Raw genomic sequence first — 122,722 nt, 5'->3', positions numbered from 1 at the left:
GTCAACCTGCGATCCACGGCGCTCTCTCGCGCGAGTTGAATGTCAAACACAAACAAAGTTTGTCGGAGTTTGCACGGTTATCGAGTGAGAGTCATTTTGGGATTATGATCACTGAACTTGGACAAGTTTGCTGGTGCTCAATTTTGAGCAGCAAATTATTAAATTATTAACCCTGTTTTGATCTTTAAGAGGATTGGAAAGAAAAACTTTCGAAATTTTTAAATTTGTCATTTTGTAGAGGTCAATTTTGGCTGTGTTTTTAACTAACAAAGCAAATTTTTTTCGAAGTTTACGACCCTCAACTCCAAGCTCAACTCTCACCAGCAAGGGCAATTCTGTGAGGAACTCTGGGAGTAACTCCGAGTTTCTCGGCTTCCTTAGTATACTCCCAGAGAAAATTGAATTCCCACCCGATTACAGACACCTTGGTCTTAGAACTGTCACTGTCAGGATATGTTTGAAAACAACAAGCAGTCAGCAGAATATGTTGGCAAATAGTTAGTTTAACCGAAAATATTGGAAACGATTTTCTCTCCTTTGGAACCCGCGGTGGGGGGCAAGCTCTATGGGAAGGAATCAGCAAGTGTAGTTCAGCATAAGATCAGCAACAGTTACAGTTACTGATTGGTTTCTAGTTGAATTAGGCAATCCCGCGTGAGCTGGAGAAGTATGACAGTAATTGTGGTTGGTTGGTTCTCTCCGGAGCGGCATCGGAGCATAACGTTGCACCAGATGCCGTGTGAGAGTAGATGGCTGTATTGGCCAACAGTTGCTGAAGTATAAAAAACAACAAATGTCCTTATTCGAGCCGAGTTGCACCGACCCCTTACCATAAAAACTATTTCCCGGTGGCCTTATACCTCTACACTTTTTCAGAATTCCCGCTTCATCAGACGGAACTGCAATTTGATTTTTATGTAACACACACAAATTAAAAAAAATAAGGCTTTCTAGTCAGAAATTTACCAACACATTCAAAGTATGTTTACATGACAGCTGGACGTTTGTTTGCATCAGGTTTCCTATCTCTTTCTAGCAAAATTTTTTTGTCAGGCGACTTCTAGCTGTTTTTTTTTGACTGACTGCCCGATATGTCAGCCAACATACTTCGCAGGGCTGTGACAGCTACAGCTCGATCATTGTTTGCATCAAGACACTGTGACGAGGAGTTCGTCATTTTTGAGTTAAATTATATTTTTTTCACTGGGCCTAGAAAGCCTTATAGACAATACAAAATATATACAACACAATTCAAAAAAAAAATAAGGTAAAAACCGTGGTAAAAAATCTAAAATTCTAAAATTCTATAATTCTAAAATTCTAAAATTCTAAAATTCTAAAATTCTAAAATTCTAAAATTCTAAAATTCTAAAATTCTAAAATTCTAAAATTCTAAAATTCTAAAATTCTAAAATTCTAAAATTCTAAAATTCTAAAACTCTAAAATTCTAAAATTCTAAAATTTTAAAATTCTTAAATTCTAAAATTCTAAAACTCTAACATTCTAAAATTCTAAAATTTTAAAATTCTAAAATTCTAAAATTATTAAACTCTAAAATTCTAAAATTCTAAAATTCTAAAATTCTAAAATTCTAAAATTCTAAAATTCTAAAATTCTAAAATTCTAAAATTCTAAAATTCTAAAATTCTAAAATTCTAAAATTCTAAAATTCTAAAATTCTAAAATTCTAAAATTCTAAAATTCTAAAATTCTAAAATTTAAAATTCTAAAATTTAAAATTTAAAATTCTAAAATTCTAAAATTTAAAATTCTAAAATTCTAAAATTTAAAATTTAAAATTCTAAAATTTAAAATTCTAAAATTCTAAAATTTAAAATTTAAAATTTAAAATTCTAAAATTTAAAATTTAAAATTTAAAATTCTAAAATTCTAAAATTCTAAAATTCTAAAATTTAAAATTCTAAAATTTAAAATTCTAAAATTCTAAAATTCTAAAATTCTAAAATTCTAAAATTTAAAATTCTAAAATTTAAAATTTAAAATTCTAAAATTCTAAAATTTAAAATTCTAAAATTCTAAAATTTAAAATTTAAAATCTAAAATTTAAAATTCTAAAATTTAAAATTCTAAAATTTAAAATTCTAAAATTTAAAATTCTAAAATTCTAAAATTTAAAATTCTAAAATTTAAAATTCTAAAATTTAAAATTCTAAAATTCTAAAATTAAAATTCTAAAATTTAAAATTTAAAATTTTAAAATTTAAAATTCTAAAATTTAAAATTCTAAAATTTAAAATTCTAAAATTTAAAATTTAAAATTTAAAATTCTAAAATTTAAAATTCTAAAATTTAAAATTTAAAATTCTAAAATTTAAAATTTAAAATTCTAAAATTCTAAAATTTAAAATTTAAAATTCTAAAATTTAAAATTCTAAAATTCTAAAATTCTAAAATTTAAAATTTTAAATTCTTAAATTTAAAATTTTAAAATTTAAAATTTAAAATTCTAAAATTTAAAATTCTAAAATTTAAAATTTAAAATTTAAAATTCTAAAATTTAAAATTCTAAAATTTAAAATTTAAAATTTAAAATTCTAAAATCTAAAATTCTAAAATTTAAAATTCTAAAATTTAAAATTCTAAAATTTAAAATTTAAAATTCTAAAATTCTAAAATTCTAAAATTTAAAATTCTAAAATCTAAAATTTAAAATTTAAAATTCCAAAATTCCAAAATTCTAAAATTCTAAAATTCCTAAATTCTTAAATTCTTAAATTCTTAAATTTAAATTCTTAAATTCTTAAATTCTTAAATTCTTAAATTCTTAAATTTAAATTCTTAAATTCTTAAATTCTTAAATTCTTAAATTTTAAATTTTAAATTCTTAAATTCTTAAATTCTTAAATTTAAATTTAAATTCTTAAATTCTTAAATTTAAATTCTTAAATTCTTAAATTCTTAAATTTAAATTCTTAAATTTTAAATTTAAATTCTTAAATTTTAAATTTTAAATTCTTAAATTTAAATTTTAAATTCTTAAATTTTAAATTCTTAAATTCTTAAATTTAAATTTAAATTCTTAAATTTTAAATTCTTAAATTCTTAAATTTTAAATTCTTAAATTCTTAAATTCTTAAATTCTTAAATTCTTAAATTCTTAAATTTAAATTCTTAAATTTTAAATTCTTAAATTTTAAATTCTTAAATTTAAAATTTAAATTCTTAAATTCTTAAATTTAAATTCTTAAATTCTTAAATTTAAATTCTTAAATTTAAATTCTTAAATTCTTAAATTTAAATTCTTAAATTCTTAAATTCTTAAATTCTTAAATTCTTAAATTTAAATTTTAAATTTAAATTTTAAATTTAAATTTTAAATTCTTAAATTCTTAAATTCTTAAATTTAAATTCTTAAATTCTTAAATTTAAATTCTTAAATCTTAAATTTAAATTCTTAAATTCTTAAATTCTTAAATTCTTAAATTCTTAAATTCTTAAATTTAAATTCTTAAATTCTTAAATTCTTAAATTCTTAAATTCTTAAATTCTTAAATTCTTAAATTCTTAAATTCTTAAATTTAAATTTTAAATTCTTAAATTCTTAAATTCTTAAATTCTTAAATTCTTAAATTTTAAATTCTTAAATTTAAATTCTTAAATTCTTAAATTCTTAAATTTAAATTCTTAAATTCTTAAATTCTTAAATTCTTAAATTCTTAAATTCTTAAATTTAAATTCTTAAATTTAAATTCTTAAATTCTTAAATTCTTAAATTTAAATTTTAAATTCTTAAATTCTTAAATTCTTAAATTCTTAAATTCTTAAATTCTTAAATTCTTAAATTCTTAAATTTAAATTCTTAAATTTAAATTCTTAAATTCTTAAATTTAAATTCTTAAATTTTAAATTTTAAATTCTTAAATTTAAATTTTAAATTCTTAAATTCTTAAATTCTTAAATTCTTAAATTTAAATTCTTAAATTCTTAAATTCTTAAATTTTAAATTCTTAAATTCTTAAATTCTTAAATTCTTAAATTCTTAAATTCTTAAATTAAACTTAAATCTTAAATTTAAATTCTTAAATTCTTAAATTCTTAAATTCTTAAATTCTTAAATTTAAATTCTTAAATTTAAATTCTTAAATTCTTAAATTTTAAATTTTAAATTCTTAAATTCTTAAATTCTTAAATTTTAAATTCTTAAATTCTTAAATTCTTAAATTTAAATTTAAAACTTAAATTCTTAAATTCTTAAATTCTTAAATTCTTAAATTCTTAAATTCTTAAATTCTTAAATTCTTAAATTCTTAAATTCTTAAATTCTTAAATACTTAAATTCTTAAATTTTAAAATTCTTAAATTCTTGAATTCTAAAATTTTAAAATTCTTAAATTTTAAAATTCTTAAATTCTTGAATTCTAAAATTTTAAAATTCTTAAACTATAAAATTCTGAAATTCTAAAAAATTTGATAAAATCTATTTGTTAGTGTATGATAAAAGTTTCCAAACCAGTACGGATTTAATTTGTGGTTTTATTGGTTTTGCTTGATTATCTAATGTTTTATCGTTTTAAAACTAATTGAATTTTATTTGGAAGTCGGTAAGTTATATTTTATGAAAGTAAGTGTATTTTATAAACTCAAATAAAAGAAAACACATTTTTCGTGCAACTGACCAACCCCTCTAAAATTCCGACAAAAACATTCAAAACAACCCAACTCCGACATCTGCATCGTTTGGCGTTGTTCTTTCCCTCTCTTTCTCTCTTTCACCATCCCATCTGTCAAATTCAATTCTGATGTGCCTTTCAAAAAAAAAAAAGAAGACTCCCAAAAAGTTTTATTTACAAGCACAATTTTTCGCAAAAAGTCGCCGTTTTCGGGCTCTGTTTGTGTCCAAAAGTGTCCCCAGCCATGCCCGGAATGTCCCCGCACGGTTATCCGATGGAGTTGGCCACGTAGGCTCGGTGGCCAGCGCGTAAAGTGCGATGGCAGATTCGTGATCTGCGGGAATTTGCTAGAATTTCGATTTCGTACTTGTTGAGTGTGGAGGAGGCAGCAGCCGAAGGTTATTCGTTTTTTTTTTTGGGTTTTTAGATTTTCGTTGTGTTTATTGTGTTGTACAACATTTTTTTTGCGTAAGAAGAAACGCAATTGGTGGTAATCATCGGAAGGAAAATCGTGATTAATTTGAAGAAAATTCCTTCGCACAAACCCTGTTGGCTGTGAGTCAGGACAAAGTTGCACAAACACCCACTTGGAGGAGCAATACAACATTTCTCGTGAAAACGGTGCAGGAAAAGTGCCTCAAGGTGGATTCCGAAAGCATCTGGGCGCCGCCATCCGGCATGATGGCACCCTTCCGGCGCAAAAAGAGCAACAAAGAGTTCCCGGTCAAGGTGTGCACCTACGACTCGGAGCTCGAGTTCCATCTGGAGGTGAGTTTCTTGAAATTTTATAATTCAATCTCAACAGTATTTTTGGGGGCATTTTACGTTACAAAAGATAAGAAAATTGCACAGTTGTGAAATATTTTATAATTGAAAACCGAATCCTGTTTCTGAGATCGTTATTTAAAATTAAAGCTAATTAAGTGAACAACCGATCCTAACCTGGTCGCAGCAACTTAAAGAACCTAATAAAAATAAGTAATAGATAAAGTGACACTGAAAAAAACCATCCTTGAAAAATTTAAAAATTGAATCGAAAATATATGTTCATTTTTTTGCCTTTTAAGTATTTTTAAATACCCCTGACCTAAACCGATTTCAAAATCACCCAAAACGTACAACATTTTAATTCGACACATTCTCCGGGCTAGTTTACCAGTGGGAAAATTTTAAAACTTGATTTAATGACGAAAGAGATGTTGTAATTGGATTCTGTATAGATTAAGGCTGTGTGTGTGTGCCTTTTGTTTCGCATTTTTGAGTCGATTGCGGGCAGCGGGACCAGGATCGATCCTGTTTTCGGCGTCCATTTTTTGAGTGATTAATAAAAATTGCCTCGGTGAGATCGCTGGTAGGCAGTTGGACTCACAATCCAAAGGTCGTCAGTTCGAATCCCGGAGTGGATGGAAGCTAAGGTGTAAAAAGAGGTTTGCAATTGCCTCAACAATCAAGCCATCGGACACTTAGTTTCGAGTAGGAATCTTGCAATCGAGAACGCCAAAGCAATGCTGTAGAGCGAATAATTTGATTTGAACGAAAATTGTGTTCCTGCTTCGATCGATTGAGAGCAGCGAAGCTGCGCGGTTTGTTTGAAATTTTTATTTTTATTTTTTTTTTTGAATTCTTTTTTCAAGTGAATAGAGTCGATTTCGAGAAGCGTGACCACGCGGGTTTTGCGTTTTAAGTACACAGATAGTTTTTGATAAAAATGAGATGAATTTTGTTGAGACAAGCTTGTCGTATTGCTTGATTAAGTCCTCCCTATACTGCCGCTCTAATCTAGTCCGTCCCATATGTAAAAAGTGAGTGCTAAGATAACGCTGTGAGAAGCCCAAAAAAAGTTTCACCATTTTTCTCATTCTAAACCAAAATTTTCGATCTAATTGTTATACAGTTATTAAAACACCACTATCATAAATTTGATTTAAAAAACTAACAATTTGAAGCTAAATTTGTGGAATTTTCAACAAGAGACCGACTTGACTTTATTTGTCCATAAATAAAGTCAGGTCAGTCATGGTATCAAGGTAGGCTTGAGCATTTACACCAGAGGTTCAACCTTATTCAACTGTCATTTACAGGTTTGTTTTGGCAGTCTTCCAAGTAATTAATGGTCACCAAATGATACAAATTTGTTTATTCCAATATTCAAATATTTCTTCAGAAATGAACAGTTAATGATATTTTCAAGCTTTACGTATTCATAAAGACATACTCTGTAAAATTTAAACAATTCTGCATCCACTCAAACGATTTGCTAGGCATTACTATATGAGCAATTCTCTACCAAAACCGGAAATGGATTTTATTTGTATTTTTTGATTTGGCCCAAACTTTGTGGGGGCCTTCCCTATGACCAAATAAGCTGTTTTGCGTCATTGGTTCACCCATACAAGTCTCCATACAATTTTGGCTGCTGTCCATACAAAAATGGTATGTAAATATTCAAACAGCTGTAACTTTTGAGTGAATTTTCTGATCAATTTGGTGTCTTCGGCAAAGTTGTAGGTATTGTTGAGGACTTTTGAGAAAAAATAGGTACACGGAAAAAAATTGCAGATTTTTTAATCAACTTTTTTTTCACTAAAACTCAATTTCCCAAAATACGTATTTTTTGATTTTCGAGATTTTTTGATATGTTTTAGGGGACAAAAATCCGCAACTTTTGAGCTATAGAGAAACATGGTCAAAAAATCTGACGCCGAGTTATGATTTTTTGAAAAAATAGTGATTTTTGGAAAAAATCGAAGTTTCATGCAAAAACAAGTTTGACATTATTTTTTAATGCAAAATTGAATTTGCAATCGAAAAGTACTTTACAGATTTTTTGATAAAAAGCTCCGTTTTCAAGATATAGCCACCGAAAGTTTGATTTTAGCGAAATATTTGCAGTTTTTTGATTTTTAAAAATAGTGACCATGAGTGACCATTTCTAAAAATATTTTTTTTGATAAGTTCAGAAAATTTGCTATAAAATTGTCTAAGAGACATTGAAGATTGGACATTGGGTTGCTGAGATAGAGCCGCTTTAAGAAAAAGAAACACGAAAATTGAAGTTTTCTAAATCTCACCAAAACAACCCACCATTTTCTAATGACGATATCTCAGCAACTAATGGTCCGATTTTCAATGTTAAAATATGAAATATTCGTAAAATTTTCCGATCTTTTCGAAAAAAATATTTTGAATTTTTTTAAATCAAGACTAACATTTCAAAAGGGCCAAACATAGAATATTACGCCCTTTTGAAATGTTAGTGATTTAAAAATGTTTCTCTATAGCTCAAAAGTTGCGGATTTTTGTCCCCTAAAACATATAAAAAAATCTCGAAAATCAAAAAATACGTATTTTGGGAAATTGAGTTTTAGTGAAAAAAAAGTTGATAAAAAAATCTGCAATTTTTTTCCGTGTACCTATTTTTTTCTCAAAAGTCCTCAACAATACCTACAACTTTGCCGAAGACACCAAATTGATCAGAAAATTCACTCAAAAGTTACAGCTGTTTGAATATTTACATACCATTTTTGTATGGACAGCAGCCAAAATTGTATGGAGACTTGTATGGGTGAACCAATGACGCAAAACAGCTTATTTGGTCATAGGGAAGGCCCCCACAAAGTTTGGGCCAAATCAAAAAATACAAATAAAATCCATTTCCGGTTTTGGTAGAGAATTGCTCATATGAGGAACTGATTTGCCTTTATTTTGCATATGGGACAGCACGAAAGTCATATTTATTTTGGAATTTTTAGAACAAACATGCCATGTTTATTCGATAGGCTAAAATAATACGTAAAATCAAGACTTTTGTGAAGTTTATCTCATTTTTGACGAAAATACATATGGGACGGACTAGATTGGAGCGGCAGTATATCATCGATGATCGAAAGGCACGTCGACGAAGACTTTCTGGAAAATCGTGATCGAATTAATTACAAATTTAAATTTTTGGGCGGTCTCTATCACTGATGTATCTTGATCTATAAATTTGATTTTATATATGCAATATTATGAACTTCTTTCTAATAAAATTTTCTGTGCAAAAAAGCCCATTTCATTTCATTTCTATTTTTGGAAAGTAATCTATGTTTGGATTAAACTCTCTTTCAGGATTGAAACATTATGCTACCATGTTCAATGATTTCAATGTAACATCATAGAAATATTTAATTTTACCACAAAATGGAAAAAAATGTTACACGGTAAAAAATTGGTGATTTTTAATTTAACTTTTTGTCACTAAAACTTGATTTGCAAAAAACACTATTTTTATTTATTTTTTTTTTTTTTTCATTTTTTGAGGACATCAAATGCCAACTTTTCAGAAATTAACAGGTTGTGCAAAAAAATCTTTGAGCGAGTTATGAATTTATGAATCAACAAGCCTTACCCGACAAACTTCGTTCTGCTTTTTTTTCGTTTTTTGACGTTTTTTGCTTTTTTGCTAATTCAGCCTCCTGTGATCAAAATTTGAGTTTATGTACATTTTTCCATACAATCTGCAGATGCTCCGGAATCGCTCCAAGAGTGGCCAAAGTGGAAATTTTTTAGCATATAAACCTTCCTTGGGCTTACACCAACCTAACGCAACAAAAAGCACCTCGATCCGACACTCCGTATTGAACTGATTCGCGTTCGAACAAAACCGTCGAAATTTTTTATATATATAGATAGTGATTTTTTCAAAAAATCGAAAAATTGGTCGCAAAAATTTTTCAACTTCATTTTTCGATGCAAAATCAAGTTTTCAATCAAAAAGTACTTTAGTGAAATTTTGATAAAGTGCACCGTTTTCAAGTTAAATCCATTTTTAGATGACTTTTTTGAAAATAGTCGAAGTTTTTCATTTTTTTAAATTACTGCACATGTTTGTCCACCTTTAAATTTTTTTAAACGCTGAGAAAATTCTCTATATTTTGCATTTTTGAACTTTGTTGATACGACCCTTAGTTGCTGAGATATTGCCATGCAAAGGGTTAAAAACAAGACAATTGATGTTTTCTAAGTCTCCCCCAAACAACCCACCATATTCTAATGTCGATATCTCAGCAACTAATGGTCCGATTTACATTGATAAAATATGAAACATTCGTGAAATTTTCCGATCCTTTCGAAAACAAATTTAAAAAAATTAAACCAAGACTAACTTTTTAAAAGGGCGTATCAAAAAATGAAAAAAATTAAAAATAGTGTTTTTTTGCAAATCAAGTTTTAGTTTAAAATCGAATGACCGAAATCTGAGAGAACTGCTCTGTATTGATGAATAGTTTCTTATTTGTGTTTTCATGAAACAAATAATGTATTTAAAATGATGTACTAACGTGATTTCAATTTAAAAAAACACACACATTCAGAGCTTTTAACTATGAACATGGTTTTATCAAACTATCCCTTGACTTAAGATGATCGGATTTGGCCCCGATTTGATTATTGATTTGAATTTAATTTTGGTAATTTTCAGGAAGATCCGAAATAACCTGAAGTTAAAAGCTGTTGGATTTTTTTAATATTTACTGCTTCGTGGTCTGCGAATAGATAAAATCTAGACTAAAATTCACTTTTTGAATCTTGTTAGAATCTAACTTTAAACGAAGGAATTGAGAGTTTTTCTTTAAACTTTTTAAACCTTTAACTTTTTTTTTAAATCCTTTTGAAAAATGAGACAACTCATTATAAATACTTTCCAAAACCTTATAAACATTGTAGGAATCAGAATTGAATTGTGATTTGCTATTTTGCCTTCCTTACCTTACTGAGGAAAGGCTATAAAATCACTCGAAAAATGAACTTCTTAATTCGACCTCGTAGACCCACCTTCACGTATACATATCGACTCAGAATCATGTTCTGAGCAAATGTCTGTGTGGATGTGTGTAGGTGGGTGGACAAAAAAATTGTCACTCGATTATCTCCGGACTGGATGAACGGATTTTGACCGTATTAGTCTCATTCGATCCGTCTTGGGGTCCCATAGGTCTCTATTTAAAATCAGCAAGTTTAGTTAAGTACTTCAAAAGTTATGCTTAAAAAACGATTTTGGCGTATGTCCGGAAGATTGTAAAAAGGGTGGTTTTTGCAAAAAAAATCATGTTATACATTTTCAGAAAGGTATTAAAAAGACCTTTCAAATGAGCCTAAAACATCAAGGATCTGACAACCCTATAAAAAGTTATTAGCACTTAAGTGTTATTTATACACTTTTTGGAGGCCGGATCTCAAATATTTTAGTAAAAATTATGTCCGGGTCCGTCATGCGACCCATCGTTAGTTAGATAATTGAAAGACCTTTCAAATGAGCCTGAAACATCAGGGATCTGACAACCCTATCAAAAGTTATCGACACTTAAGTGTTATTTATATACTTTCTGGAGGCCGGATCTGAGATATTGTTATAAAAATATTGTCTGAATCTTCCATGTGAACTTTCGTTGGATAGGTTTTTTTTTATCAGACCTTACCGATGAGCCACAAAAATTGAAGGTCTGCGAACCCTATCAAAAGAAATCAGTTTTTTGAATTGATTTGTTAAACATGTTAAGGGAATGTTTCTATTTTTACTGAATGTATTTACTTTATGAATGTGAGGAAGGCACCAACCACCTAAAGGTGGATTAAGTATCGTTTTTTTAAATTAAATTCAATAGATTTTTATCATTTATCAAAACTTGTTATTTATTTTTCTAGAGAACTTAACATTCGGAGTTCTGAGTTCCATACAAATTTTAAAACCAGCCCACGGGCCGCAGAGAACAAAATCTTACCACTTAAAAACGTCATGCCATTGGTTGCAACACTTGCATAGAGCGTATTCTAGCCCTTGTACCTTCCCGAAAACCGTCCAACTTCAAGCAAAACTTACTTGAGGATCCCGTGGAGATTTTCCCTTGTCTCCTTAAAATAGTGGGAGCTTCAAAACTTCCCGCCTCCTAAATCCCTTTCTTGTTTAGGTTTAATTGGTAAGAGCCATGCTTGATAGGATTTTTAATAACAGTAATTTTCTTTGTTTCTCCCCAGCACCGCGCCACCGGTGGCTTCCTGTTCGATCTGATCTGCCGCACGATCGGGCTGCGCGAGACGTGGTACTTTGGGCTGCGCTACGTCGACAAGAAGGGCTACAAAAGCTGGCTCAAGATGGACAAAAAGGTGCTCGACCAGCACATCAACCTGAGCAACCCCGAGGGCTGCGTGTTCATGTTCATGGCCAAGTTCTTCCCGGAGAACGTGCAGGAGGAGCTGGTCCAGGAGGTCACGCAGCACATGTTCTTCCTGCAGATCAAGGAGGCGATCCTGTCGATGGAGGTGTACTGTCCGCCGGAGGCCTCGGTGCTGCTCGCGTCGTACGCCGTCCAGGCCAAGTACGGGGACTACGACGAGGCGGTCTGCAAGCCGGGCATGCTGATCAGTGAGAACTTGCTGCCCCAGCGGGTTATCGACCAGTACCAGATGACGCCGCAGATGTGGGAGGAGCGCATCAAGACGTGGTACGCCGACCATCGGGGAATGTCGCGGGACGAGGCGGAGATGGAGTATTTGAAGATTGCGCAGGATCTGGACATGTTCGGGGTGAACTACTTCCCGATTACGGTGAGTTGTTTGGGCTTTATGTCATGGACGGTCTCAGGAACAATTCTTTTTTTTTCAGAACAAGAAAAACACAGAAGTATACGTTGGCGTAACGGCGCTCGGTCTCAACATCTACACCAAGGAGAACAAACTGACCCCGATGACGACCTTCCCATGGAACGAAATCCGCAACATCAGCTTCGACGGGAAAAAGTTCTTCGTGAAGACGAACGAGGAAAAGGGCAACTCGGTGGCGACCACTTTCTACTCGGAAAAGGCCCGCACAAACAAGGAACTGCTGGACCTGTGCGTCGGCAACCACGAGCTGTACATGAAGCGACGCAAGCCGGACACGATGGAGATCCAGCAGATGAAAACTCAAGCCAAGGAGGAGAAACACCGGCGACACATCGAGCGCAACAAGCTGGCCCGCGAGAAGCAACTGCGCGAAGAAGCGGAACAGGAGCGTGCCAACATGGAGAAAAGACTGATGCAGCTGCAGGAGGACATGGCCGCGGCCAACGAGGTAAGACAATCGCTACAAATCTCCCCGTAATCTCTCTCTAAAACCCCGTCCCAATCCCCCAGATGTTACGCCGCAGTGAGGAAGCCGCCGAACTGCTGGCGGAGAAGAACCGCGTCGCCGAGGAGGAAGCCCTGCTCCTGTCGCACAAAGCCCTCGAAGTGGAGCAGGAAATCAGCCGGATGCGCTTGACGGCGCGCAAAACCGAAGAGGAGAAAAATTACCTCGAGCGAAAAACTCAGGAAGCGGAACTCCTGACGGCCCGCATGATCGAGGAAAGTCGCAAGCGGGCCATGGAGGCGGACAAGCTGAAGAACGAGCTGATCCACGCACGGGTCGCGGAGAAGGAAGCCAAGGAGAAGCTGCTCAACTTTCTGAGCAGGACGTCGACCGAGTCGATCTTCATTACGCCCTCGTCCTCGCCGGAGACGCCGGCGCTCGGCGAGAGCAACACGTACGACCTGCTGGCGGACGGCGATATGGATCAGCTGTCGCTGGAGATCGAGAAGGAAAGGTGGGTGGAGAGAGGCTTGTGTTTGGATATTCCTTATCAATAAGGAATTTGTTTGAAACGTTATCGAAAAATACTAACTTAAATTTACTAACTTTTATGGATGGCCTTAAATTTATAAATATTCAATTTTTTTCAAATCATTAATTTTCTTGGAATTTTGTTTCATCATTTTCCAAAAGCAGCTGAAATTTTAAAAATTCATAGATTCTTACTACAACAGTCTAGCCTTGATTATCCGAAGCCTCGATTATCCAAAGGTTTGCATGGGACTTTAGATAATCGAATCACGAACAAAAAAATTTTTTTTTCGTATTCCTTTAACTTCTTAATTTTGACATCAAACTCGGGTTCTGCGATCCAATTTTGGTCAAATATGAATGGTTAATTGCCTATTAAATTAAAAAGTTCAATGTTTCAATTTTTCATCACCGCCATTTTGGCAGTCCTCTTGGATTCAAAATTTCTAAATCACTTTAGAGTAGTTCAGACGTCATAGTCATAGAGTTCAACAATAAAAAACACAGCGAAAAAAAAAATATTTTTTTGTGATTCGATTATCCGAAGCGAAATTTTGCCAAGGCTTTCGAATAATCGAGAATGGACTGTATTTCTAAAAATCCTGAAATTCGTATAATCTGGAATTTCTAAATTTTCCTGAAACCATCATTAGAGTTGACATTGGGTCGGGGGGATGAAATTTGGTCATACAAAAGTGCACTATTTGTATGACACAATGTCACCCCTGATGACAGAATTACAATTTAAGAGTAAACTACCTAAGTTATTAAAATTTATGAATTAAAAAAACTTAAAAAAAAATATTGTTTGAGGTCAGAACATCAGAATTTTAATGTTTACACATTCTTTAAATTTCAAGATTTTTTTAAATAACTTTTATGATTTATAAAATTTTTGATTCCTTAAAATTGCTAAAAAGTCTTTAACAAAATTTCTAACATTCCTAAATTACTTAGAAATCACAAGTTTATTTTCTATTTTAGATTCCAAATTTCAAAAAAACTTCTAAATTTTTAACAATTTTTAAATGTTTTGATTTTTTAAATTTCGTAAACCATTAAAATAAAAAAAAATAAAATAAGTTAAAATGTCGTTAATTTGATGATTTTGTCTAATTTTATTTTTTTCTCAATTCCATAAATTTTCTTTTTTGATATTTTATTCTATCTTCCGGTTTTTGTTGATCAGGTAAATTGTCAAATAGAGTTTTATTAACCAAATAAGGAACGAAAAATACGCATTTTTTAAAGTTGTTTTGAAATATCAAAAAAGCTTTCTAAAATGCATATAAAAATAATTTCTTTTAATTCATAAGAATCAAATTTTCAAGGATTTACTTACTTTTTATATTGACTCAACTTTCTTAAATTGCTAACATTTGTAAAAATTATAAAAAAAAATAATCTCAATATTCTTTATTCACTAATCTTCCTGATTTATCAAATGTTCAAGCAACCTAAATTTGCATTCAAATCGATTTTCTTGAAACTTTTTCACTCAATTTACTGAATATTTAAAAAAAAAGTTTAAATAACTAAATTCATCCAATTGCTAAAAGGAATAAAAATCCTGAGTCCTGCATTTTCTTGAAATCTTTTTATTAAATCTACTCATTTTCTTTAAAATATAACAAAAAATACTAAAATCTTCAATTTTTTTTCAAAAAATTAAAATTACCTAAATCCTGAAAGTTTCTGAAATTCCTTTTTTCCAAAATTTCAAACAATAATTAAAACATTTTTTTTAATTCTTGAAATCTTTTGATTCAATTTACTACTGGATCTTTTGTTTTAATTACTGAATTAATTAATTCAGTTAATAAATATACTAAAATTCCTCAAAAAACCAAAAATTCCTAATTTTCCTAATATCCTTAAAATATAAAATAAAAATTCTTAAATTTTCGATATATTCTATACTTTATTTTGATTTCCGAAATACTTGAATTTTGTATTTTTTTAATTCTTCGCGGTTCCAAAATTTTGAAATCTCTAGTTGTTTTCAAATTTTCTATATTTGTTTAACTACTATTTGGTAAAAACCCTAATAAAATTTCCAAAAATCATAGCTATTCCTATCTGCTAAAATTTTTCGCTGTTCCAAAATTTCTTAATCTATAATTGTTTTCAACGCTATTTCGTAAAATCCTAATTCAACCTTCATTTTCAAATTTCATGAATTTCTAAAATTTAGAAAAATCCTTGAATTTCTTTAGTTTTGTAATTTTTCCTAAAATCATAAATTTTTTCTATTTCATAAACTTTCAAAATATCATTGAGCAATTCCAGCTCAATTTTTTCAGTGTGGTAGAAACCTGGATAGTATAAATAAGCTTACGTTAATATTCAGACGAGTCAAATTAAAAAGCTGTCAAAGACAAACTTATGGGAAATTGGACGAGCTTTCCGGTAAAATTTTTTTTCGAGACTGAAGAAACAAGTCTGTCATATAGAAATTGCCAAAAAAAAACCTATATACTTCATAAAGATTGGACATAGGATAATGGTCAATGTAGAGACTTCTATGTAAAATTGTCTAGGAAATCGATTCCCACTATCGGTTTTTGAAAATTTTGACGTTTAGACCACTTTTCAAAAAAATAGTTTCAGTAAATGATTTTTGTATTTTTTTAGAAGAAACATACCATCCTGCATTTTTCGTGAGCCTTTTTGTCACATTTTAGGCCATTTTCAAAAAAAATTTGAACGAAAAAAACCGCGACATCACCTTAAAATTTAACTTTTAAACTTAAAAATTGAAAAATCTCATAGAATTGGCGTGCATTTTTCGTTCAGTGTATTTTTTTTTCAAAAGCTCGTCTAATTTCCTACAAGTTTATCTTTGACCACTTTTTGATACGATGCAACGGCTTCGAGATACAGAAATATTTAAATTACAAAAAAAAATATTGAAAACTCTTACGCCCTTCTCAAATGTCATTATCGAGTGCAACTGGCTTCATATACACAAAAATGGCTTTTATAGGCCTAGGATAACATGTCTAAAAAGTTTCATTGAAATCGGAGAGGGTAGGGAACAAAAGTACCAGAAAAATTCCTGATTTGAGCTGGAATTGCTCCATTAACTTTATGATTTTTTTTCTCAAATTTTCGTAATTGTCCAATTTTGTTAGTCTTCATTATATATATTTTTTAATCTATCTTATTTTATAAAATTAAAAAAAATCTTTAAGTTTTAAATGGCCTTAATTTTTTTAAGAAACTTTAAATAATAGCTCTTGTTCATTCTAAATTTGTTATTTTTACACAGTTTCCAAACATTGCTTAGTTTGTAAAATTCTTAAAATTCCTACGACATTCTCAATGTCGTATATTCATTATTTTTTTTGTTTCTTCTTTTTTTATAAACAATCTATAAAGTTTTAAAATTTCTGAAGCACCTAAAATTTTCCATTCCAAATTTCCTTGCATTTTTTTCCTTGAAGCTTAACATTGCCAACTTTTTGCAACCATTAAAATTGATGACACAATTTTATTTTTTTATTGAATTAGTTAAAAAAAATCGAAAGAACTGATGAAAATTTACAACGCTTTTGTGTATTTATTAAAACGGGCTTCTTTCTCTTTTAAGAATCCCGCAAGGTTACTTATTTTTCCTGGAAATGCTTTGATTTGTTGAAAAATCTCATATTTTCGTATATTTACGAACAATTTCATTTCTTTAAATGGCTTAAGTTTGAAAAATCCTAAAATTCCTGTATAAATCTAAATTATCTGTAATTACTAACCAATTGTTATTTCCAAAGTTTTATAAAATAACTTTGCAAATATTTCTGAAATTCCAAAAACTTTTTTTTTTCTTCCCAAGAAATATCCTATATTTTTTAATGTGTTGAGGCCACGTGGTTTATGGACGGTCCCAACCCAAATCTGACATTATCTTCACGTCTTCACTTACTAATGGAGCACCCACAGTCAAGCAGTTTTTGACAGTTCGTTCCATAAGAAATACATTGTAGAAAAAAGCAAAAACTGCTCGAATGGAAGTGCTCTATTCCTGAGAATATTCGGCTTCGACGAAATTTGAATTATTCGAAATATGCACGCACGCTGTTCCACTTTCCATCGGTTCCATGCGCTGTTTAACGGATTTTGACAGTTACGTCTGTCGACCGTACACGCTAAACAAATAACGCATTAACGCTGTTATTTTTCTACCGTTATTTTCGTCTCCAGAGTGGAATACCTGACCAAGTCGAAGCAGGTGCAGAACCAGCTCAAGGAGCTCCGCTCCGAGATCGAACAGCTCAAGATCGGCGAGAGCAGCCCGCTGGACACGATCAGCGCCCAGCAGATGCGCCTAGGTGAGACCAAGTACTCCACGCTCAAAAAGCTCAAGTCGGGCTCCACGAAAGCACGGGTAGCGTTCTTTGAGGAATTGTAAGTGACTACTACTCTGACCACCACATCTCCTACATCTTTCTCTCTCTTCTACATACCAATTTCATATCATTTTTGTTGGTGTTTAGCCAGTGTTCTTCTTTTCCGGAAGAAGGATGAAACGCTTCTTCGACGCTTTTGTTTATCTTTTTTGACTGTTAGTTTTCTTTTTTCGGTTTCCGTTACTTTTTATCAACTGTTCGTTTTGGCCATAGATTTTTATCGTGAGTTGTGTTAAATTAAAGAATTGTGTCATACAAAAAAATACTCTCTCTGGCGTACCCACGATCGTACTATTCTCCTCGTTGCCAAATTTTCAAAAATACCTTAGCGCATCGGAAAGAACTAGTATGTAGCAGTGATACTGACAATAAAAAAGAAAAAAGCGCCGTTCTGTAAACTTGTAAGTGCTTGTGTAAGAGTTGTGCCTGGTAGTAGCGAGAACAACTAGCCTCCCTCGATTATAAGTAGAACACTTAAACTGTATCTTATTTATAAAACTTTACACTGTAAACTGTTTTCAGTCATCACTAGTGACAATTAGATGTATTTTATATCATTCATTTGTTCCCTTTCCCCCATCAGAATGCCACGTAGTTTCTGTTATTTAATCATCGGCAGGCTCATTTACTCGTAGTATTCTCATCAAACATATTAGACAAACGAAGCGACAAGCGAACACTCTTATCGGAATACAATCCATCCTTGTTGTTACATTTTCTACACAAAAAACGCACACACACATATACGAATCACTTTTATACAAAGGATTATAAACAATTAGAACTTTATTTTACAGTTATCTAAAATGGTAAACAATTACATTAAGTAACAAAACAGAAAATAACTAATAAAAGCATTATTTTGTAAGACAAAAAATCTTTGTTCCAATTTCACCTGTTCCTGTGCAGTGTACAGAAAAAAAGTCAAACATTCCAAATCATTCTCGTTCGTTTCGTGTCGCAGTTTGTGTGTGTTCCCCACTTCTTATCTTCTTCCATTTCGGTGATTTAAGGTAAATTTTTGTTCTTGTTTGATGGTTTCTGTGTGAGTGTTACCTTTTATTTCATTGTTCATATCTTTTTCTTTTTAGCGTTTCTTTTCTCTTTTTTGGCTGTGTTGTATTTCTGGTTTTTTTTTTTCGTTTTACGGTGCATCTCTGTCGTACTCATCCTCTGATTCCATGCTGGTTGTGTTGTGCAGTACACCATGCAGCGCGCACTAACGTTGAACTTTTTTCATATGTTTTTCTTTCTCTTTCACGCGTCAACTATCTCGCAGAGAGCCGGAGGAATCGCTAGCGTAAGCGTCAGTTGCGAAGCGGTAACGCGGAAAACAATACTCATCATCAGTGTAGTATACGGATACAGATATCTTCCCGTCACAGAGCACAGTGCGAAGTGTCATCTTAGGGTTGCCAAGCTTGAAACAAATGTTGTGCCTTTTTACTCCCAGTGATAGCAACTTTGTGGCAACTCCATCGTCGAAGCGCGGCGAACATCAACGGACAGTTTGGATACGCTTCTTTTTTAATTATTTCGCATAGGAAACGATTTTAAAAATTGTGAATAAAGTTTTTTAACTAAACATTAATTGGTTTTTGGGTAGTTCTACTTTACAGTGTACGCTGTGTCGCGTGCGCGCATTTGACAGCTAGCAGATCGATCGACGCAGGCGGAACGGGAACAAACGGAAAATTAAACGTCAACAACGGAGAAGATCAGTTTATTTTGCGACGGAGCGGGTTCCCCGTACGGCGCCGAAGCAAGCCCTTCGTTTTCTGTGTGTTGTTTGTTATTGTTTGACGGGTGCCCGTGCTGTGGCTTGGCGATCGATCAGAAGAATCATAAACAATCTGAGCAAGCGGGAGCACTGACGTAGCTGTGCAGGTCAACTGCAAAAAGACACCGAATATGTAAGCTGTCGTGAAATTGTGAACTATGAGTGTAATTAATTAAGGAAATAGTGTTTACTTCGACTACTCCGCTCACAGATCCGATACCCGCTGCGACTGTCTTCCGCGTCTCAATAAAGTGATTTGGCAACGGTTGTGGAAGTTGGACGTGTTTCAAATTGTAAATAAAATCCTGGTTTGACTTTTGGGACGGGTAGTTTCTGCCAAACATCAAAGTAAGCTGAGCCAAGCTTTCCAAGAAGTAAGGTGACAGATCAGTTTAACCGACAAAATGTAAATACAGTGGCTGTTGATCTTCTCGATATCAATATTGCTCCAGCTGACAATAAATGTAATTGCGAAAGACCTACAAAAGAGTGTAAAAGAGCTACCACAGCTTGAAGACGCAAGCAAGACGAATTGGATTGGTCATGAATACGGCGAAAACAAAGTTTATGAGAGGATGGAGCTCCAAGGACACGTCGGCCCCTCAAGTCTCACACATTTAGCTGTGGTTGGCGATGTGTGCGAGTTCGTGTACTTGGTATCGCTGGTAACTGCCGACAACGACACAAGACACTGATTAGACCTGTTGTCCTCTATGGTCACGAGATCTAGATCCACGGTGGAGTACGTACAGCTCAGAATAGACTAGACCATCAAGGCTATTCGCATGTGATATTTGGACCTGGTTGGGGTGGATCTTCTGAATAAAATGAACTGGTACGAGGTGAACTACAAGAAACCTGCAACAAGACGTCAGACAAATCTGCAAGCTGCGAAGGTTATGCAGACGATCGTAGAGGAACAACTGACGGCGTTTATCGAATCAACTTTTTGCTGAAGTTGGAGCAGTGCATTGGAAAAGCAATTTTCGACATCGATTGATTTAAAGACAACGAACACAGATTAGCTGAAGGAGTTTTATTAACCAGATAATGTTAATAACATGAATATAGGTGATTGTTAGTACACAACGTCAGCGTTGGACGCTTCTTCGTAGAATATAAACAGCGATCGCGATCAACTTTGGAACCCTAGCCTGCCCTTCAACACCCACCAAACTCCACGTCGATATTCTCGTCCTCCCCGAACTCCAACTCTCCCTTCCCGGGAAACACCGAGTGGAAGTTCCCGTCGCCGTCAAACAGCCGAACCTGCTCCACGCTCAACTCCGCGTTCTTATCGTAAACAATCCTGCTGGAACCGCCGCCCGCTTTGCCCTTTCCGCCCTTCTTCTTCCCCTCTGGCGCCACCCTCGTAACGGTCACATCGAGCAACAGTAGGCCCTTCAACAGCGCCAGCATCACCTTCCGGGCGCACTCGGCACTGACCGAGCTGGTCACCTCCAGCAGCAGGTGGCGCGTTTCCGGCCCAACCTTCGTCTCGTCGCAATTGGTCAACGGGGGCAAACTGATGACCTTCTTGTCCTCGTCGGCGAAGAACACAAACACCTCGCCCTTGAGCAGGTTGATGAACTTGTGCACGCCCGAGTACGTGTTGCGCTTCTTCTCCTTCCGGATGGCTTCCGCTTGCTGGCGCAGATCCTCGTAATACTTGGCGGCGGTCACCTTGGACTTTCCGTTCAACGGAGTAATCTCAATCTGCTCGGAAAGATCCGCTTGGTAGCGCAGGTCGCCCTTGATCTTGGCCAGATCGTGCGTGGCGATGGTCGCGAACTCTCGCTTGCCGCACTCGTTGTCGTGGAGGTCGTTCTGCAGCTGCAGGAACTTCTTCATGCTGCCGATGGTAAAGTCCCGGACGATGCAGTGCAGCACGTGCGGTCGCAACTGTTTGGCCTCCGGGCTGAAGCTGACTCGCCGGGCGGAATCCGCCGGCTTGAGGACGGTGATTTTTGGACGGATTTCGGCGGGGCCTTTGGGTTCGTCGGATTCGGCTTCCTGGGCAGAGTTTGAACTGGATAAAGCGTTGGCAGGGGCCACGTGTCCGTTCTTCTCGACGTAATCCAGAACCTGCTTGCTTCGGCACTGCTCCACCAGCTTTTTGAGACGCTTGTCCTTCAGGGGATTCTCCTTGAGGTTGATTTCTGAGAAATAAACGTCGAAATAAGTCATTTTCCCCAAACCAGTCTACCTCAAATTACCTTTCAACCGTGGGCACTTGACCAGAAACTGCGGCACCAGCTCAATCTTATTCTCCGCCACGTTCAGCGTCTTCAACCCGTTCTGCTTGACCAACCCCGCCGGAATCTCCCTGATCTGATTCTTCTCCAGATTTATATCCGAAAGATGCTGCACTTCCAGCTTGCTCAACGGCAACTCCGGAAACCGTTCCAACTGATTCGAGCTCAAATTAATAATAATCAACCCTTCCAGCGCGGACAAATCCGCCTCCTTCAGCAAATTCCCACTCAAATTAATCGTCGTCAGCGTCTTCAGCTGGCCAATCTCGCCCGGCACCCGCTCAATTTTATTCCCCGACAAATCCAGCACCTTCAGCGCCGACAGGCGCCCAATCTCCGCGGGAATTTCAACAATTCGATTCCGAAACAGCAGCAGCGACTGCAAGTGCTTCAAATCGGCAATCTTCGGTGAAATCACGTCCAGCGGACTGTCGTTAACGTCCAGCAGATTGAGCGCCGAAAGCTGGAAGATTGTTTCGTCCAGCTGGCCGGAATTTTCCTCGAAGCGCTTGCGGGCACCGGCGCCGGACAGCTTCAGCTCGCGGCGGTTCTCCTCTTTGGCGGTTTTCACTTCGGGCCACATCGTGCGACGGTGTGGTGTGGTCGAACTGTTTGATTAACTAACTTATGTGATGAAATTTAATCGATTTATTTCGAAGAGTGCTGAAATAATTATAAAAGATGACTCTTCTCGCGAATGCGAAGCAAACATGCGGCGTAGAAAAACAACAGAAGTGTAAACAAACCGCAAGCTGGTTTTGACAGTTGTGTGTACTAAATTAGCCAGGAGGGGGTGGTACTAAACTAGTGATCTTTTTCAAAATGTATTCATTTTACGTTTTGAAATATTTCAGTTTGAATCAATCAAAAATCAATGGGGTACTTAAGTTTGAAGGCTAGTACAGTGCTTGTATCCAGGTTTTTAAGCGAAGATGGCGTTCGAATGGTGAACGTCCCAAATGTCAAAATCGCGCAGTAACACCAACATTAGAAAATAAAATGTTGCTGTCTTACATTCATCATTCGAACGCCATTTTCGCTTAAAATCTGGATGCAATACAATGTTTTGATGAAACTTAGGATGAAACTCAAATTAATTGGATTTACTTGTTTGAATGCAACTTAAAACAGGACATTTGCCAAACCATACTTGTGTTGGCAATATTTTCGTGTTTTGGCAATTTATATCCAGAGAGGATTGAAAATATTTAATTAGAATTAATTATTCAGAATTCAATAAATTGGCAACGAATTAAAAAATATAAATAAAAATAGCATGATTTTTTTTAGTTTTGAACAAAGTTCTTTGTCATATCAGTCATGTAGAACATAACCACCTGCAACTTTTTGTCCCTCGGCTCTGGCCGGGGTCGAGGGGGGCAAAAAATATAAATATTGAAATAAGAAGCCATAGTTTCAACATTTGCTAGGAAAATGTGTTTTAAAATGCATTTATTACTAGTTCAGTTGTTTTGCAATCATTAGTTTTCTAAAAAAAAGATTTGACGAAAACTAAAATTTTAGCGAAAAAAAACCTAATTTGGTAATTAGGAATTTTGATATTTAGGTATTTAAGAAATTAGGATGTTAGGAAATTAGGAAATAAGGATTGGAAATTGGGAAATTTGGTAATTAGGAAATTGGAGAATTGGAAAATGAGGGAATTAGGATGTTAGGAAATTAGGAAAGAAGGAAATTTGGGTGTTAGGAAATTTGGATGTTAGGAAATTGAGAAATTTAGGAAATTTGGAAATTAGGATATTAGGAAATAAAGAAATCCAAAATTTAGAATATAAGGAAGGAAGGAAATTTTGTAATAAGGAAATTTGGTTATTAGGAAATAAGGAAATTAAGAAATTAGGAAATAAGGGTATTAGAAAATTTGGTAATTAGGAAATTAGAAAATTAGGAAATTAAGTAATTAGGAAATTAGGATATAAGGAAATTAGGAAGTTAGGAAATTTGGAAATTAAGAAATTATAAAATAAGGCTGGAACAAATGTTTAATTTTTTTTCTTAAATTCTTAATTTTTAAATTCTTAAATTCTTCAATTCTTCAATTCTTGAATTCTTAAATTCATAACTTTTTTAATTCTTAAATTTTTAATTTTTGAATTTCAATTTTTTATGTTTTTTGTTATTTTTAAATTTTGAAATTTATGAACCCCACATTTTTTATGCTGGAATTTTAAGTTTTTTTGAATTTTTGCAAAATTAGAGTTTTTTAATGTTAGAATTTCGGGTTTTTCGTAAATATGTGTTTTCAAATTTCTTTATTTCAGATTTTTTAAACTTTTGAAATTTTGACTTGCAATGTCTAAACATTTTCAGGTTTAAAATTTAAATTTTTTGAGCTATTGAATTTATAAATTCTTTATTCTAGATTATTTTTTTCAGTCCTGCATATTTTCTTTGAATATCTAAAAAAATATTCAAAAAATGGTTGGAATTTCTTTCATATTTTTTTGTTATTTCAAATTTCTGAAATATTTCATCTTTGCGATACGGCTTTACGCAGTAGTTCTGGCCGCTTTAACGCTTGTGATGTTTTAATGCATTCTGATGCAATGGCGCACTACAAATGTCAATAAATGATAAGAAGAATGCTTGGCTTCATCTAACCTAAGGCACTCTCCAGGATCCCTTCGAAAGATTGGCTGCGCTAGGGTCTGATTAGATTAGATTTGATTATATTTGAAATTTCTGAAATATTTGTTTTTCCATATTTTCAAATTTTTATTTTTTAATCACTGCCGAATATCAGTTTATTATTGATTTTTGCCTTCCTCACCTTACTGAGGCAAGGCTATAAAATCACTCAAAAATTGAACTTTTTAAATAAGCCTCCCAGATATACCTTTACGTATACATATCGACTCAGAATCAAATTCTGAGCAAATGTCTGTGCGTGTGGATGGACGTAGAATTTTTTTTCTCACTCACTTTTCTCGGAACTGGCTCGACCGATTTTGTCCGGATCTATGTTTTTGGATTTGCCTTCAGGTTCTTTAAGTCTTTTTAAATTTCATCCGGCTTGGTGCAGTACTTTAAAAGATATGTTCGAAAAACTGTTTTGGTTGATACTAAAAGGGTCATTATTTACATAATTTGAAAGCTCCGGCGGATAGCTGTCGGAACTTTACGCTCAGTGCACGCACACAAACACTGCAGTGCTTTCAAATGGTTCATTAAATTTATCATACCTAGATGGCAGCACTCAGATGTATAGTGTCTTTACTAAGTAAGCGTTAGCCAAAGCTTTCGTAGTGTGTGGTTGCAAGGCTTTTAGGAGGAAGGCAGCAACCACCTTCCGGTGGATTAAGTAACGTTTTTCAGTAAGAAAATAGTAGTTTATGCAACAAGTTGCAAAAAGAGGTTTTTTTCAGCACGAGTCGTACATTTATCCAACGAGGTTCACCGAGTTGGATAAATACGAAGAGTGCTGAAAAAATTAAGTTTTGCAACGAGTTCCATACAACATTTTTTGCAATTTCGAAAAACACCCATTGAGTGAAATTTTAAGTCTAATTTTCATATATTTTGTCAATAAATCGCTTAAATCAAAAAAATGTTGAAAAGTGTTACTTTTCGAAACAAGTGATGAAAAGTTCAACTTTTCAGCACCCATTTGAGTGCTGAAAAGTAGAACTTTTCAGCATTTATTTTGAAAAGTGTAGCTATTCGATTTTGCTATTTTTTGTACAGAAAAGTAGGCTATTTCGTCGTTCAAGAATGACAGGAAAAGTAAGTAGTTTCACGACGGAATTACAAAAAAGATATTTGTATGATTATTACCATGGTTTATTTGCAAGTTTATTTTCACTCCGGTTTATTTCATTTCGGTCCCGCCAGGGTGGATTAATCGGACAGTGCAGTGAACTCATAATCCAAAGGTTGCTGGTTGGTACTAGCAATTGTTGGCGACACGTGGGCCAACATCAATATAGACAACTTCTATTTTTTACTCCGTTTCGACCAAAAACTAAATCTGTCCTTTTAATATCAAGGTTCTGCATTTTGAGATTCGCCTGGATTTTCTATTATTCGAACGAAAATAAAATTATTAAAACGTTTGTATCTTTCAGTTGCATTCAAAAAGTAAAATTCAAATTCTTTGATTTTTTTCATCAATACTTATCACAAACAAGCACCGCGCGAAGAAACGTTTCTCGGGCGTTTTTTAATATGAGGGCTTTTGTTAATTTGAATTGGTAAACCGCGGTGGATTTTCTTGAAATAATTCGAACTGTCAAAAATCCACCAATGCATCTACCGGTGGATACTTTTCTACCACAGATTTTTGTGCGATCAATGTGGTAGATGCTTTGGTGGATTTTTGACAGTTCGAATTATTTCAAGAAAATCCACCGCGGTTAACCAAATCAAATTAACAAAATCCCTATGGAGTTTTGGAGTTCCTTCCGATTTGCATATCAGCCTTTACCAATGAAACGTTTAAAAAGATTCACCAAAATTGTACAAAATTCCATGGTCCCGAATTTGAGTTTCGAGATTTTTTTTTGCGATCCCACCGTGCCAACAGAGAGAAGGGAAATACTCTTTGGTACCAAAACCGAACGCCGCGTGGCGCATGAAATGTTTCACATGGTGCCGCAGTAACAAAAATCCACACCTTTTGAAAAATCAAACTGGTTTTAGTACAAACGTGACAGTTGTCAAGTCAAAGAAGCAAATGTTTTTGTTTTGCACGCACGCGAGTTTTCGTGTAAATTTTCGAAGATCGTTCAGAGAATAGTGAAAAATTGCAGTTTTTCGCTGAAAATTGATCCTAAAGGGTTAAAAAAATAATAAGTTTGCTTTAATATAACTGTTGTGAAATCAACCTGTGCAAAAGGGGTCGTTTTCGGGGGATTTGCGAGCACTTTTACAGTGCCCAAACTTGGAGCACGTGTTTGTTGATGTTTTCGACCGTATCGTTCCGACGCGATTAGAACAAAATGGGCAAGAAGAAAGCGAACCAGCTGGGGCGGTCCCTGATAAAGGACCGATTTGGGCAGGGAAACCGCAAGACCGTCGATAACAACAGCATGGTGAGTGAGGGGTAAATTTTGTGATTTTTAGTGGTTGTTATCGAGATTTATGTCGTTTCAGCTTCACACCACGGAAGTCCAGGACGGGTACGACTGGGGCCGGCTGAACCTGCAGTCCGTGACGGAGGAGTCGTCCTTCCAGGAGTTTCTGCGGACGGCCGAACTGGCGGGGACGGAGTTTCAGGCGGAAAAGCTCAACATAACGTACGTGAATCCGAAGGCCAAGGTCGGTCTGCTGACCACGAACGAGCGGGTGGCGATCGAGCGCAAGCAGGTGGACAAGAAAAATCTGCTGAAGATTCCGCGGCGACCGCGTTGGACAAAGGAGACCACGCCGGAGGAGCTGCAGCTGTTGGAGAACGAGAACTTTCTCGAGTGGCGCCGGGGGTTGGCCGCGCTGCAGGAGGACGACGGGCTGTTGATGACGCCGTACGAGAAGAATCTGGACTTTTGGCGGCAGCTGTGGCGTGTGGTGGAGCGGTCGGACATTGTGGTGCAGATCGTGGACGGGCGCAATCCGCTGCTGTTTCGCAGTGAAGATTTGGAAAAGTACGTGAAGGAGGTGGACGAGCGGAAGATGAACATGATTTTGATCAACAAGTCGGACTTTTTGAATGCGGAGCAGAGGGAGGCTTGGGCTAGGTACTTTGACGAGCAGGGGATTCGGGTGGCGTTCTTTTCGGCTGCGGAGTCCGTGGAGGAAGCTAAGCGCGAGCAGGAAGAACGGGAACGGGCAGCTGAAGAGGGCGAGGAGGGAGATGAGGAAGATTCGGAGGATGAACAGACGAATGAGGTCGAGAAGAAGTTGAAGGATTTGGGGTTGAAGGTTGATCGTGCTGAAAAGGTGCTTGAGAAGCTGGAAGAGAAGGTTGAGGAGGTCGCCGAAGGCGAATCTGCAGCTGCTTCGTCCAAGCTACGAAATAATCCAAACATCCTTTCCAACACAGAGTTGATCGCACTCTTCAAAAGTCTCCACAAGGCGGACCGCGTCACCGAGGGTCTCGTAACGGTCGGCCTCGTCGGCTACCCGAACGTCGGCAAAAGCAGCACAATCAACGCCGTCTTCCTCGAGAAGAAAGTGTCCGTTTCGGCGACCCCCGGCAAAACCAAGCACTTCCAAACGCTGTACGTAGACTCGGAACTGCTGTTCTGCGATTGCCCAGGTCTGGTCATGCCCAGCTTCTGCACCACCAAGGCGGACATGATCCTGAACGGAATTCTGCCCATCGACCAGATGCGAGACCACGTCCCGCCGGTGAACCTGCTCTGCACGCTCATCCCGCGACACATCCTCGAGGACACGTACGGCATCATGATTGCCAAACCGCTCGAAGGGGAAGACCCGCTGAGACCGCCCTACTCCGAAGAACTGCTGCTGGCGTTCGCGTACAACCGCGGCTACATGACCGCAAACGGACAGCCCGATCAGTCCAGAGGGTCGCGCTACGTGCTCAAGGATTACGTCAACGGCAAGCTGCTGTACTGCTACGCTCCGCCGGAGGTTGAACAAACGCAGTACCATCGCTTTCCAGAGCGTCAGAAAGATGAGATCGACGTCAAACTGCTACCGCCGAGGCAGCAGCGGGCGATGAAGGTAAATGTTTCCCCTGAATTCGATTTATAAGAAATTAAACAAATTGTATTCTCTCAAACAGATGGGCACCACCACCGGCAAGGACATCGACTCGCAGTTCTTCCAGGACCGCGCCCAAACGGGCTTCGTCAAGGGGCGCAGCGATTTCCCCAACATTCGACCGTCGGCCGTGGGCGTTTCGGCCGAGCAGCAGCAACTGCCCGGCGGAGTGATGATCGCCGGCAAGCCGTGGAAGCACCAGAAGCGCGAGAAAAAGGAAAAACTTCGCCGGAAATATGCGCACCTGGATCAGCATTGAGGAGGGGGAGGAGTGTTTTTCCGTAACTGTTTTGTAACTTTATTGTTGTACAAAAGAATTACACCTCTTTCTATATATTAAATATATATATATATGCATCATATAATAGTTTCTTACACAGTAATATCGAATCACCTGCCAGTGAGTGTGTGTGTGTGTTGCTGTTTTTTTATTGTTTTGTGAAAAAAGAACTTTCCCTTACTGATCAGCGTGTTTGACTTATTTAGTTGGTTCCTAAAACGAAATGATTTGAATCTCTGCCTAGTATAAATTTATTTGCGTTAGTTAAAAGTTTGGTAAAAATATGCTTGTTAGTTTATTGTTTCATGATTCGCGCTACGTTTGCTGTCCGTCTCAAAAACTTGAAAGTGTGCTGTGTGCTGAATGTGTGTGTCTGATCTTTGCGGTCTATTCTAACCTTCAGAGGAAGAGGCTCGAGGGAATCGGGAAGAGAAGGGACCATAGTTTGCAGAATTATTTTCATATTTTTGCTTTAAACTCTACCATTTGTTTTTGTTTAGTTTCACGAAGGAACGTGCACCATCACACAGAAACCAATCCAACACAACCGTAAGCAACGGCTAGTAAAACAGCACGCAGTGAAGCACGCTCCGTTGGCACTTGCTCTCGAAGTCGTGCAGCAGCTCGTCGATGTCGTTGTCCAGGTCGTCACTTTGGGCCATCTGCAAGGGGGAAGAAACAATAAATATATTTAAACTTTGCATATCTAGCCATCTGCCAATTGAAATTGTTTTAAGATTCTTTGTGCTGCTCATACAAATTTAAAAGTTTTATATTTGCTTTAAATAGTATAGTCACAAGCAACAAGCAAACCATGAAGTTCTCCTCGTAGCCATTTTGACCATAAGCTAAGTACGGAGCTCAGAAGGATCGCGATCTAGAAAAGTTGCGCATTATTTTCGTGGCCTTTCCAAAAAATAGGTAATTCTTCATTTGACTGTTTGCTTAGAGAGCGTCAGATTTTAGTGGCGAAAAAAAATACAGTCCAAACTCGATTATCCGAAGGCCTAGAAAAATTTCCCTTCGGATAACACTGACTCACAAAAAGTTCCAAAAATGAATGCGCAGGCTCAACACGAGGAGAAGCACAAACTTTGAGGTCCCCAGGAAAACGTGCACTTTGGCCGAATGGTTTTTATTCAAAATGTGTATGAAGAATTAGGGTGGTTCGTCGCTGATGCATACAAGCAAAATTTGCATGCAATATGTGGAAGTAGCGCTCCATACAACATTTTGGAGAAAAAACATATCAGCACTTTGACATTCAATTACAGCTCATAAAAAGCTTTTTCAACTGAAATCGAGTGATAATCTGCTCAATAGGAAGTGAGCAAGCAAGTTGCTATCAAAATTTTTGCCAATTTAGCTGTTTAAATAGTTAAAATCAGCAAACTGGACGGAGTTAAGAGCGAGCGCTTAGCCTGCCAAACATACGAGAATTTCTCCAAGTTGAAAATAAAAAGAAGAAACACCCCGTTAAACATACTTCGAATCAAAACAATACCGTCTACAATCACAAATTCCCTTTCCCACGTTGGCGCGCCCCATTCTTTCAGCCGTCACGACTCTGACCCTCGCTGGTCAAAGAATTACGAGCCATTTCCCACCAACCTTATCGCATCTTGATGACGAAACCAAGCCAACGTAGAGGTGAGAAAATAGAACACTTGCAGAGAATCAGAGCCTTACTGTTTTGGCCTGAATACAGATTTCCAAAATTTGGAAATTCAAAAACACAAAAAATTAAAGTTTAGATTTAGAATTTAGAAATCCTCAATTATTGATTTTTCAAATTTCAGCATCTTTATTTTTTTAAATGTATAAATTAAAAATACAAAGATGCAAAAATATAAAGAAAAATTCATAAAAATATTTTTACTGATCAATTTTAAGATTCATATAAAAAAATTCGAGAACTCAAAAATTTAAAAATTCTGAATTTGATATTTGAAAACTCGAAAACTTCGAAACTTTAGAAATTTTAAAACAAAAGTATTTAAAGATTTATAATTAAGAAAATCATAAAAATATGATCAAAAAAACAAAAAAAAAATAAAAGAAACTTTTGATTTTTTTAAATCTGAAATTCAAAAATTTAGAAATTCAATTTGAAAATGAGGGATTTGAAAAATTGAAAACAATTCTGGAGTTTTTTTTTTTTTGAAGGGGTCCAAAAAGGCCGTTGCAAATATTTTTCAAAGTTTATGTCGTCTCTCTCCCCCCTCCAAAATTGGTCCTTCAAAATTTCAACTAATGATGGCAAAACAACTGGGCAGGTATAAATGCATTTTAAAACACTTTTTTGATTGAAATGTTGAAACCATGGCACGTAAATTCAATTTTTATACTTTTTTATTTGTTTTTTGAAAATTTTAGTGATTACCAAAAAAAAAGTTAAAAAGCATTCAAAATGTTGCTTCCTTTGCGAATTTTCTAAATTTTAGTAGGATAGAATTATACAATACATATTTTGAGAAGATTTAAGTATATCAACAAAAAAAAATTAATAAAGTAAAAATGCATACCAAATTTCGCTTCATTTGGAACCGAATATATCGAAGCAAATTTGAGTATTTTGGCAAAATAAGTTATTTTGTGAAAATTGTATTATATTTCAAAAAAATCTAATAAAGTGAAAAAGCATAAAAAAATTGTTTGGTACCCATTTTACAAATTATGAAATTTTGAGTACTTTCGCAAAAATACGGTATTTTGTGAAAATTTAAGTTTGCTAACTATAGCTTTTTTTTCAGGGTGACCACTCAAATTCCATTTTCAAATTCCCGACTTTTTTTCCAGACTTTTCCAGAATGTTCAAATAATATGCATTTCTTATCTAAAGAATGATTTCAAACAAAAAACTTTCTATAAGGCAAGTCAATATTAACCACTGAAAAAAAATCTCAATGAATTAAAAAAAATTCAAGTATAGACATTTTTTGAAAATACAGAAACCAAACAACAAAATTATAAAGGAAAGTTCAAAAATGTAATTGCATTATTAAAATTCAGAGTAGAAACACAAACAATTAGTCTTTAAAAAATTATCGAAAGTTCAACAATACTTATAACCTCCATGGAATTTTTTAAATTGGCAAACGTATAGTTTTTGATATTTTTTTTAACTTCATCATCATTTTAAATCAAAGAATGATTAAAACGTAATTGCTGTTATTATTCATTCAAAGGATTTAGAAAAATGTCAAGGAATACATTAAAGAAAATGTTTTTTTCAATTTTGGATTTTATTCGATATTTAAGTTTTTCGCAAACTGAAAATCAAGCTTTATCTATGGTAGGTAATTTACCCATACTCACAAAAAAAAGTTCAAGGGCAACATTTGGAAAAAAACACATTTTCAAGTACTTAGGCCGATGCAAATATTTAAAAAAGTTTTTGTCCCTCGGCCCTGGCCAAGGTCAAGGGGGGGGGGCAAAAAAATAAAAAAATATAAAAATTTAAATAACAAGCCATAGTTTTCACATTTCAATGAAAAAAGTGTTTTAAAATGCATTTTACACTAGTTCAGTTGTTTTGCAATCATTAGTTTTCAAAAAATCTAAGATCTGACAAAAACAAAAATTGTATCGAAAAAAGATTTTGCATAGAAAATTTTCAAAAATCTTAAGATTTTTAACAAACCCAAACATGCTAAAAATGATTTTAAACGCAGGAGAATGTATTTTAATTTGATTTCAGCTGGTTGCACTTGAATTTTCATTGAAATTTTGAAGTTTATTGTAAAATATTTTTTTGCCCCCTGATTTTAGGGCCAATTTCGAAGGGGGGACAAAAACTTTTAAAAATATTTGTACCAGCCTTAATGAATTTAGTTAAACAATTACAAATATTTACCCAAAAAAAACTATTGCCAAACTTAAGTTTGAATCCTGTCTCAAATATTCAATTATGTGGCAAAATGGAATAGAATCATAATTCTAAGCTGGCCATCACGCTCTATTTTTATATTAGATTTTCATCAACTATACCTCTTGTTTTGTGAACAAAAATTAAAAGCGATCATTTGATTCATAAAAAAATATTATGAAAATCTGTGTCAAAGACTCCAATATTCATAAAGATTTTAAAGGTCTTAAACAGCTTTTCTATACTCAAATATATTGAAATAGTGAAAATAACCTTAAACTTAAAGTAAGTTACTAAAGCAGAAATGAGTGAATTCAATTTGAAAATTGTACAAAATATTACAAAATTTATTAAAGAGTTAAAAAAGCTCAGAATTCCCGACTTTTAGACATAAAATCATAAATTCCCGACTTTTTCCCGATTTTTGGCGGATTTTGACGAATTCCCGACTTTTTCCCGACTTTCCCTATTTCCCGACTTGAGTGGCCACCCTGTAATTTTTTTGAATACTAAAATTTCAAAAATAGGCATTTTTTCGAAAATACTCAAATTTTCAAAATTTTCAATATAGGTATCTAACGAAGCTAAAGTTTGTATGCATTGTCACGTTGTTTAAAACAAACCGCAAATTTTAAAAATTTGAGTATTTTCGAAAACTATGAATTTTGCGAAAGTTTTAGTATTTTAAAAAAGCTACAAAAAGTGAAAAGAAATACAAGGAATACGCTAACATATGCAATTTTAGGATTGTATGCAATAGCGACGAACCGCTCGCCCACAAAAACCATTCGGCCCTGCTTAAATATTTTTGAAAAAAAAATGAAAAATATGTTTTACCCAAAACTTTATGCTTCCCCTCGAGTTGAGCCTACGCAGTAATTTTTGTTAATTTTATAACGTTTTAACGTTATCGTTATCGAGGCTCAATAATTTTATCGTTAATAAAATTTGTTTTAACATCAAAATTTTTCGGTGGTTTCGCAAGGCAATTCTGGAAACTGGATTGCATTCAGTTTCGATACAGAATATTTTTAGTTTTAATAAAAGTGCTTTGAATCGAACTGCAGCAGCTATCGTGAAAAAGATAAAAATTCACATGGGACAATAACGCGAACACTGGCAGTATGATGAGCATGTGTAATACTTACCTGCTCGGATTTACTGGAAAAAGAATAAAGTGATCCCCAAATTGAACAGTGGACAAAGGTCAAAAGTTTTAAGTGGTGGTAGGGTGGAAAAGAGAGGTGTTTCAGGATAAGACACACGTTTTCTGAGTGTTTTGCAACCTTTGCGCGAGACTTTATTAGAAAACTGTTCTGCTATTTGTACAAAATGTTTAACTCGCTGGTTTAGACGAAAGAATCGTCTTTTAATCGCTGTTCGCAGAACGCTAGAACTAAAGGTAAAAAGCCCACTTACCATCGTTATCAAATCACAAATCGCGAACGCCCCGACGGTGGCCTCCTCGTGGTTATCCTGGATGTCGATGTTGATCACGTGCACCGGCAGATTGTACGTCGGCGTTTTCGACTCCATGAACTCGATGACCTGATTTGAACGTGTGAGATGAAATTTAAGTTAGGGTGGCACATGTTTATTTTCAGGAATCTACCCACTTGATCATAAACTCGCTCCTCGCACGTCACAAGTACATCAAATCGCTCCGTACACAGTTGGAACTTCTCCGGACACGTTTTGATGCGCCGGTTGCGATCCAGCATGTGAAGCAGTCCGTTTTGTGTGTAGCTGAGTTGTTGGTTTTTGGGTTAAGGAAAGTTTTGTGTTTAAAATTATTTAAAAATTTCACGTCTGAGTAATTCAAACATGAAAATGATCTAATTACACTACTGCCACCTATCAGCGAGTGGCTGCTACTTTTGGATGTTTTAGATCACTTTCGAACTACTTCCTCACAGATGGCGGTAGTATTCCCTTTAAGAATCACATAACCCACTTCGATGTGTTTGTTATGAAGGTGAATGAAATGCGTAGCGATAAAAAGATGGTGAAAGCGTGGTTTCATCATCCTCCTTCGTCCTTCATTTTCTCCCAGTGACCTCCAAGTGCTACCTAAAACGAAACTACTCCCGAACCCCAAACATCCCCCCCTCCCTTAGCAAAGGATACTAATTTTTGTCCTTGTTGGCCAGATCGCTGAAGATGTCATCGTAGCTCGTGCCGAACTCGTACACGTTGGGCTTGTCGGCGGCCGTTCCGGGCAGCTTGACCTTGTCTCCGGTGCCGAACGAGCGCACCTTGAAGCGCTTCTTCGCCAGAAATCCGTGCGCTTCCATGCTTCGGTTCATGTTTGACGAGCAAATCACCGCGACCGACAGCGGGCTCACGTACTGGTTAGTCATGTTTGTTTTGGTTTCCTTTCCGCGCGCGATGACCCGATTTCCAAAACCAGCGCGCACCAGCTGTCTGTCAAAGTCGTCCGATGGCCTTTGTGCTAGTTTTCACCTTTCTCCTCCTCCCCCTGTCAAGCGGCGATCGCTCCGCGGAAGAAAGCTGAAAAGTTAAATACCGTACGATTTGCGCCTGAAAATGGGAAACCTTCAATATCGGCGTATGCGGCAGGTGCCCAAGTACAAACCTACGCTGGCTTCCGGACGGAGCTGGCCGGAAGTGCCCCGATTAACACGAAAAACCCGATACGATTTGGCGAGAGCGTGCCCTTTTCGCGAATGACCCGTTTATTTTGAAGTATTGTGACAGTTTGACAGCTGCTGTGTGTGTATGTAAACCGCTGTAATGAAACTCTAGCTTCGTTTTTGGAAATGTTGAAACTATTTGAACTGGCCATCTTGTGGTCGGAATTTGGAAACACATTAGAGTACGCGAAACGAGTACAGTGAAAACTTGCTAATTGGGTACTAAAGCCCTATGCCAATTTTTATGTACAACGGTAAAAAACACGATTAAAAACCATTTCTAATCACTTTTTTTTTCATTTTAATGCAATTTTTTTTTGACAAGACAACATTTTTTCGATGGATCAACTATGGTCTCCTTGGAACGAGCTGTCAAGTAGGACCTTTTCTGTCAAGAAGGACCGCGAGGTTAATTTTTCAAAATTGATTTAAAAATCCATTTTAAGCTCTTTATGGTCGTACAAAGGGTAATTGTACTCAGAAAAATAAGCTTTATCGCTGTGAACAATAATATCAGCAATCTAAGCTTCATTTTAGGACCCAATTGGGTACTGAAGCCCTATAGACCTATCTAAGCCCGATCTCACACACACTAGCTTACCAATAGAGCTATCTAAGCCCGCTCTCACGCACACTAGTACACAACTTACGTCATCCACAATCAACTTAGAAAATTTGCTGGGCTGATATACGTTGCTATGCAGTTGTTTGTTTACCTTTGATATGGAAACGTCAACTTACCGTAGATTTTGAAATTTTCCAAACCAAACGTCAAGTTTCTAATTTTATTCCTTTTCATTGTAGAAGATCAGATTCATTTCCATTGATTCAAACTCCTAAGCTAAGTGAAATTTTCTAAGTTAAGTGATTGTAGATAGGCCATAACTCTATTGTTTTTGCTGGCGGGTACAAATTTTAACCTAAAAACCCTTCGTGTACAAACACGCAATACATGCGCACGTAGATAACTCTATGTCAATTTCTATGTACAACGGTAAAAACCGTAAAAACACAATTAAAAACCATTTCTGATATTGTTTCTTTTTCATTTTAATGCAAAAAAATATTGAAGACATTTTTTTTCGATGGATCGTTGATCAACTATGGCCCATTGTCGTCAAGTAGGAACTTTTCTGTCAAAAAGGACCGTGAAGTTGATTTTTTTAAAATTTAATAAAAAAATCCATTTTAAATCCTTTGCGGTCGTTTAAAGGGTCGTTGTACTCAGAAAATTAAGCTGTATCAATGTGAACAATAATATCCCAAAGGAACTAAGAACTAAAAACTAAAAACTAAAAACTAAAAACTAAAAACTAAAAACTAAAAACTAAAAACTAAAAACTAAAAACTAAAAACTAAAAACTAAAAACTAAAAACTAAAAACTAAAAACTAAAAACTAAAAACTAAAAACTAAAAACTAAAAACTAAAAACTAAAAACTAAAAACTAAAAACTAAAAACTAAAAACTAAAAACTAAAAACTAAAAACTAAAAACTAAAAACTAAAAACTAAAAACTAAAAACTAAAAACTAAAAACTAAAAACTAAAAACTAAAAACTAAAAACTAAAAACTAAAAACTAAAAACTAAAAACTAAAAACTAAAAACTAAAAACTAAAAACTAAAAACTAAAAACTAAAAACTAAAAACTAAAACTAAAAACTAAAAACTAAAAACTAAAAACTAAAAACTAAAAACTAAAAACTAAAAACTAAAAACTAAAAACTAAAAACTAAAAACTAAAAACTAAAAACTAAAAACTAAAAACTAAAAACTAAAAACTAAAAACTAAAAACTAAAAACTAAAAACTAAAAACTAAAAACAAAAACAAAAACTAAAAACTAAAAACTAAAAACTAAAAACTAAAAACTAAAAACTAAAAACTAAAAACTAAAAACTAAAAACTAAAAACTAAAAACTAAAAACTAAAAACTAAAAACTAAAAACTAAAAACTAAAAACTAAAAACTAAAAACTAAAAACTAAAAACTAAAAACTAAAAACTAAAAACTAAAAACTAAAAACTAAAAACTAAAAACTAAAAACTAAAAACTAAAAACTAAAAACTAAAAACTAAAAAAAAACTAAAAACTAAAAACTAAAAACTAAAAACTAAAAACTAAAAACTAAAAACTAAAAACTAAAAACTAAAAACTAAAAACTAAAAACTAAAAACTAAAAACTAAAAACTAAAAACTAAAACTAAAAACTAAAAACTAAAAACTAAAAACTAAAAACTAAAAACTAAAAACTAAAAACTAAAAACTAAAAACTAAAAACTAAAAACTAAAAACTAAAAACTAAAAACTAAAAACTAAAAACTAAAAACTAAAAACTAAAAACTAAAAACTAAAAAATAAAAACAAACAAGAAACAAGAAACAAGAAACAAGAAACAAGAAACAAGAAACAAGAAACAAGAAACAAGAAACAAGAAACAAGAAACAAGAAACAAGAAACAAGAAACAAGAAACAAGAAACAAGAAACAAGAAACAAGAAACAAGAAACAAGAAACAAGAAACAAGAAACAAGAAACAAGAAACAAGAAACAAGAAACAAGAAACAAGAAACAAGAAACAAGAAACAAGAAACAAGAAACAAGAAACAAGAAACAAGAAACAAGAAACAAGAAACAAGAAACAAGAAACAAGAAACAAGAAACAAGAAACAAGAAACAAGAAACAAGAAACAAGAAACAAGAAACAAGAAACAAGAAACAAGAAACAAGAAACAAGAAACAAGAAACAAGAAACAAGAAACAAGAAACAAGAAACAAGAAACAAGAAACAAGAAACAAGAAACAAGAACAGAAATTATCATAATAACTTTCATGACATGAAAAGATTAATGAAAAGAAAACAAAAGGTTTTGAATTGCGGTAGAAATTGCTTGTAAATTTGTTGACTTTTATTGCTTTGGAATCACTTCAACAAAATAAGACCATTCAAAATATTAGATAAATGATCTTAACAGAAATCTTTATTTATCTTCTCATAATTTATACAGATAGGGTAACTTCTTTCTTTACAACTGGTACTTGTAGCGACCAAACCTTAAAATCCTACTGAAATCCTTGTTTAAATAAACTACAAATTTGGCATGCAAATTAATTATTCTACACTATTTACAATCTGAGCATATCTTCACTGCAGAAGCTACTGGAACCCACTTCGTCGCAACTCCGAGCTGACCAGCAGCACCAGCAGCAGCGCCACAAGCACCCTCGAAGCGCCTACCGTCGACGCTCCTCCGCCATCACCATCCTCATCCGACTCTTTGCTGTCCCCGGTCAAGCCTTCCGTGGTCGTTTCCGGCGGCGGCTCAATCGGATTCACGTACTCGAAATCGGCGTGATTGAACGCGTAGATCCCAAAGGTCTGCAGGTTCGCGACCATGTCCACGAGGGTCAGCTGGACGTTCTGCTGGTTGGTGGATGAGCTGGAAGCGAGATTTGAGGTTAGGTTTTGAAAGTGTGAGGTTTCAAGCGGATACTTACTTCCAAACCGAATAGAACCGATACCGGTCGGTGTCCAGCGAGTGGAGCATGTCGTCGAGCGAGTTCGGCATGGCCAACGTCCCGTTGGCGATGAACCGACCCGCGATCACAATTTCGTTAAACTCCAAATAGTTGGAGTTTTCGTTCATGGGAAGTCCGCAGCTCGCGAGCGATTCGTTGCGACACGTGATCACGCCGCAGATCGACACGTGCGCATCGGCGTACCCTTGGAATGTCCGCACGCCGTCGAACACGGCGAACCGGTAGTGGTGGGTGAGCTCCCGATCGGGCAGCACCGTAACGGTGACGCTAAAGTCACAGCAAAACTCCCCGTTGCAGATGATCTGGCCGATCTTGTCGTGGTACCGCTCGGGGTTGATCTGCATCGTGGTGAAGCGATCGAGGTGGTCGGATCCCATGCGGATGTTTTCTAGGAACTTCCCGTGCATTCGACCCGAGTACAGGCCGTCCGAGGGCGGTTCCGGCTTTGGTGTGAAGCTACCGCGGATCTTTGGAACGCGGACGGCGTAGAGTTTCCTGGAAAATCAATTGGTTTAGCATGACATTACCAAATTTCCCGAAACCTCCACTCACTTGGTCTCTTCCCCCGTCATCAGCGAAAACACCGCCCCATTGCGACCGTTGAACACGCCCGTCCCGGTCGCCCCCGCCGGATCGTAGTTCGTCCCCGCCGCAATCAAATTCACGTTGTTCGCGTACGCCCAACCCTCGAAGATCTGCACCGCCGTGAGGAACGGCGGCTCCGACGTCCAAAACGCCGGAAACACAAAGTCCCGCACGTCCCGCTTGACCAACTCCAGCGCCGGCCGCGCAAACAGCAGGTCAAAGCAGGTAAACACCCCGAACGTAACGCCAAAGTCCGTCTCGAACGTCACGAACTCGGGCTCATACGTCACGTTCGTGCCCGCCTCCCGGAACAAGTTAAACTTCCGGTACCGCGCTATCACAGCTCCTCCGCGGTCCAGGACCACGTTTGTGTTGTACCGGTGGAAGCCGTGGGGACCGCACGGCCGGGGGTCTTCCGCCGGGACCGACTCGCAGTCGAAGATCTCGGACAGATTTATCACAAGGTATTTGCGCGCTTCGGCGGCCAAGCAGGACAGCTTGGACAGCAGCTCGGGTGAGTCCTCGCGGCAGGGCACCGGGCTGTGGAGCGGATCGGGTACGTATACCGGATCGGACAGCGTGTTGAGGGTTAGCTCCGGGAAGACGATGATGTCGGTGAGCTGTGAAGAAAGGGAATTGATTTAAAATTCGCATATTTAGATAAACACGTGCTGAGACAGATTAGCTCAAAAAAAGAGTCGAAAGGTTGATAGATGATCTGATATGAAGCAATCAAAGCTATCGTATTTAACTGAGATTGATAGAGGACATGGTCTAATCGATTTGTACTCCAAATTGCAACAAATCTCAGAGTAACTCTGAGATATTTAAAATTTACCCATGATAGCAATTTTTAACCCACCGGCATACACATTTTTCAAAGTATTCTTGGAACAACTTACTAAAAAAACACCTTCTTTTATTATAAAAAGAATTATGTCATGGCGGGAATTCCGGTTGGCGAACTGTGCCCAAATCCCAAATATGAGCTTTATTGGACAAAAATAACAAATTTATTTCCATAAGTTTTAAAGGCCTTTTTTCAAAGCTACACGGAGAAAAAAGAGTTTCTAAAATCGTGAACATGCGTTCATGAAAGTGGAACCACGAACCGTGCAATTTGGACACTTTGTTTGTGACTCTCATTTTCATGAACGCATGTTCACGATTTTGGAAACTCTTTTTTCTTCGTGTAGGTTTAATCAGAAAAAAATATTTAAAAAAAATATTTTAATAGAAAAGAACATAAAATTTCACAAAAAAAATATTTCGAGGTAAAAATTTCAAAGTTTTAAAGAATTTAATTATATAATTGGATGTGTGACACAATGTTTTTTCCCATTCTTACATTAATGAGCAGTCTTTCAAATAAATAGCATAACTTCCAAACTATTATTTGAGAGCATTTCAATTCCTTTCAAAAAGTTTGTAATAATATAAGTTATCCAATTCTTTCAAACATGAGCATTTCCTAATGTTTTCTAACCTATTTTTTATCTATCCTTGATGGTTGTAACAGTTCTTTAAAGAAATCCAACTTCTAGAATAATTTTTTATTTTATTTTTTAAAGTTTATGCCACTTCCCTCAAAAATCCAACGGCATTTTTTTTAAAAAACCTGTAAATTTTAAATTGATTAAATCAAGGGAATGGTGGAAAGAGAGGAATCACAAATTCGTATAAATAATTTCAAGATTTTGAAAAAAATTGAAATTATGGAAATTTTGGTTTTTTTTTAATTTTTGAAAATTTGGGAACCTTTAAAAATTTTGGAAATTTTAGAAATTTTGGAAATTTAGGTAATTTTGTAAATCTTAGAAATTTTGTAAATTTTGAAAATTTTAGAAAATTTGAAAATAAGCATAAGCATAGGTGCCCACCCGCAGTTGCTACTCCGTTATTGACCAGGACCTCCAGAAGTTACATCCACGAGCCGTGGAAGATAAGTGGGTGCTATCTTTCCTCGCTTCGCAACTTCTCAAAGGCCCCTATCATGCTGATCAATACCGGCGCCGGCCACGACCAGTGGTAAGGTCACGGGGAAGTGGATGGGAATGTTAGTCCGATACTTGAGTGATAGAGACCGCCCAATCGACTGCTTCTCCGACAAAGTATCACATGAGTTTTGAGGGGGTTAGTAGATGGGTATGAGGTCAGGATTCACGAGTGGCAGTGATGTGACCATGAGCATTTTGTTTATCGGTTGAAATTTTAAATCTTAGGCAGCCGGCTGCGGAAAGATAAATAATTGATTATTTAAAAAGTTTGTTTTAATCGAACGCGTGCCAACCGAGCGGTAGTGCTATGGGCTGGACTTATCAGTATATTTTTACTGTTGGTACAATTAAGATAACGCGAGCAAATGTCAAAAATAGTGGATGAGTCAATACTAAAGCTGCCAGTTGGAATAAATTATTACGATCAACGAATATAAACGAAAAGAAAACAGGACACCACGTAACCGATTGTAATGAAATTAAAACAATAACTTAAACGAACTTAACCGGCGGCGTGCCTTCCTATCAACGATGATAAAAGAAGGACTTATAAATTTAAAATATAAAAAGACTCCATAAAACACGTTGCATAGTAACCGCGAAGTCCCGCTACTCACAATCGAATCCGAAAGATAGCTATCTAGAATTTTAAATATAGTATTAATTCGACCGCGATCCTCCAGAAATTCTTCGTCGGCGTGCCTTCCGATCAACGGTGATGTAAGAAGGGCTTTATTCATTAAAATGATTTTATATCATAAGCCTTAAAACATATTCGTCGGCGTGCCTTCCGATCATCGATGATATAGAAAGGACTTAATCCAGCAATACGACTTGCTTGTCTCGAAAAAAGAATTCGGATCGTTTCTATCGAAAACTATGTAAAGAGAACAAAAATAAACTCATTGGCCAACGAACGCGCGAACTAAAAATAAAGAAAAAAGAAGAAGAAGAAGACCAATCACCCCATGCACACAAACAGCGACACAAAAGAGATGAAAACAATACGAATCAGAAGAAATCCAATCACCCCATGTTCACAAATAGCGACACAAAAGAGACGGAAAATAACACGAAAAAACAGGACTGCGCGTCCACACAGGCACCGCACTACTGATGCCATTATTTAATTATAATGACCAATCACCCCATGCACTCGAACAGCAACACAAAAGAGACGGAAAATAACACGAAAAAAAAACAGGACTGCGCGTCCACACAGGCACCGCACAACTCAAAAACACAAATCGAATCGTTTCTATCTAAACCTATATAAAGAGAACAAAAATAAAATTCATCGGCCAACGAACGCGCGAACAATAAATAAATGAAAAAAGAAGAAGAAGAAATCCAATCCAGTGTACACAAATAGCGACATAAAAGAGACGGAAAATAACACAAAAAAAAACAGGACTGCGCGTCCCACAAGCACCGCACTGCTGATGCCATTGTTTAATTATAATGACCAGTCACCCCATGCACTCGAACAGCGACACAAAAGAGACGGAAAATAACACGAAAAAAACAGGACTGAGCCTGACACCAAAAGAACAAACTTTTTCTTGGAACAAACTCACCGGGATTCTGCGAAGAAGGCATCACTGAATTAGTTCCGCCACCGACCACCGTCAAACGTAATGGCGTGGTGGCTGACACACCGGCACAAAGCGTCGATGAACTGTCACCTTTCGTCGCACCGTCAGCTCTTCTCTCTCACATCTCACTCCAGTTTTCAAGCCCGCTGTAATCCAAGATGCACGAACTCACACAGACCCAAGTAGAGAGCATAAAAAACACTCCTTCCCTTCTCTTTAGCTACACCAACACACACGGCTCGCAACATAACAAAGGCTCAAAATTCTGCAATTTATGTTTTCTTCCTTAGCTCTCCCTCTCCCTCTCTCTCTCTCAATTATGTTTTGCTCACACACAACTCTTCTGAGAAACATTTCCATTTTTCTCTTTTGTGGCCACTGGTAAACCTGCTTGTGGAGTTTTTATGCTCCGCTCTCGCAAAAATTATATCTCTCTCCTCTCTTCAGAAATTTTCATCAGCCGAGGTACTGCTTCTCGTACCGCCATCTTGGAAATGGCAAATCAAATTTCACAATTTTGCAATAATTCATCAGAAACTCTAGAAAATTTTCACTTCCATTATGTTATTCCGACTTCCAAGCCACTCCGAACTTCGCTGTCTGCTGCCGTTCGTCGAACATCCAGTAAATAGCCCCGAAAACCCCTTTCGAAAAACAAACTTGCACTGCAGAAAACGAACACATCACAACGTTCTGATACACCAAAACACTTCAAAATAATTGAATTTCACGATCATCTCAACGACACAACAACACTAATCGTCCCATAAACTAACTTGACCAAAAAATTCCGAAAAATCACATAAAAAAAACGAAAATATTCACGACGCCAAGACCGTGTCCCGAAAATGCGTGCTCTCTCGGCCGATGCAATACTCGCTCTCAAATTTTAGAAAATTTGAAAATTTTGGAAAATTTAAAAATTTTGGAAAATTTAAAAATTTTGGAAATTTTGGAAATTTTGGAAATTTTGAAAATTTTGGAAATTTTGGAAATTTTGAAAAACTTGGAAAATTTTGAGAACATTCAGAAATTTTGAAAATTTTGGATTTTTTTTTTGAAATTTTGGAAATAATTATAATCACCACGATAAATATTTCTGGGGAACGGTACATTCTGGGGAATGGTTTTCTGGGGATCGTGACACAATCCACTTTGACGTTCAATTACAGCTTATTAAAAGCGTTTTCAACTGAAATCGAGTGAAAAAAGCTCAATAAGAAGTGAGGCAGCAACTTTCTATCACAGCAACCAGCTGTCCAATCAACAAAGTTAAAAAAAATATTTGAAATTTTCTAAGCTAATCGAAAATATTTTTTTTTGCAATTCCGTCGTGAAACAACTTACTACTCGGTGAACCTCGTTGGATAAATGTACGACTCGTGCTGAAAAAATCATCTTTTTGCAACTTGTTGCAGAAACTACTATTTCCGGGGTTCTTTTCCATCATAAAGTATTTCAAAATTGTAAAAACTGAACATTAAAATTCTATATAACTATATGAAAAATGTAAAGTCATACTTAATTTCAAACTTGATTTTACATCTAAGAATGATTTTTGAAATTTTGGTTGACGGTACTTACGATTTTTTTCCAAAATTCATAACTCCGGTCCAAGATTTTGCATCATCCTGAGCTGTGGCGCCTAAGATGCATTTTCAGTCTCTTGAAACAAATCGAAAATAAAAATACTTGGAAATTCAATGTTTAGTGATAACAAGTCAAATAACAAAAATAGGGATTTTTCTGTGTATCTATTTTCTGAAAAGTCCTGATTATAATCAGGAATTTTCAGAAAATAGATACACGGAAAAATATTATTACGGAAGAGATTTTAATCAGTACTTTTCAGAAAATAGAAACACGGATTTTTGTTATTTGATTTTTTATCACTAAAAGTTGAATTTCCAAGTATTTTTATTTTCGATTTGTTTCAAGAGATTGAAAAAAGGTATCTTACGCGCTACAGCTCAGGATGATGCAAAATCTTGGACCGGAGTTATGAATTTTGGAAAAATAACCTACAACTTTGCAAAAGTCTCCAAAAATAAATTAAAATGTTATATCTCAAGATTTTCGAATATTCACATGCCCACTTTGACAACCAGAATCTTTAAAAAACATGTTTTCCAAAAAAAAAACAATAAAATTAAAATTGGTTTGATAAACATAAAAAAATGTTGAAAAATTTAATTTTTATATGTCACATATCCTTCAATTCTATTCAGGAAAATTTAGCAAATTCTGAAAATTTAGAAAATTCGGAAAATTTAGAAAATTCTTAAAAATTAGAAAATTCTGTAAATTCTTTAAATTCTTAAAAATTATGACCATTCTAAAAATTCTAAAAATTAAAAAATTCTGAAAATTCTGAAAATTTTGAAAATTTTGAAAATTTTGAAAATTTTGAAAATTTTGAAAATTTTGAAAATTTTGAAAATCCTGAAAATTCTGAAAATTCTGAAAATTATGAAAATTATGAAAATTCTGAAAATTTTGAAAATTCTGAAAATTCTGAAAATTCTGAAAGTTCTGAAAATTCTGAAAATTCTGAAAATGCTGAAAATTCTGAAAATTCTGAAATTCTTTAAATTCTTAAAAATTATGACCATTCTAAAAATTCTAAAAATTAAAAAATTCTGAAAATTCTGAAAATTTTGAAAATTTTGAAAATTCTGAAAATTCTGAAAATTCTGAAAATTCTGAAAATTCTGAAAATTCTGAAAATTCTGAAAATTCTGAAAATTCTGAAAATTCTAAAAATTCTGAAACTTCTTAAAATTTTGAAAATTTTAAACATTTTGAAAATTTTGAAAATTCTAAAATTCGGAAAATTCTAAAAGTTCTGAAAATATTGATGATTCAGAAAATTCTAATTTTTTTTTGAGTCAGAATTTCTGAAAATTTAAAAAAAAATCGGGAAATTGTGTAAATCCTGAAAGTTCTGGAAATTTTGCTTAAGTATTTTTACTCCCAAAATTTTGTAAATTATCAAAATTCTCACAATTCTCAAATTATTCAAAATTCGAATTTTCGGAACTTTCATTTTTTTTCGGAAATTTCAAATTTGTCGGAATTTTTAAAATTTCAATATTGTTTAATATTTTTAAAAATTTGGAACTCTCAAAACTTTTAATGATTTAAAAAATTTCAAAGTTTTAAAAATTCTCAAAAATTTTAAACTCTCAAATTTTAAAATTCTATTATATATTTTTGATATTTTAATAATTTTAAATTTTAAATTTATTTAATGTTTTTATTTATTTTTTAACAATATCGAAACAAAAATAAAAGAAGAGTTTCGTGCAAGCAGTGGTGATGGGAAGGTGGATTCTTGTGGTGTTCTCTTTGTGCTATGTTCGTGTTCATGTTCAAGTCATGCATGCAGTGGGGGGTCATTGTGGTAATTAATATTATTGCGCGTCAGTATCGTGTACGCAGCAGGGCCAGGAAGATGGTTTTATGGTTGTGTTCGTTTTGTAATGTATTTGTATTAAAGTCTAGCATGGCTTTTTGTGGTGATGGTATGGTTTTGGTGGTGGTGGTGGTGGTGTTAAAAAAAAAACAAATGTTCAATTTACTAACATTGAGTCCAAAACCTCCCTACAAACATCTATACCACTAGGTGACATAGAGATCTCTGCGCATTCTAGATAGATGTTTACTAACATACCTTCCAATCCCCGAGGTTAGCAAGGTACCGGCCAGGAGCCCCTTATCTTACTGGATAGTATTACACGCTCATCTAAAGAGGAAAACATGGTATCTCCCGTGTTGGAATATTGTAACCGGATGAGAGTCTAGTGCTATCATACGTTTAATTACAGTTAAACAGCAAGATAAGCGTTGTGCAGCCATCCGGAATTGTGCGACCTTTATTGCTAATGCTAATGCTAATGCTAATGTAACATATCCTTCAATTCTATTCAATATTTCTTGTCATTTCATTTAATAAATAATAAAATAAATACTCTTCTACTAATACATTTTTTTACATACTATAAAATGATAGTTAAGGAGAGGATAGTGTAAAATATATTGTCAATTTTTTTAAATGCATCAAATGCACTACCAAGATTTTCCTTGAGACATACTGTTTTTTTAATGATAACAGCGAAATGATTAAACCGTCACAATTTTGCAAAAAAGTGTCATTCTTAATCACTCCCCTGTTTGTCAATATCCGCGAAATCGCAAATCTTCCAGATGAATCACACGAGTTCGATAACAAGCTCGTTTCTTTCAAAACTCACCCTCGCCTCTTCCCCGAGCACCATCGCCCGGTACGCCTCGTAGTGGCGCTCCGTGCGCACCCGGATGTCCATGTTGAGCAGCTCGGGCCGGAACTCGACCACCCCGACGACGTAGCTGTCGTCCAGCGCGTTCGACGACGCCATCCGGATGTCGCCCTCGAAGGTGTCGCCGCCGACATCGTTGCCTGGGCGCGGGTAGAACTGCGTGAAGGGGTTTTTTGACAGTTGGTTACCTTCGTCGTTTGTTTGCATTGGATCAAGGTGCTTACCTGTAACGTTGCTTTCGTCCAGCAGGTTAGGACTAGAAGGACTGGTAGGAGTTGCGATATTCCCGGTGGACGCTGGCCGTTCCGATGCATCATCGCACGACCCGTTTGAAGGTTGGGATTTCTCGTTGGGGCGAGCACATTACCTCCTCGCGGCGAAGCCGAGTGGCACAAGTGGCTTACTGACTTACTGAAGTCCGTTCGTCCCAATTTTTGAGGAGGAGCGCGCGCGAATTAAAACATTATTTCTCTCTCTGCGCGCTGCTGCGAGATTTGCCTCTCATTCACGTTATCGTTACTTTATTCACAGCACAACTTTTTGCTTCCTTCATTCTTATCTTTTCATTCACACACCATGGCTTGATTCACTCGTGTATTGTGTGTATTTCTGGAGCGATATGTGTGTAGACTGTCTGCTCACTTATTATCACTTCTTCTACTTGGTTTTCAAGACTTGTTGATCTTCTTGCGGTTATTTGTTGCACACTTGTCGAACACTACCGTCGATTTGCTCGTTAACAACCCAACTGCTGTAGTCGGTCAGGAAAGTTTCTGAAAAAAAAGAAGAACATCGCTTAGTACAAGTGCGGTTAGTTCAGCAAGGTACCCCGACTCCACATGTGATGACTGTTCCCCAGACGAAACCTCTTCAACCAACGACCACCAAACATCTACTGCGTAATTAGTATCAATCATCAATCCCAATCCATCGCGAACCTACAAAGCGAGATTCCGCGCCGCTTCCGCGCGCGGCCGCTACGGTCAGAAGTAGAATTAAAACTAATTACTTTCTTCCTATTTCGAGTGCAGCAGCTCACTTAAGTTCCGTTGAACTCTTGTTCAGAGAGCATCTTGAACCATCTCGTGGCAGCTGTGGCCGGCTGCAGTCGAAATAATGCGTGAAGAATTCTTCACGGCCATTATGGCGCGAGCTGTCAGAAATTTATGGCGTTTGCCATAATGGCCGACGATGCACTAGTTGCAAAAAAAAAAAAAAAAAAAAAACATTTTATTGTGCATTCTGCAAATGAATGACCGTGCTAGAAGAGATTCAGAATGACGGTGGTTGAAGAAAGGAACCGAAAATAGATTTCATTCTGCAAAGCCGGTTGGCGACGTCGTCGCCGTTTGAAGCTTGAACGTAAGTGCAAGTGTTGCGGGCAAACAACAATGACCGAGGTAAACAAGATATAGAAAAACGGAACGAATACCGAGCTGAGCTGTGTATATTGAGACGCAGTGATTCAGCAGGTTGTCGTTGAGGGCAGTGGTTGAGGAAGGTGATGACGGTGGATAGACGGAGCGCGCGCGTAGACAAATCAAGAAATTGTTTGGCTTCCGAAAAAGTAAAATAAGTTGCCGGTCTGTGCGGTATGGAGGGAATTGTTGTGACTGATACTATAATAATAGCTAGACCAAAAAATGTGGATGGTATGACGCAGCTGAATGATTTGGACATTGGACACTTGAAGAGAAAAGTTTCAATAGTTTTAAAACCATTACAATTTGTTTGCATTCTAATTTAAAAGAAATATTTTTTTTTTATTTTTAAGCAAGAGCCTTTTTAATTAACTTCATTTTATTCTAAAATTTGGAAATGAAATGGATATTTTTTTCGTTAACTGCACTCATAAGTAAACCTTTGTAAAAAAATAATTATTTTTTTTGATGATCGTAGTAATCGGTGCGTGCGGGCGTGATTTTTTTTTGCTGCGTCATGTTTTTTTCGAATTTAAAATTAACCTTCTAGGAAAAATTTAGAAAATTATAAAGTGTCTAAACCAGATATTAGATCCGTATTTTGCCTTTTTTGACAGTTGGTTGTAATGTCATCATCCGCGGAAAACTTTGTGAGGTGTAAGCTGCCATAGCGAAGAACTGGACATTTCTGCAGAAAGAGTGAAGTCTTCCGAGTGTTGGTCCAGAAGGGATTTCTACTTTCTTTTCGTATGGATATCGTTGAAGACGTCGGGAAGCTGTTCTAAGGAAATTGGAATGTTGAGTTCCAATCCCTACGAAATCTTCCAAGCCAATGGATCGGAATTTTGCTTGTGAAGGAGGTTTATTATGGATCGTTGAATCTGAATCTTGATTTGGTGAGATCTATCCATTTTATCTATCATTATTTGATTTTTTTCCCCTTATTTTATATAATATTCTATTGATCAAATGATATATCCATATTATCCCTTTCCCACCTTCCCTTTCTTCTATCCTCATTTCCTCCCCCTCCCAACCCCCCCCCCCCCTCTCTAAATATTATTATCTGCCAAATTTACACTAACACACCACACCACAACTGATTCGGAGCGTTTGGTACGGTATGTCCACGCATCCTTCCTCCCCTGATGATTCTGTGAAATGTGATCCGTTCACAGAATCTGTCTCTGCGGTTAATGCAACGCAGTAGGCCTGGCCGCTTTAATTTTTGCTATACATTTTCGGGGTAACTTGGATGTACTGTAATCATTAATATTGACAAGAAAGGACTTGAGGCGTAATCTTACCACAAGTTCTTCCAGGATGCTTTCTTCGGACTGGCTGCGCTTGTGTTCGATTAGATTAGATTAGATAAGATAAAAAAAAATAATTTAATTTTTTTCCAACTGTTGCAAAGGCATTTGTGTCGAATTGTTAGAAAAATGTTAAATTATTTTTATACAGCTTCTCACATTAATATTTTTAAATGTAATAATCCACTTACATTTCATAAGGCTTCCTAGTCAGAAAATTACCAACATATTTAAAGAGAATTTACATGGCAGCTGCGGTTTTGTTTGCATCAGATTTGCTATCTCTTTCAAGCAAAAGTTTTTTACTGTCATGCTACTTCCAGCTGGTTTTTTACTGACCGCCTGATAACTCACTCATTTTTTTTCAGCCGAACTTCAGCAGAAATCTGTGTTTTATCATGAAACAGTTAATACACTCAACCTCCGTTAGTTGGAAGGTTCCGGGTTCGATTCCCGACCGGTCTCCTTGAAATTATTCGACTATAATTGAACCTTGAATATAAACAAAAAACGCATGGAATCAGGTGGGATTCGAACTCACACCTTTGGATTGGTAATCAGATGCTCTAGCCACTCGGCCACTGAGGGGTTGACACCCCGAATTAATCCGTAGTGGTGAAATAATGTCACAAGGTCATTTACTAAATAATACAACAATCCCTCTCCCAACGATTCCCCCTACACACACCACACACCATATTCTATAAATAACTCGAAGTGGTTGGTACGGTATGTCCCCACTTCTTCTTCTTCCCCTGATGATTCCATGAAATGTGGGTTCCGTTCATAGAATCTGTCTCTTGCGGTTAATGCAACGCAGTAGGCCGGGCCGCTTTAGTGAGTGTAATACATTTCGGGGGTTCTCGAAAGTACTGCAATCATTAATAATGACAAGAAAGAACTTGAGGCGTAATCTAACCATAAGTTCTTCCCGGATGCTTTCTTCGGACTGGCTGCGCTTGTGTTCGATTAGATTAAATTAGATCAACCTCCGGTGGTTGGTCACTTTTCCGTTTGACACTTTTTTAGTTTGTACCGAGCCGGACCCTAAGATGACAGTTTTTGTGAGTTGCGCGTATTCACCGACAGATGGCCAGTGGGCCTCGTCAGAGTCCGCACTTTAAATACGCAACTCAAAATTTGCATGAGATTCTTTGTTTTCGTGACGGCTTTCACGGCACGCTCACTTCAACTGTTCTAGACTAATATTTGAACGTGGCGTATCTCTAAACAAGTTTTTCTTAAAAATGATTCCAGACTGCTTATTTTGTCGTTTCAAACCGAAACAAGGCAGAAACTATATTTATTCAAAATATTCGCCAATATTCAAAAGTTTGGCTATATAATATCAAAGGCCGCCATCTTAGGCCCACTGGGCCCACAAAAAAAGGTACGCTCAGTTTGTATGAGAGCTGTCAACATGCTCCCGGGCTGTTTGTACCCCGTTGGTTGGTCAAGGTCAAACTAAAAAGTGACGAACTGTCACTTTTTACACGGCGCTCACGCATACTATCAAAACAAACGTTTGGTAGTGTGTGTGAACTCCGTGTAAAAGGGGTGTCAAACTAAAACGTGACCCCGTTCGTTTGACAACAGTTGGTGTCAAACCATGGGGGTTTGAGTGTAATGTAAATTTAAATCTGAAATGTGGTAATCTTTTTTGTCGAATAATGCGTTGTTGGAGATCGGGCTCTGTGTTTTTTTGTAATTTTTCTTTATGTGAAACCCTACAATGTTAGAATTCAATTAAAATCTGCGGTAAATAATGATCTCAACTATTGAAAATAAAATGGGCCAAAAGCAAATTCAAGTCCAACTCTAAATTTTTTTGAAGGAAAAATTATCACAATATATTTGTGCATTTTTACAGTTTTGATGCTTAGCAATTTTCAACTAAAACGGGAAATGGATTTTATTTTATTTTGTTTTTAATTGGCTAAAACTATTTGGGGGCCCTTCCTATGACCAAAGAAGCCATGTTGTCTCATTGCACAGTGGTCCAAATCGCAAAATTAAGTGGAAAATGTATTTGATGATTTCACATACAAACCATTTGGGTGACCAAAAATCGCTATTTTGACAATTTTGGTCATTTCTGAGAGCAGATAAGGATTCAGCGGGCAAAATTACACGAAAAACCCTATAGTTGGACAATTTTCGAATTTCGTTAGGGTGGTCCCTTACACTTGAAAATTAGACATTATCAAATGAAGCTATCTCGAGTTGCCTGCGCTTTTTCGAGATATTTTTTTAAATTGCGTCTTTTTTACTTGAAAGGATGTAACTTTTGACCCTTAAGTTCAAATCAACCTGTCAAAAAATGAAAATGTTTGTTTTTTAGAGCTCTAAAAGTGTTCCGAATATCACTTTTCTCTTAAATTGTACTCTGAATTGCTACGTTCAAAAACCTGATGTTTGAAAGTTAGCTCAGATGCTTTCCCTAATTTTGGTCGTAGAAGGCGTAGATTGTGAGATAAAATGTTGGCATCGTCGACAAAATTGCTTGGATTGGTAAGCCCAACAACTTTCTAGAAGACAAAAAAAAATCACAAAAATATTCGTGAACAGTTATATTGTAATAATCACCCTAATTGATAACCACCCTAATTTTAAACCAAACCAAAAGCTTCTCCTTTCCATTTGCAACAACTCTTCTGAAGACCCCAAAGCTCCAAAACTTCATTTTTTTTTGGAAAATACGTTATGAGTTTTTTTTTTAAAGATTCAATAAACCAAATTTTCAATTGTTGCTTTTTGGGTGTTTTTTTTAATACCCCTGACTCAAGGCGGTTTCAAAAACACCCAAAAAAGCAAAAACTGAAAATTTGGTTTATTGGACCTTCTAAAAAATTCCGGACTTTTTCTACTTTAATTTGCGATCTGGACCACTGTGCATTGCACAGTGGGGCGAGGTGGCAATCTATCGGGACAAAATTAATAGCGCTCTGGGGTTACGTCCTAGAGCTTCAGTGTCTTCAGCAAAGTTGCTCAGAAAAATCAGGGCTACATTTTGGTACTAAAATGTAGTTCCAATTTTGGCCGCATAGGTGGCGCTGAAATCTAACATTTTCCAGTGACCTCCTAGCGAGTTGGTGTCTTCGACAAAGTTGTAGATTTCGCCAAATTACGTATAGTCACGCTACATATCGAAATTCTCTAAAATAACTGTGCTAAGTTACAGTTAGTTTAAAAAATAATTATAAGATATAGTCAACATAGCGCCGGGGAGACAAAATCTGGCCCGCGGGCCAAACGAAGAACGCGAGGTGAGTTTTTTGTGGCCCGCGGACCCATTTTGAATAATAATGTGGAATGGTCACTTGTTAAATGATATTATTTTCCTCAAAATGAAGGAGTATTTAAACTTATTTATGCTTATAATTTATTTTTGTTTATATAAAACTTATGATTTATCATTTTTTTTAACCTCATTTACGACACAAATATGTTATAAATCTTTCTTATTGCATTGGTTCACCCGTACAATTTTGGTCAAAATGGTACGTAAATGTTTGAAAATCTTTTGAATGATTTTAATGAAAAAATGGCACAACAAAAAAATTGGCGACTTTTTTTATTATATTTTTTTCACAAAAAAAAATTTCAAAAAAAAAATAATAAACCGTTTGTGTAGTATTTTTTGTGTTTTTTGGAAAAAGATAAATTTTACTCGAAATATTTGTTTGACTTTAGTTTTAATGTAAAATCGAATTTGCAATAAAATAGCACTTACAAGTTTTTTTTAATAAAGTGCACCGTTTTTAAGATAAAGCCACTTAATATTTTATTTTAGCTTAAAAAACTTTTTTTCGATTTAAAAAAAATATATTTTTTTCGAAGAGTTGAGAAAATTTAAAATTAAATTACTTAAGAGACAATGTAGATCGGACCTCTGGTTGTTGAAATAAAGCGAATAAAATATAAAGAAACAAGAAAATTGAAGTTGTTAAGAGGCAGTATTTGTAAATATTGCTCGGTTTGTTCTAGAGGTCGTATCGAGGTGCTCCGATTTGGATGAAACTTTCAGCGTTTGTTTGTCTATGCATGAGATGAACTCATGCCAAATATGAGCCCTCTACGACAAAGAGAAGTGGGGTAAAACGGGCATTGAAGTTTGAGGTCCAAAACACATGAAAAATCTTAAAATTGCTCGCATTTCCGTAAAACTTCATCAATTCCAACTCTCTAAAATGCATTCAAATGGTCTTTCGAAGCCCTTCAAAATGTGCTATAGACATCCGGGATTGGTTTAACTTTTTCTCATAGCTTTTGCAAATTACTGTTAAAAATGGATTTTTTTAAACCTTAATATCTTTTTGCAACAGCCTCCAACACCCATACTCCCATAGGTCAAAAGATAGGTAATTTCATGGACTATAAACCTACGGAAATAACTTTTTGGCCAATCGCAGTTTTTCTCATAGTTTTTCGATTTTTCTAGAACAAACATTTTACAACGTTAGTTTTTGCCCTGTAGGCCACCATAGCGGCACTTTTTAGTCTCAATTTTGTCATATTCGAAATCCTCGGCGTGGTGACGCGCGGTCAATTATGTGGCATTGTGTGTGAAAAGAAAAGAATTTTATTTCGTGTTTCATCCTGATTGACTTGCTCAAGTCCTTCCTACATCATCGTTGATCGGGAGGCATGACGTCGTGTGAATTGTTGCATTAAAATAAGTTTAAGTGTTACTGTAAATGACTGTAAAAAAGTCCTTCCTATATCATCAATGTCGTCTGGGTAATCGTGATGAAAAATTACATTTATTCAGTATTTAAATACCTGTGCGCGAGTGTTTTGGTGTGCTAATTAGAAAGACCTTCCCATAGCATCGTTGCTCGGAAGGCTCGCCGACGGGTTTGTTATGAAAGTCCTCCCCATGGCATCGTAGCTCGGGAGGCATCGAAAAGCCAATACCTTATCCTACTAACCCAAAAAAAATAATCACGTGATGCTTGAAGGAGATGCTGTGGATTCAACGGTCTCAAGCGGTATCAACAAGTATATAGCGAAAAACTATGTGCTTGATGAGTCTGCAACTTCAACTATCGGACTAACATTCCTCCCTTTCGTTGAACTGCAGGCTTCTTGGGAGGGCGCCGGTATTGACTAATAAAGTCGGGGTCTTCAGGGGTTAAACAGTGAACGGATGGTTGGCTCCCACTGATCATTTTTGATTCATTGTTTAACTTCAGCTGATCTGTCAATAACGGAGTAGCAGCTCATTGGCAGTCAACCATGCGCATGCTCATGCTCATGCTGCTCAATTTTGTCATATTCGAAATCCTCGGACAATTTCACGTATGTTATAAGTATTGGAGTTGTAAATTTGATTTAAAATATAATTAAATAAAACATTTTTGAAAAAAGAAATAGATCTTATTTACCCTGTGATCAATACGTCAAATGCTGTATCAAGTAGGCGAAACCCTGTTTTACCCCTAATTAAACAAATTGTTAAAAAATATTTTAATTCATTCTTAATGGCAATTTTTCCAATCAAATTTACAACTCCAATACTTCTAACTTATGTGAAATTGTCCGAGGATTCCGAATATGACAAAATTGAGACTAAAAAGTGCCGCTATGGTGGCCTACCGGCCAAAAACTAACGTTGTAAAATATTTGTTCTAGAAAAATCGAAAAACTATGAGAAAAACTGCGATTGGCCAAAAAGTTAATACCATAGGCTTATAGTCCATGTAATTACCTATCTTTTGACCTATGGGAGTATGGGTGTTGGAGGCTGTTGCAAAAAGATATTAAGGTTTAAAAAAAAACCATTTTTAACAGTAATTTGCAAAAGCTATGAGAAAAAGTTAAACCAATCCCGGATGTCTATAGCACATTTTGAAGGGCTTCGAAAGACCATTTGAATGCATTTTAGAGAGTTGGAATTGATGAAGTTTTACCGAAATGCGAGCAATTTTAAGATTTTTCATGTGTTTTGGACCTCAAACTTCAAAGCCCATTTTACCCCACTTCCCTTTGTCGTAGAGGGCTCATATTTGGCATGAGTTCATCTCATGTATAGACAAACAAACGCTGAAAGTTTCACCCAAATCGGAGCACCTAGATACGACCTGTTACACATTGGTGAAAAACTCGCTCTTAAGTCTCATCCAAACAGCCCTTTATTTTCTAGTACCAATGTCTCAGAAACTAATGGTCCAATTTTCAATGTTAAAAACAAGGGTCCTGATTGCTCAAAATCAACCACTCCATTCGCGAGCACAAATAGCAGGCGACGCGATACTGCCCTGATGAATTCCTACCGTTTGTCACTTTCACACCATTCGCTCCCGGACACTCTCTTTTCTACTCTCCTTCTCTCTCTGATCGGCTCAGTCTCCGAACGGCTCAGACAGGCCGAACGTCGCTGATCACTCTGAACTGAACACATTTTTTCTGTGATGCGCTGCGTTATACTCATTGTTTTGGGCTGCCTAAAATCAATGTTGTGCATTTATTTTGATTTCATGACATTATAGACACCATTAAAAGAAATTTCCACCAAGAAAAAATCAAATTGATGGCAAACTGAGGGCATGGAGACAAAAAGACTGCCTCGCTGGCATTTTGTGAGAATGGCTCTTCGCTGAGCATGGTAGTGTGTGAGTGTCGTCGAGTGACGGAGTAGACAAATATTTTCACGATGTATTTGTTCGCTGAGTCAACAGTTGGGGCCACTCGCTAGCTGCTTGCGAGTATCATTCGCTCATGAATGTCAGCGGGTTGGAATAGGCGACGAATGGATAGGCGATGAGTGAGTGGTTTCCATTCAATGAACCGAAAATCAGGACCCTTGGTTAAAAAAAAAATAAAAATTTGTGAAATTTTCCGATCTTTTCGAAAAAAAATAACTAGAAAATTTTGTAATCAAGACTAACATTTCAAATTTCGAATTTTCGAGTAAAATGTATATTTTCCCAATAAAACACATTTAAAAAAATATATCTCGGCAGCTTTTTGTTAATTAAAAAAAAAAAATAAATACGGAGATTGGGAAATTGAATTTTTGTGAGAAATAAATAATTTAAAAATCTGCAAAATTTGTCCGTGTACCGTAGTCCTGAATATTTACAACTTTGCCGAAGACACTAAAAGAAAATTATTTCAAAAGATACCGATTTTCAAATACTTGCGTACCACTTTTAAACGAATAGCTGCCAAAATTGTATGGGCTCATGTGAGCAATTCTCTACAAAACCGGCCGATTTCGACCATTTTTATTTTTTGTATTTTTTGATTTGGCTCAAACTTTGTGGGGGCCTTCCCTATGACCAAAGAAGCCATTTTGCATCATTAGTTTGTCCATATAAATTTCCATACAAATTTGGCAGCTGTTCATACAAAAATGGTACGTATATATTCGAAAATCTGTAACTTTTGAAGGAATTTTTTGATCAATTTGGTGTCTTCGGCAAAGTTGTAGGTATTGTTAAGGACTATTTAGAAAAAAATAGGTACACGGAAAAAAAAATTTCCCGATTTTTTTTATTAACTTTGTTTTCACAAAAACTCAAATACCCAAAATACGTATTTTTTGATTTTCGAGATTTTTTGATATGTTTTAGGGGACAAAAATCCGCAACTTTTGAGCTATAGAGAAACATGGTCAAAAAATCTGCCGCCAAGTTATGATTTTTTGAAAAACTGGTGATTTTTGGAAAAATCGAAATTTCATACATAAAATTTTTTTGACCTCATTTTTTAATGCAAAATTGAATTTGCAATCGAAAAGTTCTTTACAGATTTTTTGATAAAGGGCTCCGTTTTCAAGATATAGCCACCGAAAGTTTGATTTTAGCGAAATATTTGCAGTTTTTCAATTTTTAAAAATAGTGACCATGAGTGACCATTTCTTAAAAATATTTTTTTTGAAAAGTTCAGAAAATTTGCTATAAAATTGTCTAAGAGACATTGAAGATTGGACATCGGGTTGCTGAGATACAGCGGCTTAAAGAAAAAGAAACACGAAAATTGAAGTTTTCTAAGTCTCACCCAAACAGCCAACCATTTTCTAATGACGATATCTCAGCAATTAATGGTCCGATTTTCAATGTTAATACATGAAACATTCGTGAAATTTTTCGATCTTTTCGAAAAAAATATTTTGAAAAAAATTAAATCAAGACTAACATTTTAAAAGGGCCAAACTTTGAATATTATGCCCATTAAAAATGCTAGTATTGATTTAATTTTTTTCAAAATATTTTTTTTGAAAAGATCGGTAAATTTCACGAATATTTCATGTATTAACATTGAAAATCGGACCATTAATTGCTGAGATATCGTCATTAGAAAATGGTGGGCTGTTTGGGTGAGACTTAGAAAACTTCAATTTTCGTGTTTCTTTTTCTTTAAGCCGCTGTATCTCATCAACCAGAGGTCCAATCTTCAATGTCTCTTAGACAATTTTATAGCAAATTTTCTAAACTTTTCAAAAAAAATATTTTTAGAAATGGTCACTCATGATCACTATTTTTAAAAATCGAAAAATTGCTAATATTTCGCTGAAATCAAACTTTCGGTGGCTATATCTTGAAAACGGAGCCCTTTATCAAAAAATCTGTAAAGAACTTTTCGATTGCAAATTCAATTTTGCATAAAAAAATTAGGTCAAAAAAATTTTATGTATGAAATTTCGATTTTTTCCAAAAATCACCAGTTTTTCAAAAAATCATAACTCGGCGGCAGATTTTTTGACCATGTTTCTCTATAGCTCAAAAGTTGCGGATTTTTGTCCCCTAAAACATATCAAAAAATCTCGAAAATCCAAAAATACATATTTAGGGAATTTGAGTTTTTGTGAAAAAAAAGTTAATAAAAAAATCGGGAAATTTTTTTTTCCGTGTACCTATTTTTTTCTAAATAGTCCTTAACAATACCTACAACTTTGCCGAAGACACCAAATTGATCAAAAAATTCCTTCAAAAGTTACAGATTTTCGAATATATACGTACCATTTTTGTATGAACAGCTGCCAAATTTGTATGGAAATTTATATGGACAAACTAATGATGCAAAATGGCTTCTTTGGTCATAGGGAAGGCCCCCACAAAGTTTGAGCCAAATCAAAAAATACAAATAAAATCCAATTCCGGTTTTGGTAGAGAATTGCTCATGTGTGAGTTTACCTATGGCACAAAATGGCTCAAAAAGTTTGAGCCAAATAAAAAAAAACAAAAATATGAAATGCACGAGAATTTCGTAGAAAATTGCTCTACTGTAAAAAATTGGCAAAACATCAATAAATTAATAAAAATATTTTACTTTCTATTTTTTGTGACTTTTCCCGATCTATATTCTTAAAATTAAAAATTTTCAAAAAATCTTTAAAGTTTTTTTGTCGACCTTCCTCATAAAAAGTTTATATGGAACAAAGTTTAAAAATGATGTGTTGATAAAGTAAGACACTTGCCTTGCTACTACAGTCCAGACTCGATTGTCCGAAGTTTCGAGTATCCGAAGGTTTGTATGAGACTACGGATAATCGAATCACAAACAATTTTTTTACGTTATTTTCTTTTTCTTGTTTTTAACATCAAATTTGAGTCAAATTTGAATAGTTGATTGCTTATTTTTTTTTTCAATATTTCGTCACCACCATATTGGCCGCCATCTTGAAATTAAAAATTCTAAATAACTTTAGCGCAGTTTAGAGGTGATACTTATGCCCGACAGTCAAAAATAAGACAACGAACAGTTTAGTTTTCAAGATTCGATTATCCGAAGTGGAATTTTTCCGAGACCTTCGGATAATCGAGTCTGGACTGTATTTCATTATTGCATTTCATGATAAATCAACAAATCCCGAACGTAAATAATAATAAATGTGTTTAGAGGAATACTTTCAACACTAAATGCCATAATCTAATTATCTTCTTGGTTCAAACACTGAACTTCAAACCAGAAGGTGTTTAATAGACCGCTAAATGCTTTTTACAGAGTTAATTCGTATTAAGATTTAGGATTAAGCTCGACTCCATTAGATTAAGCTAGTCACCAATGATCGAATTCACTCCATTTCAATGTCCCACGATCTACTTCGCTATCGTCGATCAAATCTGCACATCCTTGACCTGACAAAACAACTTTACGACGACAATGACCCACAAAAAAACATTTCACTGACATCATCCCCAAGAACAGCTCAACAATCCTCAACACTAAACCACATTCAATCGCTTTCCCCGTCATAGCGAGGAATCACATCACATCAGATTTCCTTCATAAATAAACTCCGTCCGTCACGCAGCCTAAACTGATCGATATCTCGCCGTAATCCATCAATTGTGTTGTGACCGCCACCACTCGAAGTTATGCGCGTGGCGATCATGTTTACTACCGAAGTCGCCTCTATAAGAGTCGTGTTGCATTTAGTAGAGAAAACGCACACGCCACGACAATGGTCTCTGCAACTTTCTTGTTGTTCATGATCCATCCGCTCAACCTGCATTAATATGCAATCGGTTCAACCGGCGTCCAACGTCGTGGACACTTCGCGCCATGCACCGCGTAACTCGAACCATTCAAACACCACACGTCCAAGGTCGTACCCACGATCGAGCTGTAAGCCGAAGTCGCGATCGTTGTCGATCGTTGAACCACTGACTTGGCGATCGCCAGCTGAGCTGTTTTCTTCCTCTGTACTCTTGGCTTTGTTCAGGGATCACTTACTTCGTCGATTACACGTAGACTCCTCGTAGAGGATCACTTCTTCGACCCGACCTCTGCTATCACTCGCGCACTTCTGACTTTGGAAAGCACTTCGTCGTTTCACCGCTCCACCGAAATGTGTAAAGTTCCGTTTTTTTGCCTACATACTGCTTTCCGATCCAAATTTCCCATGCGTACCACCCCTCTTGGTTGGTATGCCAATCAACGCCGCATTATCGCGCTTCCACAAGACCCCGAATATCTACCGCGAGCAGAGACGTACGATCGACCCCGGGAGGAACCCACTTTTGGAGAGTTCGTTCTACCTATACTGATTTGGCGTGCGGTTTCTTCCTCTCCTGCTCGCTCACACTCACTCTGACTCGGCGGCTATTGATAAGTGATTAAACATATTGGAATGTTATTTCCGACTGGTGAGTCGAGTCCGCCCGAGTGGACGGAGAACTCTCCCGAAACTGGTGGTGCGCTGGAATTACTTTGTGTTGGTTTTTCGAGTGTGGCTTGCGTATATGCATATCGCGCGGTGGCGGCGGCGGCTATATGGATGTGAGGAGAGGTGTACGCGTATAATTGGTTAGAGGTAGGGTGGTTCTTGGGCCAGGATCGGGACTAATTAAGTTATGGTGGTGTGATAAGATTTACGCTGCATTTCAGTGTTCAAATTTATTTTCGATATAAAATGTTGAGTAATTTTCTGAGATTTCGGTCATTCGTTTTTTTTATCCAGCTGAAACTTTTTTGTTGCCTTAGGTTTGCCCAAAGAAGCCATTTTGCATCATTAGTTTGTCCATATAATTTTCCATACAAATTTGGCAGCTGTCCATACAAAAATGATACATGAAAATTCGATAATCTGTATCTTTGGAAGAAATGTTTTGATCGATTTGAGTCTTCGGCAAAGTTGTAGATATGAATAAGGACTACACTGAAAAAAAAGATACACGGTAAATTTTTTGGTGATTTTTAATTTCACTTTTTGTCGCTAAAACATGATATTCAAAAAAAAACACTATTTTTATTTTTTATTTCCTAATATGTTATAGGGGACATCAAATACCAAATTTTCAGAAATTTCCAGAAAGGGCAAAAATTTTTTGACCGAGTTATATTGCACACTTTGCACCAAATTCTCCACCCTTGCAAATAATATCTGCATACAAAATATTTGCACACTTGAAATCCTACCCCTTCTCCCCCCCGCTCGCCTGTAGTGGTGCGTGTCTCGACTGAGCTTTGTTGCTTTCGACCACTTTAGATCAGTTTCGGTGTGTGCCTTAGATAGTTTTTTCTGCTGTAGTTTGAGGTATGCACTTTGTTGGAGAGCTTTTCGCAACTTGCACGATTGTCTAAAAATCTCTGAAATGGTCACCAATAATTATTTTTTTCATAAAATCGAAATATTGGTCGCAAAAATTTTCCAATTTCATTTTTTGATGTAAAAACTAACATTTCAAAATGGCCAAACATTCAATATTACGCTCTTTTGAAATGTAAGTCTTGGTTTGAAAAAAAGTTGAAAATATTGCTCGAAAAGATTGGAAAATTTCACGAATGTTTCATATTTTAAAATTGGAAATAGGACCATTAGTTGCTGAGATATTGACATTACAAAAAGGTGGGTTGTTTGGGTGAGACTTAGCAAACATCAATTTTTTCTGTTTTTAAGGGGTTACGTACACGAACTGTCAAACTTTGGGAACGTTTTTCTCTAAACACCGAGTTGATTGTGGTTTGGTTCTGGGATGGGATAAACAAAGAGAAAAAAACCTATTGTCAAACTAAACCACTTTCAACATGGCCGCTTCTGTCAACCTAAACCAGTCCTTTCTTATGAGGAGAAAATAAGAAGTATTGTATATTGAGTTGAAAAAAAAATTAAACGAATTTAAATCAATTTCACAAATAATTGTAAATTGCATTAATAGATTGATTAAAATATTTTCAATTGAAAGGCATTTATTTCTATCGTACACCGAAAGTTGACTTATCAGCATTTTCATTTTAAAAAACAATACATTTCATGAACCGACTATTCTTTTGCCCATTTAAAACTCTTGTTATTTTTTTTGCGCGTTACATAGAAATGTCATCTAAGTTGAACAATATCAAACCTGTGTTTCCCATGAAATTAAAATGTGGCGTAAAGAAACAACATTGTAGAACTGGATTTAAAAATCAAACAAAAATAATGGCCACAGTTTAGCCTATTTGATTTTTTTTTGCACTTTTTTATTTCAACACATTGCCACAAATTGAAAAACAAACTTTTATGCTCTTTGTAGTGAATGAATTGGTACAAATTTGAATTTTTGCCAGCCATTTCTTTCGATTCTGACACCTTAGGGCGTGCGACCTAAGGAATGTTAACTTTCTTTAAAGTTGAGTAAAAATTGCCGTTGAATTCGACGTCTCCTCTTTGTGGAACTGGGAAAGATTTATTTACTTTCTTTGCGTAACGGGACAACGACAGGAGCAGATCAAAAAAAATCTCCCCTCCCATTTAATGACTTGCAGGCTCGCTTGCAGGCTTTTTAGGATTTTTTTTAGATTGATGTAAGAAAACGCATTGAAATCGTATTGCATTTTTCACATCCAAATGAAAATGAAAAATCTTTCATATTAAAAACACATTAAAAATTGAAGAAATGAACATTTTGCGATTTGCCAACCATTTCAAGTAATTTGTATCCGGCAGCTCCTTATGAACGGATCCACCGTAAAACGATGGAATATAAACTCAGGATTCTCCACCCACGTCCAACCGCAAATTTTAACAGCCAAATTCAAAAAAAAAAAATCTGCGAGGAGAAACTAAACAACAAGTCATCCACATGCTTGAGCACTGAGTTGAAAAACATCATCAAGAAAATTTGAATTGTCAAGCTATCTGAATCACAGATTGCTTGATATTTGTTTTCGAAAACGAATTTTCTTGCAAAAAAACAGAAGAAGAATACAAACGTAAACACTCAATAAGAAGACTCTATCCAGCCGTCCCGTCCCAGGTTTGGTTGAGCGTTTTAGCCACGGTTACGACACGACTGTCATCCACATACAAAGCGATTGAAGTCAAATTCGAACCAAGATCGAACCAAGTTTTTAGCGCGTGGCATTTGAAAAGGTCGTATACCCATCGGATATACATTACATAAATAAAAACTTTTTTCCGTTTTTTTTCTTTAGAAAGATTTATGTTTAATCTCAAATGTGAACTAGGGGAACAGCATATAATTCCATTTAGAACCTACTGTTGGCATATCAGCACTTTGGTGTTCAGTTACAGCTAGTTTAAAGCATTTTTGACAAAATTCATTTTAATACAACGGACAGGAAATATCAACCAAATTTCATTTTGTTTCAAGGAAACTGCAGCTATTCAATTTTTAGTTCAGTTCAGTGTGTTGTGTTGTTTTTCTTGAATGGCCAAGTAGAACTTTGTTTTATTGATCTAATAAATGTTAAATGTAAAAAATAACGTAATGCTTGTAACTATCTCGCATATATATGCAAAAAATGTAAAAACAGAGGTAGAAACTAACAAAAATCATAATTTGAGAAAAAATTATGTATTTATTTCATACGACCTTTTCAAAAACCACAGCGCCTCTGGTGGGGACTTCAGGAAACTGCATGCGTGTCAGATCCCTGGTTTGAGCAGAATGCATTACTATGAATACAAAGAGACGAGTTGTTCCTTTTAATTCCGCTATATAGGGGAGAGTGGGGAGACTTGATCCCCGGGGACACTTGATCCCAAGCCTGTATCTCGTCAGCATGTGGGTAAAACAATTAGCTTTGTTCTAGAAAGTTGTGCGAAATTGACTAAAACTCATTGTAGAAAACAAAGAAAAAAATTAAAAAATGTTTAGATTGAGTTACACACATTTTTCTATGAAGTGCTGCAAAAAACTTCGAAGAGATCTTTTTTCTTTGTTTTGATAAGTATAGAAAACACTCAGAAATTATTCAAAAAAAAAAAATTTATACATGAATTGTTTGATAAACGTATCAACTCCAAAACCCTTACGAAATTGACGTTAAATTTATCGTCATACTATTTTTACAATCAATTGTTTAAAAAAGTGCGTTTAGGGAGACTTGATCCCTGCATTTTTACAGTCACTGGAATCATCCTCAAGATTAAATAATTGGGCTGGGGTTTCGTACATAGTTTCCTTTAGTATAGTTGTACATAACTTACTGCAGTTTGAACCATTTTTCAATAGTTTTGTAAACAAAAATTAGCAGCTTTTGTAAACATGCTCAATTTTGGTCTAAAAAATGAAAATTTTAGGTTTTTAAATTTTTTGCATGCTAAACTTGTTATATTTTGAACACAAACGTACAGGTTTAATGTGAAATTGCTGTAACTTATAGAAAATTAAAAGTTTGGATGAATAAGAAACATTTTTCATACGATTTCTTCAAAATGTTGATAGGGGGATCAAATTACCCCAACATTTTGAAAATGTCGGTTTAAAATAATTTTTTAAAACGCTTGGCATGATTCGAAGAGTTTATCTGATGAAATACCCTTATCAGCCAAACATAGTTGAATGTTTAAGCTTTCAATTCATGCAAAAAGATCTTAGTTTTGTGAGAAATTGACAAAGTTATGTGCGATACAAAAAAAGGGGATCAAGTCTCCCCACTCTCCCCTACAGAGTTGATTTACGGGTGCCACGATATCCCGAGATGGGATGGACCAAATTGGTTGACATTTGAGGTGAAGACTCCCAATACATATCCCATGTGCATGACGAAGCCCGATTTTAAAATTATGCCTTGTGAAAAATACAAAAATCAAAACTGACGATTTTTTACATGAAAAAAATACAAATATTTTTATCTTTTTTTAAATATTTTTTTTGAGAATCGGCCTCCGTCATGCACACGGGCACGATTTGACGAGTCTTCACCAACATTTTAGCTAATTTGCTCAAAGTAGCATTAAGATATCGTGGCACCGTTTTTTGAAACTGCTATCTTCAAATATTAAATAGTTAGGCTTGAATTTTAAATTTAGTTTTTTTTTATTTTCCTCTCGGCTCGCTAGACCAGATCTGAAGGACAAACATTTCAAATAAAATGTTTATCAGCCGTTGCAAATATTTTTTGAAGTTTATGTCCCTCGACTCGGGATTCAAAAGCCAGTTTTATTCAAAATGTAATAACGTACGAAGTTCTGTGTTTTTCAGAATGATAAATAGTTCTGTGTTTTGCAGAATGATAAATATAGCAAGCAATCTGTCGAGTTCACAAAATAATTTCAGTAAACCAGAAGTTGTTTAAGAACTGGCGTCCCGATTCACCTTAACGGAAAAATGAAAATGAGTTTGAACAGAAAACATGCATCTATTTTTGATCATGTTGCCATTTTTTTCACTCAAAGCAGATAAAATTTAGTTTGATGCTTAAAGTGTTTTGAGTACAGGTTTAAAATATCTTCATTTTACTAGACATATTTAGTAGAATTTCAAAGTAAACGTGGAGACTTCGTGCTCAAAACTGGTCTAAAACGTGATTTTCGAGCAAAAAACACATTTTAGACCAGTTTTGAGGACGACGATTTTGACAGGAGCAAGACAGCACAATACTTTCTTGGGGAGAGTTTTAGAAAATTTTTACGCTATTGTGTTTGTTCTAGTGGAATATAAAAATTATAAAACTGTTAAAAATAGTGTTTTTCCATACTAATTCCCAAACAAAATTGAAATGCAATGCGTAAAATGTGAACGCAACCAATTGCTCCCAAATTTAGGGAGTTGTTTTGAGGCCCAAAAAGCATAAAAAAAAACTTTGATCCGGTTTGATTTGCTATTTTTTTTTATTTCCCATATAACGACGATCCAGCCTAGTGAACCATCCTGCATTTTTCGTGAGGCTTTTCGCAACATCTTTGGATAATTTAAGAAAAAAAATTAATGAAAAAAAACGTTATATCACCTTCAAATTTTACTTCTAAACTTAAAAATACAAAAATCATGCAAATAGCGTGTATTCTTATTTCAGTGTATTTAGGAAAGTTTAGCACAATCAGATAGAAACATCTCTCATGTTAACAGTGACAACAATGCACGGAGTTTTTTTCGATTTTTATTGAATATCTCAGGATTGAAATTGAATTTTGGGGACTTTTCAAGGTCAAAAGGTGAGGCATTCAGAGCTGCATAAAATTGCGTTCCTATCTCAATTTGGCCCAAAATGCAAGTGCTGCAAGGTAGCGCGACAGCGACGATTTGGAACAAACAGGTTGGATCGTTTGTAATCACTTTGTATTAGGTCCATTTTCATTGTTTTGCTTGATGAGTTTTTAAGCCCGATTGTTCATTCTGGTAAAAAAATCAATAGATGAATTCTAATTTTGATTTAATTTTTTAAGGTGTGAAATATGTTCATGTGTAAATTCGAAATTTGAGTTTTTTTTATTTTGCTGTTTTTTTTTTGCTTCCAAACTAGAACCACCCAAATCAATCACGGAAAGTTTCGTATTGGTCACTATTCCGTACTCCTTGCGTTTGCCTTCTTCATATATGTATGCACCGCAAACGCAAGTCGCAATCGACCAACATCGTCGTCGTCGGGCCGGCCATAGAGCAGAGATAGCAGACCGGCCTTTTCGTGGCCTTCCTCATTCCCACCGATTCTCTCCCTTGCTTCCTCACGATTCCAGGCAGTTGGCCGGCGCGCACATTCTAGTGCCGCCGCGGAATTTCTGTGTGTTGGCGTTTTTATTTTCGCTCCCGTACAACCAATTTGCGTAGACTTCTTTCTGTTCAGGGGGGGAGGAGATATTTTTGACGAGATTTCATAGAAAACAACTGTAAGTTCATTTGAAAATGAAAGTTTGGCTTCAAATTTCAAATTGAGCGATAGTAGAGCCCCTTACTCTATGTTTATATTGAATTTCCAGCACTCAAAACAACTCAAAAAAAAGTTATGTACTGGGGCCGTGGCTTCAAAACGCGAAGAAATAATTTGATTCGATGAATATTTGCTTCGTTCCACTAGGCAAATTTCGAAACACAGCCACCAACACAGCGGAATCGATCGGTCATGCTTCAAGCAACGCATGTAAAAATCAAAATCGAACGAAATCAACTCTGAGAATTTGTGTGGAAGAAGCAAAAAAAAACGCCAGTTTTAACTGTCTTTTAATAAATAAATTACAATAAAAATTGTTTACCGTTTATCTTTACCGCTGATAACTCGTAAAATTCTCATAAAGTCGTTCCAACACAAGTTCAGCTTCTCTCCCTCCATGGATCTCTCTCAAATGATTCTGAGATCATCTCTCTCTTGATCAAAAAACGCGCGTCGCGACACGTGAGAGCGCGATTCTCGTCACACTAAAACTAGCAAGAAACACGTTTTGTTATCAGTCAGCTCTTGATTGCATCACTTCTTGGACTTGGAAAGGCTTCCACAAAGAGACAACTGACCGACCTGACACGAAGACGACTCAACTGGAAAGTACCAACCCTCACACACTTGTTCTCTCGGTGTACTTAGCGGTTGAGGTGAGGTGTAAAACTGTGTGCACTTACTAAGGTAAAGGTTGTGCTTCCCTTTGTTTGTTGTTGTCACACCGAATCACTGAACCGACCGAACGACCAACAAACCGGCAAATCCGTCCTGTTCGACCGCAGGAATATGTGTTACTACTGCCGCGACTTGTGTCTGGTGAACGATGACGAGGATCGGATATCACCACTGGCAACGTGGTTTAGGGTGGTATAACGCGTTGTCGTTGTTTCGATGGCGGAGTGATATTTTTGAATGATTCTAACTTTAAAAAAATGAATTATCAAATATTTAATTCAGTCAACTAATTGATTCCGGGAAAATTTTATTATTAATTTATAAACCACAAATTATGCATTTTTTCAAAAAAAAATATTAATTTTTTTTGGAAAGACAGAATAGAATTTTTTTTACAGTTTTTAAACTTGCAGAGACGAACACGTTTCTTGCGGTTTTTTTTTTCAAATGAATGAAATCTGGCGCATAAATTTGGCTTGCGCTTTTTCGAGATATTTGAGGTTGAAAATTGGATCTTTTTTACACTAAAATGGCTGCTTCTTTTGACCCTTAAGTCCATCATTATTTTTATAAATACGAAAATGTTTGTTTTTTTTAGAGCCCTGAATGTGCTCAGATTTTATTTTCAAACACTTATCCCTTAATTGCTACGTCAAAAAATCTAATTTAATAGGCATTGCTCTTATGGTTTTGTCAAAATTAGTCTTAGAAGGAGAAGAATTTTCGCGAAGAAAAAAATCTCAAAAATATTCCAGGAATGTTAGATTTTTTAAAACGCCCTAATCGTGAACCACCCTTGAGCAATTCCAGCTCAAATCAGGAATTTTTCTGGTACTTTTGTACCCGAGCCTCCCCGATTCCAATGAAACTTTGTAGACATGTTATCCTAGGCCTATATAAGCCATTTTTGTGTATATGGAGCCAGTTGTACTCGAAAAACACATTTGAGAAGGGCGTAAGGTATTTGAATATTTTTGTATTTTGTAATTTAAAAATTACTGTATCTTGAAGCCGTTGCGTCGAAATCTATGTTCGATAACGCGCATAGTTTTACATTGCAGCTAATCTTAAGTATTTTTGTTATTAAGTCCTTGTCTGTCAACCTAAAAAAAAAAAAAAAAAAATGAGATGGCTGAGAATATTCTCTTCGACTTTTTTTTGTATTGACTAATTTTTTTTGAATAGAGGTTATCTCGTCAACCAATGGTCCGATTTTTGAATGTTCAAAATTGAAATATTTGTGAAATTTTCCAATCTCTCGAACAAAAATACTTTGCAAACCAGCCTAACATTTTAAAAGGAAGTAAAACATAATTTTTGAGCATGATTATAAAATCTTCATCTCCTTCTCATACACTGAAAAAAAAAGTACCCAGGAAGTACCAAATTCCTAAATTCTAGGAATTTTGGCTCCTTTCCTTATTAAGTAATCCAAAAAACCCGATTACTAAGTAAGGAAAAGAGGCAAAATTCCTAGAATAAAGGAATTTGGTACTATTATTTCAGTGTAGGGAAGCCCCTCATAAAGTTTTAGCCAAATATAAAAAATATATATATAAAATTATAAATGTCATGAAATCGCCAGATTTCGTAGAGAATTACCCGGTATGTATAAACTTTGAATTATTTTTGCGAAGGCCTTCTTTTGCATAGAAGTGATTATGTTTGAAAGTATCCAAAACTCCATTCGAATTCAATTCCAGAAATTAAAAAAACCTCATTGGCCTCGGCTTAAAGCAGAATGTGAATTGATTTTGGTTCCTTATTTTGCTTAAGGGGTTACATACATGTAGAAAATTGCAAAATTTCATATTACAGAAAATTCATTAGATCCATTCAAATGATAAATTTCAATCACTCCTGAAAGTTTCATGAAGATATTTCATGATTTAACTGAGTTAGAGACGATTTAAGCTCAGAATTTTGCCATGCGGAAAGCAAACTGTCAAACTTTGTAAGCGTTTTTCTCTTAACACTGAGTTGATTTACGGGTGCCACGATATCTCGAGATGGGACTAACCAAATTGGCTGAAATTTTGGGTGAAGACCCCCAAGACATATCCCGTGTGCATGACGAAGCCCGATTTTGAAATTTTGAATTTTCAAAAAATACAAAAATAAAAAACTGACGATTTTTTATATGGAAAACACAAAAATATTTTTTTCTTTTTTTAAAATAAACTTTTCGAAAATCGGCCTTCGTCATGCACACGGGACCGGTTTAACGTGTCTTCACCAAAGTTTTGAGCCGGTTTGGTCAAGGCAGTGTTGAGATATCGTGCACCCGTTTTTTGAAACTGCTAACTTCAAATATCTATATCTCGCTAATGATACAACCAAATGTCTTCAAACCTGTTGAAAAATTAATTCTGATTTTCACTTTTATGACAACATTTATGCAGTTTAACCGTTTAATTATTTGATATTTGTAAAAACAATATATATTTTTGAAAATTTTATAATGTCAGCAACTTTATCTCACAAGCATATCGAAGAAAACTTAACATAAATTACTGTGATTAGACAGTTTTTTTTAATTTAAAACCAAATCTGGGAAAAGGATCGGTCATTGACAGAAATTACTGATATTTGACAGAGCTTGGGAATCAACTATCATTGTCGACCCGATTGTTGAATGGTAACCAATAGCGACGGTCATGCTCTTCATTTGGCTGCGATCCGTCTGTTGATACACACGAAGTTGACACGAAAGAATGCCGAGCTCAACACTCAAACAGCCGGCCGACACGACGACCCATTGTTTTCTCTTACTCTCTTTATCTATCTCTTTCTTGTTAGTACGGGTAAGCAATTATTTGAATGCAGTCATGGGTCAAGTGATCGTTATTTCGGTAGAATTAAAACGAACGAGCTCTGCTCGAAAAAAAAAAAAAAAATGTGGTGAGAGTCAAAGGTTACTTTGTGTAGCGAACATTTGTTTAGATGTGCGTAAGAGCAGGGTATCAAAGTCAGATGGCCGTAGCGAAAACGGAAGACGAGCTGAGTCAACTGTTACAAACAAATCTGGAGTTTTTTTTAAAAGGTCCAATAAACCAATTTTCCAGTTTTTGCTTTTTGGGTGTTTTTAGAACCGCTTTGAGTCAGGGGTATTAAAAAACACCCAAAAAGCAAAAATTGAAAATTTGGTTTATTGGTCCTTTTCAAAAAAAAAAAAAAACTCCAGAAATGTCGTTTGCTCCCAAGACTTTATTTTAACGTTATTTATATATATACCCATTTTAATCACACTAAGCCCGTCGACCAATTCTCATCACTTTTGCCGTTTTCCGCTATTAAATCAACATTTTCAGATGTATCATCAATGAAGAGTTGCTTGCTCACTTTTATTTGAGCTATTTATTGCTTTGAAACAGTCAAAAACACTTTATTTAAGCTGTAATTCATGACCAATGTGCTGATAGGCCGATAATAGAAATAGGCTGAGAAAGGGTATAGTACCCCTAATACCTCCGTCTCAAAAACTAAAACTATCCAAAATCTGATTTGTTCTAAAATTCGTCCACACAAAACCACAGGCGCTCGGTTAGTTGTCCGCGGTGTCATATTTACACTAGTAAACCTAATTTCACCAAACCGATTTCAATTTCGTTGGTCAGCGTGAGTTTACTCGCTCACTCAACTTCATTAGTGTGCCGGCCATCGCCGCGCACATGTTGCGACTGCTCGTGTGGTCACACAATTCAGTTACTAACATCCACATCAACATCAATTAAATCGTTCAGCAGGTTGCGAATCATTCACGGAGGGAGGATCGCACGACTGTTCAAATCAGAACCGTGTTGTGTTTATTCATTTCAAACGGCGACAAATCGATGAATGAGTGGCGTTTGAGTAGTTTGTTTGTCGTCGTTTTGTACTCGCAGTTAAAAAAGCAATTATGTCGTGTTGATTTCAGTTGCTCATCATCACTTCTTGAGGCTTAACAAAAAAAAAACTCAACTGAGCAATTCAATACGTATCCGGGTGTTTGACGATAACCAGGCGATAAACGACCGTGTCGAAAAAGGCTGGAATCAATTTGATCAATCAAATGATGGTTTGTGTTTCGTTGCGAATCGCTTTAACGTACATGGGATATTGTGTTGTGCCTCTTCCTTGGAGGTTTATGGCTTGTTTTATGGCAGATGTGACATTTTTTGAAATTGTTTAATTTTGATTTGATTGATTAATTCTGTGCATTTGTATTTTGAATTTAAGAAAGCTTTTGTTCCTAAACATTTTTTGGATCTAAAAATACGCTAGATTTGTTTTGGTTTGGGTCACCCGCAAAAGCCGCACACATGGCTGACAAATTGATGATTCCGACTACGAACTCCTACGCACCCACTGTGCATTTATATATGCTTTGCATACGAGAAAAATATGAATGTTTCTTCCTGCTGTTTTATCTACGAAACCCTTGATTGGAGTCAATTTAGACAAAGAAAACTGAGCAATTCTCTACCAAAACCGGAAATGGATTTTATTTGTATTTTTTGATTTGGCTCAAACTTTGTGGGGGCCTTCCTTATGACCAAATATGCTATTTTGTGTCATTGGTTCACCCATACAAGTCTCCATACAATTTTGGCAGCTGTCCATACAAAAATGGTATGTAAATATTCAAACAGCTGTAACTTTTGAGTGAATTTTCTGATCAATTTGGTGTCTTCGGCAAAGTTGTAGGTATTGTTGAGGACTTTTGAGAAAAAAATAGGTACACGGAAAAAAAAATTGCAGATTTTTTTATCCTCTTTTTTTAACTAAAACTCAATTTCCCAAAATACGTATTTTTTGATTTTCGAGATTTTTTGATATGTTTTAGGGGACAAAAATCCGCAACTTTTGAGCCATAGAGAAACATGGTCAAAAAATCTGCCGCCGAGCTATGAATTTTTGAAAAAATAGTGATTTTTGGAAAAAATCGAAGTTTCATGCAAAAACAAGTTTGACATTATTTTTTAATGCAAAATTGAATTTGCAATCGAAAAGTACTTTACAGATTTTTTGATTAAGGGCTCCGTTTACAAGATATAGCCACCGAAAGTTTGATTTTAGTGAAATATTTGCAGTTTTTCAATTTTTAAAAATAGTGACCATGAGTGACCATTTCTAAAAATATTTTTTTTTTAAAAGTTCAGAAAATTTGCTATAAAATTATCTAAGAGACATTGAAGATTGGACCTCTGGTTGCTGAGATACAGCGGCTTAAAGAAAAAGAAACACGAAAATTAAAGTTTTCTAAGTCTCACCCAAACAGCCCACCATTTTCTAATGACGATATCTCAGCAACTAATGGTCCGATTTTCAATGTTAATACATGAAACATTCGTGAAATTTTCCGATCTCTTCGAAAAAAATATTTTGAAATTTTTTAAATCAAGACTAACATTTGAAAAGGGCCAAATATTGAATATTACGCCCATTTAAAATGCTAGTCTAGATTTAAAAATTTTCAAAATATTTTTTTCGAAAAGATCGGAAAATTTCACGAATTTTTCATGTATTAACATTGAAAATCGGACCATTAATTGCTGAGATATCGTCATTAGAAAATGGTGGGCTGTTTGGGTGAGACTTAGAAAACTTTAATTTTCGTGTTTCTTTTTCTTTAAGCCGCTGTATCTCAGCAACCAGAGGTCCAATCTTCAATGTCTCTTAGACAATTTTATAGCAAATTTTCTGAACTTTTCAAAAAATATTTTTAGAAATGGTCACTCATGGTCACTATTTTAAAAATTGAAAAACTGCAAATATTTCGCTAAAATCAAACTTTCGGTGGCTATATCTTGAAAACGGAGCCCTTAATCAAAAATCTGTAAAGTACTTTTCGATTGCAAATTCAATTTTGCATTAAAAATAATGTCAAACTTGTTTTTGCATGAAACTTCGATTTTTCCAAAATCACTATTTTTCAAAATTCATAGCTCGGCGGCAGATTTTTTGACCATGTTTCTCTATGGCTCAAAAGTTGCGGATTTTGTCCTAAAACATATCAAAAATCTCGAAAATAAAAATACGTATTTTGGGAAATTGAGTTTTAGTTAAAAGAGGATAAAAAATCTGCAATTTTTTTCCGTGTACCTATTTTTTCTCAAAAGTCCTCAACAATACCTACAACTTTGCCGAAGACACCAAATTGATCAGAAAATTCACTCAAAAGTTACAGCTGTTTGAATATTTACATACCATTTTTGTATGGACAGCTGCCAAAATTGTATGGAGACTTGTATGGGTGAACCAATGACGCAAAATAGCTTATTTGGTCATAGGGAAGGCCCCCACAAAGTTTGAGTCAAATAAAAAAATACAAAAAATAAAAATGGTCGAAATCGGCCGATTTCGTAGAGAGTTGCTCAACTGTACTTTGTTTTGTATTTTTGTATTTTTGTATTTTTGTATTTTTGTATTTTTGTATTTTTGTATTTTTGTATTTTTGTATTTTTGTATTTCTGTATTTTTGTATTTTTGTATTTTTGTATTTTTGTATTTTTGTATTTTTGTATTTTTGTATTTTTGTATTTTTGTATTTTTGTATTTTTGTATTTTTGTATTTTTGTATTTTTGTATTTTTGTATTTTTGTATTTTGTATTCTTGTATTTTGTATTTTTGTATTTTTGTATTTTTGTATTTTTGTATTTTTGTATTTTTGTATTTTTGTATTTTTGTATTTTTTATTTTTGTATTTTTGTATTTTGTATTTTGTATTTTTGTATTTTTGTATTTTTGTATTTTTGTATTTTTGTATTTTTGTATTTTTGTATTTTTGTATTTTTGTATTTTTGTATTTTTGTATTTTTGTATTTTTGTATTTTTGTATTTTGTATTTTTGTATTTTTGTATTTTTGTATTTTTGTATTTTTGTATTTTTGTATTTTTGTATTTTGTATTTTTGTATTTTGTATTTTTGTATTTTTGTATTTTTGTATTTTTGTATTTTGTATTTTTGTATTTTTGTATTTTTGTATTTTTGTATTTTTGTATTTTTGTATTTTTGTATTTTTGTATTTTTGTATTTTTGTATTTTGTATTTTTGTATTTTTGTATTTTGTATTTTTGTATTTTGTATTTTTGTATTTTGTATTTTTGTATTTTGTATTTTGTATTTTTGTATTTTTGTATTTTTGTATTTTTGTATTTTTGTATTTTGTATTTTAATTTTTTATTTTTGTATTTTTGTATTTTTGTATTTTGTATTTTTGTATTTTTGTATTTTTGTATTTTTGTATTTTTGTATTTTTGTATTTTGTATTTTGTATTTTGTATTTTGTATTTTTGTATTTTTGTATTTTTGTATTTTTGTATTTTTGTATTTTTGTATTTTTGTATTCTTGTATTTTTGTATTTTTGTATTTTTGTATTTTTGTATTTTTGTATTTTTGTATTTTTGTATTTTTGTATTTTTGTATTTTTGTATTTTTGTATTTTGTATTTTTGTATTTTTGTATTTTGTATTTTTGTATTTTTGTATTTTTGTATTTTTGTATTTTTGTATTTTTGTATTTTTGTATTTTTGTATTTTTGTATTTTTGTATTTTTGTATTTTTGTATTTTTGTATTTTTGTATTTTTGTATTTTTGTATTTTGTATTTTGTATTTTTGTATTTTTGTATTTTTGTATTTTGTATTTTTGTATTTTTGTATTTTTGTATTTTTGTATTTTTGTATTTTTGTATTTTTGTTTTTGTATTTTTGTATTTTTGTATTTTTGTATTTTGTATTTTGTATTTTTGTATTTTTGTATTTTTGTATTTTTGTATTTTTGTTTTTTGTATTTTTGTATTTTGTATTTTTGTATTTTGTATTTTTGTATTTTTGTATTTTTGTATTTTGTATTTTTGTATTTTTGTATTTTTGTATTTTTGTATTTTTGTATTTTTGTTTTTGTATTTTTGTATTTTTGTATTTTTGTATTTTTGTATTTTTGTATTTTGTATTTTGTATTTTTGTATTTTGTATTTTTGTATTTTTGTATTTTTGTATTTTTGTATTTTTGTATTTTTGTATTTTTGTATTTTTGTATTTTTGTATTTTTGTATTTTTGTATTTTTGTATTTTTGTATTTTTGTATTTTTGTATTTTTGTATTTTGTATTTTTGTATTTTTGTATTTTTGTATTTTTGTATTATTGTATTTTTGTATTTTTGTATTTTTGTATTTTTGTATTTTTGTATTTTTGTATTTTTGTATTTTTGTATTTTTGTATTTTTGTATTTTTGTATTTTTGTATTTTTGTATTTTTGTATTTTTGTATTTTTGTATTTTTGTATTTTTGGTTTTGTTTATTTTTTTGTTTATTTTTTTTTGTTTAACATTTATATTTCTGTTTTAACTTAACCTCTTGGTACGGTACCCAAAATCCGGTCTACCAAAATGTCGCTGCTCGTCTTCGTGGCGTTTATCTCTCTAAATTGTTGCGTCTTGAGATCATTCACAGCGTCACTTTTGCGTGGCTGATGCTGCTGCCGCCGTCCAAGAGATCCATTTCTCGTCGATGTTTGTTGTTGTTTCTATCCTAAGGTAAACAAGCACGGCGTCTAACGTCTAATGGCCAGGCGTCGCGTTCAAAAATAGCTAGTCGTCGGTGACAAATTGGCCACATTAGCATATAAATTGATCACTTTTAAAGTGATCACAAGATTGGCAAATGGCCAACCGACCAAGTGATAGTGAATTCTGGTGTGCTTGCAAACAAATTAGAATTGATGCTCGGAACATGACCTAATGGAACTTCCACGCACGTTTCGGAAGTGGCATAAAACGCTGGGAAGTGGGCAAGAATGTTAATTTCTTTTTCAGCATTTTGGCTGGTTCGTTTTTTTTTCGTGATGGGTTATGAGCACTACTGTGCACAAGGTTCAATGGTTTGCTGGAATTTGAGAATCGATCGACGGACGAAAAAGGCATTGGAAAAGGTAAATAATGATTATCGGCTTGGTGTAGATGTATTGGTTGATCGGTTTAACTTGAGCGTATGGAAAAGATAACAATGTTTAGATAAATCAATCAACTTTGCCGTGGAGTTCACGGTAGGGGAGATCTAAGTGATGGATATAATTACTTCATGGGTTTGAGTAATTGTGGGAAAATCAGAACTTGACTGGTGAGTAAATAATCGGTAGCAAGGAGAACGAATACATAGGACAGGGTAACTACATAAATTGAAATTATTGTTTAATTATTTTGATTCAAAACATTGTTTAAACAATTTTTGTTTTAATACTAATTGTTTCGTAAGGGACCATCCATAAACCACGTGGCACTTTTTTTTTGGAAATCTCAGAGTAGGGGAGAGTGGGGAGACTTGATCCCCGGGGACACTTGATCCCAAGCCTGTATCTCGTCAGCATGTGGGTAAAACAATTAGCTTTGTTCTAGAAAGTTGTGCGAAATTAACTAAAACTCATTGTAGAAAACAAAGAAACAAATTAAAAAATGTTTGTATTGAGTTACACACATTTTTCTAAAACGAGCTGCAAAAAAACTTCAAAGAGATCTTTTTTTCTTTGTTTTGATATGTATAGAAAACACTCAAAAATTATTCAAAAAAATATTTTTTGTACATGAATTGTTTGATAAACTTATCAACTCCAAAACCCTTACGCATTTGATGTTAAATTTATCGTCATACTATTTTTACAATCAATTGTTTAAAAAAATGCGTTTAGGGAGACTTGATCCCTGCATTTTTACAGTCACTGGGCTGGGTTTTCATACATAGTTTCCTTTAGTATAGTTGTACATAATTTACTGCAGTTTGAACCTTTTTTCAAAAGATTTGTAAAAAAAAATTTCCAGCTTTTTTAAACATGCTTGATTTTGGTCTAAAAAATAATATTTTAAGTTTTTAAATATTTTACATACTAAACTTGTTATATTTTGAACACAAACGTACAGGGTTAATGTGAAATTGCTGTATCTTATAGAAAATTAACAGTTTGCTTAAGATTTATTCAAAATGTTTAAAGGGGGATCAAATTACCCCCAACATTTTGAAAATGCCGGTTTAAAATATTTTTTTAAAACGCTTGGCATTATTCGAAGAGTTCATCTGATGAAATACCCTTATTAGCCAAACATAGATGAATGTTTAAGCTTTCAATTCATGCAAAAAGTTTATAGTTTTCGTGAGAAATTGACAGAGTTATGTGCGATACAAAAAAGGGGATCAAGTCTCCCCACTCTCCCCTATATTTTGCTTATGAAAAAGATATTTTCAAAAGCAAAAAGAAGCACCCACCCTGCACACCTTCAAGCGTGATTCACCTGTTGAATGAATTTCGTATATTCGGGGTTCTCTCTTTCACTTATTCCATGGCATTGTTGCCTGTCGTAGCCGCAGATAAGTCCCTCCGGGCCGGTACAAAGTTTGCGTTCTTGAATGATAAGCCGGCGTCGCCGGATCGAAGGCCGGCTAATTGACTCACTCTGTATAGTACGATATTCGGGTTTCGAAAGTCATTGTTCACCTTGACGAAATGTTGATCTTTATTTTACTTAGTTAATACGGTGGCAATAAGGGCGAACAGCATTGTCAGAGTGCTGACAGTTGTAGAGGTTGCACCGTCGTCACTGTTGTCACGATGGTCCTCGTTGTCGAACTTGCGACCCCAGATTCCGAAGGTTAGCAGGTCGGAACGGGGTAGCACCAGCTGTTGACGAATTTGGAGGGTTTGGTTTCTGAAAAGCGTAAAATTTCGAGTTATTGCAAGCTCAAGGAGCCATTACACTACCGCAAACAAACAAACAAACTCGTAATTTTTCGTGTTTGACAGTTTGTCAAACTCGCAAAATGTATGCAGGCTGACGTTTGTACAAACAAATCCAGGCAAATTTACAAAGTAGTTTGTTTGTTTGTTTGCCGTAGTGTAATAGCTCCTTCACAGTTGAGAGATTCTGAAGTCCCTACCCGTCCTGGACGTAGAGATGTTCCGTGTACTCGAACTCCTCCACTTCCAACGGTAGTACGCTGGTATCAACCCCGTTGGGAACCATAAACACGTTGTCACCACCCGGGAACCTCCCGGAAATATCTATGAAGTTGAACTGAATCGCTGGAACGACGCTGGTCGGATCTTCAAATCGCGATCCGCAGTTTTCCAGCGTTTCGTTGGTACAGGCGACGATCGCGCAAGCAATGCGACCCTTAAAATCATGCCCATCGTTGACGAGGAGCTTGTAGCGGTAGAAGTCCTACGAAACGTTTTGATCATGAAATTTAATGAAGATCAACAAGACCCATGCCTACCTGCGTTGTTGAAGGGTAGTAGTATGTGTAGTTCAGCGTGAAATCGCAGCACAACTCATTCTGACAAACCGTTGCGCTGTAATACTCGTTGTTCCTCAGCGGAAGATCCGACGCTGCGTAGTGATCGATCTGATCCCGTTTCAGCATCAATTCCTTCATCCCGACCGGATCCTTCACGACGGGTTGACGTTTGATAACGGCCTGAGGTCGATTCACTTTCGGAACGGCCGCAACGTACAGTTTCACATCATCCTGATGGTTCATTACGGTCACGATCCGGCCGCGCTTCCCCGCGAAGATCCCCGTTCCGGTACTGGCAACGCCCGGATTGCTCGCTCCGGCCGCCAAAAAGTTTACATTGTTCTTGTACGCCCAGCCCTGCTGAATCTGGGCCGCCGTCAAAAACGGAAGCTGCGAGAACCACATCGTTGGAAAGATTATGTCGGTGATGCCGTGGCGTATCAAACCGAGCGCCGGTAGATCAAAGATCAGATCGTGACAGATGATCGTACCGAAGGTCACTCCAAAGTCCGTATCAAACGTGACCATTTCCGCCGTTGAAGTCACGCTGATACCTGCCTCTCCGTACAGGTTGAACTTGCGGTAGCGTGCGATCACCACGCCGGAGCGATCGAATACCACGTTGGTGTTGAAGAACTCACTGCTGTCGTCCCTCGGACAGGTCCGAAGGTTGTCACAAGGCACCATCTCAACCATGTTGACGACCAGATACTTCTGCGTAGCGTTCGCCACGCAGGACAGATCGCGCACGATCGGGGCATACTGAAGATCGTCACATGGAGCGATCCCTTTTTCAGGATCTGGAAGCCGCGACGAACTATCAATACTGTTTAGCGTGTACTCCGGGAAGACAATGATGTCCACTGGTTCTGCTTCAACGGAACGTATGATCTCCAAGTATTTGTCCAAATTATTTGCGGTGTTCTCTTCAGCAGACACATTTCCACTCCATTTTTCAACGAAACTAAACTCGACGACCCCCGCCCAGTAATAGTCATCTTCCGGAGTGGACACCTTAAAAGTTTATTGTCAATAAAGATTTCAATCAAATCTCAAAGATGATAAGTACCTGTTGGCTGACTACAATGTAATGACAGAGGAAAAGTACTGCAAATGTTATCTTCATTCTTCAAACATCTGATTAAAGTCCACAAAGCGATTTGAGCGACCCTAGTCCATTCAAAGTATGACCAGAACTGGATAAGCGTAAAACGGTTTCGGCAATTTATTTAAGCCATTTTCAAGTGGCCAAGGTAAGTCATTATTGTTTGTACCAAAAATTTCAACCGCATAGTAAATTTTCAAATGGTCCAATTTGGGGTACCTCACCAGCCCGAATTGATTTCAGCTTTTACTTTCATTAAAGGGTTATCATAAGGGTTTATCGATGATAAAACGCCAGCCAGGCGATTAGCGACCCATCAGCTGTGATAAGCTAATCGATTTAAGTCGCGCGATTCAGTGCGATTAATTTGTTGACTATCGAAAGCTATTTGGAATCTAAATCAATGAAAAATGTGTTTTAAACTTATCAGTCACGTACACGAGATTTGCGGGTACTTGTACACGTTTGAGTTGTACAGTTTGATGATTCTCAAAAAGGAAAAAAAAACTTTTTATCTTTTTTCTCCAATGAAAAATTGTCAGTTATACAATTGACGATAACTTATTTGAATTTACTAATTCAGACAAAATCCTCATACACTGAAATAAAAAAAAGTATCAAATTCCTTAGTTCAAGGAATTTTGCCCCCTTTCCTTATTTAGTAATTCCAAAAACCCCAATTACTAAATAAGGAAAGGAGGGAAAATTCCTAGAATAAAGGAATATTGCACTTTTTTTTATTTCAGTGTAGAATTTAAAAACTTACTACTAAAACATCTTTTTTGAATTATGCAAACCCTCTAAGAATTATGCAAATTCTCTTAGACTTTAAATGCTTTCTACTAAAACATCATTTTTCAATCATGCGGCAAATATAGGTACTAATTTTGTTTTACCATTTAAATATGCGATTTAAAAATAATATATTGAAGAAAATTGCTATATTGATCATAACCAGTGATGGAAGAATCTTCATCAAAAGAAAATCTATTTACGCTCATCAAGAGAAAACATCGGAAGGGAATATAGCTCTCTCCTCTCTCGAGCACGAAAGATCAATTAGAAGAAATTAGGGCGTCCAATTTTCCCGGGTTTTGAAATTCCCGGGAAACGGGAAAAATATTTATGGAATCCCGGGAATTCCCGGGATCCCGGGAAATTTTTGAAGCAGTAATAAAATCTATGTTGTCATTATATTTTTAATGTTTTTCAAGCCTAAATGACATAATAAGCTCAATACTGTTAATTGGTGATAATTTACATTTCAATCTTAAAAAGGACAGCAGTTTTTAAGATAGTTTAAAATACAAAGTCTTGTCGCAAAAAGAACGATACACGCCTGTGAATCCGTTGACGAAACCGCAAGGTTTAAGAGGGCCACATTATAAGGTGTTACGTCGATTCCGTTTTTTTTTTTTAAAATACAAAAAAATAATCGCTCTTTGATGTGCTTTGGAATTTAAATGAACCGCAATTTTATATATATTTCTTATTATTTATTTATATAACATGACTACAAAAGCTTAAACAATTTCCTTGGAACTGTCTAAAACAACAAGAAATAAAAAAACAACATCACTTTAGATAAGTTTAGAATTTTATGTTTTATATTAAATTATATTTTAAAATTATCCCTAAGTCACTACCGCCAACTGGAGACAATCGGGACTGCAGTCTGAATAGATACAGGAGATTTTAGAGCATCAAATTTGGAAATCGGTGTACTAATTGTTTTGTACTATTCCTGATGTAACTAAAATCAATCAAAACAATCAGAACATTATGTAAAATAAATGGCTAAAACAGCAGTCTAAATTCCTTTCTTTTGTCCTGACAGATGCCGGTTTTTGATGATAAATAATGTAATATGATTTTTTTGAAGTTTAAGGTCATAAATATACGAAAATATAATACCAATTATTTTCAAAATAAATAAAATTTAATAGAAAATATTTAAAGCGCAAGGCATTTTGCGGATCTGTAAACTAAAATTTCAGCAATTTTCCATAACAAATCAAATTAATGCTGATCATGCCGAATACAAATTTTAATGCTTTAAAAATTCTTATCGAGTACTAAGTATTCCACTATTTATCTATTTCCACAACCAAATCTGAATTTCCAAATCAAAATTTGATTTGTTTTCAATTTTGGGAATTCCCGGGACAAAATTAAAAAAATCCCGGGATTCGGGAATTTCCGGTTTTGGAAAAATCCCGGGATTTTTGTCCCGGGAATTCCCGTGATGGACGCACTAGAAGAAACTCAAATAAACCATCATCTGGATTATTCGCCGAAACACCGATTTCACTACTCCACTTGCAGGTGTAACGCAACAGATCGAAAAATGGTCCATCACTTCTCGTAGATGAACAATATTTGTAAACAAAAGGAAATAGATGCATTTAAGTGGTGCTTACAGTGAGATTCACAAAAAATCTTCAACTGATTGATTTTTCGTTGTGCAATTCGGGAGCGGTTTTCTTTTGCGTTTTTCGCCTCCTCTCTCTTTCGCGGGTGAAAAAGTTTTTTTTTTTGCGATTATTCCATCCCTGGTCTTAACGCAGACTCGAAATTATGTATAGACTTTTACTGAAAAATACTATTGGTTCCACAAAATATCACAACATTTCACGTCATTTAACCTTTATAGTAAAATATAAAAAAACGATATTATCAGAAAATTGGAGTATTTTGAACCGAAAACTAAAAAATGTATTGTTATGAAAAGGTGTACAAAACTTCACGTTTTTTGATACAAGTAGTTGGAATTATGAATTTTTGAGTAAACATTCTTTTAAAAACTGCTTGATATCACCTCCATTTCTTTTACACAGAGCTGTCTAAGTGTTAAAATCACTCTCAAAATCAATATTAGTGGTTTTAGTCATTTTTTATGTCACAAATCTCATGTCATAATCAAATTTTTAAATCTCATTTAAAAACAGTAATTCAGCCACTCGTGACTGATTGAGTAAACGAGAAGCGGCGATGAAATTCTCTCACATTTTTTTTTAGCTTGTAATCATCTCTCACCGACGAAAGGTAGGCATGGTGGAAGAGAAAATCTCTCCCCAAAACTCATTATTGAGCAAACGATTTTTTTTACGAATCTTTTCAGTATTTGCCTTAGCTTTTAATTTATCGATTTTTTTTTTGCGTAAAATAGAAGAGAGCAGGGTTATAAAAATAGCAAACACTTAGATCTCAGCGAATATAATTATCTATTCTGAAAAATCATGCTCTAAATATTTGTCCCGATATTCTGAGCACCAAGTTTGGCTGGTCTTCTATCTCGTATTTAAACTCTCGCGTTTGACATTTTCTTTTCTCTCTCATTCGCGCATTCACAATCATTCCTCGTCAACGGTGTTTTACCTCAAAAACATTTTTTCCAGCGCAGTTAATTGGGTCATAAAGTTAAGCTTTAATTTGTGATATTATTGTTCACAACGATAAAGCTTATTTTTCTGAGTACAATGACCCATTGAAAGACCGCAAAGGATTTAAAATGGGTTTTTAATAAAAATTTGAAAAATTAACATCACGACCCTACTTGACAGAAAAGGTTCTACTTGACAGCTCGTTCCAAGGGGACCATAGTTGATCCATCGAAAAAATGTTGTTTTGTCAATAATTTTGTTTGCGTTAAAATGAAAAAAAGTTATCAGTTATGTTTTTTTATCGTTGTACATAAAAAATTACATAGGGCTTTAGTACTCAATTGATTCCAATTTTCCCTCTCACCATAATTCATTGCGGTTTTCTGAGAATCATGAGACAAAGGAAGTGATCTCACAAGCTATAATGATGGTCTGAAATGTTGATAAAGGAGTCATAAAATGATAGTTTTTTCTATCATTTATTAACAAAACTGAAGGAAAGGCTGAGTCTCTATCAAATTTCTCGGAGTGAGAATTATTCATGTATGTCAAGGCTTGCTGGATTTAACAAATTCTTGACAAAATCTTTAGATTAGTATAGGGTGAAGCATGACACTCAACTTGTCCTTCTGAGAGAGCAACCATTGTTTTTTTTTGCTGCGGCGATTGTAAAAAAGAACGAGTGTAGAGAGTAAAGAAAGAGCACTTTCTCGCCATAAGTGGTGAATAAGAGAGAAGTAATAAAAGAGCCTTGATAATATTATTATGAGTTTTGCCTGCACCGTTTTGAACCTTAAAAGTAATTCGACTGATTAAAGGTTGAGTTGTTGTACAATAATTGTTTGGAAGTCATCAAATTTTGTTTGATAAAAAGAAAAACGAAATTTTCATCTGAGAGATATGCATTGTTCAAAACTTGATTTCTATAATTCTCACATTTGAGACTGAGTATTAACGATAAATATCAGTTTGATAATGCAATGTGATTTACTCTCTGCATTCACGCCCTGCTTCATTACAGTTCTTGATGTCTTTCTCTAAAAGTTTAAAAGAAACCATTTTAATAACAAACTAGCTTTATTCACTTAAACATAATAGAACAAACAGCCGCCACCAATACTAACAGTGTGCTTCCAATGGAAACCGGAACCGCCGCATTAGGATCTTGATCCTGAACAAACTTCCGCCCCCAAATGGCGAACGAATACAGATCCGAGCGTGGCTTCACCAGTTTGTGGGTAATCTCAACGAATGGTTTGCTGAAAAAAGGTTGATTATGATTACTCGAGTCTTCAAGCTTAACGTTTTCCTTCAACCTACCCATCCTTCGTGATGTTCTCTTCACTGTACTCGATTTCATCGACCTCCAGCGGAAGAATGCTCGTGTCCACACTGTTCGGCAGCAGGAACACCTCCTCCCCACCGGGGAACGTCCCCGTCAGCTCGATCGAGTTGAACACAAACATCGGCACCGTGTTGGCACCGTGCTCGAAGCGCGTCGCGCACGTTTCCAGCGTGGTCCCAGTGCAGGCAAAGATCGCACACGCCGTAATGAATCCGTCGGCGAACCCGTCGAACGTCCGCTTACCGTCCAGGATGGCCATCTTGTAGCGGTAGAAGGGTTGCGTTGTGACTGGGCCAGCGAGATCATAGTCGATGGTGAAGTTGCAACAGAGACGGTTATGGCAGAGCGAAGCGGCGTAGGTATCCGTCTTCTGGAGGGGAAGATCCATGGTACGGTAACCGTCGATTTGGTCTCGCTTCAGCTTCAGGGTGTCCATCTGGGCCGCGGTGTACTTGATGGTTGGCTGCTTCTTGATTTCCGCTTGGGGTCGGTCGATCTTGGGAACGGAAGCCACGTACAGCTTGCTGAAAGAAACGGAGATGATCATAATTGGTAGGAGATCGTGGAGGATCAGACTCACGTTTCAGCGAGGTGATTCATCACGGATACAATCCGACCTCGCTTGCCGGCGTACACTCCGGTTCCGGTGCTTCCAACCTCCGGATAACTCGCTCCAGCTGCCAGCAGATTCACGTTGTTTTTGTACGCCCAGGCTTGCTGAATCTGAACACCAGTCAGGAACGGTAGTTCAGAGAACCACATCGTAGGGAAGATGATGTCGGTAACTCCGCTGCGAACCAGCTTCAACGCGGGCTCGTCGAACATGAGATCGAAGCAGATGAACGTTCCGAAGGTAACTCCAAAATCTGTTTTAAACGAGACATGCTCAGCCGAAACGGTAGTGTTGATGCCGGCCTCTCCAAACAGGTTGAACTTCCGATACCGAGCTATGACGATTCCACGGTGGTCAAAGACCACATTCGTATTGAAGTGGTTAAGGCCATCACTAGCACAAGGTCGTTCATCGCCGCTCTCCGGACAGTTTGCCTTCTCGACCACATTCACCACCAAATACAGTTGCTTCGTACCGGCCAAACAGGACAAATCGCGTACAATCGGTTCGTAACGCAGGTTGTTACACGGAGCTACCTTCTCCGCTGGATCAGGAACAAACGAAGCCGTTTCGATGGCATTCGCTGTAGACTCCGGGAATACCAAAATATCCAGCGGATCCGCATCGGGCGAGTTGATGATCTCCTTGTACCTGGCCAGTGTCCTCGCGACGTACGTCGCCGGACTGTCGGTCGTCGTCCATTTGTCCTTGGAGCTGAACTCTACCACCCCGGCCCAGTAGTGATCATCTTCTGGCGAAGATAGCTGCAATAAACCCCGCTTCAGTAAATCCAGCCAGATTCAGCTGTGCAAACAAAGCCCTACCTGATGAGTGCTGTAAACAGTGCAGAAAATGCAAAGTAACGCCAAGACGATCCTCATTTTGTACTTGCACACAGAGATTCACCCGTTCACACCCGAGGTTACTTTCACACTGCAGCAGAGAACCACCACAGGCCGAATATACGACGAATACTGATAGCGTTGTCGTCTTTTGCTTTTCGAATAAAGGATCGACGACACTGCTTTCGGGCCGTTTATTACCATATTATCGGCGTATAACTGTGGCGTCGATAAGAGCCTCGATAAATTACGACACGAAATTAATTACAAGCGTGCTTGTTGGACCGGTTGGACGGGGAGATCCCATTTTGGGACTGTCATTACTCATAGGGATTGATATTGATTCAGGTACTTTGTGTGGGAGTCATTATCTGGAGCTGTAGCTGCAGGAAGCGACCGTCTTGTATTGATTATCAGTTGTGATTGTTTCACGTGTGAATCAGCTGCTAATCAATCTTCCGGTACCGTTTGGTTTGTTGCTGAGTGCGTTATGATTCGAGGTGAATCAACAAAAAAAGTGTTTTTTGTTCAAATCTAGAGTTTTTTTTTCCGAAAAGGTGCTATAAGCTACTGTCTTTAATATGTTTATAGGATCTATGAAAAACTCTAGAAATGTAACTGTCTACATTCGAACCAAGATTTTAAAAATATCAAACTCTCAGTTCTTAGCGATTACAATTATCACGCATGAAAACTCTTGCCCCAAATATCACCTCTCTTCTTTCCGTCCTGATACTCTCAGCGCCGAATATATCAAACAATTAGTTTTAGTGAGTTTCAATGAGTCACTCGCGATTGACAATCTCATTTTTTCTCTTATTTCGACTATCACAGTCATCCCCTCTCAACAGTGTTCAACCACAAAAGCCGCCACAAAACTAATTAAGCCAGCGCAGTATAACGAGACGTAAAGCGTAGTCTGAGAGAACGAAAGACTCAGCAGTGAGAGCGCGTGGACGAGGAAAAGCAAAGGAAAAGAGAAGGAGTGACAGAAAGAGAACGCCGTGACGGTCGTTATACTGTCCAATATTTTGGGGCAGAAACCATTAAATGAAAATTTTCTTTTCTATCATTCATTTGCGACACTGAGTGGTTCTCTACGATTTTGCAAATCGACTTTTCTTTGTATTTTTATATATCTAGGTTTTTTTTTGAAAAGGTCCTATAAACTATTGTCTTTCATATGTTTATAGGAGCTATTAAAAAAAAACACTAGATATGGATGAAACTTTATCCATGCATTGTCAAAAGAAGTCATTTTGCATCATAAGTGTATCAATGCAGGTCTCCATACAATTTTTGGCCGGACATACAAAATAAATTTGTAAATATATGAAATTCTATTTTTTGAGATGAGATTTTCTCATTTTCTGATGATTTGGTGTTCATAGAAAATACTCAAATTTTCAAAATATGCAATGTGGGTATCAAACAAAGCGAAATTTTGTATGCATTTTCACTTTATTAGAGTAGCTTTTTGTTAAAAAAATCAAAATATTCGCAAAATTCCGTATTTTATGAAAATACTCAAATTTTGATTACAGTCCAGACTCGATTCTCCGAAGTTTCGATTATCCTAAGGTTTGTATGGGATTTCGGATAATCTAACCACAAAATATAATTTTCTTACTTTTATCATCAAATTCGAGTTCGGCGACTCCACTTTAGTCACATTTGAATGGTTGTTTGCCTATTCAATAAAAAAAAAACATTTTTTCAATATTCCATCACCGCCATCTTTGATTTAAAAATTCTAAATCACTTTAGAGTAGTTAAGGGGTCATAATTAAGCAATAAAAAATAAGACAATTTTTTTTTTGTTTTGGGATTCGAATAGGCTGGTACAAATTTTAATTAAAGTTTTTGAAACCCCCCCTCACCCTTCAATGTGGGCTCAAAAAATCAGGGGGCAAAAAAAATATTTTTTCAAAAACATAAAAATTTCTTAGGAAATTTAAGTGCTATCAGCTGAAACCAACTTAAAAATGCATTCCCCTGCATTTAGAATCATTTTTAGCATGTTTGGTTTTACAGTCGATTCTCTGGCTGTCGATCTTCTCGATATCAATAATTCTCCATCTATCGATGAATTCTTCAGTCCCTTCAAACTGCATACTTCGATTGACTTTATTCCTCGATATTTTCTCTTGCTTGAAGGATCTCTTCCTCGACGGTCCCTTGGATTCTGTTTGCTTTAAAAATCTCTTTCGGTTGTCAATAATTTCACTTTCTCATGGCTTGCATAGACATTTTTCTTGGCGAAATGAAGCTTTGAAGGGTGTTTGACATTAGTTTGTTTTTGTTTGATGGACGTTGCCATGATTCTCTCCCATAGCTGGGTATCAAGAAAAAAATATTTTCAATCGAGTCTTCATTTTGCATCGTTCTGTAAACTGATGATTCTCTTCCTCGACGGTCCCTTGGATATTGACAACCAGAGAGTCGACTGTATTTAAAAATCATTTGGATTTTCGAAAATTTTCGATGATTAGTATCGCAAAAAGTTTTTTTACGCTAAAATTTTAGTTTTCGTCAAATCTTACATTTATTGGAAACTAATGATTGCTAAAATTTTCATAAAATACCGTATTTTTTTGGAAAATACTCAAATTTTCAAAATGTGCAGTATGGGTTCCTTCATACATACATTCAAATTTTGTATGTTTCATGTAAAATTTTGCTTCGTTTGATACACATATTGCATATTTTAAAAATTTGAGTATTTTCATAAAATTACGATACTTTGTGGAAAATTTTAATGAATAATAATTTATTATATTAAAATGTAAATGCATTCGAAATTTCACTTCGTTTGATACCCATTTTGAAATTTGAGTACTTTCGACAAAATACGGTATTTTGTGAAAATTTTAGTTCTTTTTAAAATAACTCTAATAAAGTGAAAATGCATAATAAATTTCGCGTCGTTTAATACCGATAATGCGAACTTGGAAAATTTTAGTATTTTCGAAAAAATACGGCATTCTGTGAAAATTTTAGAATTTTCAAAAAAACTTTAATAATGTAAAAATGCATTGCAAAATGCGCTTCGTTTAATACCCATATTGCAAATTTTGAGTATTTTCGAAAAAATACAGTACGCTATCGTTATCGAGCCTCGATAATTTTATCAACCTTGAATTAAACAAATATTTATAGTTGCAATATAGTTTTGAATGCACTGTTTTAAAGTTTTAGGCATTTTAAAGTTGAAATTTCGAAAAAACGTTATTGCAAATGTAACATATTGTGATATATATTTTATTAAAAATCACCATTGTATAAAATATTTTTGACTCAAACAATTTCCTTCAACTTTATTTTTTAACTTTGATAATTCGAGTGCTCATTGCTTAGATACAGCCTCTTATAGTTTAATTTTTGTTCAAAATTATTTTTTCTCAGTGTCACCCAAATAGCCCTAATTTTTTTAAACAATTTTCTATGTTACATCTGAACATTTTGTGATTTTTTTTGCTCCACGCCTGAAATCTTGATTAAAAAAGAAGTTCTCTTAGTGTTATTTGTAGCGGCGTTTAAAATGCCGTGATTATTTTGATTTCTCTGTACCATCTCAAGGGAACCGACTTCTACAATTGGAATGACACCTAACTCAATACTCAAGCTCTTTATCCAATTATTTAATGAAAATCGAAAAAAATGATTAAAAATGACTTTTAAAAACGTAATTTCTGATTAGTAATTTTGCGTTATTAATCAAATCCTTCGACCTTCCCAATTTCGGCATCACTAACTCTGGAAATTCGTTCTCTAATTGACCACTCAAGAAAATCATAAACCGTATCCAATAAATTTGAGAAGAGCCTCCTTCGGCCCTAACGCAACAGCAATTTATACGCGCTAATAAACAACAACACCAGCATCAACGAATATGTTGCAATGTTCGAATGCAAAATTTTGGATCCTATGCTGCCCAAAAGCCGCACTAAAGGTTAATGATTCGTGTTCTGCCCCTCACTACCATGGGGTTCACCAAGGGGTCCACAAATTCCTAGTTCATTAGCACAAGCCCACGATCGTCGGTGATCGATCCGCAGAATTTGGCAACCAAACGACGCACTGCTAATGGACTCCCTTTTGGGCAGCATTTTTGGACATATTTTCAACACTTTTGTTTCATTTTTTCGCTCTTTCTCCCTCGAGGGCTTCTTTGGTCGGGGTCAGATCGTTCTGTAGGTGGACCCCCCGCTCCACGAAGGTACTACACTGTTGGACCTACAGTGAGGGGCGATTAAGGTGTGATGATCTTGATAGGGTTGTTTTGGTGTAAACGCCCAAAAGTATGCAATTGTTTGAAAAATCTTCTCTAATCATTTCATTAGAGAATGTCGGGTTCGTCACTACAAACATGATCTCTACTTACTTCAAAAATTGACCCAGCATTGCTCAGTTTTAGTAGCTCGGGCTAATGACCTTCTTAATTGCACGAAGTGAGTCGTCTAAAGCTGCCCAGTAGAGCCGAGAAGCAGTACAGATCACTTTGACATTGCATATAGGTTTGGTTTCTTGAAGAACCTCCGAGTGCAGGGAGGCCAAAGACCATGACGACACATGGATCCCCAATAATTGCTCCCTTTTGAGTTGCGTTCGACCCCGTCAGTAGTGGTGTGTGGCAATTTCGCCGTCAAAGAACTGCTGTGTGACAGACCTCCACCACCGAATTTGCATACCAACGGAGGTTAGTTGGGCGGCGACATATCGCAACCTTCTTGGACGTTGCGGTGCCCAGTTCAAGAAGTCAGAGAAAGACCGCGTAAATTGTGGTATATTGTTGCGCCGATCGATTTCTAACCGCGGTCATAATTGGGCTAGTCGTGCATGGCGGGTGGTCAACAGAACTTCGACGCGGGGTCATAAGGTACCACCGCGAGTTGTGCTAAATGGGTTGGGAGTTTTTCGGGCGGACCGATATCGATTGGTCGTGCCCTTGGGGACGTTTCGTGAATGTGACCAATTGGTCATTAGACAAATGGTTTCGGCGAAACTCGTGACGGGAAGGACATTTACAGAGGTGAAATCTTTCGCGTTTCATCTTGTTTTGTGTTGTTGCAACCAACTACACAACTTGGCATGAATTAAATTTTGTCTTAAATCTATAAGCAGAATAATTCTTTTTGTTTTGGCAAATAATTTTCAAGGGGGAGCACCGTGACGGACTGGTCGCTAATCCAGAATTACTCAGAGTTTGAGAAAATAATTTCATTATTTTATGGAATAATTCAGAAATTTTGCTATGATTCCAGAATTACAGGTTATTTTTAGATACTTAGTTTTTTGGAAAATTTTACTAGAAAAAATGATAAAAAAAAACAAAAAAGAATAAATAAAATATCTTCAGAAATGTTTACAATTATTTTTAATTGTGATGTAAGGGAAGGACCGCTTCAGAATGATAACTTATCCGGTCTCACTTGGATTTTCATCAAGTAGATAATTAGGTAATTTCTGCAATCTTGATTATGAATTTTGAATTGTGGATTGTGTTCGAAATTCTGTTTTTTTTTATATTTAAAGATTTTGGAATCTGAAAATTTTAGAATTCAGGAATTTTTTATTATTTTTTTCAAATAAATAAATAAAGTTGGGAATATATTTTTTTTTTAATTTTAAATATTTTTATTTTTTTCAATTCTGTTTGATTTTTGATTTTTAATATTTTCGAAATTTAATTCCAGAGTCCCGATATTGAATATTGAAAGTTTAAAATTAAAGTTTTCCTATTTTTTTGAATTTAAATTAATCTGAAGCTTAAAATGTTTTTTTTTAAATTGGGGAATTATTGATCTATTTTTTAAATTTTAGATATTTGTTTTTTTTTTTATATTTTTATGCTGGTTTATTTTAGATTCATAATATTTTAGAATTTAAAAATTTTAGATATCTTTTGCAATTTTGAATTATTGTGTTTTTGGAATTATTAAAATTAAATATTAAAGGAAATTTTTAAATTATGGTTTTTGAAATGATTTTTTTTTGTCTTTAGTTTTTTTAATTGAGTTTTTTCAAATACTTTTCAAAGTTTATGTCACCACCAAGGTTGTTAACGATAAAATTATCGAAGCTCGATAACGATAACGGCAGTGAACGATAACTCATTTTTTTAATCTTTCTAAAATCAACCTAATGCAACCATTTCATGTTAAATTTTCAATGATTACACTAAGAATATATTTTTTAAAAATGAAATAAGTTTCAAAGATGTCCACTAGGGTGGTCCAAATCTGGACTTTTTTGGGGCTACCCCCTGAAATCAAAGATTGACCCATCACTAGGTTAAATTCCAAATTTGAGCTCATTCTGACCACGGGAACCCCTCCCTCCAATCGCTTAAAGTTTGTATGGGAAAAATCGTCAAAATGTATGGAGAAAAGCAACTGTTTTACTTTTTTACCTGTGGAAGGCGCCATAGTTATCCGATGCTTACCATTTCTCAAATGTAGAACCTTCATTATATTTAGAACAACTTTCCTGAAGACACCATATTTTTAGGATTTTTTCCCGCGAAGTTATTAGCGCCCAAAACTGACCATTTTGCGCGGCCAGCTGTAAGGGCTACCTAACAACGATGTTTAATTCCAATTCGTACACGCACGTGCTCTCTCTCAGGTTCAAACTCTCTCACGAGTTTGCTTGCCTGCCTGGCTGCCTGCCTGCCTGCTTACCAACAAGCGCGCGCTGCTTCTCTGCTTGGACTTTTGTCGTCGTCGTCGTTTTCGTTTGCTATCCGCTGCGCTGCGTTTCTGGCATATTTATTATAATTTTCAAGATACATTTCGATATTTATTTCGAGATATAAAATTAAATGTAATATGCGATTAACAATAGATATCATATTATCAGGGCGTGTTTGAGAGAATACAAATTTCGATAAATTTGTTCCTCCATGAATTGTCATCTGTTATGTTATGTAATTGAAATTTATTTCTAGTTTTGGTATCATACCAAACTCAAGACTGGGATTTTAACTCTTCTGAAAATTTGATGTATACTAAAAGTTAAGATCTTCTAATTGATTTTCATGTTAAAAAAACAATCACTTCTTATTTCAAACCGAATAGGAACTAAACGGGAAAAGCCCAGCACAACCACGGGCCTAACAGATCTAACACAAACTTTTTTTTGCAGATTTCTGTTTGAACTACAATGTCCTATCAGTGGATTTGACCAAACTGACCATTGTTCCCCTTTCTTTTGAGCCCATGGGTAACCGTAAGCCATTTTTGTTTTGTTAATAAAACGATTAGACCACAATTTATGAATGAATATTAGGGTGGTCCAAATCTGGACTTTTTTGGGGCTACCCCCTGAAATCAAAGATTGACCCATCACTAGGTTAAATTCCAAATTTGAGCTCATTCTGACCACGGGAACCCCTCCCTCCAATCGCTTAAAGTTTGTATGGGAAAAATCGTCAAAATGTATGGAGAAAAGCAACTGTTTTACTTTTTTACCTGTGGAAGGCGCCATAGTTATCCGATGCTTACCATTTCTCAAATGTAGAACCTTCATTATATTTAGAACAACTTTCCTGAAGACACCATATTTTTAGGATTTTTCCCGCGAAGTTATTAGCGCCCAAAACTGACCATTTTTGCGCGGCCAGCTGTAAGGGCTACCTAACAACGATGTTTAATTCCAATTCGTACACGCACGTGCTCTCTCTCAGGTTCAAACTCTCTCACGAGTTTGCTTGCCTGCCTGGCTGCCTGCCTGCCTGCTTACCAACAAGCGCGCGCTGAATCTCTGCTTGGACTTTTGTCGTCGTCGTCGTTTTCGTTTGCTATCTTCTGCGCTGCGTTCCTGGCATGTTTATTATAATTTTCAACTAAAATAGCAGGTTTGTTTTGAGATATATTTAGCATATAAATTCTTAGATTATGTCAAAATTGAAAAAAGTGCACTAAAAAAAATAATTTGAATAAAAGACTTAGGCCTTGGCTAAGCCTCGTTTAAAAAATTGAAGCAAATGAACAGGATTTGTTCGTTTTTCCAAGCATTACAAGCAGTTGTTCGTATATGCTCATTAGAGAGAATGATTCAATTATTTTAAAAAATCTTCAGGTAATACAAATTTTGTTTTTTACTCTAAATATCATCCGACCAACTGCTTGTCCATTCGAAGGCGATTTGATTACAGATTTCAAACTACCTAGCTCAACAATTTCTATTTTTGAGGCTTTTCTTTTAGACATCGTTGCACTTTTTGGATGTTTCGGAATCGTAAACTTTTAATAATCGTCAAAGGCAAATATACCGCAATTTGTTGTAAGGAATTTTTTTATATTTTCGGCAGATTAAAATATTTTGTATGGAATGAAAAATAATCGTGATCATAGGGCTACGAAAAAACTTCAAATGTTTTCTTTTTAAGCTTGTTTGATAGTATACAAAAGTGAAAACAAACAGTTCCCAAAATCGATGAACTGTCTAAGTGTATTGTTCTTCCTGAAATCTATACTTGACTAAGTTAAAAAAAAAGTCTTATATTTTTTCTAGAAGAGTTAAAATCCCAGTCTTGAGTTTGGTATGATACCAAAACTAGAAATAAATTTCAATTACATAACATAACAGATGACAATTCATGGAGGAACAAATTTATCGAAATTTGTATTCTCTCAAACACGCCCTGATAATATGATATCTATTGTTAATCGCATATTACATTTAATTTTATATCTCGAAATAAATATCGAAATGTATCTTGAAAATTATAATAAATATGCCAGAAACGCAGCGCAGAAGATAGCAAACGAAAACGACGACGACGACAAAAGTCCAAGCAGAGATTCAGCGCGCGCTTGTTGGTAAGCAGGCAGGCAGGCAGCCAGGCAGGCAAGCAAACTCGTGAGAGAGTTTGAACCTGAGAGAGAGCACGTGCGTGTACGAATTGGAATTAAACATCGTTGTTAGGTAGCCCCTTACAGCTGGCCGCGCAAAAATGGTCAGTTTTGGGCGCTAATAACTTCGCGGGAAAAAATCCTAAAAATATGGTGTCTTCAGGAAAGTTGTTCTAAATATAATGAAGGTTCTACATTTGAGAAATGGTAAGCATCGGATAACTATGGCGCCTTCCACAGGTAAAAAAGTAAAACAGTTGCTTTTCTCCATACATTTTGACGATTTTTCCCATACAAACTTTAAGCGATTGGAGGAGGGGTTCCCGTGGTCAGAATGAGCTCAAATTTGGAATTTAACCTAGTGATGGGTCAATCTTTGATTTCAGGGGTAGCCCAAAAAGTCCAGATTTGGACCACCTAATATTCATTCATAAATTGTGGTCTAATCGTTTTATTAACAAAACAAAAATGGCTTACGGTTACCCATGGGCTCAAAGAAAGGGGAACAATGGTCAGTTTGGTCAAATCCACTGATAGGACATTGTAGTTCAAACAGAAATCTGCAAAAAAAAGTTTGTGTTAGATCTGTTAGGCCCGTGGTTGTGCTGGGCTTTTCCCGTTTAGTTCCTATTCGGTTTGAAATAAGAAGTGATTGTTTTTTTAACATGAAAATCAATTAGAAGATCTTAACTTTTTAGTATACATCAAATTTTCAGAAGAGTTAAAATCCCAGTCTTGAGTTTGGTATGATACCAAAACTAGAAATAAATTTCAATTACATAACATAACAGATGACAATTCATGGAGGAACAAATTTATCGAAATTTGTATTCTCTCAAACACGCCCTGATAATATGATATCTATTGTTAATCGCATATTACATTTAATTTTATATCTCGAAATAAATATCGAAATGTATCTTGAAAATTATAATAAATATGCCAGAAACGCAGCGCAGCGGATAGCAAACGAAAACGACGACGACGACAAAAGTCCAAGCAGAGAAGCAGCGCGCGCTTGTTGGTAAGCAGGCAGGCAGGCAGCCAGGCAGGCAAGCAAACTCGTGAGAGAGTTTGAACCTGAGAGAGAGCACGTGCGTGTACGAATTGGAATTAAACATCGTTGTTAGGTAGCCCCTTACAGCTGGCCGCGCAAAAATGGTCAGTTTTGGGCGCTAATAACTTCGCGGGAAAAAATCCTAAAAATATGGTGTCTTCAGGAAAGTTGTTCTAAATATAATGAAGGTTCTACATTTGAGAAATGGTAAGCATCGGATAACTATGGCGCCTTCCACAGGTAAAAAAGTAAAACAGTTGCTTTTCTCCATACATTTTGACGATTTTTCCCATACAAACTTTAAGCGATTGGAGGGAGGGGTTCCCGTGGTCAGAATGAGCTCAAATTTGGAATTTAGCCTAGTGATGGGTCAATCTTTGATTTCAGGGGGTAGCCCCAAAAAAGTCCAGATTTGGACCACCCTAATGTCCACAGAATTCTGTCTTTTTTTTAAGTAATCAAATTTACATAATTTGCAACTGGGTATCAAACGAAGCAAAATCTTGTATGATTTTTCACCTTATTAGAGTTTATTTTGGAAATAAAAAAAAATCACAAAATACCGTACTTTTCTGAAATTTTCAAAATTTGGGTAATTCTCCGCCAACTCACACAGCAGTTGCCCCGACCCCTCTTCGATTTGCGTGAAACTTTGTCCTAAGGGGTAACTTTTGCCCCTGATCACGAATCCGAGGTCCGTTTTCTGATATCTCGTGACGGAGGGGCGGTACGACCCCTTCCATTTTTGAACATGCGAAAAAAGAGGTGTTTTTCAATAATTTGCAGCCTGAAACGGTGATGAGATAGAAATTTGGTGTCAAAGGGACTTTTATGTAAAATTAGACGCCCGATTTGATGGCGTACTCAGAATTCCGAAAAAACGTATTTTTCATCGAAAAAAACACTAAAAAAGTTTTTAAAAATTCTCCCATTTTCCGTTACTCGACTGTAAAAAATTTTGGAACATGTAATTTTATGGGAAATTTAATGTACTTTTCGAATCTACATTGACCGAGAAGGGTCATTTTTTCATTTAGAACAAAATTTTTCATTTTAAAATTTCGTGTTTTTTCTAACTTTGCAGGGTTATTTTTTTAAGTGTAACAATGTTCTACAAAGTTGTAGAACAGACAATTACAAAATTTTTTATATATAGACATAAGGGGTTTGCTTATAAACATCACGAGTTATCGCGATTTTACGAAAAAAAGTTTTGAAAAAGTTGGTCGTCATCGATCATGGCCGTTCATGATCACCCGCGACAGACACGGACGACAAAGCAAAGAGAAACGCAAAAAGTAACTTTTTCAAAACTTTTTTTCGTAAAATCGCGATAACTCGTGATGTTTATAAGCAAACCCCTTATGTCTACATATCAAAATTTTTGTAATTGTCTGTTCTACAACTTTGTAGAACATTGTTACACTCTAAAAAATAACCCTGCAAAGTTAGAAAAAACACGAAATTTTAAAATGAAAAATTTTGTTCTAAATGAAAAAATGACCCTTCTCGGTCAATGTAGATTCGAAAAGTACATTAAATTTCCCATAAAATTACATGTTCCAAAATTTTTACAGTCGAGTAACGGAAAATGGGAGAATTTTAAAAACTTTTAGTGTTTTTTTCGATGAAAAATACGTTTTTTCGGAATTCTGAGTACGCCATCAAATCGGGCGTCTAATAAAAGTCCCTTTGACACAACATTTCTATCTCATCACCGTTTCAGGCTGCAAATTATTGAAAAACACCTCTTTTTTCGCATGTTCAAAATGGAAGGTCGTACCGCCCCTCCGTCACGAGATATCAAAAAACGGACCTCGGATTCGTGATCAGGGGCAAAAGTTACCCCTTAGGACAAAGTTTCACGCAAATCGAAGAGGGGTCGGGGCAACTTTTCCCGATTTCGTGTGAGTTGGTAGAGAATTACCCATTTGCAATACGGGTATCAGAAGAAGAGAACTTTCGTAAGCTTTGTTTGTATCAGTTTTTTTTTTGAAATTATTAAAATTTTCACAAAATACCATATTTTTTCTAAAATACTCAAATTTGCAAATTTTCAAAAAGAAGCGAAATTTTGTTTTTTTTAAACTTGAATTTTCACGAAATACAGTCCAGACTCGATTATCCGAAGGCCTTGGCAAAATTTCACTTCGGATAATCGAATCACGATTTTTTTTTCGTTGTCTTATTTTTGATTGTTGAGCTTAAAGCAAAAGCTACTTTAAAGCTACTTTTAGAACTAGAATTTGTTCTTAAAAGTAAGAAAATAAAAAAATACGAAACATTTTTTTTGTTGTGATTTGATTCGATTATCCGAAGTTCCATACAAACCTTCGGATAATTGAATTTCGGATAATCGAAACTTTTGATAATCGAGTCTGGACTGTGCAGTCATCCCACATATTCGGAACACCCACAAATTCGGAACACTTTACTGGTAATTTGTCAATAACATGCCAAATGCAGCTTTTCTGTCGACCCTACTATTTTTAGGACCTTCATTTGGACATTCTCTTGCTATTTCACAGGTAAAAGTAGTATTTTTTGAACAAAAAACTTCTTTTCAAGACAATTTTATCCAGATCAGCAAAACAATGCCTCCAAATTGCCTGTTTCATAATTGTGGGATGTTATTGTGCCTCCCACAATTGTGGAACACCTGAATTTAACTGATATTTTTACAAAAAAGTTATCAGACCATTCATAAAACATAACTAAGCATGAGTTTCGTTGGTTTCAGTGCCTGAAGTCATTATTTTGTAAAAAAAATATGTTCTCATGGAGAGAACCTAAGTTTGTTTACATCCGTTAGAAAAAAGTGTTCCGAATTTGTGGATTTCAAGGGTCAAAGTTTTTCTTCAAAAAATTGATATAAAAGTTAAAATTTGCAGTTGTTCGATACAGCATTCGAAAGATCGCAAGAAAAGCTTTCAAATGAAGGTAAAAGCGAATCATTAAGTTCAATTACCGATTTGCTATGATTTTTTGAACATTGGCCGATCTGTAAACTGTTCCGAATATGAGGGTTGACTGTACCGTATTTTCCGAAAATACTAAAATTTTCACAAAACACCGTATTTTTTCGAAAAATACTCAAATTTTCAAAATTTGCAATATGGGTATCAAACGACATGAAATTTTGTATGTATTTTCACTTTATTAGAGTTTTTATTTGTAAAAACTGAAACTTTCACAAAATACCGTTTTTCCGAAAATACTCAAATTTTTATCATTTGCAATATGGGTATCTTAAGAAGCGTTATTTTGTCACCATTTTCACTGTATCAGAGTTTTTTTTTTGTAAAAGACTATTTTTTACAAAATACTAAATACTAAAATTTTCAAAATTTGCAATATGGGTATAAAAGACGCGAAATTTCATATGTATTTTCTCTTTACTAGAGTTTTTTTTTTGTAAAAAAAAACTAATATTTTCACAAAATACTTTTTTTCGAAAACACTCCATATGTTTTAATTTGCAATATGGGTATCAAACGAAGCGAAATTTGTTATGATTTTTTATGTTATTAGAATTTTTTTATAAAATACTTCAATTTTTACAAAATACTTTTTTTGCACTTACTTACTAATATATTTTGAAAACTAGTGTTTGCCAAACAACTGGACTGGTTCAAAATGCATTTGGTCAGAGTCGAAGGACATAAAATTCTAAAAATATTTGCAAAGAATTATTTAACTTTTGTTGTTTAAATTTTAAACTATTTAATTTTTGAGTTTTTGTATTTTTGAATGATGATGATGATCATGATTTTCAAACTTTTAAATCTTTATTTTTTTATTATAGTTTTTTTTTTATTTTTGAATTCTTTAATTTTTAAATTTTTGAGTTTTCAAATATTTAAATATTTTGTGTATACAGTCTAGAAATTACGTTCGAGTGCAATTAGCACCACGAGTAATTAGTGTAATTCCAACAAGATTCTTATAACTTAAAGTAGTTCTAACACCTTAATATTTTAATTTTTGTTTCAATCAAAGTATGAAATTATATCAAACTTTATTTATATTTGAAAACTTTATTAAGCAAATGAAGAAATGTACTGAGAATACCAAGAAAATAAGTACATTGATATTGGACTGTGTGGATAATCCTACAACTTAGTTATTCAAATATTATCCCTATCTGCTCGGGTGTGATATTTCGACTTTTTGTTATATTTTTTTGCAAAGTCCACATTTTTTTTAAACAAATTCTAACTTTTTCCCGAATTCCAAACTCGAATGGCCACCATGTTGTAACATATTTCCTTCGGAACATTTGGCAACGTTTCGCGTTATCTAAAACAATGTGATTCGAATAACAGCTAATCTGGCTGATTACAAACCCCCCAAAAACGTTATCAGTTTTCATCGATTGTCAATATACCCGCAGTATTCAGTCAGCATTCACACCGAATGGGACTTTGTGCAGCTTCAAAATGAAGATTTTAATTTGGTTATTTTGTGTTATCTTACTTGTAGAAAGCAGCTTTCAAGTAATACTGTGAGGTTTATGATAATTACGATATTTAAGATTTCAATTTCTTGTAGAAATCCACACCCGAAGATGATTACTACACGGCAGGTGTGGTAGAATTCAGCTCCAAGGACAAACGAACGACAACCGATACTCCAGCGGTGTACACTTCTAGAACGCTAACAAAATACATGGAACTCATCAACTCTACGGAAGCAGACCAGCTGGACATCTTGGTATTCCCGGAATACACCCTGAACGACATCGAAACGGCTACCTTCGTTCCCGATCCTTTCCATGACATCGCTCCCTGTAACCATCTGCTGTACGATCCTATCGTGCGGGATTTGTCCTGCCTGGCCACGATCCGTAAGCTGTACCTGGTGGTGAACCTCGTCGAAAAGGCCCACTGTCCGGAGGGTTACGACTGGCGGGCTTGTGCCGACAATGGGTTGTACCACTTCAACACCAACGTGGTATTCAATCGCCAGGGAGTCGTTGTAGCCCGGTATCGAAAGTACACACTGTTTGACGAACCGGGAATCAACACCACGCTCTTCTCCAGTCGAGCTACGTTTCAGACTGACTTTGGAGTCGAATTTGGGACGATTACCTCCTTTGACATCTTGTTTGACGAACCGGCAATGGAGTTGATTCGCAGCGGAGTTACGGACATAATCCTTCCGGCGATGTGGATCTCTGGACTACCCTTTCACACTGGTGTCCAGGTTCAGCAGGCCTGGGCGTACCGGAATAACGTGAATCTGCTGGCGGCTGGAACTAGTTATCCGGAGGTCGGAAGTACCGGCACTGGAGTGTACGCTGGCAAGCGAGGTCGGATCGTTTCCGTGATGAATCATTACGCTGAAACGTGAGTGTGATCTTGTGGAATCTTCTTCTGGATCTGATCAAATCTTTTCTTTCAGCAAGCTGTACGTGGCCTCTGTTCCCAAGATTGGCAGACCTCAAGCGGAAGTCAAGAAGCAACCTGTCATCAAGTACACTCCGGCTCAGATGAGTAATCTGAAGATGCTAAGAGACCCGATTGATGGTTATACTACATTCGATCTTCCAATGACAAAGGATGAAAAGTTTGAGGCATCCCTCTGTCACGAACGAGTGTGTTGCAAGTTCACCATCGATTACGAGTTATCTGCACCGATTACAACCCAGGTGATGCCCACCAAATAGTATCTGTTGATAAGCTACCTCATGTTGATAACACCTCCCCGTCGATTCCAGCAATTCTACCGCTACCGACTAGCGGCCTTTGACGGGGCCCGTTCGTTCCAGGGATTCGCCGAGTCCAGGGTTACGGTTTGTGCCGTTCTAGCGTGTACCGGAACCACGCTGACGTCGTGCGGAACGCGGTTCGAAAGTGGTGCCAACACGGTCCCGATGGTGGTGTTCAACTCGATTGAGCTTAAGGAGACCGTCGATTTGGAGGGTAGCTTCCTCGGTGAACAGCAGTACATGGTGCTGCCAACCAGTTTGGACACGAGCATTCTTCCGCTGGAGGTGGATGAGTTTGAGTACAGTGAGCGGGACGTCACAACAGATGGGTAGGTTATTTACAAGGTTGTTAATCGATAAAATTATCGTCTGACGATAACGATAATGGTTATCGTTATCGTCGAAACGATAACGATAATCTTACGTTATCGTTATTTTGATAATTCTATCGGCGTTTATCTTATCGCTGATAATGGACGATAACTTATTTTTAAAATCTTTCTAAAATAGATTAATTCAACCATATCATGTTAAATTTTCAACGCTTTCACTAAAAAAATCAAATGCAAAGCGCCAGCTCCTGTTACATCCAATCAAGCTCATAATTGGGATTTAGGCTCAGTACGCCCATCGGAACAGCCCACCAAAAACTCATTTTTGTTACCCTCTAACCAATACGTACTCAAAATTTTTCACAAAATAACGATTTTTTCGAAAATACTCAATTTTTCATAATTTGCAATATGGGTATCAAACGAAGCGAAATATTGTATGTTTTTTAATTGTATTTGAGGTTTTTTTGAAAATACAAAAATTTTCACAAATTACCGTATTTTTTCGAAAATTCTAAAATTTTCAAAATTTGCGATTTGGGTATTAAACGAATTGAAATTTCGTATGCTTTTTCAAAATATTATTGTTTTTTTTTGTATAATATAAAATTTACGAAATACAGTTTTTTTTTAATACTAAAATTTTCAAAATTTGTAAAATGGGTACGAATTGAAATTTCGTATGCTTTTTCAATTGATTATGGTTTTTTTTTTCGAAAATACTTTTTTTTTACAAATTACAATTTTTTCGAAAATACTCAAATTTTCTAAATTTGCAAAATGGGTATCAAACGAATTGAAATTTTGTATGCTTTTCAAAATTTATTAGAGTTTGTTTTTTGGGAACTACTAAAATTTTCACAAATTACCGTATTTTTCGAAAATACTCGAATTGAAATTTCGTATGCTTTTTCAATTGATTATAGTTTTTTTTTCGAAAATAGTATTTTTTTACAAATTACAATTTTTTCGAAAATTCTCAAATTTTCTAAATTTACAATATGGGAATCAAACGAATTAAAATTTTGTATGCTTTTCAAAATTTATTAGAGTTTGTTTTTTGGGAACTACTAAAATTTTCACAAATTACCGTATTTTTTCGAAAATACTCGAATTGAAATTTCGTATGCTTTTTCAATTGATTATAGTTTTTTTTCGAAAATAGTATTTTTTTACAAATTACAATTTTTTCGAAAATTCTCAAATTTTCTAAATTTACAATATGGGAATCAAACGAATTGAAATTTTATATGCTTTCAAAATTTATTAGAGTTTGTTTTTTGGGAAATAAAAATTTTTTACAAATTACCGTATTTTTTTCGAAAATACTCGAATTGAAATTTCGTATGCTTTTTCAATTGATTATAGTTTTTTTTCGAAAGTACTATTTTTTTACATATTTAATTTTTTTCGAAAATACTCAAATATTCTAAATTTGCAATATGGGTATCAAACGAATTGAAATTTTGTATGCTTTTTTAAAATTTATTAGAGTTTGTTTTTTGGGAAATACTAAAATTTTCATAAATTACAGTATTATTTCAAAAATACTCGAATTGAAATTTCGTATGCTTTTTCAATTGATTTTAGTTTTTTTTTTCAAAAATACTATTTTTTTACAAATTACATTTTTTTCGAAAATACTTAAATATTCAAAGTATGCAATATGGGTATCAAACGAAGCGAAATTTTGCATGCTTCATACATACATTTTAATTGTGTATGCTTAATATCATGCGTCGTTGATACCCAAATTGCAAATATATATATCTTTTAATATTTTCGGAAAAACGGTATTTTGTGAAATTTTTAGTATTTTACAAAAAAAACTCTAATAAAGTGAAAAAGATAACAAAATTTCGCTTCTTTTGATATCCATAATGCAAATTTTGAATATTTGAGCATTTTCGAAAAAATACGGTACTTTGTGAATTTTTATATATTTTACAAAAAAGCTTAAATAAAGTTAAAAAGCACACCAAATTTCGCTTCGTTTGATACCCATATTGCCAATTTTGAAAATTTGAGTATTTTCGAAAAACGGGGTATTTCGTGAAAATTTTAGTTTTTAACAAAAAAACACTCTAATAAAGTGGAAAAGCATACTAAATTTCGCTTTGTTTGATACCCATATCGCAAATTATGCAAATCTGAGTACTCTTAAAATAGATATTTTGTTATTATTAAGTTTACTAGATTTTGAAAAAAATGTATTCTTAGTGAAAGCATTGAAAATTTATCATGATATGGTTGAATTAATCGATTTTAGAAAGGCTTTAAATATGAGATGTCATCCAATATCGGCGATAAGATTATCGCCGATAGAATTATCGAAATAACGATAACGATAGAACTATCGTTATCATTATCGAGCCTCGATAATTTTTATCGTAAACAACCTTGGTTATTTAATGTTATAATTTGATATTTAGTAGCTAAAATTTAACTTATTTCAGCAAATTGATCATAGAGATCACCCACAAACTGGTGAAGCCACGATCGGACCTGTACTCGTTCGCCATTTGGGGTCGTGAAGTTGTTCAAGAATTCAGTTCTGGAGCATTTGCTTCGATTGGCAGTACTTGCCTGATGTTTGCGGCAGCTCTTTTCGCAATAGTCCTGAATAAATTTAATTAAATTATACACGAGTAAAGTAGATCGAGCGTAGCTTAATTTCTTCGAACCGAATTAGTAGGTTAACCTTGCGAAAGATCGCTTGCGGGTGTGACAAAAGAAGAATGTTTAACAAAAACTCATAAATGCAGATCGTCACAGTTGTTCTCTGTTGACGCATTCACCATTTTGCCAACATTTTTGAATATTTGCCATTCTAAATAACTTTTAATTTTAAATTTAAACAATTTTCAACATTTTGAAGCAGATCATGACGTCAACCCCCTCTGATGCTGTGTGCAACATCACACAACAATGTTCATAAATCACATCACACGGTGCAGAACGTGGCCGCTCAACTGCTGCTGCTGCTCATATTTATTAAATGGAGGATTGTTTTTCACTTCGCAAAAATGGTCGCCGGTAGCGAACTCAGGTGATATAATTTGGAGCGATTAATTCAATTATGGAAGGCTCACACCTCGGCGCAGTCAATTCGGTTTCTTCTGACTTCATCAAGTTGGTGGTGGTCAGCTGAAGAGCAATACCGAATACCTGTGGTTGAATGTGCCCGGGGGCGATGCACATGGACGATGGAGTTCAGACTGCGAAAAATTCCGCAAAACTAGGCTAGCGTAAATTAGCATCGTTTAGTGGGGGACCTCTTTTTTGGTGCAAATTGTTGAGTTGAGGAGTGTTGCAGTGATTAATAATGCTGGACGCGCGGGGTAAGATTTAGAGGGTACAAATTGTTTTTTCGGTGGTTTGTACTTACAAAATTGACCAACGATGTGAGATCGAAATTTTATTCGGAGAAAAAGGACAATTTTTAGTATAGTGTTTGTTTGATTATTTCTCAACAGGCACTTATTGCCCAAATGAGTAAGAACTGAAAAATATTATTGCTGTCAGTATGTGAATTGGATGTCTTAGTAGCAGTTTATGCATGCATTGTTCTTCGCAGGGCTGTGGAGTCGGAGTCGGAGCCGGAGTCGGTGGAGTCGAGTCTTTTTGGGGACCTGGAGTCGGAGTCGTCAAAACTCGAACAGCTGGAGTCGGAGTCGGAGCCAGAGTCGGCTAAATTTTAAGAGCTGGAGTCGGAGTCGGAGTCGGAGCCGAAGATTTCTGATAATCCGGAGTCGGAGTCGGAGCCGGAGTTATCTTAAATTCAACAAAAAATATGTTTTTTTATTGTTCAGTATTTCCTATAGAATAGCTTAATTTACAAAACATCTTATATTTTTAATTGATTTATCAGATGCCATTATGTTTTTGAAGCTTTTTATTGTGATTGAAAAGCTCTAATTGTGTTATTACACTATAATCACTAAATGATAAACTCTTACCCATGTATGTAGTATTATAATTTAAAAAAATATAAAAAATATTGGTTATGTAGTCAGACATATCTAATTGATTCTTGAATGCTTCCTTTTGCCTATATTTATGTGCCCTTTTAATTCAAATTTGACCAAATTTCATCCAGTTATTTCTGAAAAAAATACACACACACAGTCATCTTTTACCCCGATAGCATATGTCTTGGAAGTTTTAAGTTAAATCATTTTTTAGGAAAAAATTACGAGTTGCATAAAAAGATTAAAAATAGTAATCACTGTTTTTGCAAATCGAAAAAAGTCACTGACAGTTTAACTTTTGTAACAAATAATCAACGATAATAACAATCTCTTACTTGGAACTCAACATGCGCATTTTGTTTATAACTGAGTACAAGACAATCAAAGTGTGGCATGTAAAATAATTGAAACTAACAAAAAATATCAAAAGAAGTTGCAACAAATTTTGAAATAATCATTGATTGTTGATGTTGATGTTAATTTTAGGTAAACTATTTTGATATTGTTGCTAATTATCGTTGAACAAATTTCAAGAATTCAGTACAAAAATGAACTAATACAAAAATGTATAGAACAAAATATAGGATTTTAATTTATTTTTCAAATATTATAAAAAAAACAATATCAAAATATTATCAACTGGTACGAATTTTCTCATACTTTATGTCTCACGCCAATATGACGGAAGGTGATAATAATTGCATATCAACGTACCTTAAAAAAAATAAATATGTGTGACCTAGAAAATATTTTAGTTGTGGATATTTGTTTTTTTATTATATTTTAAGTTTTTTTTTCAAATATTTTGATGGAGGCGTAAGATCATTCATAAAGCTTCGTTTTAGGTGAAGATTCACGAAGTATCGTGCGCCTCCTTTTTAAAGTATATAAAATTTTAAAATTAAAATAAAAAAAATATTTTCCGTGTCACAGATATTTGAAAAGGACATCTTAAGCGTCCCTTCCACGAAGATATTGTACATTGATTTGCAATAATAATCTCCTTCAGCCATGGCGTGATGTCCATGTACGTCTTAAAAAAAATGTTTCGTATAAAATTGTCATTTAAAAAACAAGGTGCCTGTCACTGTGCATCTTACAAATGTCAGTCTGAAAGTGAGCAAATTGAATTTTAATGTTCAATAGATCATTAAGGCCAGGCAGAGGTGCATCGGCACGGCACGGGTGCTGCTCTTGTTCTTCTAAGACTTAAAAACATCGTGTTTTTAATCAAAGTACGCGCACGGGCACTGTGTCAGAACTTTGGCTGTACGTGCAAATGTCATTTTTTATCTATATAATTTTGTGCAGTGAAAAAATATGGAAAATGAGGCTTAATTAAACCATACAGTGAAAAATTCATCAGTTATCCGTGTGTGGAACAAATATAAAATATCCGGAATAGCTGCCAAATGAGCTAAGTTAGGAAGTTGGGATGTTTTAGGACCATTTTTATGGAAACCCGTTTTTTGCATAGTCTTTGGCCTTTTGAACCTGTGCTGTGGGATTTCCATATTAGGAAACAACCAATCGTGGGCTTTACTAGCAAATCTACCCATTGCATTGTTGTTGAAGGTGAGTTTTAATTTAATATTTTATTGTTTGTTGAAGATCTCAGATTGAGCTTCAGCACTACACCAGTTCGTGAAAAGAACTGGCCTAGCTCAAAATATAAGTGAAGAATAGTAGAAATTTAAAAAAAAAAAACATGTACAATTTTTCAAAGAGCCGCTAAGAGTTCGGCACGCGTTCTCGTAAGGTCGTAAAACCATTATGTTCTGTGCCTCCTAGATGTGCATATAAGAACGGGAAGTGCAAGTACAGTTCGTTCAAATGCATGTCTGAGGCCAGGTTTCTTTTAGTTATTCGTTCAAAAATAACAATTTAATATTTAAATTTATTAGCTTTGAGAAAAATATTTTCAAATTTGAGGTTAAGCAAATAAATCCAAATTTACTTACAAAACTGTTCTTCTCAAAATGCCTCTAAAACTGAAGATATTTTTTGATTTCTGTTTCCATAACGTATAAAACATGTAACTTGGAAACTTTTTTGCCGTTTATTTACTATACTTTACTTTTACTTAACTTATTTTTCTTGAGAAAAACATGACGCTTAGAGAGTATTTAAACAATCCTATTTATCAATGTTTTAAAAATAATTAACTAATAATAGTTAACTAACTTTTGAAACATTTAAAAATATGTGGAGTCGGAGTCGGAGCCAACCATTTGTTGAAAGCTGGAGTCGGAGTCAGAGTCGGAGTCGGCTAGAGTTGGTAGGCCGGAGTCGGAGTCGGAGTCGGAGCCAACCATGTGTTGAAAGCCGGAGCCGGAGTCGGAGTCGGAGTCGGCTAATCTGAGAAAGCCGGAGTCGGAGTCGGAGTCGGAGTCGTTTGAAATATGACCCGACTCCGCAGCCTTGGTTCTTAAAAACAAGTGCTGAAAAGTTGAACTAGACCATTCGTCACTGTAGAATGACAGCAAATGTTTTGTTTTACTAAAAGTGCATAAAGGGTCATAATTTGGGATAGGGTGACCAAATCAACAGAACGACGTTGTTGTGCTATCTTGTCGCAAGTCGATTTTGACGTTCCGAGGACAACGAGTTTTGATATTTGACCTTGAATAAACAAAACTAGAGCACGCAATGTAAACAATAACAAACAGGATTTTTCATACGAACAATTACAACAATGTACGGAGTTTCATGTCAGGATTGAAATTGAATATCGGGGGTCTGAGAAGGTCAAAAGGTCAGACATTGTGAGCTGCAAAAAACTGCGTTCTTAACTCAATTTGGCCCCAAATGCACGTGCGACAAGATAGAACAACAACGACGAAGTGGTCATAACATGGGATAGAGTGACCTGATCATCAAAATCCATTAGCGTGATCCGTTTTGCAAAAATTTTCACGGATCTTTCTGAATATTATTTGGAAGGTCTAACGAACACTTAGAAATTTTTGATTCCATGATTCTATCACAGACAAACAGACGTAAATCATTGAACAATTTTATGATCAGCTATCAATCATTTCTAAAGCAATCTAGTTGTGAACGCATACACTACACAGAATGTTTGATAGTGTGCGTGTGTTCAGTTCCAAGCAACTGTCAAATGCATGTAAATGAGACATGGTGAATTCATGTTTGCCGTGGTGAGTTTGTGATCTTACGAATTTACTGTGAAATTGTTAATTGATGGATTTTAAAAAATATTTACGTCCGTTTGTCTGTAATTTATTATCTAAAATTAAAATTTTCCAAGCACTTCAGACAATTGGATCATAACTGTTTTTGATCTAGACTGGAAATTTATCTAGATTATACATAGATCCATAACTTAGATATGAGCAGTTCTCCCCGAATTCCGAAAATGTATTCTATTTGGCTCCAAAATTGTTTTGATTTTCGAATATTTACGTACCATTTTTGTGTGGACAGCTGTCAAAATTGTATGGAGACTTGTATGGGTGAACCAATGACACGAAATACCTTTTTTATCATTGGGAAGGCCCCCAAAAAGCTTGAGTCAGACATAAAAAACGAATGCACAAAATCGACCGATTTCGTAGAGAATTGCACATATTTCTTAATCTCAGTGACTTCTTTTGTAAAATCTGATTCATCTTTCTGATTAAAGGCTAGATTTAGAGATATTTAGATCATTAACTGCTAACCTTGTAAAGAAGACAAGTGTTTACTTTCACTTTCTCAACAAACCTCTCATTCATCATGAGTTTGCAAAATCCAATCAAAACTAAAACTCATGTTGAAGGTCAACACCTATGCTAAGCAAGTCCGATTAAGAAGTGTATCCTAGGTCAGTGAAAATAATATGTATTTTTGAAACTGAATCGAAAGCAAAACCATGATCTGAGTTGATAAAAGGGATCAACATCAAACCAGTAGCGAATGGTCAATAAATTAGTGTCGTAACCCTATATGGGCTTCCCTTGTCCATTTCAACAACAACTTTACCAACTCTTGTCGGTCACGATGACTTTCTGATACGAAAGGTGTAGCTTTTTTCGTGGTTGGGGTTGAGCGATTGACACTGTCAACGTTGAGGGGTGAAATTTAGCCACGTTGACTCCACTTTGTAAAAAAAAGACCTAACCCGTTAACTACTTTTTTTCATTCCAGTTCTTACGCAAAACAAATCTCACCGCACAAGGTGAGTTTGAAAACAATCAATTTTCTGCTGAATCACGTTTGAGGTGAAAAAGGTGTGTGTGTATATGTTTGTTGACTTACGCCTATTTCACCAATAATTGCCACTGCGTTTCGGCTGTTTTCGAATGCATGTGTGGCCTGCCGGCGGGGACCGGTTTCTGGCAAAAAGCCGGGGTCATTCGAGCAGTGTGGCGATTTCCTTTCCATCGATCTTATAGAAGTTGGCCGTCCGGAGGACAATTGAATTAAGCCGAGCTACTATTTGGCAGCAGGGTGACATTACGATTTATAATGAATGGTTCAACTTATAATTTCATTAAGTTTTTGTTTTGCGGCACGGGGGATATGTGTTATTATGCGTACGGATGTCCATTAATGCAGCTGCAAGGCAACGGGAAATCGACGACTATTTGAGGAATGTCAGCTGGTTGGAATTGTTTGTTTTGCAGGTGGGGCAACTTAGGAGTTAATATGAAATCGTTGCAGCCCACTGAAAAAAGCATTTGAAAACACTAATTTTCAAACATTAAAAATGTTAACAGAACGTTTAAAATTACTGATAAATATTTAAATACATGAATTACTTTTAAAATGTCACAAGCTAGGGGAAATATACCCATTTTAAGCCAAATAAGCGGTCGTGTTTGGATGTTGCTGGATAATCTGGAGTGTTCCTTGAAATTTACTAAAACCAAGTACACCAGCGAGTAGAGCAACTTATTGTGAACATTTCTGTTTATTTTCACTTTTACTAAAAGTTATTCTATTCTTTTTACAAGCATTTAAAAAAATATATTTCCCAAATGTATTATAATCAGACGAGAATGCATTGAGCTCCGCCCATTTTTCTATTTTCAGCTTAGTTCTTTTTTTCTTCCAGCGCTCTTTTGGGTCTGCCTAGTGCTGCCAATTGTGATGAAATTTTAAGCGAACACTCACGAAAAGTAGCATTTATAGAGAAAATTTCCTGGCATCACTGGCTCACCCCAACAGGCGCTGGTGGCCACCCTTTGTTCTTTATTTGCCTTCGCTTCTCGCTCGGTTTTCTTCAGCCTTCGACTGGAATGGGTCGTCAAAAGTCAAACGTCAAAAGACTTGGCGCGTTTGTTTTTTTTATGGTTCTTGCTAATTATTTATTTGTTTCGGGATTATTTTTTAAGTGAGTGACTAACTAATGTTCAAAAGAACAAGTTGCAAGTGGTTGGAAAAAATTTCATATCTTAAGCGCTTTGAACCCGTTAGCGCAAGTGGAAATATATTGATGGCGTCCTTCGTTAAGCAGTTAAGCTCTCATCTTGCGTGTGGATGTGTGTGCCAACAAAATGATGAGAAATGGTCTCGCAAAATAAAAGTTATGATCAAAAGTGCATTTAATTTGATCTTTTTGGCCAGTCAGTGGCATAAATTTGCGTGCTTACTCAAGGCGGTGCTGTTGCTGGAAAGTTTATAGGTTAAATAATATTTTTGGAGCTTTAATCGAGCATCAAACTCCCCATATGACGAAGATATGTATTTGATTTGAAAGGGTATATTTCCCCCAAATGTCAAAAGTAAATCATTCAGAGTGCACTTTCTTGTTCAGATCAATCACAATCCAATTCAACCAAATTTAATCATCACGTAAGCATCCAATCTTGATCGTAACAATGCCGAAACTGAGACCGACTCACATGCAATTTTCCACCCAAATTTCGCATGAAATGTAAATTCACCAATGGTGATGTGTCACGCCTTCGCGACCATATCAACGCAATGGGTGCGAACTTTGGCAACTGTCACCAGCGAGATGGCTTGGGTTAATCGCAACGAGGCTCAATTTTTCACGGCAAAACACGGCCGGTTGCAAAACCAAGGTGTTACACATGGAGGTGTGCACATTCGGAAGGGCTTTTGAACCGCCGTGTCTGCTGAAGAAATTGCGTTCGCAGGCAGGTTCAACCAGCCATGATGTCGAGGTTTGCGACAACGACCATTTGTTAATTAGGTGGAATTGCGTGCGGAGGAACCAAACGGAACGGACGGAACCGTCGAGCGACTGTCAGCGCAGAGGCACCCACCCTGTTCGAAGTGATAATTGCAGAGTTAGGCGGGGTGCGTGTTTAACTCGACTGAGTACTTGGTTGTAAAAGCTGTACCGATTGACAGGTGTACCAAGTGTCGTATAGAAAATGACATGGAGAACTTGGAAGTAAACTTTTCTTGTTTAGAGTTCAACTAAAAACTAGATTTCAGAGAGATTAGAACGCGAATCTTGGGCAAACGAAACTGCGCCTTTGCCAACTGAGCTAAACCATCTTTTGACAGTTACTGTCATCCATGACAGTGATCTTGCACCGAATCGTGACGATCCAACTCAACCGAATCGAGCCGAACGAGTCATTGCAGTGCTCCCAAATTGTCAGTTTCAATTACCGGCACAAGCTCGTTTACTTGGCGAGGGTCTTCACCGCTCATTACACTCATTAATCACTCGGGGCGCCGCGATGAAATCTAATTCGTTCAAATTGACGATACTTGACGGTTTTGACGGCTTGACGGCGAAGGTTTTCCTTCTACAATAGCTGTGTGTTCAAAAGCGGATTGACTTTGGAAGAATGTTTTCACGTCCGTCCAATTTTGCTCACCGAGTTCTTGAGTTTTCCGTTTGCTGGCATGACGCCGCCTGAAGTGACGAGGTGTGGCAGACACGCTGGCATCGCGTCAAGATCAAGGTGAAGTCGCCGCGCCGCTGGCTTTTGATTGATTTTGTGGATCAACATTTTTTCGTGCGCGACCTCCGCTGGTGAGTTATGGTACTGTTTTTATTTTTGTTTTTCGATACAGCCAGATGAGCGTGCATGATCGGATGCGGGCTTCAGCACAGACAAGCGCAGGTAGATCTTGAACTAAATCTATTAAGCAACAATTTAACGGTCAAATTGAACAATTGTAAACTCACCACAGTTCATCTTTAACGCACTTGACAGCTTGAATGGTTCAAGTGTTCACAACTAGATGGCTCGAGTGTTCAATGATTGCCGTCTATTTGCCTATGACTCCACAGCTAGCATTTTTTTTAAGTTAATCTTTTTGCTTTGAAGAACAAACAAGATTTTGACGTCGTTTAGCTGTATAATTATTAAAAATCGATTTCAAATTAATACTTTGTGAAATAGGCTGAAAATCGTCTCCGCCATGATCAACTTTTTTTGCCATGAAAAAATCGTTTATATTGTAGCTAGATCTTAACATTCAGAGTAACTTTTTCTACGGTACTTTCAGCCCTCCAATCCATTATTATATCGATCTTTCGCACTTTTAATTGTCATTACTGCCTTCGATGGTTGGTTGCGCGTCCTCAATCTTTATCGCCCCCCTGCTATATATTTTACAGGGGCTGTCGATTTCGACAGCCAACGTCGTCATCCAAGCTGGGGTCTTAGGTGGACCACTTGTAACTTTTAACCCGTTCACCCGCTTGCACAAAAACCCGTCATGATTGGTTGAACATACGCAGACGCACACAATCAGGGATTTTTTTTATTGTTACATGAAGATTTGGCAAAGAATTGGCAATCAAAAGTTTGAAAATCACGACATAAAACTAATGAACAATATTTTTTTTTGAAGATAAGAGCTAACAGTTCTGATCTACAATCTTAATATCTTGAACAACATAATTTCAACATATTAAAAATCGTCACAAAAAGCTAAGCATTCCTCAGAATGTAACTACAAATTATCACACACAAAAAAGCAACACTCCTCAAACATTAAACGATGTTGGTTTTGCCCTCAAAACTGTTTCAATCCCTTCATCAGGTGTGCACACAACTTGAGCGACTACAATGCGAATGGACCATTGTCAGATGGAACAAAAAAAAAGTTTGACTAATGGTGGTAATGGCTCCTGAAGAAATCTATCGTCAAATTCCTTGCCGCTTCTGGGCGATCACAATCGGAATACCCCTCGACGCTCAACCAATTTGTCACTGGGGTGTTAGGATGTAACAAAATTGACTTTTTGGCGGGCATTCAGGGGTTTGTTCCGGTGGGCATACTGAGCCCAAATCCCAAATATGAGCTTGATTGGACGTAACAGGAGCTGGCGCTCCGCCCTTCAATTTTAAATGGGATTTAACCCGTAAAAATACTTTTTTCCAAAAATGTATATTTTTGAGGCACTTTGGCCATCAAAGCGTTTACTATCACTGGCGTGTAGGCCAGATTCTTGCGCATCTTTTGGTATATATAACATTGAAGTTTGGAACACCCTGGAGCTCGGTACAGACTTTCAAAGTTTGGCATTTTTTTTTCGAAAAATCGTCCCCGGCAAAAAAGATATGCGTCGCACCTCGCGACGCCCGAGACGCCATTTGATTTTGCTGGGGCCGATTGTTCCAAAAAATGCCAAACTTTGAAGGTCTGTACCGAGCTCCAGGGTGCTCCAAACTTCAATGTTATATATACCAAAAGATGCGCAAGGATCTGGCCTACATGCCAGTGATGTTTTTGGTAAACGCATTGGTGGCTAAAGTGCCTCAAAAATAGACATTTTTGAAAAAAATAATTTTTACGGGTTAAATCCCATTTAAAATTGAAAGGCGGAGCGCCAGCTCCTGTTACGTCCAATCAAGCTCATATTTGGGATTTGGGCTCAGTATGCCCACCGGAACAAACCCCTGAATGCCCGCCAAAAAGTCAATTTTGTTACACTCTACTGGGGTGTACATTGACTCCGCAATTCTGCATGTGACTAATGGGATTTAGGTGGGGTAATTTACCATCTTTGGTACTAGGATAGCAAAAATGATGACCATCTACAGCAATTTTTGTTACTCTTACTCGAAATGTGCACCAATTGTCAAATCACCCCAGCCCTACATGGTTTTATGGTTGATCTTGATGACGGTCGATCGGTCGATCTACCCTGAAACCGCCCCTTCATCACCCTCTCAGCTGACGTTGTGGGAGGTGCTTTGATGGATCGATGTCGAAAGCTTCCACAACCTCCTCCTTCTCCTCCGCCCTCCGTGGGTGCGAAAACTAAGCGTAAATAATTGCGGGTTGCAATTGCAGTCGCACAATGTGATTTGTTTTTTTTTCTGTTTCTTTCTTCAGCTCTCCTCTGTCTTTTCGGTTAATCGCTCATAAGTGGGTGATAAAAATCACCGGCTGGAAATGTACATCGCTGTGAACGAATGTTTAAATGTCGTGCAGACACGCGATTGTAAACTGTAAACTTGTGAACTTTTGTTGTGTTATGCTTTTTACGTTTAAATTCTGCATTGTTTTAATTTGTTGTAACAGTTACGAGTAACTATTGAACTTTAATGTTAAATGTTATTTTTGTATCTTCTTTCGCACTTTTTTTTATATCCAATGCCAATGCCAATTTTATTCCAACTTTTGTCCCCTTTACAAAATTTTCTCAAACAAACAGGGATAACAAAGATAACAAATATTTATGGCTAAAAATTCAAATTATCATCGAAGATGCTGTATAATGTATTGAAAACTATTTAGAATACCTACAACGTAAAACGTGTATTTTTTTTAAATTTATTTGCGAAGGGTTATTGTTAATTCGAAAAGAACATTATACAGCCTAGACATTATACGATTCTCCGAAGACCTCGGAAAAATTTCACTTCGGATAGGTAATCGCTGGGTGCTGAATAGTGGTTCGCAAAACGGCCTCAATTTTGAACTGTCAAAGTGGAACCAATTTATTGTTCGCCAAAAGTAGAGAGTATTGTTATCGATCATTAAAAAATATTTTATTTTTTCAAGAATAAAACATGTGTGGGTTTTTGAGGACCTGGAGTTAAAGTCAAGATATCATGTAAAGTTGAAGGCGAGATCGTACTTTTTATGATTATGAATGGAAGTTGTTTATGGAGTCGATGCGGTTGTATCCATACAGCAGCTGTCTCAATTGTTTGATTCCGTTTGAAAACCTACTGTGTTTGTGAAAATCTTCTCGATTTGTTGGATCAGCATGGCTAGAATTAGCGATATTTTTTCGCTGGACCATGAAAAGCTGCAGGATTCCAAAATCAGTCAGAGACATCGCAGAATGAGACTCCCGCCGCAGTTCTTTGTCACCCGTAAAAAAATAAAAAACCTCTTCTAACCGATCGCAACACATACTACTGATTATAAAACAGCTCATTTATCAGTAAGAAAAAAGTCATGCTTGTGCTTGAACAGCCTCATACTTTGTAGATGTAAACAAAGTGGGATCATTCGAAAATCACGTTACAGATTCTCTCTATTCATCACCCAGGGTAATCGAATCAAGAAAAAAAAATGTTTTTGTCTAGTTTTTGATTGTCGAGCTTGAGTACCCCTAAACTACGCTAAAATCCAGTTACAGAATTTTTAAATCTAAGATGGCGACCAATATGGCGGTGACGAACTATTGAAAAAATGCATTTTATTATTTAATAGCTATTCAAATTGAACTAAAATCATTTGAAAAAAACCCATACAAACCTTTGGATAATTGGGTCCTAAAATGAAGCTTAGATTGCTGATATTATTGTTCACAGCGATAAAGCTTATTTTTCTGAGTACAATGACCCTTTGTACGACCACAAAGAGTTAAAAATGGATTTTAAAATCAATTTTGAAAAATTAACCTCGTGGTCCTTCTTGACAGAAAAGCTCCTACTTGACAGCTCGTTCCAAGGGGACCATAGTTGATCCATCGAAAAAATGTTGTCTTTTCAATATTTTTTTTTGCATTAAAATGAAAAAAAGTGATCAGAAATGGTTTTTAATCGTGTTTTTTACCGTTGTACATAAAAATTTACATAGGGCTTTAGTACCCAATTCAGGTTCGGATAATCGAGTCTGAACTGTATTTCCATTAATAAATAAATCACCTAAATCACTCTAAAATCAGCAAAAATCAAAGTTTTTTAAATTATTGTTAATTATGGTTGAAATAAACCTAAATCGTGATTTTTATATATCGTAATCAGGGATGACATTGGGTCTAGGGGGTGAGATTGGGTCATACAAAAATGCTGAATTGTTTATGACCCAATTTCCCCCCCAGACCCAATGTCACCCCTGATGATGGTACTTGAAAATGCACATGGACGTGGGTAAAAAATGTTGTTGTGGGCAGTATGGACAAGAGACAACCTGATATTATGTTGCAACTTAATATTTTACTAACATTTTAATCAAGAAAACATATTATGAATGTTAAAACAGTTCTTATGTAATAATTATTATTTAATTTAAGTTAAGAATTTCTTTCCTTCATTAAGTATATACACTAAACATTTAGCATTAGCATTAGCATTAGCATTAGCATTTTAGGACGCCCTATCCACGGATGGCTCCACAACGCTTATCCCTCTGTTTGGTGTGGTTGTGTTAGACCCTCATCCGGAACAATAATCCAACACGGGAGATACCATGTCTTCATCTTTTGATGAGTGTGTAATACAGCCCAGGGCATAAGGGGGTCCTCGCCGGGTCCAAGCTATCCTTTGGGGAACGGAAGGAATGTTAGTAAACACCTATCTAAAGTGCGCAAGGATCCCTGCGTCACCTTAGTGGTATAGATGTTTGTAGGGTGGTTTTGGACTCAATGTTAGTATGAAAGGTAGTACCCTAGGATATACCTCAAGAGATATTGCGGGTGAGTGATAAGTGTTTAACTGTTTGTGAATTGTGCATTGTCTGCTTTAACCTTTGGAAATTAAACTCTAACAGCCGGCTGAAGAGTGAAAATACTGATTTATATTGTTTTGTTTTTAATCAGAATATAATCTTACGATTTGATAACATAAGGTTAGCACTAGGAATATATTTGTAAGTTTGCGAAATTTTTATCGGTTGTAGATATACACTAAACATTTTTCGATAAATTTCATATAAAGATTCTCATAACTTAAAAACGGTGCACTTTATCAAAAAATCTAAGATTTATTTTAATTTATATTTTACATCAATAAATGGTTGTTGAAATTGTCTTCGACAATATTTTAGATTTGTTTTTTCCCCATTTTTTTTTCGGTAATACCTGTACTAGATTTTACATTATCCTAAACTGTTGTTTCGAGTAGAAATCACGCAATCGGGAACGCTAAGGCAATTCTGTAGAGCGAATAATTTGATTTTTTTTGTTACTGTAAACTCGAAAATAAAAAAAATGCGTATTTCGGAAGTTCAACTTTTTGTGATGATTTCCGTACAACTTTTTTTTGTAAAAAGTTCCAATCTAACCTACAACTTTGCCGAAGACAGCAAATCGATCTTTTCGAATGATATAAATGTTTGAATAACCACTTGTCCAGCCCGTCAAATTGTATGGAGCTTTGTATGAAAATACTATTAATACCAAAAAGCTTCTTTTGACATAAGAAATGCATGGACAAAGCTTCATTCGAATAACAAAAATACAAAGAACAGTCTATTTACGAAAATGTAGAGACTTACTGTAGTGTCTAATTTTGAAGATTTACAATTAAATGTTAAATAAGCTGAGTTTATTACTTTTAATAAAATTTATATCAATTTATTATAAGAAAATTAGATGTTGCCAAAACCAATTTAAAAGCGTAATTTAGTATTTAAATTCCTAAGAAACTTGTTCTACTGAAAAATCCTGAAAGATCAGAAAATATTTTTGAATTCGGCGAACATCACTTCAATTTGATTAATTTAGGTCGCTGAACTCTAATTTGATCACGGAGAATGCTTCTTTGAAATCTTCTTTGGATAACCCTTACTGGACTGTACATCAAAAATTCCGATTGTTTTTTTTTAAATGTCGCATATTTTTGAATTTTGTTGCCATTGCATTACAAAATACTGGTTTACATTGACAGTTAGTTTTTATTTATTATTTTAACTATCACCCAATCGTATCATGAACAGTGCGTGAGCAAAATGTCCCTGCGGTCGTACGCATGATTTCTCCACTCGCAAAACGCATTGACCCAAATTGAGCCGGTATTTTGAGCTCGTGTTTTGCTTCAGGCGCTAAACGAGGATTAAATAGTCGATATTTTTAATTACAAGATGACAAAAAATCAATCAAATCTCGACCTTCGACGACCGCAATTCAACCGCGCAGAGTATTCCTCCTTCAACCTGTCGTCTTCGTCGCCGCTGATTCTAACCTGCTTCAACTTTGCAAAGTAGCTGATCTTTACTCAATTTATGCACGGCCACCTCCTGCACAAATATGGCTCAAATTGCACCGACTTCCCGAACAAGTGAAGCAATTTGTCCAGCAGCTGCTCCTCCTTTTGGGCTCTTGGGGTCGAACTGACGAGGCCCATGTCGGGCTGTGGAATACACAAGGGCCACCCATTAACCTTGTCCCGTCACTGAAATCGACGGCGTCATTATACGCCTTCAAGTGAGTCTCTCTATTAGAGCATCGCGTATTGGCGCAGTTAAGTAGCATCGAACCTGTGCGCGCCACAATTGCGCTATCCGCGTTCCAATCTTGAAAAAAAGTCTATGAAATTGCTCTGACCAAATTCGTTGGCGTTGTGCTGTCTTGTCGCAAATTCGCAATTAAGAAAACCGTTGACGGGGAGGTTTAAGTCAAAATAGGTCCAAATAGGTCAAAATGTCATCTGAACTTCGTGAACCCGCGAAAACGTGCCAAAACAAAGTCACGTGATCCGTCAAAATCGCTTTACAATGAAGCTCGCAACGGCGTCTGCATAGAAAGCAATGTCAAGACCATGCGGACGTAATTCGTCGGGGTGTGCCGAAGAGGTCATCAGCGGAATAGAGTACTTGGAAGTGACTTTTTGTTACTCTTTTGGCGCCATCTTACGTGGCTTCTGCGCGAATTGCTGCCAAGTTCAAAGTCGTAAGAATGACGTTTTTTTCTCGCTGGGTTTATGACTAGTTCGTGCTGACTCTGTAATAAACAGGTGCAAGGTGAGTTCTTTCCAATCAAAGGTAATGAAATCATGCTGAATGGCTTCCTTTTCGCTGTCCCCAACCTTATTAAAGCTGACTTGAGGCTCAAGCCAAACAAACCCTCGAGCATAATCCATTATCCGCATTGTGGTGAGAACGCGGAGTTCTAATCAGCTAGATTTGATAGATTGTTGAGTTTGAGTTGGACATTCCAACTCTGCGTATAGCCAGAGCCTTTCAAGGTCATCGCCGCCGGCGATAGCGGATCTCGTCCGGCTGTTAGAACAAGAATCAGCCAGCAGCAGTACCCGGATTAGAAGTCGGTGGGAACAGGTGAGTGGGTGAGCCCACAGTCAGTGACTTAAGCGCGATGGCTTGGGTCCGATAGTGGCAGCAGCGGCTAATTTTGGGTGTGTTTTCCAAAGCGCGCACGATCTAGTCTTGAACTTCAATCAGCGGATTGACGAACGCAGGGTTTGATGGTCCTCAGTTGTGGTAAACCTGTGACCGTGGGACAGGGTCGGCGCGACCATAAATGGTAATCTGTCGAACGTGATTCACGTTACGACGGGTGAGGAATTTTACACTCTCCGCGAGAAGGCGTGACCTTGCACCTTAAGTGCACTTGCGCGTGAAAGATTTGGCTGCTAGCCTTGCATACAAACTTGCATGCAAAGCTTCAAAACGATGCATTTGATCGACACATCTACCCGTGATGCTCCGCCAGTTGATGGGATTTCAGTACGCTGAAGACGACTGCAAACAGAGCACGATTTATGACCTGACTCCACTCGCCACACTTTCCAGCGCGCACCGGTCAACCCGGTCGACCCAGTATATCCAGCACAACCAAGGAAGTTACGTGTCGCGCGTCAACACTGCGAAATTTCAACCTCCATTCACTGTCCAACTCGCGGTTAGGGGGTTGACGTAATTTAGTGTTTTCTTCCCGCGCGCATGTTGCACACCACCAACTCGCAAAATCGATCAGTTCAACCTCATTTTGAGTGGTCTAGTCGTAGTGCATGAGAATCTTCGTGATCGTTGGACCTCGTTACCCAGAGGGATAACGGTAGCAGTCAAACTCTTAGTCATACTCTTGTCAGCAGCGTCAGCAGTAGACAGACGGACGGACAGGGTGATCGTTGATGATGATCAGTGAATGGCACGCCGTATAATCAGACACACACATCTTATCCACACTGTGTCTCTGTCTGGTTCGTTTGATGGTGGATCAGCTGCAACGAGTGGAACCGCGAAGTCTGGCCCGGAACGGATGGATGATCGCTCTGGGTTCGCTGGCCAGAGTTGAAGTCGTGTTGCCACGCGGAGTCATCATAATTTATTGTCATAGTTTATTTTGCTGAATCAGCAAGTTGTCAACAAACTAATACCAAAAAAAAATAAAAAAAATAAAATAACAACATTAACAAAACTGCAACCCTGCCATGCCCACAACTAGCCTACATCATTACGCCAGTCCTCATCCAGATCATCCGTGACAGGCGACGGCAACGGCTCTGGTGGTGGTGGGCCCTTTCTAGGGGACAACGAACCGATCTAATACGTAACCTTCTTTGTCGGGGGGCAATTCGAGAAGAAAATGTGCCACTAGGTATCAATCGGCATAGACAAGCGGATATAGGAATCCGAAGAAAGGACCTGAGGACTTGGACCTTGAAGACAAAGTCTTTAAAGAGCCTAAAATTGAATTGAGACTGCATATTTTATTACACACAACGATTAAGCTTATTTTCTGAGTACAATGACATTTGTACGTATAGAAAATGCAGAAAATTTATTTTCAAAATGATTTATAAAAATTTGGGAAAAAAAGGCTGCGTTCCAAGAGGACTACTTTAAAGTTGAAGTCGACTAGTCGAGTTTTGTGTGCTTAATCAGCAGATTTCGTGCATTTTGATTTTTTTGTAATTTAGCTGCCCATACCAAAATTTGTCTACTTTCAAATTAGCTTTTTTTTCACAGAAAATCAATCTCTCAAAATCCATATTTATTAATGATTGATT

At 35.6% G+C, this 122,722-nt stretch overlaps 8 protein-coding genes across 16 annotated transcripts; 3 read left to right on the top strand and 5 right to left on the bottom strand.

Annotated features, from left to right (window-relative positions):
• The first annotated feature begins 4,762 nt into the window (after positions 1 to 4,762).
• On the top strand, positions 4,763 to 19,237 carry LOC6040373 (merlin). 2 transcript variants are annotated; one of them, XM_001849721.2, is made up of 6 exons: positions 4,763 to 5,400; positions 11,647 to 12,216; positions 12,275 to 12,721; positions 12,784 to 13,232; positions 17,447 to 17,650; positions 18,932 to 19,237. In XM_001849721.2, exons 1-6 carry the CDS (start codon positions 5,311 to 5,313, stop codon positions 18,954 to 18,956), a joined length of 1,785 nt encoding a protein of 594 aa, XP_001849773.2. In that variant the 5' UTR covers positions 4,763 to 5,310; the 3' UTR covers positions 18,957 to 19,237. The 2 variants fall into 2 exon arrangements, with proteins under 2 accessions (XP_001849773.2, XP_038110743.1); XM_038254815.1 differs by lacking the exon at positions 18,932 to 19,237 and having other exon boundaries at positions 17,447 to 18,382.
• Positions 19,238 to 20,453: 1,216 nt separating this feature from the next.
• On the bottom strand, positions 20,454 to 22,423 carry LOC6040372 (leucine-rich repeat-containing protein 47). Its single transcript, XM_001849720.2, has 2 exons — positions 21,649 to 22,423; positions 20,454 to 21,591 (listed from the first exon to the last, which is right to left on the bottom strand). Exons 1-2 carry the CDS (start codon positions 22,268 to 22,270, stop codon positions 20,594 to 20,596), a joined length of 1,620 nt encoding a protein of 539 aa, XP_001849772.2. The 5' UTR covers positions 22,271 to 22,423; the 3' UTR covers positions 20,454 to 20,593.
• Positions 22,424 to 26,376: 3,953 nt separating this feature from the next.
• LOC6053985 (large subunit GTPase 1 homolog) lies at positions 26,377 to 28,733 on the top strand. The gene is made up of 3 exons (XM_038254569.1): positions 26,377 to 26,738; positions 26,800 to 28,332; positions 28,394 to 28,733. The coding sequence occupies exons 1-3, from the start codon at positions 26,646 to 26,648 to the stop codon at positions 28,628 to 28,630; spliced, it is 1,863 nt and encodes a 620-aa protein (XP_038110497.1). The 5' UTR covers positions 26,377 to 26,645; the 3' UTR covers positions 28,631 to 28,733.
• On the bottom strand, positions 28,653 to 35,225 carry LOC6053988 (RNA polymerase II subunit A C-terminal domain phosphatase SSU72). Its single transcript, XM_001869942.2, has 5 exons — positions 35,116 to 35,225; positions 34,647 to 35,060; positions 34,136 to 34,265; positions 33,939 to 34,067; positions 28,653 to 29,313 (listed from the first exon to the last, which is right to left on the bottom strand). The coding sequence occupies exons 2-5, from the start codon at positions 34,877 to 34,879 to the stop codon at positions 29,212 to 29,214; spliced, it is 594 nt and encodes a 197-aa protein (XP_001869977.1). The 5' UTR covers positions 34,880 to 35,060; positions 35,116 to 35,225; the 3' UTR covers positions 28,653 to 29,211.
• Positions 35,226 to 38,123: 2,898 nt separating this feature from the next.
• Positions 38,124 to 68,276, bottom strand: LOC6053989 (vanin-like protein 2). Of its 8 annotated transcripts, none has more exons than XM_038254698.1 (6): positions 68,151 to 68,276; positions 47,411 to 47,959; positions 47,142 to 47,342; positions 39,264 to 39,916; positions 38,670 to 39,206; positions 38,124 to 38,611 (listed from the first exon to the last, which is right to left on the bottom strand). In XM_038254698.1, exons 2-6 carry the CDS (start codon positions 47,501 to 47,503, stop codon positions 38,329 to 38,331), a joined length of 1,767 nt encoding a protein of 588 aa, XP_038110626.1. In that variant the 5' UTR covers positions 47,504 to 47,959; positions 68,151 to 68,276; the 3' UTR covers positions 38,124 to 38,328. The 8 variants fall into 8 exon arrangements, with proteins under 8 accessions (XP_038110626.1, XP_038110625.1, XP_038110624.1 ...); XM_038254697.1 differs by having other exon boundaries at positions 67,790 to 68,273; XM_038254696.1 differs by lacking the exon at positions 68,151 to 68,276 and adding an exon at positions 60,604 to 60,953.
• A 10,229-nt stretch (positions 68,277 to 78,505) lies between these two features.
• LOC6040366 (vanin-like protein 1) lies at positions 78,506 to 80,603 on the bottom strand. Its single transcript, XM_038254395.1, has 4 exons — positions 80,485 to 80,603; positions 79,395 to 80,429; positions 79,056 to 79,339; positions 78,506 to 78,826 (listed from the first exon to the last, which is right to left on the bottom strand). Exons 1-4 carry the CDS (start codon positions 80,539 to 80,541, stop codon positions 78,640 to 78,642), a joined length of 1,563 nt encoding a protein of 520 aa, XP_038110323.1. The 5' UTR covers positions 80,542 to 80,603; the 3' UTR covers positions 78,506 to 78,639.
• A 4,358-nt stretch (positions 80,604 to 84,961) lies between these two features.
• Positions 84,962 to 86,852, bottom strand: LOC6040365 (vanin-like protein 1). The gene is made up of 4 exons (XM_001849713.2): positions 86,686 to 86,852; positions 85,829 to 86,625; positions 85,224 to 85,772; positions 84,962 to 85,162 (listed from the first exon to the last, which is right to left on the bottom strand). Exons 1-4 carry the CDS (start codon positions 86,740 to 86,742, stop codon positions 84,985 to 84,987), a joined length of 1,581 nt encoding a protein of 526 aa, XP_001849765.2. The 5' UTR covers positions 86,743 to 86,852; the 3' UTR covers positions 84,962 to 84,984.
• A 4,197-nt stretch (positions 86,853 to 91,049) lies between these two features.
• LOC6051527 (vanin-like protein 1) lies at positions 91,050 to 105,408 on the top strand. The gene is made up of 6 exons (XM_038250197.1): positions 91,050 to 91,056; positions 101,101 to 101,114; positions 101,170 to 101,966; positions 102,022 to 102,268; positions 102,338 to 102,657; positions 105,117 to 105,408. Exons 1-6 carry the CDS (start codon positions 91,050 to 91,052, stop codon positions 105,295 to 105,297), a joined length of 1,566 nt encoding a protein of 521 aa, XP_038106125.1. The 3' UTR covers positions 105,298 to 105,408.
• The last annotated feature ends 17,314 nt before the right edge of the window (positions 105,409 to 122,722 follow it).

This window comes from Culex quinquefasciatus, chromosome 2 (assembly GCF_015732765.1).
Source record: "Culex quinquefasciatus strain JHB chromosome 2, VPISU_Cqui_1.0_pri_paternal, whole genome shotgun sequence".
NCBI lineage: Eukaryota > Metazoa > Arthropoda > Insecta > Diptera > Culicidae > Culex > Culex quinquefasciatus.
This window is presented reverse-complemented; position numbering and strand designations above follow the sequence as displayed.

Excerpts from the sequence above, each read along its gene's own strand:
- LOC6040366 (XM_038254395.1), bottom strand. The coding sequence starts at position 80,541 with ATGAAGATAACATTTGCAGTACTTTTCCTCTGTCATTACATTGTAGTC. Across the intron at positions 79,340-79,394 it reads ACTACCCTTCAACAACGCAG|GACTTCTACCGCTACAAGCT; the intron begins GTAGGCATGGGT and ends AACGTTTCGTAG. Across the intron at positions 78,827-79,055 it reads CATCTCTACGTCCAGGACGG|AAACCAAACCCTCCAAATTC; the intron begins GTAGGGACTTCA and ends TACGCTTTTCAG.
- LOC6053985 (XM_038254569.1), top strand. The coding sequence starts at position 26,646 with ATGGGCAAGAAGAAAGCGAACCAGCTGGGGCGGTCCCTGATAAAGGAC. Across the intron at positions 26,739-26,799 it reads CCGTCGATAACAACAGCATG|CTTCACACCACGGAAGTCCA; the intron begins GTGAGTGAGGGG and ends ATGTCGTTTCAG. Across the intron at positions 28,333-28,393 it reads GGCAGCAGCGGGCGATGAAG|ATGGGCACCACCACCGGCAA; the intron begins GTAAATGTTTCC and ends TCTCTCAAACAG.
- LOC6040373 (XM_001849721.2), top strand. The coding sequence starts at position 5,311 with ATGATGGCACCCTTCCGGCGCAAAAAGAGCAACAAAGAGTTCCCGGTC. Across the intron at positions 5,401-11,646 it reads AGCTCGAGTTCCATCTGGAG|CACCGCGCCACCGGTGGCTT; the intron begins GTGAGTTTCTTG and ends GTTTCTCCCCAG. Across the intron at positions 12,722-12,783 it reads ACATGGCCGCGGCCAACGAG|ATGTTACGCCGCAGTGAGGA; the intron begins GTAAGACAATCG and ends CCAATCCCCCAG.
- LOC6053988 (XM_001869942.2), bottom strand. The coding sequence starts at position 34,879 with ATGACTAACCAGTACGTGAGCCCGCTGTCGGTCGCGGTGATTTGCTCG. Across the intron at positions 34,068-34,135 it reads AGGAGCGAGTTTATGATCAA|GTCATCGAGTTCATGGAGTC; the intron begins GTGGGTAGATTC and ends CGTTCAAATCAG. Across the intron at positions 29,314-33,938 it reads TTTGTGATTTGATAACGATG|ATGGCCCAAAGTGACGACCT; the intron begins GTAAGTGGGCTT and ends TCCCCCTTGCAG.
- LOC6053989 (XM_038254698.1), bottom strand. The coding sequence starts at position 47,503 with ATGATGCATCGGAACGGCCAGCGTCCACCGGGAATATCGCAACTCCTA. Across the intron at positions 39,917-47,141 it reads TGCTCGGGGAAGAGGCGAGG|CTCACCGACATCATCGTCTT; the intron begins GTGAGTTTTGAA and ends CTTTCTTCACAG. Across the intron at positions 39,207-39,263 it reads ATGACGGGGGAAGAGACCAA|GAAACTCTACGCCGTCCGCG; the intron begins GTGAGTGGAGGT and ends TTGATTTTCCAG.
- LOC6051527 (XM_038250197.1), top strand. Across the intron at positions 101,967-102,021 it reads ATGAATCATTACGCTGAAAC|CAAGCTGTACGTGGCCTCTG; the intron begins GTGAGTGTGATC and ends CTTTTCTTTCAG. Across the intron at positions 102,658-105,116 it reads CGGGACGTCACAACAGATGG|CAAATTGATCATAGAGATCA; the intron begins GTAGGTTATTTA and ends AACTTATTTCAG.
- LOC6040372 (XM_001849720.2), bottom strand. The coding sequence starts at position 22,270 with ATGTGGCCCGAAGTGAAAACCGCCAAAGAGGAGAACCGCCGCGAGCTG. Across the intron at positions 21,592-21,648 it reads CAAGTGCCCACGGTTGAAAG|AAATCAACCTCAAGGAGAAT; the intron begins GTAATTTGAGGT and ends TTTATTTCTCAG.
- LOC6040365 (XM_001849713.2), bottom strand. The coding sequence starts at position 86,742 with ATGAGGATCGTCTTGGCGTTACTTTGCATTTTCTGCACTGTTTACAGC. Across the intron at positions 86,626-86,685 it reads CTGTTTACAGCACTCATCAG|CTATCTTCGCCAGAAGATGA; the intron begins GTAGGGCTTTGT and ends GGTTTATTGCAG. Across the intron at positions 85,163-85,223 it reads GAGAACATCACGAAGGATGG|CAAACCATTCGTTGAGATTA; the intron begins GTAGGTTGAAGG and ends ACCTTTTTTCAG.